The sequence below is a fragment of the Gopherus flavomarginatus genome, chromosome 3 (genome assembly GCF_025201925.1).
Source record: "Gopherus flavomarginatus isolate rGopFla2 chromosome 3, rGopFla2.mat.asm, whole genome shotgun sequence".
Classification (NCBI taxonomy): Eukaryota; Metazoa; Chordata; order Testudines; family Testudinidae; genus Gopherus; species Gopherus flavomarginatus.
This window is the reverse complement of record NC_066619.1, coordinates 22,920,566-23,045,958: the sequence shown is the minus strand read 5'-3', so window position 1 is coordinate 23,045,958 and position 125,393 is coordinate 22,920,566. Positions and strand designations below refer to the sequence as shown.

The 125,393-nt window shown below is 41.7% G+C and overlaps 3 protein-coding genes across 3 annotated transcripts; all 3 read left to right on the top strand.

The window, feature by feature from the left end:
• Window positions 1-10,871: 10,871 nt before the first annotated feature.
• Window positions 10,872-44,380, top strand: LMAN1 (lectin, mannose binding 1). The gene is made up of 13 exons (XM_050944735.1): window positions 10,872-11,114; window positions 18,367-18,521; window positions 18,610-18,717; window positions 23,561-23,622; window positions 24,534-24,633; window positions 26,118-26,241; window positions 27,629-27,687; window positions 28,431-28,563; window positions 30,179-30,372; window positions 30,511-30,581; window positions 39,029-39,182; window positions 40,775-40,896; window positions 41,499-44,380. Exons 1-13 carry the CDS (start codon window positions 10,889-10,891, stop codon window positions 41,533-41,535), a joined length of 1,545 nt encoding a protein of 514 aa, XP_050800692.1. The 5' UTR covers window positions 10,872-10,888; the 3' UTR covers window positions 41,536-44,380.
• Window positions 44,381-57,455: 13,075 nt separating this feature from the next.
• CPLX4 (complexin 4) lies at window positions 57,456-88,889 on the top strand. Its single transcript, XM_050944799.1, has 3 exons — window positions 57,456-57,622; window positions 61,104-61,191; window positions 88,662-88,889. Exons 1-3 carry the CDS (start codon window positions 57,456-57,458, stop codon window positions 88,887-88,889), a joined length of 483 nt encoding a protein of 160 aa, XP_050800756.1.
• A 24,051-nt stretch (window positions 88,890-112,940) lies between these two features.
• On the top strand, window positions 112,941-115,604 carry RAX (retina and anterior neural fold homeobox). Its single transcript, XM_050944765.1, is given in 3 exon segments — window positions 112,941-113,176; window positions 113,310-113,604; window positions 115,149-115,604. Coding segments are annotated over 3 exon segments (987 nt in total).
• The last annotated feature ends 9,789 nt before the right edge of the window (window positions 115,605-125,393 follow it).

The following is a 125,393-nucleotide window of genomic DNA, read 5'->3' as shown; positions in this document are numbered from 1 at the left end:
TGGGCTGCTTGCCCATCACTTCCTTCTGTCTGCGTGCCCTTCCATCTTTAATTGATTGTTACTTTTTGATTAACAGTTTGATGGACAGGAGAGTAGAGAAGTGGCGCAACTCTTATTTAGGCTATGTCTATACTGCATACCTTACAGTGGCAAGCTGTGTCACTACAGATTTGTCACTGTAAGGTCTCCCATGTAGCTGTTCTTTGCCAGCAGGAGAGAGCTCTCCTGCTGGCAAAATAAAACCACCCCCAATGAGTGGCAATAGCTTTGTCGGTGGGAGAGCATCTCCTGACAACAAAGCACTGTCCACACCTGCGGTTTTTGTCAGTAAAACTTTTGTCAGTCGGGGTGTGTTTTTTAACACCCCAATCAACAAAAGTGCAGAGTAGACATAGTCTTAGATTTCCTGTGCAGGCCAGAGCGTTTGTATAGATTGGTTCTCTTTGCAAATGTTAGATTCTCATAGCTGATGGATGGTGTTTGGAGTAATAATATTTAACAATGTATGTGAATTAGAAAAATAATGTCTAAGTGAATACTTCACCTACTGACATCAGAGGCTACTTGTCTTATCTCTAGAATGAAATGCAGTCAACATTCACCCTTCAGATTTTTCTACATTAACTCTGAATTCTCACCACCTCCCACACTCTTAGATAATACCTGAAGTATGGTGAATTAAGACAAGGGGACTACACGATATGAGCTTCTTCAAAATGGGTTTTCATGCTTTTATACCTTCCATCCCCTTAGGAAGACTGAGCTAAGCACTCTGCTACTCATATAGGACCTAAGTTATGGGGAGTCATTCCACTGACTTCTATGGGCTTTGGCTCAGGCACTTAATGCCTAGTCCTGTAGGCCACTCACCACCTTATAGGGACAATTCAGCCTCTCATGAAGTCAGGCCTATAATGAAGAGTGGAGTGTCTCATTGGCAGGTTATCCCTTCCCAGATGATATGGTGATGACAAGTCTATTATAACATATTTTCACCCATTTCATAAATCCTTTCCAGTTCCAAATTTCTGTAGAACTGCATACAAATTTTCCCATGAAATGGTATGGGAAGCTTTCTTAGTGGAATTGTCACAGAGCTGCAAAGGACCTGACAAATTGTATTTTAGGCTACTTTCTGTTGCCTGTCAGCAGACAGCCCTTGATTAAACCTACTTGATCAGGATTAAACAGTGCTTGAAGGAAAGTCTATGATTTATTTTCTGGTATCTCACTCAGCAATCTGAGGTCACTTTTGAATGCAGAGGGAGGTTCTCAATTCTTGAGATGCCCCAGTTTGCAAATGTAAAGCCAGTTGTGGGACTACATGCATTGGCTGGTACTCTTCTAGTTTGATTAACTAGTTCTCTGATTATCAGATTGCCTATTGTTAGGCACACCAAGTGGAGTAAAGATTTTCACCAGTCTCATTCTAAGAAAAGGCCTAGCAAACAAATCTTCCGCCATCTCCTAAGCACCATATGATCATGGTGGGAAAAACAGAATAAATAGTTTTTTTCCTCTTTAGGTCAGTCTTGAAAAAAAAATTGTGAGTTCTTGATACTGAATATTCCAAACATTGTAAATAGGAGTTAAATTGGTCAGATGTAATTGGTCACATAAGCCACATGGTATTGTTTCTATTCTCCATCTGGCTGTGTGTACACTTAACATTAGGACAAGGACTTTGAAGCACTCTAAGAGGAAGGGTAGCAGATTATATGTGAGTTTAGGAAATACAGTAACTCCTCACTTTAAGTCGTCCTGGTTAATATTGTTTGTTACATTGCTGATTGATTAGGGAACATGCTAATTTAAAGTTGTGCAATGCTCCACTCTTACCTTGTTTGGCTGCCTGCTTTCTCCACAGCTGGCAGCCTCCCTACGCTCCCAGCGCCTCCGGACCCCGCTGGCAGACCCTGCTAATCAGTGGCTTCCCCCTTCTCCCCCCCACACCCGCGGCAATCAGCTGACTTGCAGCGTTTCAGGGGCAGGAGGGAGAGGTGAGGAGCAAGAAGTCAGTGTGCAGGCTCCCCCTCCCTCCCCAGCATTGCAAGTCAACTGATTGCCTAAGGCAGCAGGCGGGGGGGGGGGGAGGCGGGGAGGGAAGGAGAGCCTGCGTGCTGAGTCCTCGCTCCTCCTCCCTCCCTCCTGCCCCCTAAACACCGCAAGCCAGCTGAGTTGCCCCAGGCAGGGGGGAGGGGGGAGGAGCAAGGACTCGGCACGCCTCCCCTCTCCCTCCACTGGCTGCTGCCAGAGGCAATCAGCTGGCTTGCGGCGTTTAGAAGGGAGGGGAGGGAGGAGTGAGGACGCAGTGTGAAAGGGAGGAAAGGAGGAAGAGGCAGGTCAAAGATGGGGGTTTGGGGGAAGGAGGGGCATGAGCGGGCTGAGGGTTGAGCCCCCTCCCCCGGTGCTTGCAGAGTAGGAGAAGCTGCCGCTGCTGTGCAACGTGCTTTTCCTAGCCTACAGCACCTTCAGCCTCCCTGCCTCATCTCCAATGCCAGTGGGCTGTGCCTGTGTAGAGTAAGGCAGGGGCACCTCCCAACTATAGTACTGTACAGTATGTTTGTAAACACACAGCACGTGCACACTACTCCCTCCCCCCCCCAGCGTAGTATTAAATTGCTTGTTTAAAATTGTTTAAAATGTATATAATGCCTTTTGTCTGGCAAAGAAAAATTCCCTCGAACCTAACCCCTGCATTTACATTCATTCTTATGGGGAAATTGGATTCGTTTAACATCGTTTCACTTAAAGTCGCATTTTTCAGGAACATAACTACAACGTTAAGTGAGGAGTTACTGTATTAGAATATTTAAACCTTTTTCCTTTCCAGACAACATAGGTCTTGTCTGAGGCATCATTCTGAGAACAATTAGGCTACTGTAAGACTTGGGTAATTTTTTGAAGGCACACAAAGTTCCATTTTCCAAAGCACAGAAATCACCTAATACCCTAAGTTCCTGTTGACTTTTAGTGGGATTTGGGGTCAGGAGCAGCACCAGAGTTTCCGACGCCCTAGGCAGAATTCGAGGGGGAGGCATTTTGTGCGCTCCCCACGGGGCACGCGGGAGCGTCTGATTCCACTCCCATCGTGCCGCCGAAGAAGGACCCTCCGCCGAAATGCCGCAGGCGAAAGCGGCAGTCAGTGAACGGCTCAATTGCCTGACGCTGTTTTCCGCGGCACGTCGACAGAAGGTCCTTCTTCAGTGGTGCGATGGGAGCGGAACTGGAAGCTCCCGCATGCCCCGTGGGGAATGCACAAAATGCTGCCCCCCGAATCCTGGCGCCCTAGGCGACCACCTAGGGTCACCTAATGGAAGCGCTGGCCCTGTTCAGGGTACTACATGATTTAGACACTTTTGAAAATTTTATACTTTTTGACTAGGGACAGAGTTTAAATTTAATTTTCTGCTGTAAAATTCACACAAAGGATGCAATCAGATCTCTGTCTCGTTCATTTAATTGCCTGTTTCCCAGGTGTCTGGTACGTGGTTTTGGGAACCCTGTTCTTCTGTTTAAGAAGTAGTGTCCCACTTCACATAAAACATACCAAGGACATAGGTCTGTAATTTTTTTGTCATCCCCACAGCCCTGAATACAAAGTAACTGCAATGTGTGTGCATGTTCTGTCTGCAAAGTCTGCAAATATTTGCACTTACAAACTAAAATCCACTTCGTGCAAGCTGTCATGTGAGCAAAAGTTGGCGTTTGAATGTTCTTGGCTGCTTGAAAGTGAATACAAAAAAGGCAAGAAAAGGGCAAGAGCAAATTCATTTTTACATTTAAGTAAATAAAGAGAATTTTTGCAGTGTTTGCCCAGCTCTATTGGCAAGTCCGTGAACTTATATAGAGAGGCAAAATGATCTAGCTGTGCCAAGACAAGGAATGGCAGAATCTGTCCCCAACTCATTCAGTGGCTTGTAACCACTCCTCCTTTAGTTTCACTCTCTGGATAATAATATTTACTTTCCTCACAGAGGTGTTATGATGATTAACCAGCTAATGTTTTTACAGTGTTTTGAAAGTGTTAAGTGCTAAGAGTTGTTATTAATCTTGAAATTAAACAGCTGAGAGATTTTTTTTGACTGAGTACAGGGTTCTACATTTCTGTTTATGAGGTAAAAGCAGATACTCAGCTCAGTGAACTCTGAGGTGTTTATAACAAACTGACCTTGGGGGCGTTTTTAGCTCAAGATATAGTTATTGCCAAATTGACAGGAGTTATAGTTATTATATTGACATTTTAAACAAAATATTCCAATGTACAATGAAAGCGAATGGGGGAAAACCCTACAAAGAATAAAATGCGCTGACAAACATCTGAAAGGTAAAACTTTTTTTACATAAGTTAAAAAGCCCTTTTGGCCACTTCTCTTCCGTGTTATATCATTTATTCATTTTTATGCTTAAAATTCCCTTCTCCACCCCCTTGTTCTCCCTAGAGAGCCCCAGTCCAGCAGAGCACCTAAGCACATGTTAACAAGGACTATTCATGTGCTTAACATCACATAGGGCTCCTCTTCCCAGAATAAATATAAGACAGTTGTGTTTACACTGCACTCCAAAACTGCATGGCAATGAAGGGGCTGAGAGTCAAACAGTGTAAACACAAATATGACAGGTATTCTGGCCTCCCGGTGTCCCAGAGCCCAAATGTCTACATTGCAATTTTATAACCTTGTAGCCCAAGCCCTATGAGCCCAAGTCAGCTGACATGGGCCAGTAACAGGTGATTTACTGAAGTGTAGATATACCCACAGTGACAACCCTGCAATTGTATTTTAGCTGAAATTAGGCTGTAATACAGAACAATACACAATATTTTAAAAGGGAGAGATGTGTTTCTGTGAGTGAAGTTGTATGTTGGTTCAGTCACAAGTTTAAAATAAACAAACAAACAAACACATTTTCTGGTAAAATTGGCTGCACCTGGAAGTCACCATAATGAGACAGACAAAACAACCAACACAGGTGGACTGCAAAAAAAAAAAGACACAAGCACATTGGAAGAATGAAGGTAGGCAATCAGAACACCACACACCGTAGTGAAAATCTTTGCTTTCTGCATACCTCACATTCAGCCCTCCCCCACCACCACCCTCCACACACGTTTTTGTCTTTATGGGCCTGACCCTTCTAGCTGCTCATGGGCCTCATTTCCTATTGACTCTAGCACTCAGCATCTTTCATCATCAGTCCATAAACATTAACTAACACACAACCAAATTCATCTCCAGGGAAACTCTATTGACTTCCATGGTGTTACATAAAGAATGATTTTGGCCAAGTTTGTTGCAAGAAAGTCTGTTATGAAAGCATGCTGGATGTCAGACCCTTTTAAGTATACAATGGGCCAGTGTAGGCCCCTATAGATGGAGATTACATTAGTTAGGGAGGAGCTACCCTCTCTGAACAGAAGTATGAAGGCCAAGGGAAGGCATAATGCCTGCACAGTCACTTGGGGAAAGCATGGTCCCTAGAAGCATCTGATATATCTGTTAATATGATACAGACCTCCAGGTGCTGTCTGCTGTGTAGAAGCCACAGGACAATCCCACATGTGCCCCCTGGGGACCTTTCAGCACTTGAGCATCAGCAGTAGCCCTTCGCTTCCGTGCACAGGAGACTTGGGAACAACATTATAGTTGTCTCCTGTGTGGCATTGTGGCGGAAGGACTACCTTCTTTCAGAACACCCAAGCCGTGATAGAGCATAATTGTTCCAGTATGGGCCTTGCATTTCCGACATGATTGAGGACATTTGCATCCTCAATTTGATCATGTCATGTCATGTGCCACTAGGACATTTTCAAATACATTTGGATCTGTGGACTATATGAAACTGGTGCTATTTATCCAGCAGAACTTGTGACATTTCAAGAGTCATTGAGGCTCATTTGGTAAATAGCTAAATATTTATAACTGTTTGGAATTAGTTGAACCAGTTCTCAAACAACATGCATTGAATTGTTTAAATAAAGCACTACAATGTCACTGTATGACTAAAGTGCCTGGAACTAATTTATTTTTAGTTTTTGTTTGTTTGTTTGTGTTGCATACTAATCATAAAATATTTTGATTGCTATGCATTATGTTAAGATTTAATTCAATGAGATCTTATATTCTAAATTTCAGCTGGAGTGATTTTATGTACTCAAGTTACAAGACACTGGGGAAAAAAGATAATATAAAAGCTAACAGGCCTTTATATATAGTAGTACAAATGGCAACACCAGTTGAAGGACTTGTGTTCTCTAGAGCAGGGATTCTCAAACTTCATTGCACCGCAACCACCTCCTGACAATAAAAATTACTACATGACCCAAGGAGTGAAGACTGAAGCCCGAGCCCGCCTGAGGCAGAGGGGCAAAGCCTAAGGAGTTCAGCCCCAGGTGTGGGGTCTGTAACATGAGCTCCACTGCCCAGGGCTGAAGCCCTCAGGCTTTGGCTTCGGTCCTGGGCAACAGGGCTTGGGCTTTGTCTTCTGCCCCAGCCTCCAGCAGGTCTAATGCCAGCCCTGGTGACCCCATTAAAATGGGGTCGCGATCCACAGTTTGAGCACTGCTACTCTAGAGGTCTAAATTAAGCACAGGATCTCTGGAATACTGTGTGAGTAAAGACTTGCTTAAGAGGTAACTAAAAACCCACTAAGTTTCCTAGGGGTTCCAAAACATTATAATTTCCTACGGTCCAGATTCTGCTACCGTTGTACCCATGATGCCATGTTTTATTACATACTGTATTCCAGGCCAAAAAAACAAAACCTGGAGTTCAGTCTGAAAGCCAAACCCCCACAACAGAATGTTGTCATTTTCTTAAAATCTTACCTCTGCTTCCATATATCGCTATCGTGAGAACGACCAGAAAGAGTCGTCCCCATCCATCCCACAGATCCATCTCCTTCATGACCATAAAACACACTGTGACGGGTTGCCCCCCTTTAAGGTGATACCTGATGTAATGGGATACCACTGAGCCCACCTGTTCCACCAGCCTGGGCCCCCTTTACCCTGTCTTGCTGAGCCAGGTTCTAAAGCCTCCTCTAGGACACACACAGGCAGGGCCACACCCAGCTGCAGAAAGACACAGACACTGAGATCAGTTCTGGGAAGACTCAGTTTAAGAGACTTGCCCCAGCACTCAGTTTCCCACCTTCTTTGGAACGCAGACCCAAAGGTGTATTGTCTTGCGCTGTATAGAAAAATCTGCACAGTGCAAGGTCATAAAAATTCACCATCTCCTTCATTGTGAAGAGAGATACGCACTGCTTCTTGCCCGCCCAAATATGGATTGCACAAACTGGGTTATGTTATAAACAGGAAATAAGTTTATTAACTACAACACAGATTTGAGTGGTTATAAGGGATAGCAAATAGAACAAAGCAGATTACTAAGCAAATAAAACAAAACATGCAAACTAAGCTTGATTCACCGAAGAAACAGGTCACAAAATGTAATTTCTCACCCTAGATGTTGAATTAGGCAGGATGAAGAGTCTGTGTAGATTAGAGTTCCAGTTATCTCTTCTTACAGACTGGACCCCTGTCTCAGTCTGGACTCACACCTGCCTTTCCCCTCAGGTACTTTCAGCAGTCTTTCTTCCTGGGTAGGCAGTGGAGGAGAGTCAAGACCAACCCTCTCCCGAGCCTTAAAAACCCTCTCCCGAGCCTTAAGGAGGGAAGTATATGTTTGATAATATAAGTATATGTTTGATCCCCATCCCCTACAGAGGAAAAGTACCAGCAGTGTCCAAGGTGATATTTTGCATTAGGTGACATTATCACCTGACCTTGTAGTGTCAATGTAGCATCCCAGGAAACTCCTCAGGAAGGTGAGAAATTAGTATCTTCAGAGCTCTATTGTCCTTCTTAAATGGCTCATTCAGGCTGATTGCTTACTGTCTGGTGGGCATTTTCCCAAGTATATATATAGTTGTAATTGTTGCATAGTCAATATTCCTAACTCCAGATACAGAAATGATACAAGCATACAAATTGGATAATCACATTCAGTAAATCATAACCTTTCCAATGATATCTTACATGAGCCATCTTGGATGAAGTATATCTTAGTTATACCATATTCATATCATAACCATATTTTTATGAAGAATATGGGCTGTAACGCCAAACACTCTTATACCTTATTCATAATATGAATAATCTTGCATCGTGGATGCCCAGGGTTGTCTCAGAATTCCTCTTGTTCTCAAGGTGGTACTACCGGAGCAGAGTTAAGGGTTACCCTTGCACAGCTCATTGCAGGATTAGTGTTTATCTAAGCTTTAGTACCATGTTGTAAAAGGAAAGATCTTAGCAGGTGATGCTATCCTAATTGGAGTGGCTGGTGGAGGGAAACATAGTTAGCTTTATTTCATGCAAATCAGATATGGTCTCCTGGCACTGTGCTAATGCAATTGGCCAAAGTTGCGCTAATCTCAATTTGCTGCTTCCCCTGCCCCGCCCCCCTATTCCCCATAATAACCAGCCAATATTTGAAAGCTAATACCAAGAAAGGCACTTTCTGAAAACAGGGATTTTTCTCTTCCAAGTAGGTAAAAATGTTGCCCGTCTTTTCAAAATGGAATAGTGCATGCTATAGGCCCTGGCGTTCTGTGAGATGCCTTTCTACATTAAAGCTAAGAGGTGCTTCCAGCAAGAGGGTGCACCTGTACTGTGGGGCATGGCAGCTTGCAGCACCATGCACTCTTGTGCATTTAGACAGAGGGGAAGGAGTGACACTGGCTGCAATCTACTGTCCCTTCCTTCTCCCCATGGGGGACTCCCCTCTCCTGCATGACACTCCTCTCTCCATAGAAAGCTCTTTCCCCTCCCTATGGACCTTCTCCACCCCACCTATCTATGATGTCCCTTTCTGTCTCCTCTCTGACTGTTGTGATAACTGGGCCTACACATTTCCCCTTAATTGTGAAATCAACTTTAAAAAGTGAGTGACGGTATATAAAAGGTCACAATAGCATATAATAACAAGTGTTGATGGGAAAAGGTACAAAAGGGAGTCAGAAAGCCTGAATTAGTCCAAACCAAAAGACGTTCTGACATAACTCAAGGACTATGTTAAGATCATGACTGGTGAACAAGAAAAGAAGGGAACCAGAAATCAGTGAATTAAAATTGGTGTGTCAGAGACTAGGCCTAATTGGTGGACAAAATAATGAGAGGATGGACTATTCTAACCAGCACTCTTTTTTACGGGTCCTTAAAGAAAGAAACTTTGGGGGGAAAATTGACTACTGGCATGAGTTTCCTCATCATGATTGCTACCTCACCATTACCTTGGACCTTCTACATCCTAATTCTGACAGATGTCCTGAGCAGACCAGGCCAGAGAGAGGGAGACAGATGACATCATCACCTTCATCCATTGCAACTTACTTCTGAACACCATGTAAGACTTTATCTCTTCCTCCAAGCCCATAGGTCCTTTCCTTTCTCTGCTTTACTTCTTCTTCTTCTCTCTCTCTCTCTCTTTTCCTTCCCTCTAATAAGAGTGTGCCTTAGCCAGCCTAGACTATATTTTTCAACACTGCTTTAAGGCTGTGACACAAAATAGGCAACTAAAAGAAATTCCCTAAACAGCTCCCAGCTGGTACAAGTTTGCCAGGTCTAGGAGAGCCTGATATGACTATGTGCTGGGCCTGTGTTTGTCCAGCAGTGCGGTTGCAAGTAAGAGTCAACCCCAGACAGGGCCGGCTTTAGGAAGTGCAGGGCCCAATTCGAACAGTTTCAACACGGCCCCAGCAGGGATGACTTTAAAAAAAACAAAACAAAACAACAACAACAAAAAACACGTGGGGCGTGTACTCACCAAGTGGTTCTCCAAGTCTTCAGCGGCGGGTCCTTCACTTACTCCAGGTCTTCGGTGGCACTGAAGGACCCATCGACGAAGTGCTGCTGAAGACCCAGAGCGAGCGAAGTACCCCACCATCGAAGTGCTGCCAAAGACCAGGAGCACCGCCGGGTGAGTAAAAATTAAAAAGGCACCTCTAGCCAGGGAAGGGATTCTCACTGGATGCGGGGCCCTCTTAGGCGTGGGGCCCGATTCGGGGGAATTGGTGGAATAGGCCTAAAGCCGGCCCTGACCCCAGAGATGGAAGCTGCATTTTTTATCTTTGCTGTTCTTTTCTTTCTCTCTTCTTTTGTATGCGTTTTGTCTTGTTATGGCTTTTAGATTGCCTTTAACAAAATAGCAGCTGACTAGCTTAACTAACTTTTTCCCTTTCCCCCCAAAAGGACAGTTATTACCATCTTTAAAACCACCTGAAAGACCATCAAACGGGGGGTGGGGGACAAGGAGACTCCTTCTAAAGCCTCTTTACAGGGAAAGGGCACAAGGGATATTGTTAAGATTTAAGCCTCATTTAATGCTTTAACTGTTTTTCATTCTTTTCTGTATCTTTAATGAAAAGTTGTAAGGATTTTTCACGGGGTGTTTGCCATGGAACTGAGCAGGCAAACCCCCCCCCCCCCCTTGTTGAACGCTGTTTGATGCCAGACAGCCCATATACTCCAGCTAAACTAATATAACAGGACCGCCTCTCCATGGCCCCCCCCCATGGGACTCCACCTCCCACCCGACTCCGCCCCCTCCAGAGGATCCCGTTCCCTCCCGTTGTGGAGCCCCCTCCTCTCTGCTGCCCACTCCTGGCTTGGGGGCGGGGGGTCCGGACAACAGTGAGGAGAAGAGAGGCGGGGCGGGGAGTCCTGGGGGGCGGGGACAGGAACGGAGAGGCCCCGCCCCCGAGCGGCGCTGACATGTAGCCACGCGCTCGACTTTGCCCTTTGGCCGGCAGTCCCCGCCCCCTGCCCCCGCAGCCAATCAGACAGCGCCCTGTTGGCCGTGCCTGGCTCCCCGTGGCAGAGTCCAAGATGGCGGTGTCCATGCAGCGGGGCTGCCTGGTTGGGGGGAACGGCCTTTGGGCCGCGTTGCTTTGCCTGGGCTGCCGCCTGCTCCTCCCCGCCGGGGCCAGCAGCCTGGGGGCCGCGGGAGAGGCCGCTGCCCAGCCGCACCGCCGCTTCGAGTACAAGTACAGCTTCAAGGGACCGCACCTGGTGCAGGGGGACGGGTCGGTGCCGTTCTGGGTCCACACGGGCAGTAAGTACCCGCCGCTCCGCGGCGAGCCGTGACCTATGACCCCCGCAACCCCGGTAGCAACTCTCTCCAGTTGAAGGGGGCGACTGCCTCCTTGGCCCTGCCCCCTGCCTGGCCTACCTCGTCCTCCAGTACGGCCCCCTCCGGTGCCGGGGGGCGCCTGGCTCCGTGGACATACCCCCGCTCCGCTCGTGTTGGTCCCCTATGGCCCTGGAGGGCGCCTGGCTCTATGGGCATGATTCCCGGACTGCTGGGTTACCGCACACAAACGTACAGGCAGCTTGAGGCTGTATAGTCAGAGTTATCCACAGTACTAAGCTCCTCGCTCCCACCAACAGAGACCCCGGTGCAGAGCGTTGTGGGCGGGGGGGAGGGTGTTTCTGTAATCCTAAACCCCCGAAATCATCCCCCTGTGCTGTATCTGGTAGCACAGCTGGCTTCGGGGATCACAGTAAAAGTAGGTGAGGAATTTCAGGGTGACTATTTAAAAAAAATAAGTTTCTCGTATTTGTACTAAGGATGCAGCTCCACGTCATTATAACCAGGTATGTAGTGTAGTGTTAGCCCTGTTGGTCCCAGGATATTAGCGAGACAAGGTGGCTGAGGTAATATATTTTATTGGCCCAACTTCTGTTGGTGTGAGAGACAAGCTTTCAAGTTACCAGAGATCATCTTCAGATCTTTAAAAGGTACTCTGAGCATCACAGCTAAATGCAAGGCTAATCAGATTGTGTATCATATGTAATTAACACACATTTTGAGGGACCTTAAATTCATAACTGTACTATGATGCTTGGAATATATTTCCCCAATCTGAAGAAGAGCTCTGGTGGCTCAGAAGCTTGTCTCTCTCACCAACTGAAGTTGGGCCAATAGAAGATATTACCGCACCCACCTTGTTGCTCTGGTAAATATGGTGTCATTTGTGGTAAGGTGAGTGTCAAGTCACTCTAAAACAGTTTTGTGGGAGAAAGACTGATGCACATGTAGTCAAATTCTTGGAACTAGTCCTGTGACAATATGGTATCTGGTCCGTATAGCTATAAACAAATTAGGGTAGCTGGTGACTTTGGCCATGTCCTTGGCATATGCTTTCATCATATTTATTGCATGAAAGAAACTTGGTGCTGATGGATTATCTTTCCATGATCTCCAAGCACTGTATTATTGTTAATTAATTAAGCCTCACAATGCACCTTTTAGACAGGTAAGTAGAATCTTGCATCACAATTGTAGTATAGATAGTTTTGGCCTTTACCTCTCTATCTGTAATTAGATACCTAAATAAGTGGTTTGACTCTTAAAAGGTGTGCTGAAAATGAATGTACTAGTTCAGGTCCCTCAGCCAATTACTTTGAATTGACTTGCTGAAGGTCATGCAGGCAGTCAGTAGCAAGTCTGATAATAAAGCCAAGTGTAAATAACCACTTGATAAGGCTCCCATTTGCTATTTATCTTCTACAGCAAATGTATGTATATGTTAACTCTTTGGCTACAAAGCAGGATTGGGACTTTCAGGTTGTTTTTGCCTCTTGTATGGATTTGGACAAATCACTTACCCTCTCTGTGCTTCAGCTGTAAAATTAGGACAATATGAATCTGAGGGGGATGTTAAGAGGCCTTGTTAATATTCATAAAACACTCTGAGATTTTTGAATGGCAAGTACACCTCTACCCTGTTATAACGCCACCCGATATAACACAAATTCGGATATGACGTGGTAAAGCGGGGCTCTAGCGGGGTGGGGCTGTGCTGTCCGGCGGATCAAATCAAGTTTGATATAACACAGTTTCACCTATAACATGGTAAGACTTTTTGGCTCCCAAGGACAGCGTTATATCGAGGTAGAGGTGTATTATATGAATATAAAGTGCATGTGGAAATATGAAAACCATGTCTTCATTATGGTTTAAACAAGATAATATAATACGCAATAATTTTTTAAAATCCATGTGCCTCCTTTCAAATATTATGCATCAGTCTGCACTTTTTATTTTGTTTTTATTAGTAAAATTACTTACTTAATTGTCAAAACAGGTTTACTTACTATGTAATGTGAAGTCCTTTCTAGCTTAATGATATCAGGAAAGTGTTCTTTTGTACTGACTGTTCTGTCACTGATACAGAAGCACTTGAAACAAATTGCGGTTACTTGACAAAAGAATAGCCATGCTGGGTCAGACCAGTGATCCATGTGGCCCAGTATCCTGTATCTGGCAATAGCCAGTACCAGATGTTTCAGAAGGAATGAATGAAACGGCATTTTCCAGTGATCCATCCCCTGTTGTCCAGTCTCAGTTTCTGGTAGTTGGAGGTTTAGGGGCACCCAGAGCATGGATTGTGTCCCTGACCATCTTGGCTAATAGCCATTCATGCACCTATCCGCCTTGAACTTATCCAATTCTTTTTTGAACTCAGTTCTACTTTTGGACTTCACGACGTCCTGTGGCAACAAGTTCCACAAGTTGTGTATGCTTGTGTGATGGCCTTCCTTTTGTTTGTTTTAAACCTACTGCCAATTAATGTAGTAAGATGACCCCTGGTTCTTGTGTTATGTGAAGGAGTAAATAACACTTCCTTATTCATTTTCTCCATATCATTCATGATTTTATAGACCTCTGTTGTCCCTTGAGTAGTCTCTTTTGCAAATTGGAAGTCTTTTAATCTCTCATCCTGTGGAAGCCATTCCCTCCCCCAGTCATTTTCATTGTCCTTTTCTGCATCTTTTCAATTCTAATATATCTTTTTTTGAAAAGAAGTGACCAGAACAGCATGCAATATTCAAGGTGTGGGTTACCATGGATTTATGTAGAGGCATTATGATATTTCTTGTTTTATTATCTATCCCTTTCCTAATGGCTCCTAACATTCTGTTAGCTTTTTTGACTGCTGCTGCATACTGAGCAGATGTTTTCATTGCACTATCCATGGTGACTTCCAAGATCTCTCTTGAGTGGAAACAGCTAATTTAGACTCATCATTTCATGTGTATAGTTGGGATTGTATATTCCAATGTGCATTACTTTGCACTTATCAACACTGAACTTCATGTGCTGTTTTGTTTCCCAGTCTCCCAGTTTTGTGAGATCCCTTTGTAACTCCTCGTAGCCAGCTTATAGGTTCCATTCTATGCATCCGATGAAGTGGGCTGTAGCCCATGAAAGCTTAATAAATTTGTTAGTCTCTAAGGTGCCACACGTACTCTTGTTCTGTTTGAGTAATTTTGTATCTTCTCCAAACTTTGCTTCCTTACTGTTTATGCCTTTTTCCAGATCGTTTATGAATATACTGATCCTTGGGGGATCCTGATATTGACCTCTCTCCATTCTGAAAATTGACCATTCATTTCTACCCTTTGTTTCTTGTCTTTTAACCAGTTACTGATCAATGAGAGGACCCTCCCTCTTATCTCATGATTGTATACTTTACTTTGGTGTGGGACCTTGTCAAAGGTATTCTGAAAGTCCAGGTACACTATATACACTGGATCACCCTTGTCCATGTGCTTATTGCCACCATCAAAGAATTATAATAGTTTGGCATAATTTCCCTTTCCAAAATCATGTTGACTCTTCCCCCAACAAATTGTGTTCATCTATGCGCCTGATAATTCTGTGGTTTACTATACAATAGTTTCTGCCAGTTTGCCTGGTACAGAGGTTAGGTTTACTGGCCTGTAAATGCCAGGATTGCCTCTGGAGCCTTTTTTTTAAAACAGCTGTTAATTAGCTACCCTGCAGTTGTCTGGTACAATGACTGATTTAAGCATTAGATTAACTACCACAGTTAGTAGTTCTGCAATTTCATATTTGAGTTGGTTCAGAACTCTTGGGTGAATGCCATCTGATCCTGGTGAGTTATTACTGTATAATTTTATCAGTTTGTTTGAAAACCTCCTCTACTGAGACCTCAATCTTGAACAGTTCCTCAGAATTGTCATGTAAAAAGAATGGTTCGAGTATGGGGATCTCACCCATATCCTGTGCAGTGCAGGCTGATGCAAAGAATTAATGTAGCTTTGTCTTTCCAGAGTGCTCCTTTAGCACCTCAGTTATCTAGTGGCCCCACTGACTGTTTGGCAGCCTTCCTGCTTCTGGTGTACATATAGGGTTTTTAAGTTTTTGTGTTGTTAGCTAGTTGCTCTTCAAATTCTTTCTTGGCTTGCCTTATAATGCTTCACTTGCCAGAGTTTAGGTTTCTTTGTATTTTTCTCAGTAGGTCTTGACTTCCAATTTTTAAAGGATGTCTTTCGGTCTCTAACCACTTTTTACTCTGCTGTCTAGCCACAGTGGCATCTTTTTGGTCCTCTTACAGTTTGCTTGGTTGGTTGTACAGTAAGACCCTGTTTATCCAATGTAATTGGGACTGGGGTGAGATCGGATAATGGGGCAAGTCTGAGGCTGCACCCACAATCTAGCTATCGCAGGAGTGATTGCCTTCTTCTGGACCTGTATGTGCTAGTTCTTTGGTTAATATGGAGAGATGGATAATGGAGTGTCAGATGAATGAAGTTTTGCTGTATACATTTAGTCTGAGCCTCTATTCTGGTGCTTTTAAATGGTCTCCATGCAGTTTGCAGGCATTTCACCCTTGTGAGTGTTCCTTTTAATTTCTGTTCAATTTCTGCTTCCTCATTTTTGTGTAGCTCCCCTTTTTGAAGTTCAGTTCTATTGTGGCACTTTTCCCCCTGCAAGGATATTAAATTTAATTATTTTATGGTCACTACTACTGAGTGGTTCCGCGATATTCACCTCCTGGACCAGTCCTTTGTTCCACTTGGGACTAAGGCCATGTCTACACTAGCACTTATGTCGCAAAACTTTTGTCACTGAAGAGTAGGAAAAAAACACACCCCAAACAGCATAAGTTTTGCCAGCATAAGCTCTTGTGTGCACAGTGCTTTGTCAGCAGGAGACGCTCGTCCGCCAATATAGATACTGCCGCTCACTGAGCTGGTGTATTACGTCGAGGGGAGAGCTCTCTCCTCTCAGCATAACGTGGCTACATGAGTGCCCTTACAGTGGCACAGATATATCAGTACAGTTGTGCTACTGTAAGCTTGCAAATGTAGACATGGCCTTAATCAAGAATTGCCTTTCCCCTTGTGAGTTCCAGGACAAACTTCTTCAAGAATCAGTCATTTAATATGTCTGCAGATTTTATTTCTGCATCTTTTCCAGTTGGAAATCAAATTGTTTAGTGACATGTAGAAACTATACTTTAATGAAGTAGATATAAGTTTTGGCTTGAAAAGTAGGTTTATTGTACACTGTTCAGTTAATTTCTTCATGATTTTCAGTCATGGTTTAAAGACTTGATTGTGCTTCCAGGAGGCAGAGTGCTGCTCCAACCATTAGCAGATTAGTATAAAATGAACAGACACTTACTAGCTATATGGTATCATTCTGAGTTACTGTATAGAAACTATATTGAATTTCTGTGATGGAGTTAAATATAGGCTATCTGGTTAACTCATGGGAATGTTTGCGTATTGCAAGCATCCATGTGCTTTATTCACTCCATGTAGCATAATAGATGCAGATGTTACGCTTCTTCAAGAAAGACAAGCTATCTTAATTACATTTTATAAAGGACACTCAGATTATCTGTTAATGTGGCTTGCTAATTAGTTTCTCTTCGTAATTCTATGTAAACTACCTGTACAGTAACTCCCCGCTTAACATTGTAGTTATGTTCCTGAAAAATGCAACTTTAAGCAAAACAATGTTAAGCAAATCCAATTTCCCCATAAGAATGAATGTAAACGGTGGGGAGGATTAGGTTCCAGGGAAATTTTTTTCACTAGACAAAAAACTGTTGTGTTATAGATATATGCACACAATATACGTTTTAAACAAACAATTTAATACTGTTCACAGCTATGATGATTGTGAAGCTTGGTTGAGGTGGTGAAGTTAGAGGGTGGAAGAGGGAGGGATATTTCCTAGGGAATGCCTTGCTGCTAAATGATATATTAACACTCGGCTGAGCCCTCAAGGGTTAACACATTGTTAATGTCGCCTCTCATCAAGGCAGCATGAACAGTAGGGAGGGGAGATAGCATAGCAGACAGAGACAGACAAACCTTGTGTGTGGATGAGAGAGAGATGCACACTGCCCCTTTAAATAAGCTGACCCACTCTTAAGGACATTGTCTATTTAAGTGGATCAGGAAGTTGAGACAGTGGCTGCTGCCCCACGCTCTCTCTGTGTCTCTCCATCCGTGTCCCCTCCCTGCTCTATATGGAGAAGGGGTAAGTGGGGTGCAGGAGTGAGAGGGACACCCTGACATTAGCCCCCCCCCTCCCCTGCACAGCAAGCGGGAGACTCTGGGAGCAGCTCCAAGGCAGAGGGCATGAGCAGCAGCACATGGCAGTGAGGGGAGGGTCAGCTGAACTGCCGATTGATAGCCTGCTAGGTGGCTGCAGTACAGGGAACTTAGGGGAGCAGGGAGCTGATGTGGGGGGCTGCTGGTCCACCCTAGTTACAATCCCCCACCAGCTAGCTGCAATGGGCTGCTCTTCCTGCAATTAGTGGACAAAGCAGGCAGCTGCCAAACGATGTTAGAAAGGAGCATTGCACAACTTTTAAATGAGCATGTTACCTAATTGATCAGCAATGTAACAGCAAAACGTTAACTGGGATGACTTTAAGTGAGGAGTTACTGTATTACTGTAGCACCTGAAGGCCCCTAACTGAGATCATGTCCCCATTGTGTGAAGTACAGTCCTGTGTAGACATAAAAAGAGAGAACCTCTGGCAAAAGGCCAAAAGGTCTGAAAACAGAAATAGTTTTATACCCATTTTACAGATGGACACAGAAAAATTAATTGACTCACCCAGGAAGTCTGTGGCAGAAGGAGAAAACTGAATCTTGGTCTCCTGAATTCAACTCCAGTTCCTTAACCATAAGACCAACCTTCCCCACAAGTTGTCCATTGCTATCCCAGATGGACTTTGAGTAAGGCACTGTAAAACATGGAGTTCCCTTTAATTACAAAATTTTGAATTATGAGATAATAAACAATGAAATGTTAAATTTAACATGTTACTTCTTTAATTGCCCCTTAACTGTTCAAATGTTAGGTTCTTAAAACTACAATCTGAAAACAGTTGGCCCTTCAATTAGAGGGACCATCTATCTGCAAAATTATAAGGTAAAGTGTGCTTAGCAAATCCTTATAATTGCAGAATGTGCTCCTCATGTTCTCTCATATGTTCACTGTTGATTTTTTTTTCTTTTTTCTTTTTCAGACGCCATACCTAGTGCAGATCAGATTCGAATAACTCCATCTTTAAAAAGCCAGAGAGGATCAGTGTGGACAAAAACCAAGTCTATATTTGAATACTGGGAGGTTGAGGTGACATTTCGAGTGACAGGGAGAGGCCGGATTGGAGCTGATGGACTAGTAAATGAACTTGATTATAATTTTGAAAACAAATTTGTTTTATAAATATAAATCTTTATTTATGACTTTATTTAATTTTTGTGCGCAGGCAATCTGGTTTACTGAAGGTCAAGGCTTAGAAGGTCCAGTTTTTGGGGCAGCTGATACTTGGAATGGTGTTGGCATTTTCTTTGACTCTTTTGACAATGATGGAAAGGTTAGTTCAAAGCAAACTCTTATAATAAAGGTTCCAGAATGGTTTCACTTTTACATTTTGTGTCACACATGCTTATACTTTTTGTGAAAAATTAGCTGTTTTATATCAGAGACTTTTGGTTTTCAGCTAGATGCAGGTTTTTTAAAGAAGAGAAAATGAAGCTTACAACTTTTCTGTTGTGCAGTTTCCTAAAAGACTCCTTTTTGATCAGATTATGTTTATTTAAAAAAAAAAGCTGAAGCTTGAAAGAGTAACCTTGCTGTAATTGAGGATCAATGAGGACCAGTGCCTTTGCTAAAGTTGAAAGGAAAATGGTTTTGATAGTTATACATGTTTAAACCCCTTGTACTTTATTAGGTCTTAATGTTTATGCGTTAGGAGAGGAATACTGGCATATGTATGCAGATCAGGAAATACACGTTTTTGAAGCTTCTTTATTTTTGATTCTTCTGCATCCAACTGCCTATACTCTACCTACCATATATACTCGTTCATTAGCCCATTTGTTTATAAGCCAGTCCCCCAAGATGGCTAGGTAAAAATAGCAAAAACTGTGTGACCTTTCATAAGCCGACCCTATATTTCAGGGGTTGGCAAACTTTGCCTCCTGGCCCGTCAGGGTAAGCCGCTAGCGGGTCAGGATGTTTTGTTTACTTGGAGCGTCTGCAGGCATGGAGCCCCTCAGCTCCCTGTGGCCCGGTTTGGCATTCCCTGCCAATGGGAGCTGCGGGACGTGGCGCAGGCAGTTTTAGTTCTGTCCTCCCTAGCTGGAGAAATGGGTAGTGAGGTGTTACCTAAATTCCTTGTCCCTGTCTACTCTTCGGTACCTTTCCGCTATCTGGAAAGTGGTTTCTTAACTTCTAAGTGCTTACTACTTTTATGGGCACTGTTATGGTACTACCAAGAAGTATACCTGTGCCCCTGTTATTTTCTGGGTTTAAAAAAAAAACAACAGTGGGGAACTAAATGTGTGTAAAAATTATATTAGGGCCAGGGCCTCATTAAGGTTGAATAGTTAAAATGAGTAATGGAATACAGTAGCTAATGTTCCAGCAGCGATGTTAACTTTGCATGTGTATCCCTGTGTTTTTTCTTATCTAAATATTAAGGCGTTTTTGACATCATAAAATATACAGAATTTGCAGTGTGACAGAGTTGCTTTAGGGATCCAAACTTTTGTATCACTTGTTGAAGATGTTTTGTAGTAATGTCAAACTATGTGAACTTAATTCCTTTTTTGGGAGGAGGTAATTCTAATAAGAAGATCATTCTTATGGATTCTAATAGTCAAACTTTACACCGTAGACAGTCTAGAATAAATTCTTCAGTTTTGAAATACTGTCAGAACTATCTTTACATATGCTAACCACACCTATTTAGACTGATGTGCTTTGTATTAAGACATTGGTGAGATTTTATGTTGTACCTCTAAAGGGTATAGCACAGAACTCCCAGCCCAGGGACAAGGGGTAAAGGTGCTTTTAAGTCAGCATTATGTTCTCCCAGTTTTGGGAAGGTGTAGGAACCAGAGTGGACCCTGGCATCTAATTTGATAATCCTGGAGGACTGAGTTGTGGCATCCTGTCACTGCTTATGGGCAGCAGTGCTGCTCAGAATCACCACAGCATTATGTCTCTGAATGTATTCTACACTGAGGTTTTTGAGAGGGTCCTCAAAAGACAACCTGTGGCTGTCTCTCTCCGTTCCTGTGCCAGAGGAGTCCTCTCTTTGGCTGGATCCAACTCTATTTAATTGTTTTTACGCAGCTTTCGCCCCTTAACTCTGCATATGTGGAGTGGAGCTGAGGTAAGAATTGAACCAACCCAAAGTCTCATGAATCATGCCCTCAAAATCAGGAAATTGATTTAAAAATCACAAGGTTTTTTAAAATTCTCTGTCTTCTGCTTTTTGAGCCTTAAGTTTCACTTGTGTGTTTTCCATATTTTCTCTGCAGCCATGGTGGCAAGAATCTTTCTTTTTTTCTTTTTCTGTTTTTAAATAACTAAGATACTCATAATTTCAGGAGCTGGAGCTTTGGAAAAAACACCAAATATCACAAGACTTGTGATAATATTGTGGGATAATATTGAAACTCTATCATCTGATGTTAAGATTTTTTTAAGGAGCAAAAACTGTCCTTTTATACTCTTTGATTTTGATTTTTTTTTTAGGTCTTTTCAAGGCATTATCTTGCCTTTCACCATTTGTCCATATCTTATTTTCAGACATGACCTTTTACAGAAATCAGCTTGCTAGTTAATTGTTAACGCAGACTGCTTCAAGTTAGGAGCTCATGTAATCTCTTCTAAAATACTTAAAATATTAATTGACTGTTCATTGGTCTTTGAAATGTGAATAATTTGTAAACTTAGTCTGAACTATGTGCAAATATTTTAAAAATTCATTAGTTTCAGTTGAATAGTACCGCTTTTAAACTTAAATGAACAATTAATGGTGCTAATAAAGTACTTAAACTTAACTAAAAGATTTAGGCCTTGTTTACACTGTACACCTTACAACAGCCCAGCTGTGCTGCTGCAGCCATGCCATTGTAAGGTGCGTGCTGTAGCCGCTGTGATGAAGTTTTTCCTCTACCTTGGTTGGTCCTGCGCTTATTGGCGGATTTTGCTAGCTTCGAAGATCTTCCTGTGTTGGATCAAGAGTTGGGAGGTTTTTGGGGGGACCCGGGCTCATCCTCTACCCCAGGTTCCAGCCAGGGCCCTGTGGACTGCAGCTGTCTAGAGTGGCTTCTGGAACAGCTACATGACAGCTTCAATTCTCTGGGCTACTTCCCCATGGCCTCCTCCCAACGCCTTCTTTGTCCTCCCCACAGGATCTTCTTCCTGATGTTTGTTAATGCCTGTACTCCTCAGTCCTCCAGCAGAACGTCCTCTCATTCCCAGCTCATTATGCACACCTCACTAACTGGAGTGAGAGCCTTTCTATACCAGGTGTCCTGATTAGCCTTCCTGTCTTAATTAGTTCTAGAAAGTTCCTGAGTGTTCTGGAATAGTCCTTGTTATCTTACCCAGGGAAAAGGGACCTGCTTAACCTGGAGCTAATGTAGCTACCTTCAACCACTCTCTTGTAGCCGTCTAACCTGACCTTGTCACACTGCTCTTCGTCGCTGGGAGAGAGCTCTCCCAGTGACAAAATAAAACCGCCCTAAATGAGGGGCAGTAGCTTAGTCGACGGGAGAGCAGCTTACGTCTGCCCTCCCACGTTGGCAGCAGAACTTTACGCTCCAAAGTCTTCATCTCGCCTGTCCTTTTTGTAGGCTTTAGTTTGAATCCAGAGTCTACAGGTCTTGATGTGTCACGCTGCCTCTGGGTTCAGTGTGATTGATTACCCGTCAATTGCAGACATGACTTTCAGCCTGGCTTTGATTTTCCTTCTGTTGTACCTTTTTTTTCTTTTTAAGGTGGACACTTCGTGCTGGAGGTTGATTTCATCATACATACATACCTCATTCACACATCTAAACTAAACTAATAAGATCACAGCAGGGTTTTGCAAAAATAAAGGTTGCAGCAGACTTTTACAAAATGGATTGAGCATTTTAAAATGGAGTTTGAGTTGCAATATGGCCAAGTGTAAGGAATGACAAAGAGTGAACAGAAGCTACAATGTAGACAAATATAATGAGTGGCAAACAGTGAGCAGAAATTAGTGTTGAAACAGTGCAAGTTTCAGTGATTTAAGCAGCGTACAAGGGCAGCTGGCGGAAGGTTGGCTCTTAACAAGCATCTTAATTGTCAATTAGCCAGTTATTGGGGTAACCGGTTTATGAATGAATGTTGTTTCATTCAAACAACTTTACTTATGAAGTTATATTAATGAAGTGAACAATTAAAAACAATTTCATCAGTTCTACACAGTTTTAATCCAATTAATGTGTACCATATTCGTTTTATATTCTAGTTTTTTAACCAAAATGTCATGCTGTACCAAGTCAAATGCCTTAGAGAAATCTGAGTATGTTATGTCAACACTGTGACCTTATCAACCAAACTTAATCGAAAAGATGAGTTAGTTTAACAGAACCTATTTTCCATAAACCCATGTTAATTGGCATTAATTACATTATCCTAATTTAATTATTAATCAAGTCTTTTATCAGCCACTCCATTATGTTGCCCAGGATTGATATCAGGCCTATAATTGTACTCAAGTCATCCCATTACCTTTTAAAAAACTGGCAGATCATTAGCTTTCTCTCAGTCTTCTGGAATTTTTCCAGTGCACCAAGATGTATTGCAAATCAACATTAATGATCCAGCGAGCTCCACATCCAGCTCTTTTAAAGCTCTTGGATGCTTATCACCTGAACCTGCTGCTTTAAAAATGTCTAACTTAGTATCTTTTGTTTAACATTCTCCAAAGATACTAGTGGAATGGAAGGTCAGTCCTTCACCTACTGCTCCCGTTACCGTGTTTAGGTATGAAATGCTGTATCTTTATTGGGTTTTATCATCTTTCAACTAATACCTTCAGTTTTTATTCTTGCAATTTGATAATTTAAAAATAAATAGTAAACATGAAAATAATGTGCCCATAACTGAACTCCCATACTTTTTTCCCATCACCAGATCTTTTATAGAACAAAAGCAGGTTGCCGTTCCTTGTGTTGATTGACACAGAGCTATTACATCAAATGATTTAGTTTTCCTACTTCCCTCCCACCAAAGCTGCATCAGAGTTAAGACTTTGGCTGTCTCTATAGCCTACTACCATGCTATTGGAAGGCTGTTAATGATATTGTGTATTGAATCTGTTTCTAATTCGTAAAATTACTTCAATTTAAATTTTTAAACCCTGTTTGTTCATGTGGTTTGTCTTTCAGAAAAACAATCCATCAATAATTGTTGTAGGCAACAATGGAAAACTCTTTTATGACCATCAGAAGTAAGTCTTATTAATTTTATTTGATTGTGATAGACCTGTGGTATTGATTGCTGAAATGTTGGAGGCTTTTTAAACAAGGTTGAAGACACTTAATTTTTATTGGTAAGAGAATGTCAAGTAGTTTTTGTTGTGTTCCATGTAGGTGTACATGCCAGACTGTGTGTGTGTGTGTTATATTATAACTGCATTGATTGAAATCACCTAGAAGAATACACTTTCTTCCATGGGGGTTTGAATTTGAGTAGAATTATAAAATGCTTTTTTTGTTGTTGGAGAATCAGTATAATTTAATAGCTTTATTTTTTTTTTAAAGCTCTTGTGAATTTAGCAGAAGCTGCACATGAGTGCCAAAATTTGTTTTAAAATAACATGGTGAATGTTGTGGCAATATAATACCAAGTGTACTGGGACGAGGTGGCTCGGTTAAACTGGTGAGGTACAAAATTTTTCACCTGTAGATCGCTCATCCAGATATGCCACAATTCTCAGTGATCACAAGTAGCTACCAGTTGACAAGTGACATACCTCTGTGAAATGAATTAGTGGTCTCATTCAGATTCCTGATGGACAAATGTCTACATCACATTTGACACCTTTGTTAGCTGTCTGCTCAGAGAGTCTCCGGGAGGTGGTCCCTCTAGGTCAGTACTGAAGCACATTGGAAAGGTAGCATTGGGAAGCTTGTACTGCCTTTGCCCATGTTTGTGTCCTGTGCTACAGGACCTCACTTCACTTCTAGTGCTATCAATCCTAAACCTTTTGTAAATGCAAAACTTAATTTAACTATCCAGAGGGCTTGTGTTCTTGCATGACATTTGTAATTCACTAAAATAATGAAATTTTCATGCCTTTTTTTCTAGCTAGTACATAGTAAAGATGTAGTTCTGTAAGCAGATTCTCTTCTTTCATAGTGATGGTTCCACACAAGCATTGGCATCTTGTCAGAGAGATTTTCGTAACAAGCCCTATCCTGTCCGAGCAAAGATTACATATTACCAAAAAACACTAACTGTAAGTACTCTGGTAATCTTGAGATAACACAGTACATTATTCAACTTCTGGAGCTTTTAAGTATGACATTTTCTTGGCTTTTTTTTTTTTTTTTAAATAAGAGTTCAAGTGAACTGTAAAACTTATGAAAATGAGGGACTGATAGAAATCAGATAAAAGTATAGTGTCAACAGCCACTCTGCAAGTTTCCCTAACTCTGCTATGCACCTGCGACATTCTTGCTTCTACATTCCAAGGCTGCTTTTGGCAGGTATGCCCAGTTTTGTGGTGTTTTTATGATGCAAGGAAATGTCCAAGAAACTTTTTTAAGTTTGTGGTGGAATGAATCCACTCCAGATGGAGAAATGGCACTAGGATGAGGCAGCTATGAAATAAATGTGTGTTCTATTTTTAACCTTAATTCTGGGCTTCCATAAAATGTGTCCAGCTACCAAGTTCTAGAGTAGTTAGATGAGCTAATTAATATGTTCAACTCCAAAAAGCAAACACCAGAAACCCTCAGAAAAGATGCATCTTTCCTGGAGCCCTTAACTGAGTGGGCCCTGACACTCTTGCTAGTACTTTAGATCTCAGGGCTGTGAGCCCAAGCAACTTGGTGCATTTTGTGGTGAAGGAGGTGGTCTCTAAGCTAGCATCCAAATCCTTGGCTGTACATTGAAGGCAACCCTTTGAGTGGCACCAAAAAGCATACAGGAAATTATTACATTTGTCAGAACTTATGTAATACTCTTGCATGCTGGATAATAGTACTACTTCTGTTACCCCAGTGATGCTTAGACTGAGGCTCAGAAGCTGCAAGTGGCTCTTTGCAGCATGATATCAAAACACTGTATGATTGGCTAATAATTTAGAATAGTTAATAATCAAGATGCTTTTACTATGCTATTACCCAATTGTAGTTGATAAAATAATAATACTTGGTAAGTTATTTTGCTATGAGAATAGCACTCAAATTAACATATATAATTTCCCCTGTCATACTGTTTAAATATGAATATTTAGTACTATGGTAAATGAAGCCATGAATTCTCCCCATTGTGGCTCTTTTGGGTAATGTTGAGCGCTAATTTGACTCCTGAACCACTGACCTCTGAATATCACTGAACTGGGGAGCTACCTTTGAATTAGAATTTTAGTTTTTTTCTTTCATTGCTACACTTTGGAAAATTAAGTTCTAACTGCTTTCTTTCACTGTTGGTGTCCTTTGGTATAAAATCTGTATTTCATACCATGTATGTCTAATGTATAATCTTTTATAGATTTATATTATAAAGGAATAATGCATTTGCTGCATACTCCCTAACTAGAACTTTAATAGTTAAAATTCTGAGGGGTTTTACTAATTGCTTATTTCTAGAGCCTCTTTCTAACTTACCTAATGCACTTTTTACTTTGCTTTATGCAAGTTCTGTGCTAATTAAACTGGCATGTTTTGAGCATCAAATTCAAATTTGTAGGTGTAATCTAGATGTCTTTCTTTCTAGGTAATGATTAACAATGGCTTTACTCCAGATAAAGAAGACTATGAATTTTGTGCTAAAGTGGAAAATATGATACTACCATCCCAAGGGTACTTTGGAATATCTGCAGCAACAGGGGGGCTTGCAGGTAATAATTTTCACTGTATTTAAGTTTGAGGTCCATGTTGATGAGCTGTGACGTATAGGGCTTCAGTAAACCATTACTTGGCAACTGATATTTTAAGATAGAATGAGGCTAGTTGTAAATGACAGGATGTCGAAGGGGGTTGGTATGGAATGATGGTGACTAGCTGAAAGTAAGAGTCTAGGCTGTGCTGGCCATGATAGCTGTTTGGCCTGTGTGAACTGACTTGCTGATCACTCTCTGGTGTCTATTAAACAACTAGCCAAGCTGCAAAGCCATCACCCTAATTAGCAGTACTTGGAACCTTGTGGGTGATCCTTATCTATAGGGACAGTGGACTGCATATTAGCAGGATAGTCTGAAAAAGCATGCACAACTGCTCTCTGTGCAGCATCTGTTTTATGGATGTGAAATTAAGAAGCCAACGCTGCCCAATGCCTGAGTAATTGGTCCTTGTGTAAGAATCAGTTCTGGGTTTATGTGAGTAATAGAATGAATGTTGTCAACCAGCGGATGGCACAGTTACTATTGCAGTCTTCCTTCACTGTGGTTTCTGGCCCCATAATATAGATACAGTGGTCATGACCTCCCCGCAAACCACCTTTTATGCTTTGGCCTATTTGTGGCTAGAGCAGAGACTCCTTTAACTGTATGGAGAAAGATACCACCCTGTGCACCTGCTCTGCCTGTGCCACCTCCAGTCCTTGCTCACTGTGCAGTCCCACTGCCCACTCTCTGCATCTGGGTGAATTTTAGAGGACATCAGTCTCGAGCAGTATTAACTGAACACCATTCATGAGTACTAAGCTCACAGGGGGTGAAAGAAAATCTTAAGGGGATATAGGAAAGGAATTGTTGAAAAGATGATAAACTTTTAAAAACAAACACCATCTATTGTTTAGGTTTGAGATTTGCAACTTGTCAGTTTCATCCCAAATAAAACAAAGGAGTATTAGAACATTTTTTAAGCCAGACTGACTGTACTTCCCAAAACTACACACACACACACACTTATTTATGTGGTTTTTTTTTTTTTGTTTTTTGTGAGGTTGGGTGGGCAGGCAGGGGACAGACAGGTGGAAGGGAAATTATCTAATACACTAGTTAGTGTGTCCTTGTAACTTTTTAAAGTACTATTTAGAAGACTGTTTCACTTTTGTCTTTGGTATGCCATTCATCTTGGCTACAAATCCAAGTGACCAACTAAGGAGAACTGGGATAGCATACCACAAAACCCCAACAGTCAAAAGAAGGCTAGAATTTTATTGTAGTAAATCAGAAACTTGAATAATAAATTTAGAATGTGTTATAAATAATATTTCATAGCTAATATTGGTAATTTAAGTACTAGTATATTCAGGCTAATTTGATGTATTTGCTTTTTATCCAGATGACCATGATGTACTGTCTTTCCTAACTTTCCAGTTGACTGAGCCTGGGAAAGAAGCAGTAAGCATCTTTATGCACTAGAATATATTAATTTTACAGATGTGCATATGTTCAGCATGTGGCTGGGAGTCCATTTAAAATGTCAGCATTGAAGCACCTTATTTCATATTTTTCTTTTCTCTTTCAAAATGTTGATGTGAGTATGCAATCTACTATCTTGGGAAAATGAGACTAATACAATATAACGTCTGAATAGTAAAATGTGGAAATATCTTAAACTAGACACTTTGAAAGGGCACTGAATTAAATTGCATGGTTTTAAAAACAAAATATACCTGTTTTGTCATATATTAATAGTGAAAATTTTAAAAATTTACTTTTCACTATTTCTCTTTCCTGGAAAATGCTTGGCCAGTTTCACTTTCTGCTTTGCATGGTTCTTGTTTAGTGCTGTAATATTTGTTCACAATGTCTGTCTGTCTCTCGCAGTAGAAAGTTCTGATGTTTCTAAATGCGAAAAAAAATTTCCACAAATACAGTGGGAAAAATTAAAATGGTAGGAATCACAATAGGGATGTGTAGTGTCTTATAATATCAACTTTACACTCTGAAGTATGTGTTTCCATAAGTGAGATCTTATAGCAAGTAGCGTAAGTGTTGAAGCATGTTTGTTTGCCTCTGAATGTGAACAAATCTTGACAAGAGAGCCCCTGGGAGATGAGATTTGTTGGAAAGAGGACTGAAAATGTTGAGGATTTCTAGTAAATATATAAATACCTTGTTTTTTAAAAATTGTTTTAAAGCCTATTCCAGAAGCAGAAATTCCTGAGAAGGATAAAGAGAAATATCAAGAGGAGTTTGAGCATTTTCAACAAGAACTGGATAAAAAGAAGGAAGAATTTCAGAAGGATCATCCTGACATGCACGGGCAGCCAGGCAAGTTAAATAAACAAATTATTAATTGTCAGGGGAAACACATTATTAAACCTGAAGATGATGATATCCATGTTCACGATTACATTAGTTGTGCCAGTGTATTTAGAACTGGGGCCCAGTCCCATAAATCCTGAGCTCCCCCAACTCCCTTTATGTCAATTTTTTATCCAGAAGTTCTTTGGACTTCTCTGTGCCAAGGGATTGCTGAAATATTAACAGATATATATGATGTTCCTTTGTAACTGAAGGAGCGAATAGAAGTCTGTGTGCCTGTGGGATGATGGGTGGACAGGTGACTTTTTAATGGGCTGGGAAAAAGGTTTGACAGTTTCTAGAAAACTTATTGAGGAAACTAATCTCTTCTGCTGACCTGAAAGTAAGGAGCCAGGCAAATGTTTTCTGTGGATCCTCTTTCTGTCTATGATGTGTTAGTTGTTAAGGCCCTAATTCAACAGTCCATCCCTATTCAGTAAAGCCTTTGAGCATATGTTTAACTTCAAGCAGATATCTGAGTCCCATTAATTTCAACTCTGCAGAAATAACTAGCATTGAAATATTATAAATACCAGTAACTCTTGTTAACTCTGGGTTAGATTTGAAAGTTATGGCCTAAGTGTATTATATGCCATATCTCTAAGAAATAGGACTCTCAAATTATTAACATAATGGTATTTAACATATAAGTACCTATCAGTAGGCTCCTAAACCCATATTTAGGATCTTACACCTGTAGCTCCCAGTAACTTAAATGAGACTTGTGAGTGAGCTGGTCTTAAATTCAGGTCATTTATATCTAGATGCCTAAATATGGATTTAGGACCCAGTTTAGAAAATTTTAGCTATACCAGGTCTGCTGCTAGGATCATCTGTTTTGTCCAGTCATAAGACTACCCTACTCCCCACTTTGCATTCCTCCACTGACTCACCTTTGCCAACTGTATCAAGCTCAAGCTTCTTGTCTTCACTTTATAACCCTCTACCATTTTAGCCCCACCTTGCCTTTCAAATCAGATTTTTTTTTTTAATTGCACAGTTGACTTCAGCTTTTACTTGGCTACTGAATGCTGATTTTGATGGACTGTTTTTCTCCCATTCCCACATTGCCTGAGAGGAACTCTTGTCAAAATTCGGAAAGAGACCTCTTTATCTCAAAATTCTCCTTAAAACATACTTTTACGATTATTCCGTCAAATTGCTCCTGATTGACAATGGTTAGGCTGGTGACTACTGAGATCACTGTGACTACTAATTTATGTGAACTTGTCTATCCATATTATTACCTTGTCTTTCTTGCACATTGTCTGAATCTCAGCTTGAGCTTTCTGAAGCAGGGACTGTCTTTGGTTTGGGGTTTGGTTTGTGTGTGTTTTTGTTTTTTTTTTTTTTTTTTTTTTTTTTTTTAATTGTGACTAATACAGAAGAGGCTCTAATCCTAGGCTGAGGTTTTGAGGTGCTGCAGGTATTAATATAAATACAAAAATGAGTGTACTCATAACCTCTGGGTGTGTTTTGGGTCTGAGGTGAAATAAAACTCTATGGCATATGAATATGCATGCACATATTTGACTGTCTGAAAATGCGGAACTATAATTCACTTTTTTTTGTTTTGTTTTAGCGGATGATTTCTATGAAACTGTAAGTGATCGTGAATTGAGACAGATTTTTGAAGGGCAGAATCGAATTCATCTTGAAATCAAGCAGCTTAATAGGCAGTTGGACATGATTCTTGATGAGCAGAGGAGGTACGTCTCTGCAGTAACAGACGAGATTACCAAAAGAGGAGCTGGTATTCCAGGCCAACAGGGACAGGTGAACTCAAAATGTGTATCATTGTTAATATGTTGACATGAATTCAAACATAATCAGTTTACTTCTTTTCTACATGCATAGCTCTGTACTCTGGCATTGACCATTTTGAGGTTTTTTTTTTTTGTTTCTTTTTTTCAGATCTCCCAACAAGAGCTTGACGCTATTGTGAAAACTCAAGAGGAGGTCCTCAGACAAGTGAATGAAATGAAGTAAGCGTGCGTCCTTAGTATCTTGTTGAAGACCTGATTCAGATTTCTCTTGCATTTGTTTTACAAAGGTCTAATTCCATTTTGTACTTCATTGTAATTCTTCCTGATTTAAACCAGTTTAGGTCAGGTCAAACTCAAATCTTAAAAATTTGTACATGAGTGTAGAGGGACATTCATGTACAGACAGTAGTTAAGTGAGCCTCTTTAAATTTCTCTTACATAGGTACATGAAGGATTAATATTTCAGACGTTACTCTGACAATATGAGGTTAACGGGACATCATCAGCTGGCAGGCTAGTCAATTTTTAAGAAGTTTCAGGTTACTGCACTTGCCTCTGAGTCTGTGTCAATTTTTCTGTTTTTACAATCTCATTTTCCTGGGTTTTTTGTTCTTAAAAGAGTAAACTTCTTCCTTGTTTCATTGGGGAAAAGGAGCCACACAAACTGGGAAACTGACTGTGGAGGGGAAACAGTGAAAGTGACTTTTGAGGAGTGTTATAGAAAATATTTTCATAGCATTTGTGCTTCCCAGGCAAATTACCTTGGCCATAGCAAGATCCTTTGTGGACTTATGGAATCATCTCATTTCCTTGATTATACAAAGCTCTTCTTCCCTGCATATAAAATGCACACAGTAAACAAACTGAAAGACATTATCTTTTCTCTAATCTTTCTGTTACTACCTAAAATGACTGTGTTTGTATCATAATAGCTTAAAATCCAAACTAATTTTGTTTATTGAAAAGTAGACAACTTTTTAATTTGGCTGATATTTCTCAGTCTGATAGCCTCTTGAATTTGGCTCTGGAAATAGTAAAAATAGATTTTTTTTGTTTCTTCATATTATTAATATTGTATCACTTTTGGTTACTGATCTCCCCATGACATAACACTATCTATATGGAGGATTAGTTTGGTATAACTACATTGCTCATGGATGTGGATTTTTCACAAGCAACGTAGAGGTGTATGGAGTCGACCAGATCTTGGGGACACACATGCTCCATCATGGCTAATCGCCTTTGATGGACTTATCCTTCCTGAGCTTATCTAATCCTTTTTTTGAACTCAGGTTTGTACTTCATCATGAGAAGATGATATTTTAGCAATGTAACTATCTCAAAAGACTGTAACGTTAGTGCAGTGACTTTCAACCTGTGGTCCACGGACCCCTAGGGGTATGCAGACTGTTTAAGATTTCCAAAGGGGTCCACACCTGTGTTTGTTAGGGGCCCACAAATAAAAAAAGATTGAAAACCACTGCATTAGTGAATTCTGGCTTCTGAAAAAAGCCAGGCATAGGTGTTTTTCATGCCAAGAGCAAACACATGAAATTAAATATTTCTAGTATCTGTGTTAGTGTCAAACAAGTTTATGTTAAGGAAGTTAGCTTTCCAGGGACATCGACTAGCACTGTTCAAAAGTTCATAAATTTTAATATTTTTTATGTGTAAAAGTTCAGAAGTTACCATTCAGATAAGTATTTTTTCTTTAGTGTGTACATCAAAAATTGATGATTAGATCGGTTGGACTTGTCCCTCTAAGTGTATCTAATCTTTATTGCTCTGCTTTACCATTCCTCTTACTTAAAGATATCTAGCTGTATGTTATACCTACTAACTTTTTATTAGTTGGGGATTGGTCCTGTTTTGAGCAAGGGATTGGACTAGATGACCTCCTGAGATCCCTTCCAACCCTGATATTCTACGGTTCTGTGATTCTAACTTCATGATCTTTTTTGCCATATAACTTCATTTGATCACTTGTTTTGAGTGAAGCTTCTCTGCTTGAATTACTTTAGGGTGTGTTTGAGAGAGAGAAACACATTTTAGATGATGTGAAGAAGCATAGCTCCTTACCACGGTGGTAGTTGAGATGATCCCTTTCCTAGTCACTATGATGTCTAAATGGCGCCACGTTGGTCTGTAGCCTGTCTTTTAGTTTGCATCCCACAGAAATTTTTTTTTACAGTTGTTTCCATTTTTCGTCACATAGACTACTCAAATCTCTAAGTCTTGTATCGTTTTCCTTTGTTGTTTAGACACTCCCCAAACCTCTATATTTAAAACAAATATTTAGTATCCCAGTGAGGGCCCCAGTTCTGCTCCTGCTGAAGTCAGTTTCCCACTGAATTCAGTGGAATTAGAGTTCAAGGACCAGACTTGAAAAAGTACTAAGCGCAATGTTTCCTCTAATTTTTTCCATCCATGTGCAGAATGAATTTTGTTGTATGCACCAGTATGGAGGTGATGTGTGGCTGGGGTGGGGCCGAGACTTTTGGCATGTGGGAGGGGCCTCAGAGCTCGAGCAGAGGGTTGCGGGGGTCGGGGGGGTGGCTCTGGCTGGAGGTGTGGGCTCTGGGATGGGGCTGGGGATGAGGGGTTTGAGGTATGTGCCCTGGGGCTGTGGCAGGGAGAGAGGACTCCCCCCCCACCCCCCCGCTGCAGCAGTCCCCGGACCAGGGCCGCAGGAGAGGAGCCCCCAACTCCCCCTATTCTCCCACACACACACACACCTCTCGCTTCTCCAGACCCCTGTGGCTACATGGTTCTCCTCATCAGGTGCACAGTCCTTGATAGGCTCCTGTGCGTCCGCACAGGCGTGCACATTAGAGAGAACAGAGACTGAATGCTCTCAGCTGGGACTGGATTTTCAAAATAATCCAGTGCCTCTTGTGAGTCAGAGCTTCTGGGTGTTGAGTACTTCTGGAAAAATGTATCTTAACTCTTGAAAACCTGGCTTCAGTTCTATGCACTGGGGCCTTCTGAAAATTCTGGCTTAAACTACAAAGAAATCCTATACAAGAAAACTAAACTGTGTACTGTGTTTATAATGCAAAAATTTAAGAAAATATCAACCGTAATTACCTCTAATCATAGTGTTCTCATACAATATCTGATACCAAGCTGCACATTAAATACAGAAATGTTAACTGTAACTTCAGATTTCCTGAGTTCTTCATGTGTCATGTCATTGTAAGAAACATGTTAATACAATCTCCTGGATTTTTGGCAGGAGAAACATTTAACAATCTTGCAGGCAAAAAATCATTTGCCTTTCAGTAACCACACTTCAAAATACATGCTAAGATGCACAACATATCTGTGTTTGTTTGTATTCATTTAACTTGTTCAGATATTTATCATTTTTAGAAATGAATGTGGCAAGTCATTGTAAAAAATGGATCTATCAATTAATACATGAAAGTGTCTTTTGTGTAGCACAATTAATGACATTAGAGGTAGAGTAGGGCAAAAATATTTTGCAAATAGTTTATTTTCTGAAAAATACGGTTCTGGTCAACTCAAAACTATTTGCCTTGAGTTTGACTAATAGTTTCGACTGAACCAAAAAAATCAAAACACAAAAATTTCAAAACAAAATGTCAAAAGCAAAGGAGGACTAGATCCAGAAAATGGCAGAGGACGACAACCACCTTCTTTATAACCTTTATCCCAGTCGGTAAGGTACTCACCTGGGTTTTGGGAGGCCGGGGTTCTATTTCTTCCCCTTTGCCTGATGTGGCAAAGGGATTTAAAACTTGGTCTCCCTCACCTGGAGGGGGAGGCAGTCATCCTAGCCATTCTAGCCATTGGGCTATGGGATATTCTAATATGGATCTTTCTCAGTCTGTTCTGTTGAAGATGTTCTTTTAAAAAAAAACAACGCTCATTGGGGAGGGGACTTGAACTTAGGGCACTTACCTAGGATGTGGGAGACTTAACTCCAGCGCTGTAGTCATTCTGTCTTTCTCTGGTCCAGTGGCTGTTCAATGTAGGGCTTTGGAATGGAGCCTGGAGCGCAGAGCAGTGGAGCTACAGGATTTTGCCTGGAGCTGGAGTAGAGCCGAAGCACAGCTCCAAAGCCCTGGTTCAGTGTCATGAATGACAGTGAATTGCTACTTTGAATTACAGTTGTCTCTGTGCCAGGAAAAGAGAGTGAGAATTACTCTATAGCCTGTTAGGGCACTTACCTAGGATGTGAGGGACCCAAGTTCAAATCCCTACTCCAATGACTATTTATAAAGAGTGGAACAGTTCAACAGGCGAGATTGAGAGACACCCAAATAATACATGTTTAAAAATCTCTGCTCACAGTTGTATATTGGCACACAGCTACTCTTATTTGAACCTTTTGTAAACATAAATTATCACTTTGTTCTTTGGTAGTGGCTTGTAGCTTAAGTATTAGTAAAACTAATGGATTTTAATATTGGGAATTTTCTGAAAGGCATGTTTGTACATTGTATTCAAAATTTTTCACAGTTGTATAATTCCTTTAACTTTTGTGAAAGTAGAATGAATTACATAGTAAGAATAGAAAGGATTAAAGAAATGTTGTCTGTACCTTTAAGCAAAATTGTTGAAATGTTGCAACCAGGTGTCAGGAATACAGACATTAACATAGAACAATTGCACCGTTTAAGGGCAATTGGTGAAGTATTAGCCTTAGATCGATAACAGTTAGTAAGGAAATAGGATATGCATGCTGTGCCCCAGGTGAATTTTCCTGTTTTGCTTTCTTTGTCCCTTTGTCTAATTCCCGCTCTTTTATCTGTATAAATAAGACTGTTTGGGCCTTGCATGGCCACTCACATATTCTGAATGTTATTGGCGGAGCGCTGCGCTAATAAACAGAGTGGTCTGACAAATTGTGAGTCCTGATTCTAACTTTGACACTTTGTATTCACAAAAGTTAAAACATTAATTATCTTTTGTAAAAATTTTGCAGACAATTTTATGCTATAATTATAAACAATTGTATTTTGCCAGTATTAATAGTTCAAGGGAAGCATCTTGTAATTCATCTAAGTAGGTCAGTTTTTTTGTAGGACGAAGATTAGAATACTTCCATTTTCACTCTTGTTCTTCCAGGAAAGCTTTTATTTTAATATTCTTGACCAATCCTTATGCCAAGCAAATAAATTAGATTTTCTTGTTAACATTGGTAGTCTGCCCTTTCAGTGACTACTTATTAGGTATGCATTTGCGTAACATCTTAATATTTTCTGCTTAGATTAAAGAAATGTCTTATGTTATAGATAAGGAAATAACAAAAATGAACAGCCCATTGCTGCTTTATTGGTCATCCCTGGAGGAAAAGGACTTATTATCAAAGTAATTTTCATGTCAAGATTTGCAGATTTCTTAATATCTGATTACAGAAGAATCCTTGCCAGTGTAGACAATAGAAACAAACAGCATGTTGTCTTTGAAGGAGCAAAATAATTTAAATTTGACATGGCCCACATTTATTTAGAGAACTTAATATTTTCTTTTAATAACAAAAATGGATCATAGTTAATTTACTTTTTTTAATCTTACCCCATCATGTATTCTTAGTGCTAGAGTCAGTTGATTCAGAGAATTAGAACACCTGCTCCTGTAAAGTCATCCCATATATAATGGACAGAAATTATTACAAAAATCAATGTACTGTATTTGTACAGATTTCTTTATAACAAGCGTTTATTAGGTGGAGGTCACTATAGCTGTTGAATATAGCTTGCATGGCTTAGATTACAAGCAAAATTATTTCTTAAATATATGCAGTCTGTTCCAGAAAAAAGACTTGTAAAAGTAATTCAAACAAAGGCCTGCTTTCACAAATTGACTTCTGATACAGTGATGATAAAAAGAAAACTGAGGGTGGGGGGCGCAGAGGAAACATTGGATGATAAGTTCACTAATCTTACTTAGCATGTATACAGTTTGTGTCACATTCAAAGTTTTATTTAGGCTTGGAAGGATTAGATTTTTTTTTATAGGTAAATGTCTGTAAATGACAATTTTACACACACACTCCCCCACATCCTCTCCCCCCCCCCCCAAGCTGGTGAAAAAAGATTTCCATCAATGATGATCGAAATTTCCATATAGGCTAAGTGAGAACTGCTGCTTGAGAACTTATTACAGTTTGATTTAAGCATATTTATATATTTTGACATGATTTGTGTTTTAATAGCTATAAAGCTTTTACTGTTCGAATCTCAATATCTGCTGTCATTAAATAATTGTCAACTCTTTTGCCTGATCATAATTTCCCTCAACTGTGAACACTTAAATAGATTAAAAATAAAAATGCTTAAAAATAAACACTGATATTATTTTTAAAAAAATCGAATTCTGCCAAGCCTAGTTATTTTTCTGATTGATGAAGAGGAAAAATAAAGAAAGATTGAGAGTTGTTTGTAGGGCCACTTTGGCTAGTGTTGTTAGCAGTGGCTGGCAGAAGGAAAATGGCTTCAAAGGATAAATCCCTTTTTCTCATAGTACATTTTGAATTGTGTTCAGAATGGGAACTTATTTTTGGCAAATACCAAAAGTCATGCAGTAATTTATGACTGACAATATTTTGCTTATTGTGAAGTAAATCTCCTGGAATTATCCATTTTAAATTTGAAATTGAACCAGGAAGAGCAGACTGTAACTCTTCTTAAAACTCACTTTTTCTTTAATAGCTTTTAAACAGAGTAATGTGGAGAGGGATACTACTTATGTTAAGTTATTATTTTATCTTTTTCTGAGAGACCTGAAATGAAAAGGGAATTCCTGGGTTTTGTCATTTAAGAAGGCTGGTGGAGAAGAAAAGTAGAATTCTTGAAAAGCTGTACCAAGGAGAAATATACCTAATGAATGAAAGTCTACCATGTTGTATTGGTTGATCTTTTTTTTTTTTTTTTCCCCCTGAGCCTCATAAAGAAACTAAGGATAGTAACCAAATTCAAGAAACAGATGAAAATCTAATTGTCAACTCATGAAAAGAAGAACATTTCCATTTTAGTAACTGAAAGAAACAAATAGATTTTTAGGCTAGTCATATCTAAATATTATAACAGTATGGTTAGTAATTAAATAACTTGAGTGCTTCTTATTAACTCAGTACTGGTTATGTCTGAGGTAAAATTGAGGTGAGTGTTAGCCCAGGATATACAGTACTGATCAAGTTAAGAATCCTCCCCACCAAATCATCTAAATACACTTTACTGCAATCACAATGAAGGGAGAAACCTCTAGTGAGCTGTGGTTTAACAATACATATACTACTGCAATCAAAACCACTCACAGAATCTGCAGTGATAAACAGTATATTTGTGGTGTAGTGCTTGTGGATATGTATGGTGTATTGTACTGTTACCTTTTGGATACTTATACTTTTTCCCCTTACAGAATTCCAAAAATAAAAAGACTGATCTTGAAATTATAGTTTAACGATGTGACTGGTAATTAATGCAAAAGTTAGGGGGTGTTTAAAGTTTTTTAATTTGTATTATAACTATTAATTATAATTACTTAAATTAACCATTACATTTATAGATGATCAAACACTAGCAGCAAAACTTGATCTTTGCTTTCACCTCTAGCTCTTACAAGAAACATAATCCTATTTTGAATTTTAAAGAATGTATAAAAACGGTTTAACAGTCTTTCTAGTGTGTGGACTTATACGCATTGGTAACTGCAGTACAACAATGGTAAACATCCAAGCCAGATGACTTGAGTTTTTTTTAGATAGAAGTTGAGTCATAGACCATTGGATGAAGAGTTAAGGCTTTACAGTCAGATAGTTGTCAGACTGTCTTGTCTGAACAAAATGTAAAGTTTAAAGTAAATTAAATCCAAGATATAAATTTTGATTATTCTGTTAGTAATGAAGAGATTAACATTCACATGATAAATGTTTTAGCTGTAGACTTTAATCCTCTTTGCAACTGAAAAGAAGCATCACAATAGGGAAAAATTGTATGAACATATTGATAGAGGAGCATGTATGTTTTTCTTCATTGATTAGTTTATATTAGTTATGGAGTTTCAACTTTTTGTGGATTTAATTTGATTTGTTGTAACAACAAAATGAATTCATGTGAACACAGTATTAAGTATTACAGCAGTGTATATGGCGAAATGAGTTTCTCATGTAAAAGGTAATCATGGAACATGAATGGCCCTAAATCTTTTCTTATCCCTAAAGCCTCTTCTTTATTTCTTACATGACTGCATTATTTTTATTTATATATTTATTTATTTTGGAACAGCTTTTCGTTTCCTTAAAAGATAGCATTATACCATGTTTATCCTAAAGCCTTGGTCAGATCCACAGATTCAAAACATTTCTTTGAGACTTCATCCAAAAATAAGCCAAAGCAGATGCTTAGCAAAAGAATATTCACCATAGAGCTGATTTTGCTTTTATTATAGCTTTGGGACATGTTGCACTCTAGAAAATTAAGATTCTTCTGCTCAATGCAAGTTTAAAAACAGGTATTTTGAAAAACAAAGTGCTTCACAGATATTCATGGAAGCTATAAAAAAAAAAGTGTCCTATCTTTTGTTTGTAAGATGTTAAATTGAAACTAATCTTAATAGGTTATAAATATAGCATGTATGCAAGAGGGAATTTTTCAGGAACTGCCTTATGCTGAAACAGGTCATCTTTTTGTTTTCAGAAATTCCATGGGTGACACTCTGAGGTTGGTCAGTGGAGTTCAGCACCCTGGCTCTGCCGGAGGACTCTATGAAACAACTCAGCACTTCAATGACATCAAAGAGCATCTTCATATAGTAAAGAGGGACATCGAGCATTTAGTGCAGCGAAATATGGTAATTTGTGTACTACTGGTGTAAAGAATGGCTGCGGAAATTCAGCATATGGCTGTTAGTGAAATGTTGGGAAAAGCCAGCATGTAATTTAATGAACAATTACTCTTTCATTAAGCTGCTCTACTGAAACTGTTTTGCCTTAACTACATGATCAGTGTTTTGATAAGATAGGCATAAAAAGCATGATATTTTTAACTGCCTTAACTTGAAATCACATTTATAATGTGCATGTAAATCTTATATTAATGTAAATGGCCAGTTAAATGCACTACTGCCCATTTGAGCATGCACAGTTCTGTGTTTGCTGTTGTGGTAAATGCACACTCAAACACAAACATTGTTCAGAATCTGATCAAAAATAAATGTTGTGTGACCACTTAGAAGATAATTCCTCAGACTACACTAGAATTTTCATTTTTTTCAAATTGCATGAGGAGGACCTACAACAATTGTCATAGCTAATACTTAATAATTAGAAAACCCTTTTTACTATAAAGGTACCTGTATGTGCATGGGGGGCATATACACTATTTTTATCATATTTGCAAAGCAAGGGCTGCCATCGTTTAAAAACCGCAGCTGTAAGAAGCTATGTGGGAATTAGCATCAAATACTGCATGTTAGTTGCTTTAATATGGTTGTTTGAATATTTACCTATACGGTAGCCTGGAACTTGTTACCCGTGGAATCACTCAGTCTTGGTGGGGGGGTATGTGTGTGTGTTGGTTTTTTTTTTTTTTTGTTTTTTTTTTTTGTTTTTTTTTTTTTTTGAATGATGCAATGTTTTCTTTGTAAGCTGGGAACATTGATTCAAATGACTTCCTATTTGTCCATCTAATGTATTTAGCAGAGCTCCATCCGTAATAGCCTGTTCTGTCTTTGGTAACAGGCCTGAGATGCATTCGGAGTATGAATACATCTCAAATATTTTTTGGCCATGCCATATTGCACTTCTATATTTACAAAGCAAAAACGCTTGGAATTTCAGGAAAACTGAAAGAAAAAGTTGGCACCTTTTGTCCCACAACCTGATGTGTTCCCCTAACAGTGGCACATTTTTTCTTTTTCATCAGTTTTTAAGACCATAAGTAACAGGCTTCAGCATATGCTTCAGTAATAACATCATCTGCAGACTTCCCAGCTGCCTCTATTGCTGCAAGGAAAGTCCAAGCATGCTGATGTGCTTTAACATGGAGAGTGTCTATTTTGCATAGAGCTCAGGCATTTGGAACTTCCCAACTACGATCCAGATTAGATAATTCAAGGCCCCATCACCACTGTTGCCCTCAAATGGCTTACAAGGCCTGCAAGAAATTATTTTTTTAATTATTATGTCTGGGGTGCTTAACTAAACATGTATCCTTGTATTCCCAGCCTCCAAGTAACTTCAATCTGTTCAGCTCTCATACACAAAAAAAAAATAAAAACAAAGTTACATCTTGAGTCTCCTACCCACACACTCCTTCACTTTCCCCTGTTCTTTCTGTAAACACATATGTGCAACTTTCTTTTGAAAATGTTTTCTAAAATAGCAGTCTTAAAAATTCAATTGGCATCCTTCTGCATTATCTTAACAAATTTTTGCTTTCTAGCCATCAAATGAGAAACCAAAGTGTCCAGAATTACCACCATTTCCATCATGTCTATCTACAACTCACTTCTTCATTTTTGTAGCGGTTCAAACAGTGTTATTCATCGGTTATATCATGTATAGGTAAGTTACTCTTTAAAAGATGGATAAATATCTTTATTTAGGAGTTCTAATTTTAAGTACAGTTAGTGACATGATCATATTAATCATTGTTTTCAAAAAAAAACTTGTATTAAGTTAGATTTTTTAAATATTTTTTATTATATATTTGTACACACTATCGATTTGTCCAGGCTGACAAATTAAAATAGCATAGTCAGCTTTCCTCTTTGATGTATATGTCCGTTAGCACAGTGCTACATTGTTGAACTCAAACATGGCAGAAGAATCTTTTTAACTATTTCAGTTAAACTTTCTCAAAATACGCTAATTAAAATTTTTTTTATGTATTGGGCTTGGTTTTTGAAAATGTTTTTTTTTTTGTTTTGTTTTTGGCAGGGGAAGTTGGGGTTTTTTTGTTTTATTTTTTATAAAACCTAAATTTTGGGTTGAATAGTCTGTTAACCAATCTGATTAATGTCCCTGATCGTGCCATGCTTGCAATGTAATTGAAGCTTTATTGGGGAAAAAAAAAATATTGCTTATATGAGTAGCCTTTTCACGAAATGAAATGTATTAAGTTCTTTGTGCATTATCTCCTGCTTTTTTTCTTTTTTCATTTTTAGGAGTCAGCAAGAAGCAGCAGCTAAAAAGTTCTTTTGATGATCTGTTCCTTTTGTGTGTATATGCCTGCTGTATGTATGCACAGAATATTACATAAGTCTGTAAATGAGGGAAATTCTAGTGTTTAAAATGCTTCAATATTGTAAATTATTGAATTTTTGCTAAACAAAATAAGTTCTTGTTTAAAACGTTAATACTGTGGTTAAAAACAGCCCTTAGAGCAATGGAGCAAGTACAAAGGAAAACTGTGGATCCTATTTGCTTTTTTTTTTTTTTTTTTTTGTTACGTTTCTGGTAGATACTGGGACTTGACCATGGTATTCCTATTGTTTTATCAATATGTTTCCAAGGTAGAGAATTGGGGCATAGAGGGCCAGTCGCTGTTGCTGAGTATTTCATGTCCAATGATTTGTGCAGAAAAATATATTTAAGCATCCTGACATGAGATTTCTTTTAAATAAAAATGTTGCATTCCTCTAATTTTGGGGAAAAAGCATTGTTACAAATATTTTATTTGTCTTTTGGATTTCAGTTTGGCAATGATTTAGTAGCTTGTAGATCTAAATTTCACAAGAGTTTGTAGCAATAACTTAGTAATTTGTGAACCCTGAAAGCCAAAGGCCTTTAATAACAGTCTGACTAGTAGCTGCTGGAGTGTAGAACAAAGGCGCTCTCTATGCAGAACAAGCAAACAAAGGCTTTTGTCTTATGAGACAATGAGAGAAAACAATACATTCTAATAAAGTAGAGGTCCTTTAAGCAGTTGTGTGGGGATTGTTAGGGTTATAGTTTCATGACTGACCGTAATTCTGTAAAACAGTTAATGGAACCTTTCTGACAAAGAGATAATATTGCTGATATTTCTTAAACTCCAGTTGAGATGAGGGCATATTTAAATTGACAAATGCTTTTATTTTTATAAGCTGTTTCATGAATCTAATAGAAATATCACAGTGGAGACTCTGGTTAATATTTTACATAGTAAGTGTTGAAAACTAGAAGTTTTGTGTACACGTTTCCTACTTCCTCACAAGCCATTGTCTCAGATGTGTTTTGCTGTTAGTCCAGCAACTCTTACTGAACCAGTATTGTGTAATTTAACTAAGTGTTCAGTCTGATGGATTTGAAGATTGTTCAACATTGCTTATCATGTGAACATTTGCTTCAGGGACAAAATGGAACAGATGGTCAAATTAGTAATAAGAAAAGGATTCACGCTACTTTGTTTACATATCCATAGTAATCTGTTCTTGAGTAGCTCTCCTACAGAGTTAACTTATTTCTAAGTTTCTGCAAGGCACATGATGAAAACTGAACGTTGGGACTGTTCTGTTTTAATTACAGAATGTGTTTTGTCTCAATACCTGCAGAAATTGTCTAGAACTTAATGTATGTAATTTTGACTCCTTTGGAGGAGGCAACACATGCTGTCAAGTTCAATGTCATGAAAAGCTATTGGTTAGTATTGTGCCTGAGAATCTGGGGAAATAATAAATCTATGCAATATTTTTTACTTTAAAAATTAAACTATCATATAAATGTGGATGTTTATGCTATACCCATAAAGTGTGATTAGATCCATTCCACACCTGTTTGTATAGCTAAAGTATGTGATACACTAAGTAAATTTATCAAACTATACCATTTATAAATTATGGGAAGGCTTTGTTTGCATTAGTGACTAGGAGAAACTACTGCCCTGCACTGATCTACATAGATAAAGACAAGTCAGTGGCAGAGCCCTGGCTATAGCCTAGAGTAACACAAGGCAGCAATTAAATCTGCTCTCTTCTCTCACACCAGTAAGTATTTACAGATGCCTTGGACTAAACTAAATTTAATGAAGAAAATGCCAGTGTTTTATCAGATCATTGTATTGTAGTTCATTATCTTTACAACAATGCACAGTATTATTTCTTTCACCTCTGGCGCTGGAACATGGTCAAACAAACAAAACCCCCACTTTCATGATAGATAAATAGTTTGTATGTTCTGCTGAAAGAATAGATCTCATACGGTCCTACATTTGGTAAAATGATGTACAGTTCTTAAAGGTATCTTCCAATTAATACATTCTTGTTTCTCCATTTTGTGAATCTCTCAACTATGATTTATTCAATTTGAAAATTAAAATGTTGAAGCAACCAGTGGTATTGTATCTTGTGTTGGGAAGAGGAAAACACTGAGGGAAGCTTTTGCAGTTTCTGAATTAGCTCACTATTTAAAATTATATCTACACTATCATGTTAAATTAAAATGCATTTATGCTGCGGATGGACCTGATCCCACAGGAAACAATAGCAGTTTGCCATTGACTTCTGGGGAAACAGAAGGCACAAAATGTGCACCTTTCAAAAGGTGATCGCATCTAATTCTAGCAATGAAACAACAATTCATGGGTTATCCTTGCTACTTGCTGGAGGGATGGATTTGACTTTACTCTCATTCCTACCATGACTTTAAACTGTGGCTTTTTCGTCAGACTATCTTGTTAGCTAAAATACTGTTTCATTAGTGCCACTAAGTGTTGCAATGTTGTGTACAAACACACTTGCTTTTTTCAAACAAATTGAATCTTAGAGAGATGAAAAAACTTGGAATCTAATTTTAACAGTTTGAGGGGCAAATTAGCCTGGTCTGAGTCTTAAAATTGAGTGTAGCATGATAAATGGCACATGGAAATGGAAAGAGAATCTCAGCACAAGACATCTGAGCCCTTTAAGCAAAATGCAAAATCACGGTTATTTAAATTGACTGTTTCCTATTTGAGAGACTTTGACTTGTATTGATGTATAATTACTGTAACACTGAAAAGGTTGTCCATCTGTTGTTTTGGAAGTGAAGAACATAACCTTATTTGAATAAAGATACATATTTTAGTAAATGTTTTCCCTCTGAATTTGGTACAATAACTCCTCACTTAACGTCATAGTTAAGTTCCTGAAAAATGCTACTTTAAGCAAAACTATGTTAAGTGAATCCAATTTCCCCATAAGAATTTATGTAAATTGTGGGGGAGGGGTTAGGCTCTAGGGAAATTTTTTTCGCCTGGCAAAAGACATTATATACACACACACACACACACACACACACACAGTATATGTTTTAAACAAACAATTGAATATTGTACACAGCTATGATGATTGTGTAGGTTGGTTGAGTTGGTGGAGTCAGAAGGTGGGATATTTCCCAGGGAATGCCTTGCTGCTAAATGAGGAACTAGCACTCGGCTGAGCTCTCAAGGGTTAACACATTGTTAGTGTAGCCTCACACTCTACAAGGCAGCAGGAATGGAGGAAGAAGACCCAATAGAGGCATGGCAGTGGCTGTGAACATTCCTTGCAGACACTGAACCCAGGCAGATGTACCCACACTGTCCGCTGGTGCGAACCACTCCCTCTACTTTCCAGAGTGCTGGGGGTGTGTGTGTGTGTGTGTGTGTGTGTGTGTGTTGGGGGGCAGAGGGGGAACATCTCTACACATACCTCTGGAGCGATCGATCCAGCGAGGTCGATTATCATGTCTAGTGAAGACACGATAAATCGACTGCTGAGCTCTCTCCCGTTGACTCCAGTACTCCACCGGAGCGAGAAGCATAGGTGGAGTCGATGTGGAAGCAGCAGCAGTCAACCTGCCACAGTGAAGACACTGCGGTAAGTAGATCTAAATACATCAACTTCAGCTACACTATTTTCATAGCTGAAGTTGTGTAACTTAGACCAACTTAGCTCGCCCCCTACTCAGTGTAGACCAGGCCTCTATGTGTGAGACAAAGAGACATGCATTGCCCCTCTAAGTAGGCCAACCCCACTCTTAAGTACACTGCCTTCTTAAGTAGATCAACAAGTTGAGACAGCAGCAGCTGCCAGCAAGCTCCCTCCATCCTGAGCCCTGTCCAGTCCCGTCTGTGGAGATGGGGTACAGGAGTGGGGGGAGAGGGACACCCAGACATCAGCACCCCTCTTCCCCCGCTCCCACCCCCTGAACAGCAAGCAGGAGGCTCCCAGGAGCAGCTCCATGGCGGAGGGCAGGAGCAGCACATGGTAGTGGGGTGCGGGGACACCTGAATGGCCAGTCAATTGATAGCCTGTTGGGTGGCTGTGGCACAGGAACTTATGGGGCTGCCAGCTCACCCTGGTTCCAAACCCCCCCCCCCCCACAAGCTAGGTCCAATGGGCTGCTCTTCCTGTGGACAAAGCAGGAGGACAAGCAGTGGACAAAGCAGGCGGCTGCCAAACAATGTTATAAGGGAGCATTGCGCAGCTTTAAACAAGCATGTTCTCTAATTGATCAGCGACGTAACGATGAGATGACCTTAAGTGAGGAGTTACTGTATAGCAGTCAATGAAGTCGCTTCAAAAAAATGTTCATTCTATTCTTCATGGTGTCACGTTGCATAACTTCGGAAAATTTCCTGGGCAGGTGAACTGTAAAAATTCTCTAACTGCTGTTGCTGCTTGGCAGAGATTGGATGCTTTCTGGGATTAGGAGCTCAGTGTTTTTAATTTACAGTGAAATGCTGATCATGAGTGTATCGAACCCTTAGTGCCCATTGGCCTGGGCACTGAAATTCCACCAATTTGTCTCTTGGTTTAATAATACAAAATGCTTACAGAGAGGATTAACTGCACTAATTCTAGTATCAATTCATTCTGTGGAAAGGAACTAATATCCTTTTTATCATGTTCTGTTAGCTATATCTACAAATCTTAGCGTTTGACTACTCTCAATCTACTTCAGATCTGCCGTTGATTACAGTAGTAGGGTTACACAGAAATTCAGGATTGAATATGGCCTTTCTGTATCAGCTAAACATTTAGTTCCTGATTTCTGCTTTCACTTAAACCAGTGTAACTCCACTGCCATGACAGTATAAGTGAGATAGGAGTTACTTGTCTGTCTCATTTAAGATATGCAGTAAGAAGAACGATGCAGGGTGGTGTTAGGGTGCCGAGTGGTATTACTGCCTGTTAGGTAGAATAAATAAGATTGACTATGTTTAATTCACACACAGTTGTGCATCTAAGTTGACAATTTTGGCCTGATAAGTGTTTTCATTGAGCTTTATAACAAACATCTTTTAAGAGAAGCTGGAATAGTTCACACCTCTCTGCTGTTTCATTCTGTCAAAGACAAAGACCTCTTCTACACTAGAAAGTCGTACTACTTCCTCTTTACATGTATAGTTAGATGGCTGTGGATAAAATGTTACAAACCTCCCTAGTGTGGATGTAGTTATTGGTCTAAACGTGCTTTATACTAATATAGCTATTCCTGTATGGGAAGGGGGAGAGCTGCCAGTAGGAGGCTTTATATATATAATATACTGGTATAGCAGTGTCCAATCTTGTACTGGGACTGGTATGACTGTTGGTTTAAAAAAAATCCAACCACTAACAGATATAGTTAGTTATATTAGTACCACTTTGAATATAGACTGCTCCAAAGTTTACATTGGTTTGCAACAGGGCTGTCAAGTGATTACAAAAATTGTTAAACAATAATAGAATACCATTTATTTAAATATTTTGGATGTTTTCTACATTTTCAAATGTATTTCAGTTATAACAGAATAAAAAGTGTACAGAGCTCACTTTATATTTTTTATTACAAATATTTGCACTGTCATAAAGGAAATAGTATTCACTAATACAAGTACTGTAGTGCAATCTCCTTATCATGAAAGTTGCACTTACAAATGTAGAATTATGTACAAAAAAATGCATTCAAAAATAAAACACTATAAAACTTTAGCACTTACAAGTCCAATCGGTCCTATTTCTTGTCTCTGCCAATCTTTCAGACAAACAAGTTTGTTTACATTGGCAGGAGATAATGCTGCCCGCTTCTTGTTCACAGTGTCACCTGAAAGTGAGAACAGGTGTTCTCATGGCACTGTTGTAGACGGAGTCACAAGATATTTCTGTGCAGATGCACTAAAGATTCATATGTTCCTTCATGCTTCAACCACCATTCCAGAGCACATGCTTCTATGCTGATGACAGGTTCTACTCGATAACGATCCAAAGCAGTTCGGACCGACACATGTTCATGTTCATCGTCTGAGTCAGATGCCACCTGTAGAAGGTTTGATATTCTTTTTTGGTGGTTCTTGTTCTGTAGTTTCCACATTGAAGTGTTGCTCTTTTAAGACTTCTGAAAGCATGCTCCACACATCATCCCTCTCAGATTTTGGAAGGCAAAAATGTTAGAGCTAATACTACTTAATCTTCCAGTGCATCAAAGCTTTTAAGGATGGATGAGGAAACTATATATACCACAACTACATATACCAAACCACAAGACTGTAAACCACTTTAGATAGTAGATGATCAGGCTCTTTCAAATGAAGAAACAATCTTATTACCACATCCTGAAAATGCTTCGCTTTGACAGTTAGCATAATTCTTATCCAGAGCTTTCTTAAACCACACCTATGGCTTGCTGTCTCTCTGCTAGATGTTTGGTAAGGTGTAAGGCACTACCTGGGTCTTAAAGGACTTGAGACAATTGCCGTCCAACATGTTGATTGTTAGCTTGCTTTGTGTAAACATGAAACAAAGACTGGTAATTTTGCACCCTGTTCAACTCCACAGCCAAGGACCTTGAAGAGGAAAGGCAGTATCCTGTTACTTCTCTAGCATGTGACTGGAATGATAAGAAACAGTGATTCTCTTCATCCATTCTAACTCCTGCTGGCCTTAACAACTGGCCAATCATAGTTGCTAATACTGAAGACTATTGAAAGATCTAGCAGTGTTAGCAAGGGCAGTTGTCCTGATTGGCTAGTGTCCATAACTTCAGGATGCCAATTCTCCATGCTCTTTCCCAAATAGTAGGGAGTGGTTGCATCCCACATTTGATTCCCTGACACCTAAGTGGCTCTTCTGCAGCCTAGAGAGAGTATGTTGCTTTTACTACAGTAGAGCATATTCAAGTGCTGGTGTTGAAAAACATCTAGGGCTTTGAACAAGCTATAGCATAAGGAGTTTTGCGTTAAAGCTATAGAAGAAGCCAAGAGATCCTTCTCCAGTGCTCTCGTGACCACATTGCAGAGCCAGCAGAGGACAAAATTGGGAAGTCCAATGGAAAGCAAGGTTTCTGAGAAGAGTGAATGCTAACTTATGTCAAGTAGGTCCCAAAATATTTCTCTTCCCTTACCTTAAAAATATTAATTCCCTTTAAAGTCTATGAATGAAGATTAGAGGTTTAAAATGTTGCAATAGATTTGATGTTCTGTGTGCAGTGGAATGTAAGAACTTAAGGGGTGACATGATTACAATCTAAGTATCTCTATGGGGAACAAATTTGATAACAGGCTCTTGGATCAGGTTATACTTCTCTCTGCTACATTCAATGGCTGGAAGTTGAGAGACACAAACTGGAAATAAGGTAACTTTTTAATGATGAGAGTAATTGACCATGAGTACAATTTACTAATGGTCATGGTGGATTCTTCATCGCTGACTATTTTGAAATCAAGATTGGATGTTTTTTTCTTAAAGCTATGGTGTAGGAATTATTTGGGGGAAACTTCTTTGGCAGGTGTTTATACAGAAGGTCATACTAGATCATCACAATGGTCCCTTATGGCCTTGGACACTCTGAATCTAAGTTTGTTTACTTGCTGCACCACTTAGTTTTTTGTTCCTGTTTCACACTCATCTCCACTCATTAAATGGAGTATCTGTGTCTGGATGTAGTGCTATGTTAGCTTGCTGTGGGTGAAGCTTACATCTGGATCAAATACACCTCCCATTTTAACACACAAGTGAGTCTTTAAGATTATAAGAGAAGGTTTCAGAAGTTTCACTCCTTGGTATTATACTGTACTTTGTTTTAGAATATATTTTCTGTTTACTCAGAGTTCTGTTTCCACTTGTAAGAGTGATGAGGAATCTAACTCTTCTAAAATTCAAGTGTAATTAAGTATTCAACTCTTTACCTGTTCCTCACCTCTTGGCAACAGAGAGCTACAGGGGGATTTCTTCACATCTGATGTATATTAGCTATGGTGTTTTCCAGTTCTGGTTTAAGTATGAAGGTTTCTTTAAGACAAGATAGGCTGTTTGTTCGTGCCTGAATGTAGGTCTGTCAAGTGCTTAGACTAAAATTAGGGAGTAGGGATTGTGACACACTAGTATGGGAAGATAAGGGGGTAAAGTAAACTTCCACGTTTATGTTCCTTAAGTTTCCTTATCCTACCAACTGCTTTGTATAGACTGCCAGAATTAAAGTTAAGAATATGTCCCTTGAATCATTTTCACTATGTTTGCTCCACTTCTGTGGAACCTAAACTTGGGCAAGCAGCATTAACTTCTCACTGACTTAACCCTTGAAAAGGCCTGGTGATCACCCTTTGTTAGAATCTCTTGAGCATAACTGCTAGTTTTAAAGGGCTCTTAAGCTTTTGAGTTATGAGCATTAATTACCCCTAAACATTTTTATGGTCCGTCCAGTCCTGCAAAGGTCATGCCTCTCCAGACCCCAGGGGTTATGGAGGGGTCCTCACCCTTCTATCAGTCTTCCTCATTTCTTGTGCTGAGACCCCTTTATGGGCCTGGAACGGGGGTGAGGATATTGTTCTGTGTGCCAACCCCTGCTTCCCTCTCTTTGGTCTCATATGACTATGGTGATTAAATTGCCAAAATGTCCCCTCTCAACCTCCGTTTGCATAGCTGTCCTTTGCCTCTGCTTTGCAGCTTGCTTTATGCAGGGTTTGGGGGCATTGTTAGCAGAAATTGCTGACAAGGTGATGTGTGAGGGATATGGGTGTTAGAGGCACCTAAGAAGCAGAGTTTGGAGGGAGCTAGAGTAGGGCTTTGTTGAACCAAAGACGTCTGCTGGTTTGTTGTTTCCTCCCCGTATCAGATACCAATGAATTGGGGTAACTTTCTAACAGGCTTCAGAAGTGGCTTGTTGCCTTTATACGTGGAAACTAAGGGAAAATGGTACTTCACAGTATTTAGCAAAAAGGCAGTTGGGGAGCAACGCTGTAAGCCACCGTGGTGGGTGTTGAAGAAGGAGACTAGAAAACCTTAGATTTCCCATTCGTCACTCCTCCCCATGCAGCATGCACTTCTGTTCTCCACAGCCCAGCTGCGGAAGCAATGTTTCATGTTTCTGAAAGCCAGTCTTGTCAGGTGCTTGAGCGGTGATGGTCAGCATGCATATAATCTGGAGAGGAATAGCTGGGCAGAAATTTTCAGCTGTAGAAAAATGTTAGGAACGAATACAATCAGAGATGGTCTCTTACTTCTGTCCTCATGCCCATCTGCTAAATGGCATTGTGCCCGTTCATGCATTTTGACTGGTTTATTACAGCACAGGCTCCAGGGACTTAGACAAGCAGCCTGCATAAAACTAAATGACTTTTTGTGTCCCACAGGAAGCTCCTCCTCCACACTGAACCGGCTAGTGTTACATGTCTCTTCTGTATTTTGATGTTTACTTTTATTGCTTTAGGGATCAGTATGGCTCTTTCTTGTTCTCTTGCAAATCCAAGGTGTCTTTCACTCCAGGCATCCCTTCCCCAATTTAATATATTGCTACCTCCTAATGTCTGAGCTGCAGCTGCCTCACTACTACAAAACAGCATGACGTTAATGGCAAAAAGGCGCCAAGTTTTGAAGCACCTCTGTTCTGCTATGGGGGTAATCAAAGGCTATATAACAGAAACCCTCCTCCCTGGCTGGGCTAGGAACATTATTCTTGTAGACCTCCCAGCCTTTTTCTTGTCCAGTGAAGGCTCAAATCAAGAGCTGGAAGTTGAAGCTAAATGTATTCAGACTTGAAAAAAAGTGCAAAATTCTTACAGGGTAATTGATCGTTAGAACAGCTTACTTAGGGATGTGGTAGATTGAAATCAAAACTGGATATCTTTCTAAAAGATAGGCTCTAGCTCAATGAAATTATGGGCTTGATGCAGGGAATACTGGGTGAAATTCTATGGCCTGTGTTGTGCAGGAGGTCAGACTAGATGATCATAATGGTCACTTCTGGCCTTAAAAATCTATGAATCTCCTACCTGGCTGCAAGTGTGGTCACCAGCTAAGCCATGGCTAAACAGAGTAAAAAAGGCAGAAGACAAAAGACATCCTTCAAAAATTGGAAGTCAAATCTTACTGAGGAAAATAGAAAGGAACATAAACTCTGGCAAGTCAAGTGTAAAAGTACACCGCAACCTCGATATAACACCACCCAATATAACACGAATTTGGATATAACACGGTAAAGCAGTGCTCAGGGCGGGAGAAGGGTGGGGCTGTGCACTCTGGTGGATCAAAGCAAGTTCAATATAACACGGTTTCACCTATAACATGGTAAGATTTTTTTGGCTCCCAAGGACAGCGTCAGATCGAGGTACAGGTGTATAATTAGGCAGGCCATAAAAAGAATTTGAAGAGCAACTAGCAAAAGACACAAAACTAACAGGAAAAAAAGTACGTTAGGCGCAGGAAGCCTGCCAAACAATCATTGGAACCACTGGATGACTGAGGTGCTAAAGGAGCACTCAAGGAAGACACGGCCATCGTGGAGAAGCTAAATTAATTCTTTGCATTGGTCTTCACTGCAGAGGATGTGGGGAGATTCCCACACCTGAGCCATTCTTTTTAGGGGACAAATCTGCAGAACTGTCCCAGATTGAGGTGTCAGAAGGTATTGGAGCAAATTGATAAATCAATTATGAGTGGTACATCCACTCCTGTACTAGATGACTGAGGGATAGCTAATGTGATGCCATTTTTAAAAAAAAGCTCCAGAGGTGATCCTGGCTATTACAGGCCAGTAAGCATAACTTCAGTACCAGGTAAATTGGTTGAAACTATAGTAAAGAACAGAATTATCAGATGCACAGATGAACACAATTTGTTGAGGAAGCGTCAACACAGCTTTTGTAAAAGAAAATCACGTCTCACCCATTGATTAGAATTCCTTAAAGCAGTTGACAAATGCGTGGACAAGGATGATCCAGTGAACATAGTGTACTTGGACTTTCAGAAAGCCTTTGGCAAGGTCCCTCCTTCAAAGGCTCTGAAGTCATGGGATAAGAGAGAAGGTCCCCTCATGGATCAGTAACTGGTTAAAAGGAAAGAGTAGGAAAAAATGGTCAATTTTCAGAATGGAGACGGGTAAATGGTGGTGGCCCCCAAGGATCTAGTATGGGTGCCAGTGTTGTCAATATATTCATAAGTAGTCTTGGTAAATGATGATATGGCAAAATTTGGAGAAGATAGAAAATTACTCAAGATAATTAAGTCCAAAACTGACTGTGAAGAGTTACAAGTTTCTCATGAAACTGGGTGACTGAGCAAGAAAATGGATTTATCAACATTAAATTTCATCTGCCAAAGTAATGCACATGGGAAAAACATCCCAACTATACATAAAAAATGATGAGGTCTAAATTAGCTGTTGCCATTCAAGAAAAGATCTTGGAGTCATTGTAGCCAGTTCTGAAAATATCTGCTCAGTGGGCAGCAGAAGGCCAAAAACTTTAGGAATCATTAGGAAAGGGATAGATAATAAGACAGTAGATAAACCTCCACCCTGATATAACGCTGTCCTCGGCAGCCAAAAAATCTTACCGCATTATAGGTGAAACCGTGTTATATCGAACTTGGTTTGATCTGCTGGAGAGCGCAGCCCCGCCCCTCCAGAGCACTGCTTTACCGCATTATATCCGAATTCATGTTATATCTGGTCGTGTTATATCTGAGTAGAGTTGTATAATACCACTATATAAATCCATGCTGTGCCCACATCTTGAATGCTGCATGCAGTTCTGGTCACCCTATCTCAAAAAAGATACGTTAGAAATGGGAAGGGGCAACAAAAATGTTTTAAAGGTATGGAATAGCCCCTATATATGGGGAGATTAAAAAGACTGGAACTGGTCAGCTTTGAAAAGAAATGATTGGGGGGGGAATAAGACCGAGGTCTGTAAAACCGTGAACGGTGTGGAGAAAGTGAATAAGGAAGTATTATTTAATCCTACACATAACACAAGAACCAGGGGTCACCCAATGAAATCAATAGGCAGCAGGTTTAAAATAAACAAAAGGAAACCTTTCTTCACACAGTGCACAGTCAACCTGTGGAACTCATTGCCAGAGGATATTGTGAAGGCCAAAACTATAAGTGGGTTCAGAAAAGAATTAGATAAGTTCATGGAAGGTAGGTGCATCAAGGGCTGTTAGCTGAGATGGTCAGGGATGCAATCCCATGCTCTGGATGTCCCTAAACCTCTGACTGCCAGAGGCTGGGACTGGACAACAGGGGATAGAATCGTAGAATACTAGGGTTGGAAGAGACCTCAGGAGGTCATCTGGTCCAACCCCCTGCTCAAAGCAGGACCAATCTCCAGACAGATTTTTGCCCCAGATCCCTAAATGGCCCCCTCAATGATTAAACTCACAACCCTGGGTTTAGCAAGCCAATGTGCAAACCATTGAGCTATACCTCCCCCCAACCCCCAAGTCTTTTCCCTGACTGGAAAATGAACTGAGGCTGTAGCAGTGAAAGTGCCAAATCCTAACCACTAGACCACCAGGGATAGATCACTTGATAATTACTCTGTTCTGATCATTCCTTCTGAAGCTTCTGGCATTGGCCACTGTCAGAAGACAGGATACTAGGCTGGCTGGACCATTGGTCTGACCTAGTATAGTCATTCTTCTGTTCTGAACATAGAACTAGAAAACTGTCCCTGCCCTGAAGAGCTGACAGTCTCAAAATGCTTTATTGTACTCACTAGTAGGAAGTGTCTATGGACACGTGGTGGTCCGCCAATCCAACTGCTGGATTTAGCTGGGACGCAGGAACTCTAAATTCTAATCCTGCCTCTGCCACTAACTCACTGAATAGCCTGGGGAAAGCCACTTAAAACTATGTTGATGACATTGAGAGTTACTTTGTATCCTGCCCATCCCTTATTTTTCCCCACCTATAAAGTGTGGATGGTAACTATGCAATGTGATGAGGACTGTGAATGTGGACCATACAGAGCTATGAGATGGCTAAATGCTGTAAGTGTTACATTTTTGTTAGATGCCTCTTGAGAGGTTGTGTTATGTTCAACAGCAGCTCCTTTAGGTCATTGAGGAGTGATACTACCAAGCGCAGAAGGACAGTGACCAAAAAGAGGTGTGAAACAGAAAAAATGGGAGGAAGTCTGTTTCTTTAGGGTTTTAAATATAGATGTGGCAGCAAAGTCACTGGTGGGAAGGAAACATCCATCATATGGCTCATAGTATCAAGTGGTCTTCATACATAATTGGATTGCTATCACTGTGCGCCAGAGCCAGCAAATGCTTCTTCCCTAAGAGGAAGATGGGCTGTGGAGTGTTGCCAGCCTGCTTCTGAGAGGTCATCTCCTATCTTGACTCTCATGGTACGCTCTTATGTACATTAATAAACAGAGGACAGGTCTTACTTGATCTTAACAAAGAGAAAGGGAGTGCTTTCTAGGGCTGCTCTTCCAGAAGCAGCATGGTGAGATTTTTCTTGTACCAATACATCTGAATTTGCTCTGTCACAGTAAGCTACTCCAAGCAAAACAAGAGAACTCCAGGTTCTTAGCTTCAGAGTACGTCAGCTAACTGCCTGAAGAATAAAATGCCCTATTCAGGTTAAGATGCACCAGTCGTCATGGTATTTGAGTACCCAAATCCCTGCAGAGCTCCCAAACCAGAGAAAACTTGTGCAAGGGATTCAGAACACCAACTCCGTTGCAGCAATCTGGGCACTTTGCAGGGGTGGGACAAAGATCTTCTAGCCAGATGTTCTGCAAAGTGTACAGAACCACAGGCCTATGAACCCACTTATGCAGGACCTAGTAAAAGTGATATTTCTGCTGTGCCCTGCTGAAACATGCCACCTGCTGTAGATTGGGGATGAAGACCATTCCTCAGCTCCATGTGCATTTGTCTGGACTGTGCACTGTACCAGGATTTTACCCTTTAACAGCAGCCGTGATCCATTTTGGAAGCAACTTCCCTTCTGTGATGGGCATTGTGATGCCTATCTATAGAATCTGTAAAGGTGCTATGTAAATGTAAGACATTAATTATTATTTTTGCTTATTGCTACTCTCTTCTGTGTAATGTGGGCTCATAGTAATTTAGAGATTTGCAACTGTATCAGTGCAAATTCTTAAGTCCTTTATCAAAGCAAAAGTGATGTTTCCTATCCTGCATGTATCTGTACTCTGGCCAATGAACAGAGCAGGTTGGTTCTCCCCGCTGCCCCCGCCCCCGTTTGCAAACTGTGTGACTGGATAATGAGTTTTATTCATTATTTGGCAAACAGTTTGTGCATCAGTTTCACATCAGTTTCAGTCTGTGGCTTCCTCCTGAGCTGCAACTGGTCCAAATTTTCTATTCAAACTATGATAGGTCACCTAATTTGCATGTTCTTGTTTCTTGGTCCCTGATTGGATGACTAAAACTTTTGGAAAGTACTTGAGACCCAGTTTTGCAAAGAGCTGAATAAGCCAGCCAAGTAGAAGGCAATTCCCACTCCCAAAGAATTCAGTTATGCAGGACCTTAAAGGGGAGCATAATGTTTACAAAATGATTTCAGGCTTTAAAAAGCAAGTTTCGTAAATCTTTTCAGTAGATCAAATGTATTTTGTTTGATTTTAAATTCTCCTAAGTAATATTTATCTGTTTTCAAAAGGAAAGTTAAAGTCTGTTGTTTAATCATAGATAATCCAGGATAACTGGACATCCTGCACTTTTCTTTTTTTTAGTAGCAGAGAGTGCTTTAATTAGAAAGGTACTAATGTAGATTAGGGTATTAACTGAACTGGACTCCTCCCATATCACCAATGAAATGACGACTGCATTGGGAGAGCCATTTTGACAATCAGAGCTCAAACATATTTCATTAAACAGTACCCAATAATCCTCAGTGTGATTGTTAAAATACACCCACAGTGTGCAAGACATTTGAGACACATAAATAATTTCCTGTCCCCAAAGAGTTTGCAATCTTAAGTGCCAGCTCCTGAAAACCCTTATGTGAGTATATCCAACTCACACAACTAATTCCACTGAAGTCAATGGGCTCATTCAGGTGAATAAGTGTGTGCAAGACCAGCCCTAAGACGACAATTTTCAGATAAAGGATAGCAATGCTTGAATCTAGCTGAACAAACCTGGCTAAGAACCTTCAGCGCTAAATATTCCATCCAGTGCCAATCAAAGTGATGGTATATAGAGAGAGAGAGTATAGTGCCATAAGCAAATCAGAGCGGTGGAGAAAAATGGGAAGAAATCTTTTTTTTTTTTTTTAAAGGGAAGCAATTATGATCACACTAAGGATTCGTTCATCTGTCACAGAAACCAACCATTCAAAAGGCTTGAAAAAGCAGATGAAGAAAACCCCTATTGTACTGTACTTTCTGTCCCATGGGCTAAAAATATTAATGGATAAAAGGATTGATTTTTGCTTAATGAAGAATCCTAGTTTTCAAATCTCATTGGACTGTGTACATCCAACAGGATTTGCTGCTCAGTAGCCTGAATTTTACAATTCTGCTGTGATCATGGAATCAACCAAGTCTTATTTTAATTCAGATACTGTGTGTTCTGATGAAGGCTCTTTGCTCTCCATGTAATTGAGAGTTTCAAGACTAAAGAAATCAAAATGCTATTGTGAACTACGTGAATTTTTCGGTATTTACAATTAGCTTAAGGTATTAATATTAAAAGTAGGGAGCTGCATCTAATGACTTTTTGGAGTAATCTGAACCATCTGCCTCTCGATACTAAGGAGTTCACCACTGTAATCCAGATTATGGCTGACGAACTGTTTTTGGCATCCACTTCTCACTAGCATTGTGCCTTTGAAGAGCTGCTGAGGCTGTAGAAATTCCCTTGCTGACAAACATATTGTTGTCTTTCGGGAGCCTTTTTTGGTTTTGTTTTGTTTTGTTAAATTTTCTTGGGAAGAAAATGGCTTTCTTAATGAAAAGCATGTTGAGCAACCAGGTAAAGAATTTAGGACTTGGTGGTGGAGGTGAGGAAAGCAAAGAAGAAAGTGGTCCTTCCGACCCAGCTGCAGCAGCAGGAATGACTAGAGAGGAATATGAGGAATATCAAAAGCAAATTATTGAGGAGAAGTGAGTACACATTCCCTTATTATCAATGTGTGACTAATTCATGATGACTTGGCTCATCTGAGAATAACTTCAGAAAAAGTCAGTACATTGTCTCCTTACCCCACATTCCTATTTTTAAGCATAGGGAACATTGCCTTGCTGAACAACCTCTCCAAAACAAAAATTCATCTAGCTGCAAATTGTAAGATGTTTTGTATCATGGTTTCATCCTTCACCCTCATTTCCAATCATCCCCACCTCCCCACACACTCACCTACACATCTTGTGCTGGTGTTGCTTTCTGCTTCCATATAGGCAAGAGAATTTATTTCATGTTTATTTATTTCTGTAGGTTTAATGGTGTAAATGCTGGCTGCAATCTAAGAATGCAGTGGCTAATGCTGAAAATCACATGATCTACCCTCTTAAAATACTAAATCTGATATGCTTAAAATATTGAATCTCCTCCATTTATCATTGCAAAAATTGAGGACAGGGTAAGAACCAAGAATGTAAAGCTGGTAATGTTTATTCGAAGGATGCTTGACTAATTTCAAAACTATACGTTTAAACCATTTTTTCAGTTGTCCAAACTCTATTAAATGAAGTGGAGAAGATTTACTCTCTATGTACAGCTCAGGGATTTTATTTGGCTGATAATTGCAATCCGTAACCACATTCTGACAAGTAAAATGCAGAGGCACTGTTTACATAGCAGATATAAAGTAAAATAATGGGTTTCAAGCAGGTAGGAGTTTAAACCCTGCATAATTATAAAGAAAGACAATTGAATTCTAAATCTCCACTGCATCTACTTCACTAATGATCAATTACATAATGGTTGTCTAAATCCTACATTTTAAGATGATTATAGGTGAAAGGTTAATGACTTATAGAATTTAAGAAGTATTCAGGTCTGTATTTAGCAGCAGCAACTTCAGTCATAAAATTCTGAATAAATGTAACCCGTTTGTAAACACACTTCACAATGTCACTTTCTTTTGTGGTACATTACAGAGGAGGAGATTATTTTTTCTTTTCAATCAGCCTGCAAAAAGATGCTGTGCTGGAATAGATAAGGAAAGCAAGAAATCTGGAGAGGAGAAAAGAGTCGGAAGAGAAGAGCATATTTCAATTATGTTTTGAAGTCTGCTGTGTTTGTTAAATATGAAGTTGTGCTATAAGTCAATAGCTGAACAATAGTCCTTCCAGCACAGGCAGGAATATAGGGGAATGGAATGAAATGGTTGTGTTTTTGCACAGAAAACTGAATGATGGAACTGGGCACTGCACTGGTTCTGTAATTGAATGTCAGTTCATCCTGGAAACATGATCGCAGATGCAACATCTGGTTTTAGTGACCTCCTCCTAATTTTACTCAGTTTTACAGCTGCACAGCCTGAGGATCAAAGAGGTTAAGTGACTTGCCCAAGATCACCCAGTAAGTCAGAGGCTCAGACTGGATTAGAACCCCTGACTTGACCCCTGTTGTCTCCACTATTTTTGTTTAACCTCTAACCAACACTGCTTACGCTAAAAATGTAAAAATGCATTAATCATCATTCATCAGGAAGGCATGTAAATGAGCAAATGAGAGACTTGTTAAAAGCGAAGGGGTCCTCTGAGTCACATAGTCCATTCTCCTGCATCATAAGAAGGTTGATTTCACTATTCATGATAGATGGGCATCAATTCTAGCCTTGATTTTCTAGAACTTCATCTCTGAAGTCACACTTTGACCCCATCTTCTTTATAAAGATTTGAAGATAGTCATTTCCCACTTATTCATTGCTATCTACAAGTATGTGATGGATGTAAAAATGCAGAAAGAGAATCTCTTATGATTGTACACAGGCAGACTACTAGAGTACTGGGATGACATTAGGTGAGAAAATGTATGCTGAATATCAGAAAAAGTTCCTGAGTGAGATCTATTCGGCTATGGAATAGCTTTTCAAGTCGATGCTTAAAACTAGCATACATGAAACTCTAGAATATGTTCCACAGAAAATAATGTTGCACCAGCAAGAGGGTGAACTACATAGACTCATAGACTCTAGGACTGGAAGGGACCTCGAGAGGTCATCGAGTCCAGTCCCCTGCCCTCATGGCAGGACCAAATACTGTCTAGACCATCCCTAATAGACATTTAGCTAACCTACTCTTAAATATCTCCAGAGATGGAGATTCCACAACTTCCCTAGGCAATCTATTCCAGTGTTTAACTACCCTGACAGTTAGGAACTTTTTCCTAATGTCCAACCTAATAGATATGTCACAGTTGTTATGAATCTACAACAGCCCATTAATCTCTAGTGGACAGGAATAGGAAACTGCATGGCAGGCAATTGCACATTATGTATGCAGGTTTTTAACTTTAAAGGAAGTTTTTCTGCTAAATCCACGTATATTGTTTTGAAGCTTATGGTTAAGATTCGATCAAACCACTTTTGGTATATGTACAAAAAACAAACATTTTATGAAAAAAATTAATGAAAATTAAGAAGTTTGGAGAATGTTGGGGGATGGAACGGGCTATTTCTCAACCAGCTGTAGTGCTATCAACTTTCCGCTGAATATTTAAACAATCTAACCAAAAATTACAGTGAATTTTTTTGAAATCAAAGTCAAATTTTACCTTGATTCAGTAAAATGGCCATTCATAAATTTGGCAGTGATGAATGTCTGTTTACTCCTTATTCGGCTTCAGTCTTGGAAGGTATTTGATAGAAATGACCAAATCCTGGAGTTTTAATTAAGAACTGTTGCATTTGGCCCAAAGGTAGCATCCCTATAAAACATTGCTTGGAAGGAATAGTCATGTTGAGGGGTAAACAGACCTATGACCACTATTTTTTTTTAATTTATTTTTTTTTGCACTCCCATTAAATTTGTGGTGATATAGCTGCCTCCCTTCAACAGGCACATTGTTACTGAATGGAGGATAAAATTCTCATCTCAGATTATCAGGGAAAGAGTTGAACATTCAGATTCTGTTGTACAGAGCTCTCCATTGATCTCAGGGATAAATCAATGCAAGATCCAGCCAAGTAGACAGAACAAAACTGGAGGAGAGACCAAAACATCATTTATGTCATTAGACTTGTCCTTCATTTCTACAGAGATTAATGACCTACTAGACTAAGCACAGGCCTGGTAATCAGGGACTCCTGACTTCTAGTGCAACCTCTAACCATAACTCCATTTGTAGCTTTGGACCAGTAACTTAACTTTGTGTCTCTAGTTTCCCTGTAAAATGGGCATAATACTAGCCTACCTCTTATAGGTGCTGTGAAGCTGATTAGCAAATGTCTGGAAAGAGCTCTACATATGTTCCTTGTTGTTTGTTTAGTCTGATACAGACTATGCTGTGTTAAAGCATAAAATTGGATGAGAATGACTTCAGCCTGTAGTTTTCTGTAGCTGAGTAATTAGTTCCGTGACAATGACAAGCTGTCACATGATAGGTGTCTGGTTACACACCTATTATTTTGATTTTCAGGATGGAGAGAGATGCAGCATTTGCACAAAAAAAGGCGGAGAGAGCCTGTCTGAGGGTTCATCTGAGAGAAAAGTACAGGCTTCCTAAGGTAAGATGAAGTCACAATCATGATCTAGTTCACAGGCCAATTTTAAAACAGTGGCAGTCAGTTTGACGAACTGGGAATGTTCTTAATGTTTTCTCTGAATACTGTGTTGGTGCCTCAGTGTCCCCATGGCAGTTCTTAAGTATCTGGCAGAGCAAAGGGCCAGTGCACCTAAATGCCTGGCACTCTGTCTTCTAGCAACTGATGCCCTGGGCCCCTCCTCTGCAAAGGTGCCAGCTGAAGGTGTTGAAAACAAAAGGATCAGGTGACCTCCTGGCCTGGGAAAGGGGCTGAGCAAAAAGAAGAGGGGGGGGGTTGTTAGTCTGGAGCTGGCTGAGGGCAGACCTGGGGGTCTGGCTAACTGCCCCCCAAAATGGACCCGGCCGAGGGGTCCGGTTCGCTGTATCTACAAGCTCTGTTTTAGACCCTGTTCCTGTCATCGAATAAACCACTGTGTTACTGGCTGGCTAAAAGTCACGTCTAACTGCAAAGTGGGGGTGCAAAACCCGGTGGCTTCCCCAGAACCCCGCTGGGGTGAACTCACTGTAAAAAGCGCACAAAGGGGCAAAAAATGCTAAATGCTCCAAAAAAAACCCCAAAAGGTAAAGCCATGTAAGCTTCTTGCCCTAAACAAGTCTGCTCCAAGGAAAAAAAGGCTCCCCAAAGTCCTGCCTGGCTTGGTGGGAAGCAGTTCCAGAGCATCGCCTGGGAACTCTGTAACAGTCAGACCTGCTGTCTGACTGGGGAGATTTCCATACCCATGTCATCTTCCAATAAATGTGCACATTGAGACTATCTGAGTCTCTTGTCCAAAGAGATTCTTATGCTACACTACACTTCACATAACACAAAAATGGAGGAAGGCTAGCTCTAAGTTCTCAAAAGCAGCTAATGATTTTCAGTGCCTCCATTTTTGGTGCCCAACCTGAGATGTTTTAAAGCAGAGGTTCTCAAACTGGGAGTTGGGACCCCTTAGGGGGTCATGAGGTTATAACATGGGGGGTCGTGAGCTGTCAGCCTCCACCCCAAACCCTGCTTTGTCTCCAGCATTTATAATGGTGTTAAATATATTAAAAAATGTTTTTAATGTATAAGGGGGGGAGTTGCACTCAGAGGCTTGCTGTGTGAAAGTGGTCACCAGTACAAAAGTCTGAGAACCCCTTCTTTAAAGGGACCTGATTTTTAAAGAGTGCTCAGATAAATCTTCATCAAGTTTGGCACTCAAAATTGCTAATCACTCTTGAAAACCCTGTCTCATTAAGGTGTGGGGCTTGGGCTTCAGAAATCTGTTTTATTCCTGGAAGAGATGGCTGAAAATGTTCCATCAGTATGGTTTTTCAAGAAAATTGGGGTTTGATAAAATGAAATATTTGGCAAAATGTGTCTGCTTTAGAAAACTTTGATGTTTTTGTCAAAAATCTTTTGGTTTTTTCCAAGGAAAAGTCATGGGGGAGGGAAGGGGGCATTTTCTGACCCACTCTAATTCCTGGCTCTTCCACAGCCTGCCTCTTGCTTTGGGACCCAGTATAGTATCACTTCATCTCTCTGTGCCCAAGTTTCTCCATTTTACCTCACAGGATTATTGTGAGGCTTCATTGATTAATATTTGTATGAGCTACTTCAGATGGGCAGCTCTATAGGAGTGAAAAATATTTTAATTATTTCAATAACACTATTTTATCATTTTTAAAAATAATATTGTGGTTTCTTATTCCTGTTGTCCCACCTACAATAATGGGAGTGAACAGCCCTTTGCAATATTACCGGGTATTAAATTAAATATTTGGGGTAGAATTTTCAAACACACCTGAGTGATTTAGGAGCTTAAGTTCCTCCTCTTTTTGTTTTAAATTTATTTATTTTTGTGACAAAGACACTGGAGGCTAAATTCCACTGATTTTTTCAGTGGGACTTCAGCTCATAAGTGTGTTCGTCATTTCTGAAAATGGGATATAGACTCTTTTGAAAATGTTACCCTTGGTTCTTGGTATGTATGATTAAGCAGAAAAGGGGAGACTAACTTGTGGATGAGACTTGTGTGGCTTTAGGTTCTTGTTACTCTCAGTGAGAGAATTTTGGAAGGTCTGTAAGCAGAGTGCTTTGGCAGCAAAAGAAAAGAGGAAGTTGGAGCTGAATTAGCATCTGGAACCTTCTTTAAATTTAAAGCTTCATGTAGAGGCTGTATACCAAGCATTGCTGCTGGACTATTGTATTACAGAGTCTGCAGTTAAATTACATGATTTAGCTAAGACTTAATTATTAGGTTTTAACAGCTGTACTTATACTGTAAATATGGGGGGATGAGCGTGTTTCTAGCTTTGTTCTGTACTGCACTGAACAGAGGGCCAATGCTCAGCAAGAAACACACAATAACATTGAAAACTAGGGCTTTCAGCATTTTGATGGCATTGCAAACTCCCACTTCAGTGTTTTAGGTTCAACCCCCCTGAACCTTTTGAATGCTGAGTTTCATTTATTTTGCCGTTCTTATAAGGTCAGAAGTTTGTTGCAATGGGTAGTCCCTCTTTCTCCCATCCCTGTCCCTAATGCCACTAATCAAATATTAACTGAGAAACCAAAAGGTAACCCCAAAAGAAGTAAAAGCTGTCAAGCAACAAAGACATCTGGAATATTGCTAACAGCCTGGGCAAGCTGTGATGGCTTCAGGAGCATTTTAGATAGCACGGTTAACCCTTAAGACAGTGGCATTTCCCAGACTGGTATCCAAATGAATATGTAGAAAGATGTATATATGTCTGACTATAGAGTTAAGTCAATGTGAAATCATAGTATCTGAAATAGTTGCTCAGAAAATTGACAGGGATTCATTGATACTCCAGCCTGTTCTTTCTAACTTCGTGCCTGGCCTCCTCCAGTGGCTACCAATCTGACCCAAGTATGTGATTCATCTCCACTAATCAGAACTTGCAACCACACCTTCTTTTTCTTTTCTAGTCACTTCTGAGTTCATAGTTGTAGTGTTTTGCTATGGTTTCAGCCTGTGAAAAGTAGCAAAATGTATTTATTTCCTTCTACATTTCTATGAGATAAGGCCTTAGAGATCACTGTGGAATATTGTGGACCATAAGTCACTGCCACCTGCTGAGGTGGAGATGGCTGGGGGGGTTTCCACAGTACTTGGAGTAACAGAGCTAGTAATCAATTTTTTCTGATACTGAACTTATTTTTTTTCTCTTATTAGTGGACTTGTCTAGTGGGTTAGGAGAGCTCTGCAGTAAGATCTAAAGATTGCTTTGGTTAACTCAATTTGCCAATTCTCTGCTTGAAATGTCAACTTTTATTCCCCTTGCTCTAAAAGACTGATTTGTCCTCATCGGTAATATGTATTTTCCCCTTGATTCCCTAGTCAACCCTCTTTCTGAAGGCTAGGAAGCCCTACAAATAATTCTGGGCCACTCAGCCTTCTTGGGGAGCTAATAGCTCTGTGAACAGCTATACTAGACTACGCATAGATGTAATGCTTAGTTTCTTCACCTCAAGCCCTTTCGTACTGGACATTTCTGTGTACTGTGTGAGCAACTGACTCCTTAAAGTTTAAAAACCAGCATTACATCTTCATTTCCTCATGCAAAGGTCTGAGTTTACATTACAACACAGATCTGCTCTTCCAAGACTGCCTTGTAATAAAAGTATTTTTCTGACCACAGTTTAACCAGACCAGGAACCAACTCCATTTCTTATACAGAATCAAACATCTGCTGCATCAATCAGTACTACAATGGTAAAATCTTTACACTTTTTGACTAGTGCAAAAAGATAAATGGTTCTCTGGCATATTCCATATAAAATGAGTACGTGGACAGTGGGTGGTATAGCAATATTAATTACAATTGTCTTTGTAATTTTAATGTCAGACCCTTTGAAATGAATGTATTAATTTTACCTCATGACACGTACCATAATTGAGTCACTGTTACCTCCTGCTCCCCACATCTGTTTGTTGTATCCACCTGTTTTCTCTCATTTTATACTTTTTTCCCCACCTGGAGGGCCTTCCAGGATCAGATCCGTTAATTGTGCATCATTAGATTTGTATATGCCTTTGTACTTAGCACATTTAGAATAGAATGAGATGAAGCAAGTTTAAAAATGCTGTTGATATAGGACTCAGTCCAGCAGTTTTTGATCATGTGTTTCCAGTGGGGCTATTTGTGTAATTTAAGGCTGCATGATTAGGCCCATAATTGAAAGGGCATTGGGGAGCCATGTAAATGGGGCTCCATGCAGGTGCATTGGGGTCTAGTAGTCCATATTAATTGTGAGCCTAACTGTGGGAAAGTGGATAGAAGGTTAAAAATGGTTAAATTGCCTGTAACAGGCAGAGTTGGTCATCTGTTGCCTTTTCCCATCAACATTTATTATTATAGATGATTGGACTATTTTATAAACTTCCGTCCACATTCCCACAATTAGGCTCACAATTCGGGCAGGCCTGTGAGGCGCCAATAAGATCACTTCACAGCATTTTAAAGGTTCGTAGAGAGATTCTCTTTCCATGTTGGATAAAATAGCCATTGTGTACAAATACAACATAAAAGGGTTTTTGGTCCTCAACTATACCAAATTTCTGAGATTTTAGATTAATACTCTCAGATTTTAAGGTCAGAAGGGACCATCGTGATCATCTAGTCTGACCTTCTGCACATTGCAGGCCACATAATCTCACCCATCCACTCCTGTAATAGACCCCTAACCTCTAGTTGAGTTACTGAAGTCCTCAAATCATGATTTGAAGACTTCAAGTTACAGAGAATCCACCATTTATACTAGTTTAAACCTGCAGGCAACTTGTGCCCCATGCTGCAGAGGAAGGCAAAAAACCCTCAGGGTCTCAGCCAATCTGACCCAGGGGAAAATTTCTTCCTGACCCTAAATATAGCTTTCAGTTAGGGATATATTCCTTGTCAAGAGTTCCTCTGGATGGCATCAACTGGCACCTTCTTGGAACAGGGGGCATTGTCTTGAGTTCTCTGCTTGGTGCCTTCCTCTGGATCCCTTGTTTGATCCTCTGATCTGTACCCCCATCCCTGTTTTTCATTCTCTGTCTCTTGTAATCAGTTGAGTTTCTGGCTCTGAGCCCACCCTCTCAGGTGAGAGAGGGGCCATTCTTTTGTTTTGGTGGACTCTACCTTCGACCCAGGATTCAAACAGGCTGAATCAAGATATATTTTATTGAACATATGACTGTTGAGTCAAGGCCTTATAAGTAAAGTTCTAGTAACTAGTGCAGTGTATGTAAATGTCAGGTTATTGTAGCAGTAAACGCATAGCATTTTCCTGCAGTCTTCTTTTACTGGGTAAAGGCATTTATCTGGGATGATGGCCCTATTAAATGTTGAGAAGTCTCCATGCAACTTTGTTCTCTATATTAACTAAGCAGCAATAACGAAGTTAGCAATCAACAGGGAGTTCAACACATTCAAAATGCCCTCAACTAACAAATTATTAATCCGCCAAGGTACTTCATTCATAATTGCTCAGGGTTACTATCACAGAGGTTATGTAACAGCAGGGAATAAAGAGTCAGCCATGGGCCCATCGGCAATCACCTTATTAAGACCCAACTTAAAGAAAAGTTAAGAAAAAAATCTTCCCATGAGCTGTCAGCTCTTGTAATTTTAACTTTGCCAAAGCACAGATTTGGGAATGGATTTTTCTGGGAAGAAAAAATAAGTCTATGGCATCTTCTTTCCTGTGCAAAAAGAATGTGCTAACTACTGAAATGGGTAAGGAAAATGCAGGATGTCAGCAATAAATCTAATGCAGTTGAGCCCCTCTTCCATTAACCCCTCTTATCCGAATGCTTCTGTTATCCTAATTTAGATTACGTTCTTCTGTGAGCATCGCTTACCTGGAAAAACTCCCATTTTTATTGACACTTCCATTTACCAGAATGAATTCCATTACCTCTGTTTTATTTGGATAAATGGGGTTTTTACTGTAATAGCATAACCATTGCTGAAGGGTACCAACAGAGATGGTCGGAAAACCCAGGAAAATAATGTTACACCTAGAACTTTTTTTTTTTTTTTTTTTTTAATTTTCCATGATTTTGAACAGATTACTTTTTTGGTTTTCATGGATTTTTCACAATATTTTTACCAACATTTTATAAAAATGTCTTATTTAAGAAACAGTGTATTCTTTGTGGTGAAAAAAAGTGGGGGGAGTCCATTTTCTATAATGTCTTAAAAACAATTTTGATAAAATTTGTCTAAAATATAGATTAGAATCATAGCAAGTTTCACCAAAAAAAAGAAGAAAAAAATCTGTCAATTTTTTTTTCTCTAAACTATTTGTAAAAAGGCCATTATTTCATTCAAATCTTTTTGTGTGGAAAAATTTCCATCAGTTCTAGCTAGCAGTATGAGACTTCTTGCCATGAGTTTTGTTCTTGCTTATTTGAGAACAATACGGAAGATTTAACCTGATCAGAGTTGATAAAAATACTGAAGTCACTTGGTGTCCCTTCTTTGCTTTGATCTGGAAAGTGATGGAAAAAAAATAAACATACTGGAAGAGTTAGACAAGGGGGTTTTTAGCAGGTTTTTGTTGGGGGCATTTTTTGTTGCCCAAACTTATCTGATTTAAAAACAATTTTGAAATTTAGTGAGAATCATGGCAAGGGAGTTAAATATAAATGTCTGCCTTGTTTATGTATTGTTCGGGTTTCCCCAATATATCAATGAGGTACAAGAAGAAGTTTCTTGTTCTGGCAGAGTCTACGTCTACACTACAGCATAAAATCAAAATAACTAAAACCGGTTTTATAAAACCGATGATATAAATCGATTTTATGCGTCCACACTAGGGCACATTAATTCGGTGGTGTGCGTCCATGGTCTGAGGCTAGCATCGATTTCTGGGGCGGTGCACTGTGGGTAGCTACTGTAAAATGATGAGGCCAATAACTTCGATTTCTGTCCACACTAACCCTAAATCGATATAGTAATATCGATTTTAGCGTTACTCTTCTCATTGGGGAGGAGTACAGAAATCGATTTTAAGAGCCCTTAAAATCGATTTAAAGTGTGTTGTAGTGTGGACGGGTACAGCGTTAAATCGATTTAATGCTGTTTAAATCGATTTAACTGCGTAGTGTGGACCAGGCCAGAGGTGCATTTTGATGTGCTTCCTCAAATGGCTCTGTGGTTCCTTAGCTAAAATGCCAAATGTCATTATTGTTGTTGTCATTAATTATATGAATTGTGCTAGCACCTTGGAGACCCCATTAGTGTCCAAGATCCTATTGCATGGAGCTGCTTGGAAATTTTTTGACAATTTTTTCATCAAAACTTGCCAATTCATCAAAATCGAAACTTTGTGAAACAGGGACAAATATCCAGACTTGAAAAGAGTCAATTTTTCTATTGTAAAAAATAATAATTTGGTTTTGACGTTTTTTGACACAACTTTTCATTTCAATGTTTAAGCTAACTAGCCTGAAAAAAATGTTTTAAAAAATCTAAATCTAAACAAGCATTTCAAAATTATTGAAACAAAATGTTTCAATTAATCCAAAACAAAAAAATTATTCATTACTATTTTTTAGATTTGGGTATTTGTCCTGATTCAAAATAGGAAAAATTTAAGTCTTAAAAATATTCATAGTTTTTCTGTCCTATTTCCAACACAACCCTACTATTGTGCTTGGTGCTGTCCATACACCAAACAAAAAGAGAGTCCCTATCCAAAAGAGCTTCCGATCTAAAAATTTTAGCCACCTTATAACCCTTTCTAAAGTGGCATTCAACTCTTCAGTGTATCAGGTACTTCCTTTATCACCATATACATAAATTACTGTTTGCCTGTTTTCTGTGAAGGTAAGGCACAAGGTAAGCAGCAGCCTATCACTTTCCCTGGTTGTTAAAATTGGGAATAAGAAACTTGAACAGGTCTTGTGAGTTTTTGCATGAATATTTGTTTTTATAGCTAAAAGTCAGGAAGCAGAACTTGTAGTAAAAAATGTTCACCAACTAAAGTTTTCCCATTAAGAATGCTGTAGTATTCTGTAGTGTTCATTGTGCAACAAAATAAAGGCCTTTTTTGTGGAGATTCTTCACCAACTGTTAAGAAGTCTCCAATTTCATGCTACAGGACTATGACTGAGACCTGAAGTGCTGTTCAAACATGGTGACATTGTTCAAACCAATCTGTCATTGGTCTGAAAAATGGACCACAACTGGTAGCTGTCTGACTCCCTCTAACAACTCTCTGGGGTATTCCACGCTGACATAAATCACAAGAGTCGACCAGCAAAAATAAACTTATCATGCAGATTTCTTAAAACAATTCCAGTTCCACTGCATGTCATCAGTGTTGATTGCTTTAGGAGGCCCATCACCCATCTCTGTACTTTTAACCACTGTTACTTGCAATTGTAAGAGAACCTTCTGCAATAATCTGGCTTAAGGTGAGTAGGTAAACTGTCTTGTTTAAGAAATTTACTGTTGCCACTTCTCAGTCTCCCTGAAGAATATTATAACATTCATTAAACCACCACACAGCCACAAATTCATCAAGGCCTTTGTTGGATCTTGTATCCTTACGCAGTCTGGAGGGCAGCCTGTATGTCTTCATTTGCTTTCTTTCCCTGGGGGAGGCACTTTTTGGTAGCTCTTTTGTGTGCCACTGTCTCCACCTTGACTCTGTATTTGATGGCACTAATGAGGCTGGAGGGAGTTGGATTATATAATGGAGGGGAAAAAATCAAAATAATTCCCTAAGGCATTCATGAGCACAAAGCATTTTAAGTATCAGAGGGGTAGCCGTGTTAGTCTGGATCTGTAAAAGCAGCAAAGAATCCTGTGGCACCTTATAGACTAACAGACGTTTTGGAGCATGAGCTTTCGTGGGTGAATACCCACTTCTTCAGATGCATGTGGTGGAAATTACCAGGGGCAGGTATATATATGCTAGCAAGCAAGCTAGAGATAACGAGGTCAGTTCAATCAGGGAGGATGAGGCCCTGTTCTAGCAGTTGAGGTGTGAAAACCAAGAGAGGAGAAACTGGTTCTGTAGTTGGCAAGCCATTCACAGTCTTTGTTCAATCCTGAGCTGATGGTGTCAAATTTGCAGATGAACTGAAGCTCAGCAGTTTCTTTGAAGTCTGGTCCTGAAGTTTTTTTGCTGCAGGATGGCCACCTTAAGGTCTGCTATAGTGTGGCCAGGGAGCATTTTAAGAAAGTTGCAATCTGTGGGTGTCACACAGTTACCCAGGGATGCGTGTGGGATTTTGGAGAGTCCTGCATCATTCATAGATCTCCAGTGGTCTGCTAGAAAAATAAATAAAACCCTACTGGTGTACCATCACACTGTCTCAGAGAAACAGCACCCTAACTATTGAAATAGCCTCTTTGAGAGCCTTTCCAAGGCAAAAACATTGTAAGGAAATTTACATACATTTTGCACAGCCAGCTTCAGCTAATATTTTAACGTCATTCAAAAACTCTTCTTTTTTTTGCAAGAAAACCTGAGACTGCTGGTATATGAATTAAATGGAGAATTTAAAAACATGTTCCCTAACCTATAACTGAACTATATTTTACACATCTACCTCCTACAAAAAAAGTAACTTAGTTATAGCCACCTCTGCCCAATGGTTTAAAGAATTCCCTTCCAAAACATCAAAAATGTTTTTTTTTTTTTTTAAGAAACAAAACAAAAAAAGCTGGGAACCTAACCACAAAGTAGTTAAAACTGATCTGTCAGAAAACAAAACCACATTGCTTCAGAAAATGATTATAAACACACACATGCTCATTATTTAAAAAGCAAATATAAATCTGTGTATTGTATGTAGTGCAGTTAGATTGTCTATTATGAACCTTTAGCCATTAAAGGCCCTCTGGTGACCTTTTCATAACATTACATCACTCTAACTTTAAAGCATAACCAGCTGTTGTACCTAAAACTCACCACTTTAAAAGCAAATAGCCCTGTTTAAAATAAAAAAAAAAATCAAACTTGCAGCTTCATAAAATTGTGCCATCTTTCTTTATAAGACTTGGCAAATCTTGTTCGTTACCAGATGTAAAACCAATTTTTTTTAGTGATCCAATCTATCATTTAAAATATATACCCTTCTCCATAACTGAAAACTTGCTGACTGACTTTAATTGCTCAGTGACATCAATGAAAACTGCTGCTGTCAGAAGTGGTAGGATTATTTTTAAATGACATTGTGTAAAAATGAAATTGTTTGCCTTTGTTTGTCACCTGCTCCCTTTCAGCTCTTCAGTATTGAATGATACATCTGTGAACCATTAGAAAGCGAAAATTTTATATTAACCCTTAGACTAGGATATTCAAAGGATCCTAAACCTAAAATCACAGCCTAAGGGCTTGGCTACACTCAAAACTCCAAAGCGCTGCCGCGGGAGCATTCCCGCAGCAGCGCTTTGAAGTGCGAGTGTGGTCGCGACATCAGTGCTGGGAGAGAGCTCTCCCAGCGCTGCAGGTACTCCACCTCCCCGAGGGAATTAGCTTACAGCGCTGGGAGCGCGCGGCTCCCAGTGCTGAGGCACTGTTTACACTGGCGCTCTGCAGCGCTGTAACTTGCTGCGCTCAGGGGGGTGTTTTTTCACACCCCTGAGCGAGAAAGTTGCAGCGCTGTAAAGCGCCAGTGTAGCCAAGGCCTCAGACTCTGAAAGTTATCTCACTTGTGGCTTTCATTGAATTTCTCCATTGTAATAACAGCACTAACACTTAAGTCTTAGATTCATAGTTTCCAAGGACAGAAGGGACCATTGTAATCATCTAGTCTGACCTCTTACATAACACAGGCCATAGAACTTCCCAAAAGTAATTCCGAGAGCAGATCTAGAAAAATATCTAATCTTGATTTTAAAATGTCCAGGATGTAAAATCCACCATGACCATTGGTTAATTGTTCCAATGGTTAATTATGCTCTCTGTTAAAAATGTGTGCCTCATTTCTAATCTGAATTTGTCTAGCTTCAACTTCCAGACATTGGATTGTTATACCTTTCTCTGCTGGACTGAGGAGCCATTATCAAATATTTGTTCCCCGTGTAAGTACTTGTAAACTGTGACCAAGTTCTTTTTGTTAAAATAGATTGAGCTCCTTTGAGGTTCTCACTATAAAGCAGATTTTCTAATCTTTTAATAATTTTTGTGGCTCTTCTCTGAACCCTCTCCAATTTATCAGCATCCTTCTTGAATTGTGGACACCAGAACTAGACACAGTACTCCAGCAATGGTTGTACCAGTGCCAAATTCAAGGTAAAATAACATCTTTACTACTCAAGATTCCCATTTTTGCTTCCAAGGATCGCATTAGTCCTTTTGGTCAAAATGTCGCAGTGGGAGCTCATCTTCAGCTGATTATCCACTGCCATCCCCAATTTTTTTTTTTCAGAGTTGCTGTTTTTTAGGATAGAGTCCCTCATCTTGTAAGTATGACCTACATTATTTGCTCCCAGATGTACACATTTAGTCATATTTAAAACACACAGTTGTTTGCTGGAACCCAGCTTACCAAGCTATGCAGACTGCTCTGTATCAGTGATCTGTCATCTTGATTATTTACCACTCCCCCAATTTTTTTGTTATCTGCAAACTTTATCAGAGATTATTTTATATTTTTTTCCAAGTCAATGATAAAAATGTCCAACAGTGTAGGACCAGAACTGATCGCCATGGGACCCCACTAGAAACACATCACTATTACCCTTATCAACCAAACTCATAATCTCATCAAAAAAGGTATCTAGTTAGTTTGAAATGATCTGTTTTCCCTAAAACCATGTTGACAGGCGTTAATTATATTACCTTCCTTTAGTTCTTTATTCATTAAGACCCATATTAGCTGCTTCATTATCTTGCCTGGGATCAATGTCAGATTGACATGCCCATAATTACCTAGGTCATCCCATTTACCTTTTTAAAATATTGGCACAACATTAGCTTTCTTCCAGCCCTCTGTAACTTCCCTAGTGCTTCAAGAATTATTGAAAATCAGCATTAATGGCCCAGCAACCTAACTTGCATCCAAGAGTTTTAAAAGAGCTGGCTGTCTAGACCTTCTGATTTAAAAATGTCTAACTGCTGTTTAATGTCCTCCAGAGATATTAGTGGAATGCAGCGCGTTATCAGATTATATGACTGCATAATCTGTTTCCTCCTCCGCCCCCACCTTCCAAATACAGAACAGAAATATTTATGGAATGTTTCTGCCTTTCCTGCTTTATTATTGATCATTCTCCATTTCCATCTAGTAATGGATCAATTCCACTCTTAGGAGTCTTTTTGTTGGTAATATTCTTTAAAAACTCCTTTTTATTGTCTTTAGCTCTGTTTGCTGTAGATTTCTCCTTGTGTCCCTGTATTTCCTCTATCAATTTTCTACAGTTCCTTAGCCTCTGATTTATATTAATTACTATCAGCTTCACTTTTCTTTCTTTTGTTGTACATTATTTTCTTATAGCTGCCTTCACTTCCCCTCTAAACCAGGTCACATTTTTTAACCAGCACAGCCCTATTCCTCGATTATGGAATTGTGTCTTTTGGGGCATCTAGTAAAATGTTCTTAAACAATTACCAATTAGTCACATTTTTCCGATTAATTCCTGCTACCGACTGACTTACCTCATAATTGTTTTCAAGTTAGAGAAATTTTTGCATAAGGTATGGGTATACATTTCCAACTTACGCAAAATTCAAGTTACACAAGGCTTTCCAGAACAGAACAATTGTGTAAGTCGGGGGGTGTCTGTCGGTTATAATCATTGATTTTAATATTCCAAAAGTGTGACTCATCCCACTAGGTTTCAGTAATACCAACTAGATCAAATTTATGCTGAAAAATGAACAAATCCAGTTCTTGTTTGTTACCAGGCTCCTAGCACTGGTGTAGTCAAAGAATTTTTTTTATGTCCCTGCAGCCCCTGGGGGATGGGGGAGGGGGACAACAGAGGGTCTCTGCACACTGCCCCTGCCTGTAAGCACTGCCCCCACAGTTCCCATTGCCCACCCCCCGGGACATGCCAGTTGCTTCCACGAGCAGCACAGGGCCAGGGCAGGCAGGGAGCCTGCCTTAGCTCCGCTGTGCTGCCAACCAGAGCCCACTCCCCTCGCCCCCTCCTGCACCCAAACTCCCTCTCAGAGACTGCACCCCCCTGCCCCAGCCCTCAACCCCCTCCCACACCCAAACTCCCTCCCAGAACCTGCACCCCAATCCCCTGGCGCAGCCTTGTGCCCTCTCCTGCAACCAGACTCCCTCCCAGAGCTTGCACCATGCACCCTCTCCTGTTCCCCAATCCATGCCCCAGGCTCAGCCCGGAGCCACCTCCCACACTCCAAACCCATCGGCCCCAGCCCAGAGCCTGCACCCTCTCCCGGAACCCTTGCCCCAGCCCAGTGAACATCAGTGAGGGTGTGGGGGAGGAGGGGGGATGGAGTGAGCAGGGCAGGGCCTCGGAGAAGGGTTGGGGGCAGGAATGGGGCTTCAGAGAAGGCACGAGGCAGGGCTACCAGGCAAGGGTGTTTGGGTTTGTGTGATTAGACTGCTGCAACCCTAGTAATACTTAGGCCCTGATGCTGCAGTAATCTCTAAACAGGTGGTCTCCTCTCCCCACACACACCGCTCTGTCCAAAATCCCAGTGAGCCCAATGGATGTCTCCAGTGCTCATTGTAGGATTCTGGCCTCATTTTTCATTCAGTCCTTTCTGATCAAACTTCCAATGACAATAGTGGGAGTTCTGCCCAAGTAAGGGCAGAAGCTCTGAGTCAGCCAAACAGTTAAGCATGTGCTTTGCTGAATTGGGGCCTAACTGGATAAGTGTTGCAAGAGTCACCATTTTGGATCTGTGCGTCTACATGATCTATTATTTTCTTGGTTGTAACCCAACTTTCCTCCCTCTGATCATAGAAAAAATATATAAATTATACATTGGAAAAAACAAAGAATTAGATTCAAATTATCTCCCCCACAAAAGCATACCCCTTCATTATCCTTCTAAAGCACTGCATAATACTTTCAAAGAGGTAATAGCAGCCAAATTGCATTAACCAGGTGGAAACTTTGGCCTGAATCTAAATAACAAGCTATTGAACTGAAAGGCGTAAATTTTTAACAATGTCAAAAAGTATCCTAAGGTGTAAATAAAATAATGAACGTCAAGATTAGAAAGGGCCCCCACATTAGTGCACAACCTAAAGCTCCATGCTATTTGGACCAGATTTATAGGAGAAAACAGTTCCTTAATGAACCTTAATCCTATTAACAGAATTGTCAGCTTAGGTTTGTCACTGAAAAGATGTTTTCATCCATGAGAGGTATGATTTGTTGACAACTTTTGCCTCTCCACAGTAGTCAGCATATCACCTATTTCCAAGGTAAGATCTGTCTCTACTGCATGTTTTTAATACTGTCAGCTGGATTCAGCTTAATAATTGATTTTTTTACCCAACACTGGGCTTGGTCTCAGTTGAGTATTTCTTACCCACACACATGGTCCCACTGAAGTCTCAAGTTTGTAGGATTAGGCCTTTAAAAGGTGGTGAAAATAGGAGATACCTCATGAGTTGCATTTAAAAAGCTCATCATTTGAGGAAAGTTCCTGTTATCCTAACTTAGGTTATGACCTCCAAAATTGTGTACTAAATAGTGTCTCTTTTCAAACATCATCATGATGGGACTGTTGGGCTAATTTGAGCAATTTGATATAAATATACAGCTAACTGGAGATATTTGATCAGCCAAGGTAATTCCAAAACCAACCACAAAATGCCAGTAACAAAAGGAATTTATTTTAAAGATGATCAACAATGAAAACAAAATTAGGTCTACTATTGTTTTCTCTAGCTGTACATGTATTCAGAGAGTCTTTTAAAAAAAAAGAGGCTGAATGAGAAGTTACTTACATTAGAAAGTCAGGCCTGTGTCTCTTGGTTTTCTTCGAAAACTTCATGGATGACTGGAGAGCTGTGAGGATTATGTTAGAGAAAGAAAGCAAGGTGAAACCTTGATAATGTGTGAGGGGAAGCAATTCTTATTCAGACTCTTTAAAATGTTGTTGTCTGACACCTATGTGACTCAATGGACTGAATAAGAGTTTGAAGAAAAGCTCTTTGGGTAAAAAAAAAAAATCTATAGCTTCCCACTTCAGTTGAAGAATGAGAAAGTTCCAGATTTATATGTCTGGCTCCTCTAAGAAAGACTTTCAGCAAAATAGAGAAGACGGGACTTGGCATTCCTAATATTTATAAGGTGAAATAACAAAATTAAAGCACCAGGCATAATCAGACCCCAGTCCTGATTGGGGGGTTCTGGGTGCTAAGATATAAATATTTAATAATAATGATGAGGCACTTTGGGACTGCATGCACAGAGGAGCCAAGAAACTTGGAGGTGATTATCTCTCTCTGCACAGGAAAAGAAAGCATAGTGGTAAGGGAACTAATCAGTAGTCTGCAAAGAATCCTCTGTGAGATAGGGGAAGAGCACAGCTCTCTGCTTTAAACATTGCATTGGGGGGACCTGATTCATCACCACCTAACTTCAGTGTTATGTTGGTGTAACAGTGGAAGAACAGTGTGGATTCAATACCTTGACTAGTAAGCTTTGTTACACTGTAGATATGTTACTGTGTGCTGCATACTGTGATTTGTCTAGAAAAATAGATTGAAAATTCAAAGACATTGATGAAACTGACATTTTAATTTTAAATTATACCAAATCTGATTCTAAAAAATGTTTTTGCATCTCTGAATTTGACATCTGAGCAGCACCTGAGATGTCAGTTCTCAGTGTTATGTTCCAGTATTTGATTTATAGCTGTTAGTTAGACAGAGATGGTATTGCATTATTATTTTTAATTAAGGCACAGCCAGGGAGAGAATCCAACATACTGCGTCCTGTGCTAAATCAAGAGATAGGCATTGTTTTGCTTCTGTTGGACTTCTGTATCCGATAGGGTTTGTTTTTAAATGTAGGTCTGGACTGTGTTCTGCTTTACACCAGTGTAAATCAAACTAACTCTTATTTTTTTGTCATAGTAGTGCCTAGTGGCTCAATTGAGATCCCATTGCACTGAGCTGCACTGTACAGATGTATAGTAAGAGACCATCTCTGCCCTGCAAAGTTCTCAGTCCCAACAGATGAGAGAGAGAGAGTGGGAAAGGACAATGGAGATGAGACAACCTGCCCAAGATTAGTGGCAGAGATGGGAATGTAGCCCGGGTGTCCTAAATCCCAATCCAGTGCCTTATTCACTGGCATCCCTAGCATTACCAACCACAAAAGTCTTCATGAAGTCTGGATTTACACTGTTGTAACTGGCATCCAAATCTGGTTTGGAGTCGTCATCATCCCTTATCCCCTGGTGCCCTGTTCTTCCTTTCTCCTCAGGAGTGTAACTCCCCTCTGAAAAGAGAACTGGTCTGTTTTCACCTTGAACAGTGCTTTTCCTTGGCTCCCACCTGTGTTGTGTTATTGAACGCCCAGTAATAAGACCATGGAGTGGAATTTTTAGCTCTAATTTTTTTGTGTTTATCTCTTGCACATTTAAAGCCCAGACTGGCGTCCTCAAATCCAGTAACTGTACATCTCACTACTCATTGTGCCCCGGTCGTTTGGAAGTGGCTAGAAAATCTTTCTTGTTGCCTTACCCCTCCTCCCAAAAAAACTGGAGGGAGGGGCGGGGAGATGACATCTCTCTAACTGTACATGAATGGCTTATAGCTTCTTTAAAAAAGTCTGAGGTGGCAGTGAGGAACCACGTGGAAAAACTGTAGGAAAAATTAGGAGATCTGGGCAAAATGTCAGAATGAAATGGTCAAGGGAGAGGGAAAGAATTGTGGGACTTTGTCAGTTTCTTGCATTTTTGTCATATTTTTAGAAGTGAAACATAAATCGCTCCCAGCTTTTATGTAAGACTTTGCAAAATATCCTTCTAAGCACCATCTGGACTGCAGCTGAAATGTACAGTATAATCTAATCTCTGTACTTTCACTGTCCATTGACATTGCTTTGGCAGATTCCTGGTTGCTGCGTATGAAAAGTCTCTCACTCATTGCCACTCAAAGGAAAAGGTTTACAGATCATTAAGCATCATCCATATAACAGGCTCATTATAAAATGATGCACTTACATTCTCTTTTTTTTTTAAATTAAAAAAGGAATACATTTTCCTCTTACAATGCATGAAGAACCAAAGAAACATGTCATTAATTACATGCAACCTCATAATCCCTAAAACCCTTTTTGTTTTTTGGAGCCAGACTATCACTGACTCAATTTAATAACTGCACTATTCTCAAAATAAGGGATTTGCTAAACGTTATGCTGCATGCTACATAATCTTGTTCTACCTCATAGATATTGTCAAAGCACAAACGGAAACTGAAGCGGAGAATTTGGAGAATTGAGTGTTCAGAGAACTGTCTGTACAAAACACATACTGGACTCCCTTTCAGGCCAAATCCTCTCTTCAGGCCCTGGCCCAGCAGAACAGATGTAGCTCTGCTGTAGAAAGAGGAGTAAGATTTGGGGATTCCATGCAGGCTCCACACACGAGTTGTGCGCCATGAAGCTCTGCAGGGGTGGGAGGTGAGATCTTTCTCCATTGCAAAGGGAGTTTGTGGGGAGAAGGGCTAGTGGATCTATAAATCTGCCAGGCATTCTTCTCCACAAAAAGGTATAACTGGAACCCTGAGGCTACAGCAGTGCCACAGTGCCTGGGAGTGCAGAATTGCTTCCCCTTGGCAATCCCAGCACACAGCCACAGCCCTAATGAAGTCAGATTTTGAATGCAACTTTCATTGTAGATGCAGATTCACTCTAATTGGAATTGCCATCTGCCCATTGCACAGCACTGAAACAACCCTGAATTCTACTCAGTTTCACCGTATCCAAGCACTGCTGTACGTTAGGCACAGCCAAATCACATGACAGAATGATAAACCTAAACATAGTCTGTTGCTTAATGATATTGAGGAGATCGTTTGGCTCCCCTATGGATTAGTCTGTGATCTTTCGTCCCTTTGGCTTTGATTTTAAATAGAATTGATCAGACTGAATGGTTAGACTAGACGATTGCTAATTACACTGATGTATAAGGTCCATAATCAGGGCTCTGGCTTAGAGCAGATGCTGCTTTAAAGGAAGTAGGCTAAGGCAAAACAGTGGCTAATGTACTCTATACTCTCAGAAGTGCAAGTCCTCAAGTGAGTGGTGAAAAGCACTTGCAGAGTCATGTAGAAAGTAGTGTGAGATTCATCAGCAGACCACAAGCCTTCAAGTAACATTATGCTTTCCCCAGTTAAAATATTGAAGTCCATGCTTTCCTCACCAGTGAAAACAATGTTTCCACCTATTTATCTTACGATTTTATACTGGCACCTATTCATAGTGTCTGAGCACCTTCCATGTAAAATAATGAAAAAGAATTCACTGGCCAGGACTGGTGGGTTTTGGTATGAATGTATTATAAAGGATATTTTCATTTTTTTCAGCAGGCTCTAAAATGAATTTGCTATTAAGGCCAAGACTTTCAAAACAGGATGCTAAAGTTGGCCACTTAATTCTGTATATAGGCACCTGAATGATAGAACTGATTTTTTTAAGTGTTGGGCACCAGCTAGCTCCCACTGAAAAGTTTGGTCAGATTTTCTAATAGAAATAATAAGGGATTTGTTCTATCAGACTTATGCAAATCAGTAGAATCCAGATATCTAAACTAAATTTCCATTAAACAATCAAAGTAGGAAAACTGGAGCTCTGAGAAGCTGCCTTGAAAGGAAGGCTGAGGTTTATATTCTTCTTAGTTTACCATTGGTAGTCTATTCCCTACTGGAATTCTAAGCAAGATTAACAGCCACTGGGCCAAATACAGATTTGGTGTAAGCAGTTGCAATTCCCCTGACTTCACTAGAATTGTACTTGCTTGCATCACTTCTAAATTTGGCCCACTATAGTCAGACACTAGTTGAATCCAAAAAATTGCCTCCTGAAACCAGACTTCAAACACTTCAACAGTCCAGGATCTTCAGTCTTGGGATTTTGGTTCAACCCCACCATTGACTGTGTAGAGGTGGGCTGAGTGTACTATATACACATGTGCATGTATGGGTTTAATATACAGTAATTCATTATGGAGTAGTATTAATGTATTTATTGCTACAGTTCTGAAGGTTGGGAAATCTATGCCTGCCTAGTTAATGGGAATTTGCCTAATTTTTAGGGTAACTTTTGTCATCTGAAGTCTGCCCTCATCCACCTATACTACTGTTTGGGAAGAACCTCAAGAAATAAAACTCCTTTTGTAGCAAAAGTTTCCATATTAACACATTAACTCTATAAAGAATATTTGTTATAATATTGTTGCTGTCTTCAACAGATCTAGTAGTAGCAAATCATATTCCTATTGTTTCTTGCAAGCAGCCACGAGATGGCATGTTGATTTTATTTGCATCATATTAACTCTGGTATTGCCCAGGCTATTTTAACTGCATATGAAAAAAAATCACATTTGAGGTAAACAAAGCTAAGAGTTTTTCGTGTGACAATATATTTGAAACAGTAAATAATGATTAAGCAACTGGGTAAGCCTATCTGACCTCCCTTGCTATAGAACTGAGACTGAATGTCTACTGCACATGTGCATTCTTTCATTCATTTTTACACTGATTCATTCATACAGTCATTCAGATACCGGAACCCCCTCACTCTCTGAAGCACCTCTGCTGACAGCATTACTGCTTATGCAGATTGGGCCTTAGCCACTGTCATGCTTCATTTTGGAGATATAATGAGGCATTAATGCTTATCTTTGATGTGTGAACTGTGTCAAAATAGCCTGCTCTTCTGAATGCTGAACCCATCAGAATTCACCATAAATTTTGAACAAAATGACCATTGTTTGAAAAATTGACATAGTCCCGTTGGCAGGGCTTTTCAGCAGGCAAGCAGGAAACAAGCGTGTATAGTATTTGCTGCATTTCGTTCCCTTTAATTGCTTAACTAGTTCCTTCCCTTGTCTCTCGTTTGCATTCTCAGCCTTACGCCCAAATTCTACTCTCTCTTTTGTTGTCTAAGTCCTCCCATTACCCTACTTAACGATGCTGCAACCAGTGCTCTGATTATGCACAATACAGCCCCTCACTTTCAGCTTGTCATAGACCAGGGGCGGGCAAACTTTTTGGTGTGAAGGCTGCATCAGGTTCCAGAAATTGTATGGAGGGCCCGTTAGAGGCAAAGAGGCAGGCGTGGGCCTGCTGCCACCCCCTATCTGAGCCCCCCTGCTCTCTGTCCTCTGACCGCCCCCAGATCCCCTGCCCCTAACTGCCCCCCACCGCTCCATCCAACCCCACCTCCTTCCTAACCACCCGTAACTTCCCCCACTGCCCCATCCAGCCCCCCCTTTTCTTCATGATGGCCCCTGCAGGACCCCTCCCCCATCCACACCCCTGCTCCCTGGCCGCTCCCCCGGAACCCCCACCCCAACTGCCTCCCATCACCCCATCCAACCCCCCCTCCTTCCTGACTGCTCCCCCAGGACCCCAGCCCCATCCAACCACCCCTTCTTCCTAACCACCTGTAACTTCCCCCACTGCCCCATCCAGCCCCCCCTTTTCTTCATGATGGCCCCCCCCAGAGCCCCTGCCCCATCCAACCACCCCTTCTCCCTGACCGCCCCGGAACCTCTGCCCCCATTCAACCCCCCTGTTCCCTGCCTTCTGACCGTCCCGGCCCCTGACCACAGCCGAACTCTCCTGCCCTCTATCCAACCCTCTTGCCCCCTTACCACACTGCCTGGAGCACCGGTGGCTGACGACACAGATGCACCATGACAGGCAGCCGCACCACCCAGCTGGAGCCAGCCACGCGCCGTGCAGTGCAGAGCACTGGGTCAGGCCGGACTCTGCAGCTATGCTGCCCCAGGAGCTTGCTGCCCAGAGCACTGCGCCAGCGGTGGAGTGAGCTGAGGCTGTGGGGGTGGGGGAACAGCAGGGAAGGGGCCGGGGGCAAGCCTCCCATCTAGGAGTTCAGGGGCCAGGGAGAAGGGTCCCATGGGCCGGATGTGGCCCGCAGGCAGTAGTTTGCCCACCTCTGTCATAGACAGATGCTGACTGGAGACCTAAATATAGTTTGTTTTGTATATTTGGTTTAAGGAAGATGGAGAAGAATTTGTCCAATTATTTTATCCTATATAGGATCTAATACCACCCTCATCACTGTAGTATGCGAGCGCCTTCTCACGCTGATGTGCTTTTTTGAGGAGCCTTTGGTAGAAGAAGTTTTGTTCTTAAGGCTTGTCTGATGCTACACATTGAGTGGATGTTTCCAGAGAACTATCCACAATGACTCCAACATCTTTTTCTTGAGTGGTAACAGCTAATTTAGATTTCATCATTTTATATGTATAGTTGGGATTATGCTTTCCAATGTGCATTACTTTGCATTTATCAACATTGAATTTAATCTGCCACTTTGTTGCCTAGTCACTCAGTTTGGACAGATCTTTTGTAGCTCTTCGTAGCCTGCCTGGAAGGATCTGAGTAGTTTTGTATCATCTGCAAATTTTGCCACTTCACCATTTACCCCTTTTTCCAGATAATTTATGAATATGTTGAACAGTACTGGTCCCAGTACACACCCCAAGAGCCACCATTATTTACCTCTCTCCATTCTGAAAACGGACCTTTTATTCCTACCCTTTGTTTCCTGTCTTTTAACCAGTTACCAATCCATGAGAGGACCTTCCCTCTTATCCCATGACAGTTTACTTTGCTTAAGAGCCTTTGGTGAGGGACCTTGTCAAAAGCTTTCTGAAAATCTAAGTACACTATATCCACTGGATCCCCTTGTCCACATGCTTGTTGACCCCCTCAAAGAATTCCAGTAGATTAGTGAGGCATGATTTCCCTTTATAGAAACCATGTTGACTCTTCCCCAATAAATTATGTTAATCTATGTGTCTGACAAATGTGTTCTTTATTATCGTTTCAACCAGTTTTCCCAGTACTGAAGTCAGGCTTACTGGCCTGTAATTACCAAGGTCACCTTTTTAAGGAGCCCTTTTTAAAAATTGTCATCACATTACCTCCAGTCATTTGGTGCTGTCAAAAACAGATAGTTAAGGGTTAATAGAACAGAAGTACTTCATGTAAAGGGTTAACAAGATCAGTGAGCCTGGCTGTCACCTGACCAGAGGACCAATCAGGGGGCAGGATACTTTCAAATCTTGAGGGAGGGAAGTTTGTGTGTGTGCTGTTAGTGTTTGGTGGTTGTTCTCTCTGGGTTCTGAGAGTGACCAGACGTGCAGCCAGGTTTCTCTCCAATCTCTTTGATACAGTCTCTTATAAGTTCAGACTAGTGAGTACTAGGTAGATAAGGCGAGTTAGGCTTATGTTTGTTTTCTTTATTTGCAAATGTGTATTTGGCTGGAAGGAGTTCAAATGTGTATTTGGCTGGAAGGAGTTCAAATTTGTATTTTGCCGAAAGGATTTTAATTTGTACTTATATACTTAGGCTGGGAGGGTATTCCCAGTATCTATAGCTGACAGACCCTGTAACATATTCCATCTTAAACTTACAAAGATAATTTTTATTGTTTTTTTTTTCTTTCTTTAATTAAAAGCTTTTCTTGTTTAAGAACCTGATTGTTTTTTTATTCTGGTGAGACCCCAGGGGACGGGGTCTGGATTCACCAGGGAATTGGTGGGGAGAAAGGAGGGAAGGGGGAGAGAGAGGTTAATTTCTCTCTGTGTTAGGATTACTTTCTCTCTCAGGGAGAGTCTGGGAGGGGGACAGATAAGGAAGGGGGAAGGTAAATTTTCCTCTCTGTTTTAAGATTCAAGGAGTTTGAATCACAGTGATCTTCCAGGGTAACCCAGGGAGGGGAAGTCTGGGAGAGGCAACGGTGAGGGAAAGGGTTTACTTTCCTTGTGTTAAGATCCAGAGGGTCTGGGTCTTGGGGGTCCCCGGGCAAGGTTTTGGGGGGACCAGAGTGTGCCAGGCACTGGAATTCCTAGTTGGTGGCAGCGCTACGGGTACTAAGCTGGTAATTGAGCTTAGAGGAATTCATGCTGGTACCCCATCTTTTGGACGCTAAGGTTCAGAGTGGGGAATTATACCGTGACAGGTACAGAAGCCGATTTAAAGGACAGGTTACAAACTACAGTTAGTAATTCTGAAATTTCACATTTGAGTTCCTTCAGAACCCTTGGGTGAATGCCATTTGGTCTGGGTCACTTATTACTGTTTAGTTTATCAGTTTGTTCCAAAACCTTCTCTAATGACACCTCAATCTGGGACAGTTCCTCAAATTTGTCACCTAAAAAGAATGGCTTGGGTTTGGGAATCTCCCTCACATCCTCAACCGTGAAGACTGACACAAAGAACTAATTTAGTTTCTCCACAATGGCCTTATTGTCCTTGAGTGCTCCTTTAGAATCTCGATTGTCCAGTGGCTTCTGATGTACTTTAAAAAACGTTGCTATTACCTTTTGAGTCTTTGGCTAGCTGTTCTTCAAATAATTTTTGGTCTTCCTAATCATATTTTTACACTGCATTTGCCAGAGTTTATGCTCTTTCCATTTTCTGTACTAGGATTTAACTTCCACTTTTTAAAGGATGCCTTTTTGCCTCTCAGTGCTTCTTTTACTTTGTTGTTGAGCCACCATGGCTCTTTTTTGGTTCTATTACTATGTTTTTTAATTTGGGGTATATATTTAAGTTGAGCCTCTATTATGGTATCTTTTAAATGTTTCCATGCAGCTTGCAGGAATTTTACTTTTGACACTGTACCTTTTAATTTCTGTTTAACTAACTACCTGGTTTTTGTGTAGTTCCCCTTTCTGAAATTTAAATGCTACAGTGTTGGGCTACTGTGGTGTTTTATATTAAATATACATTTAATTATATTATGGTCACTATTACTAAGCAGTCCACCTATATTCACCTCTTGGACCTGATCCTGTGCTCTATTTAGGACTAAATCAAGAATTGCCTCTCCTCTGGTGGGTTCCAGGACTAGCTGCTCCAAGAAGCAGTCATTTAAGGTGTCAAGAAACTTCCTCTGCATCCCATCCTGAGGTGACATGTACCCAGTCAATCTGGGGATAGTTGAAATCCCCCATTATTATTATTACTGAGCTTTTTATTTTTATAGCCTCTCTAATCTCCCTGAGCATTTCACAGTCACTATCACCATCCTGGTCAGGTGGTCGGTAATATATCCCTACTGCTATATTCTTATTATTAGAGCATAGAATTATTATCCATAGAGATTCCATGATACAGTTTGGTTCATTCAAGGTTTTTTTACTTCATTTGATTCCACGCTTTCTTTCACATAGTACCACTCCCCCACCAGCATGACCTGTTCTGTCCTCTGGATATATTTTTTACCCTGGTTTTACTGTGTCCCACTGATATTCCTCATTCTGCCAAGTTTCTGTGGTGACTATTATATCAATATCCTCATTGAAGACGAGGCACTCTAGTTAACCCATCTTATTATTTAGACTTCTAGCACTGGCATATAAGTGTTAGGATATAGGCATTCAGGCCTGTCTGCAAAGGCCTATACTTTAAGAATTTAGGTGTTTTCTTATCACTCTGAAATCTTTGCAAAAGGTATTTGTAACTTTTCACTTACTTCTTTAAATCATTTACTCCTATATTTAGTTCTTTAAGGTAGTGTCCTTTGTCTCTAACAACTCAGCACCAAGTACAATTATTGCCACGCAGCTGCCTTAACCTGTGCTGTCTTTACCTTGAGACTGTTCAAAAGGCAGTAAAACATTTGTCTCCATCAATTCAATTTGTCACTCCAAAAATTCCAATGGAATACAGCAGACCTCCATCATACTTTGTCCCAAACAAAACAATACAAAACAAAACACCAAAAACATTTCACATGAGTATCCAAAGTACCCTCCATTAAAACTTCAGAAAAACAAAAGTGTGAAAAGGCAGGGGGAGAGGAGGGGAAGAGGTAGAGAGAAACCAATTAAGCCTGTCAGATCAGTTTAAAGTACAGGCTACCAGCAGCAAATTAAGTAAACCGAGAGAAAGAAGAAGGAAAAGAAGAAAAAGATATAGTTGGCTCTGAACCAAGAGTAGGCTCCCCGAGTTGAAACAGTTGGGAACCCTTACCCCCAGGTTCTCATCCTGGCTCTGGGAGAAGAGTGGGCGTTGTTATCTGCTCCTGCAAACCCTGCCATTTTTCACTTTGAAACTTTTTTTCCCCACTCTCCCAGGACCAAGTCCCAGCTCCTGTCTCTAAAGGTGGTCTGTTAACTCTGCTTCTGACTCTAAACCCTGTTGTGCCAAATCATCTTTAACCACCCCTAACTAATTTACAACCCTTCAGCAACCCCTGCTGAAACATCACCAAACTTGAAAGATTACTGGCAGCTTCCCATAATGCTGCCCTTACTTCAAACCTCCCACAAGTGGACTGAAGTGCCTCCTTTCCCTGAAAGGCATCCAGTCCCCATGAGCAGGGACCTTCTTTCACTACCCATAATACCAAAGGAGGGTGGGCTCCTCAGCCACCCCCATCCCTCTGGATCCCCTACCACTTCCTCCATTTCCTTCTTTAATCTCATCACAGGCTGACCCTTGCACCTGGTATAGGCCCTGGTTCTTCCTTATCCATTTATCCAAAAAATCCTTTACCCTGGCTTGCCAGAACCCGCAATTACCATCACAAGAGTTCACTGCGTGGACTGTTGGGGAGGGGGGACTTACAGGCTGCCATTCACCTATCCGATGCGATGTATCCGAGTTACAGCACCAAAATGTTAGGGGGCTTATTCCTCCACCTTCTTACTTCCCTGGTCCTTCTCGCATGAACAAAGAGCAACAATACCCAAAGTCCAAAGGCGCAAACAATTCGATGTTTGTTGGGGTGAACTTCCAGCAAGCATGATTCCAGTTTCCTTCCTTAGTGTCCCCCTTCCCAGCTCTGACACCACAGAGCCGTCCCTGCTCCCATTCCCCCCTTAGCAAAACATGATTCCAATTCCCCCACCCCCATCCCCTGTTCCCATTCCCGCCCTTACTTCCTGATTGACTGAAGACTATATAGTAAAACTTGAGTTCTGCTTAGCTATACCTTAACCAATCATTGTACTGAAATTTAACTAACCAATCCTAACATACTGTAACATGGTTATTTAACCAATTATATCCCACCATCTGGGCCAGCTCTAGGCACCAGCAAACCAAGCATGTGCTGGTAGCGGCACATTTTCAGGGGCAGCTTTCCAGCCATCTTTTTGTTTTTGTTTTGTTTCTATAACTAGCTAAGTGATAAGAATACACCTAAATTCTTAAAGTATAGGCCTTTGCAGACAGGCCTGAATAGCTATATCCTAAAAATAAGCACTAAAAAACTTGTCACTTTTTAGCTGTCTGCCATTACATGATGTAACTGAATGAGACTTTTTTTCATTGGACTGTTTTTCATCAGCTCCTACCTGTATTTTATCATCTTCCATCCTCTCATTCTTATTAGGACTCAGGAAATCTCCATTTATAGATACTCCCCTAAGGGATGTCTCTGTCTAACCACATGCTCCTCCGCGCCTGTCAGCTTTCCCTTAGAAAAGTGATTGCATGGGAACTGCTGATATCTTTTACAGCTTGGAAAGAAACAGATCAGAAAAAGTGACTTACTGAGTTTCTAGTTTGGGGGTAGGGATGTGGCAGCCCAGCATAATGTTACAATGGCCAAATTCTAAAAGGGCAATCCCCATCCTCAGCACAACCGCCACCACCATTCCTCTGATCGGAGGCCTTTTCCGACAGTCCGAGGAAATACAAATGTATTTTTTCCAGCTTTCACTTGCACTGTGCAAACTGGCACATTGGCTTTGTTTCAGGATCTAATAGATACTTTGTAAGCGTTGCGACAAAAAAATGACAGCACAATTTCTCTAAAGCTAATGACTTCTCGACCACCTGCACAATAGACTTCTTAGCCTAGAAAATATTTAAAAATATAGCTTCATGTCATCTGTAGGTCACAGCTGAAAGAATAAGCTTCCAAAAGTGAGTTATACTATGGGAGTTGCACCAAGTTGATTTTGATGATGTTGTTGATATAGATGGTACCTTGTGTATGTGATCTAACTTATCACCTCCATTAACAGTGATGGCCAAGATTTTCAAAAGTGTCAAGTGATTGAGTGCCTCAATTTTTGATCGTTACTTGAAGCACTTTACAGGGATCTATTTTCAGAGGGCCTGTGCTCAACATTTTCTGAAAATCAGGCCTCTTTATGCTTTCCTAGGCTAGACACCAAAATGTACTTGTTGTGTCTAAAAATCTTGACTAAAGTGCCCATGGGTTGCTTCTATTCCCACTGAATGGAATGACTCCCACTGACTTCTATAGGCGATAGATCAGGATGTATATTAGCAAAGGCAGCGTGCTGTCATAACGGAATGTACTATGTTTGTTTTTCCTCACAGAGTGAAATGGATGAGAACCAGATACAAATGGCTGGTGATGATGTAGATTTACCAGAAGACCTCCAGAAAATGGTGGCAGAGGATCAAGTGGAAGAAGAAGACAAGGAGTCTATCCTTGGACAGTTACAGAACATTCAGAATATGGATATAGACACTATTAAAGAAAAAGCTCAAGCCACTTTCACTGAAATAAAGCAAGCAGCTGAACAGAAATGTTGTGTCATGTGAAAGAGAAACCAGGGCTTGAGAGTTTTTGTGAACCATATGAATTTAATACTGTATCATGGTTGTTGCTGCACAGTACAAGCAAAACTGATGGAATGCCATATAGTTACAAAGCAATATGTGTATATATGAGAGAGAGAGTTCTAAACCTCCAGATTTAAATCAATGTAAGCAATGTACCTGCTTAAATAGCACTAATCTAGAGCTAGTCAGCATTTTTCCAAACAAATTTTTTCCACGGAAAAATGGCATTTTCAAAAACAACATTTTCTCATGAAAAATTGTCAAATTATTTTTTGCAAGAAGTGCTGCTTTTTTTCCAAAAATTGTATTGAAAACATCAAAAAGCTTATAAGAATAGCTTTCAATTTTTTAAACTAGAAATCGGGTCTTTGGTAAATGAAAAATGTCTATAACCATTTCAGAAAAAATAAATCTGATATTGTTTTCAGAAAAAATAAATCATGAAAAAAATCTTAAAAATGAAAATTGGCTCAGTTTCAAACTCTTCAAAACAAAAGTAATATTGAAATTGACACATTTTGCAAAACTAGATTTCCCTTTTTTGACCACCTCTATGCTAAACATTAAAAAAAAATCATGAAATTTATAACAATGCATCTTGGAACAAATGCTTTATGGATTTAGAACGTGCAGGAGATGCTGCACAATCACCCAGCTCTGAGGGAATATAGTGATTTTTGTGGTAAGTCAAAGAGGTGGCTAGCACAAGACCCAGGAATAATGAATAATGCAAACTTCCTCCAATTACTTTAACTGCTTCTCAGTCCTGAACTACAACACTAACTTACTATTACAGTAGTGGGTCTCTCCTGGATTGCCATTTGTGCCAAATGCTGTGGGTTTCTGATGTTGACAAATATCGACCATAGACTACACTGAGATTATTAAATGGAATGAATTTGGTTCTTATTCTACAGGTGAAAGATGCAAAGTATTATCATTATCAGCTCCCAGACCTCCAGAAGTGACAGGTAAGTATTTTAACTCATGGTGTCACCTTATACTCCTGAAATCATCTTTGTTGTGCATTTTTGTCATAATATAATTCCCAATTCTGGACCTTCGCGTCCAAAATATGGGTATTAGCATGAATTCCCCTAAGCTTAATTACCAGCTTAGATCTGATAGGCTGCCACCAATCAGGACTTAGAGTAGAGCACCTGATCGACTCTAGTCTCCCCCCAAAACCTTCCCTGGGGGTCCCAAGACCCAAATTTCCTGAGTCTCACAACAAAGGGGAATAAACCATTTCTTTCCCCCTCCCTCCTTCCTCCTCAGCTCCTTCCCGCACTGGGAACATTAGGAGATCACCTGATTCAACTCCGTGAATCTAACACAAAGAGGAACTTTACCATTCCCTCCCTCAGGCAATACAGACTCAAGCTTCTTTGAGCCTTAACTAGGAGAAAACACTCAAACAGGTCTTAAAGCAAAGCTTTTAATAAAAAAAAGAAAGAAAAAAGTAACAGGTTTATCTCTGCACTTTAGATGGTAAAAAGTTACAGGGTCTTTCAACTTATAAACAATAGACAGAAACTTTCTCCAGCAGAAACACAATTTAAGCTACTTCCAGCAAGTACACATGTGCAAATGAAAAAGAAAACAAATTAAAAGACTATGACCACCTTTTCTACTTACAATTCTGAACAGATAAGAGACTGTAGCAGGGAGATTGGCAGAAACCTGGTTACACCTCTAGCCCCATCCAGGACTCAGAGAGAAAAAGCCAAACCCAAAACCCACAAACAAAGGCTTCCCTCCCACGAGATTTTAAACTATCTTGTCTCCTGATTGGTCCTCTGGTCAGGTGTTTGGGGTCCCTGTTTGTTAACCCTTTACAGGTAAGAGAGACATTAACCCTTAACTATCTGTTTGACAATTTTATACTGTATACACGTGGTATGTTAGCAATTAATCTGATTGAAGTCTGGGATTTGCACAACTTGAATAGTAACTTTGTTTCTTTTTCAGCTGTTGATTTTTTTTCTCTCTACTATTTCTCATGCTTTCCTGTAACTACATTACAGTCATTAGCCACTGTAGAATATATTTTACTTCTCATGAAATGTGCTACTTATAAATCTCAGAACAAAGAACCAGTGAGATCAGGAAAGAAGAACCAGTGCAATTGTTAGACACGAGTATTTATCTTACCTGCCGTTTTGCAGATATTTACAGTGGGCTAAATCCTAAATTCCTTACTCAAGGCAAGTTTCTGAGTAGCTACACCAGTGTCAATACTGAATAATTCCACTGACTTGCTTCTGATTTACACTAATGTAATAGCAGAATCCGGCCCTTAGGTTTTAGTCTTGACTCAAGCAAAACTTTCATCAATGTCAATCAGAGACTTGCCTGAATAAAGCTTAAGTAAATGCCAAGAGCCTGATTTCACCTGACTACAGAACCGAATTCCAAAGTCCTTATTCCGCATTTTTTTTCTAAAAGAGCCTATAATAGACATTAAATTAGGGACTATGAGAACTCACTGATAGCTAGTGCAAAGCATAGTCTTGTCGTTAAGGCAGTGAACTGGGACTCAAGATGAGATTCAGTGCCTGGTTTTGTCACAGACTTCCCGTGTGCCCTTAGGCAAATCATGTACTCTTTCTGTGCTGGAGTTCTGCACCTGTAACACAAGGATAACAACACTTCTCTGTCATAATAATACACCTCTTAATGCTCAATACTACGGTGACGTGGGCTGTGTAATTCCTTGGACAGATAGACTAGGATGAAATTGACAAATATTCTACGATGTGTGTACCTGGATTAATGCTATTTGAGAGGTTTATATGTCTCTCTCTCTCTCTCTCTCTCTCTGCCCCCTCCCCCTTAAGTAAAGGATTAATTTAGGATGATCAAATGCATTAAAATATGATCGCTTCTTCATTGTGAACACACAGACCAAACCTCATCTCACTTATCTTCCTTGAAATGGCCAAAGGCAGCTTTAAAGTGGACTTCGGATATGAGATCCATTAAGAGTTCAACACCCCCACCCCCAGTCCTCCAGTTTTTAATTACTTCTTCCCAACAGCTTCCACCTTTAATGTTGGACTAATGGGTTTATTTGAGTTAGAATTGGCCTCTGTGGGATCAGCCCCCTGAATCCCCTAGGGGAGGAGTGCCTTGTATCTTTCAGGATCTAAAACATGGTCAATGAAGGAGCTTTGCTGAGAAGCTCCAAAGGAATTCCTGTTTGACTGTCTTCAGAAAGGTGGTGTGATTGCTTTGAAATGGGACCGTCAGAGTGGGTATAGTGTGGAAGTAGCTGGGCATTCTTGGAGTCCAAAGGTGGGTACAGAGAAACACCTGCCTCTCCATTATTGAACATTTAAAGGGATTCTGTCAACTTAAACCAGGTTTGGTAAACACATTTATTTTCCTGTGTTACTAATCATACCCTAGGTACTAAATGTGAAAGATCCTTTAAAATCTAGTGTGCCTGTCTTTGCTGATGCTCTCTTTACCCGTTGCATATCCCTTGGCTTGGCACTGAATATCAAAGAAGCCAGTTTCACTTTCAGGATTTGGTGCAGCACTGATTGGATTGCAATGTTTTTATTGATTTAAACATAGTGGTTTTAATTAGAATTTATAAGCATTAAAGAGACATTTATATTGATCCTAAGCATTAGTTTTATAAAGTTTTTTGCTTTCACAAAATGTATATTTTGCTCAATTTAAGAGTGCAACATCCCCTTGGAATATAAAGTTCTTCCCCCTTTATTTCAGCCCCCTACTTGAATAAATGTAATAAAAATGTACTTCCCAGCTTTATGAACAACAGCGTATAACATTTTATTGAACCAGAAAACATTCATGTGAATGGCTGCTGACAGTTTACTCATCCCATGTATGTAAGAAAAAGGAATTAAAAGACCTCAGTAGGGAGTTGATCCTGCACCATTCAGGTCAATGGGAGTTTTCCATTCATTTGAGTAGGATCAATTTCTAAGGATGGGTTAATTCCCTAAATTTAATATATTCGCTCGCCTCCCAGACCACTCCATTTTGTTAGCAGTGTCAGGGCTGTGGCTTAGGTGTTGTATCAGTGCTTGCATTTAGCCCGCAAGCTTTCCAATATGGTGCTCAAGAAGCAATACCTTAGGTGCTTTATCACAGGAAAAAATAGACTGGATAAGTTCATCCAAAACTTTTACAAGTTTATCATCCCAGCAAGGGCTATAATACAGTCCCCCATCCACAGTGCAGCTCCAGTTGCACAAAGGGATTGAGAGCACTATATGGCTTCAAACGTTCATTACTGTATATATCATATTAAGGGCCATTTTTGTATTCATTTGGGGGAGTATATTCAAATATTATATCTGTATTTTTTATTTATTTTCTGCAACCACATTTTCTAACCCTTTGTAATTTTAAACCGGTTACCTTTTTCTGTGGAGTGGGAAAATGTAGGTGATCTTATTTAAAATGTGTTTGTTTCCCAGCACTTGCTTCAGAAAATATGCTCTGATTAGTTAAGGTTATTTAGAGAGTTTAGCAAAAAATTACAGCAATGTTTACATATTTAATAAATCAGTCTTGGCCAGGAGCGGCGCCAGGATTTTTGGTGCCCTAAGCGGGGGTTCTTCCGCACTACCGGTCGTTGGCGGCAATTTGGCGGCGGGGGGGTCCTTCCGCGCTCCCGGTCTTCGGGGCACTTCGGCGGCAGGTCCCGGAGCGAGTGAAGGACCCACCGCAGAATTGCCGCCGCCGACCCAGAGCGCGGAAGGACCCCTCGCCACTGAATTGCCGCCGTCCTCCCAAATCCTGGGCCTAATGGAAGGGCCAGCCCTGGTCTTGGCTACTGAGCAGTTAGGAAAGATTTGAAGGTCAGGGATGGGTTTATGAGGGATGAAATAGACTCAGGATATTGTGTCCAGTCTATTTTTGTTAGCATTATGTACATAATATTGTTTCCATGGTTTCATTGAAGGTAGATAGTAGCAGGAAAAATGTACACAGCTGTAGCCCCACTTCCAGACCCTCCCATCAACGTAATCGTAGTTCAAGCCACTGACTATACTACTCCTGTCACATCAACTGTCCCTAGCTCTGTGTTTTTCTGTGTCTCAATCTCTCACCAAACAGAGAGAAAAACCCTTTAAGGTTGAAGTTATCAGTCACAAACTCCCAGGCAGGTGTCAATCAAGTACAAACACACACCAAGGTGGCATCAATCTGATATTGCCTGGCTTCTCAGAAGGGGCACTTCATTTTAATTTAATATACGTGAAAGGAACTTCTGCCTTTAAGAATTATGTACGTTCCCCATAAATCTTAGGTCCTGAGTTTTTAAAGGTGACCTCTTCTTTTTAGGTCCTTTTTGCTTTTCTATGATATTTAATGAAGGTCTAAAATGTTTTTTTAGGAGTAAATAAATAAAAGGTCACTGAGAGGGAGACTTTCCCTACTTGTTTTTTTCCATTAAAAATTCAGGTCCTCTCTAGCATGAGGACATTTTGTGAGCCCAAAGATTGAAAGTTGGGCAACTACAGATTGATTGAGAGACACCTGCAACTGACTATGGAGCTTGAAATGGGTGCACGGCTGTACCTGCACATAATTAATTGCAGGATATGGACCTGAGAGGAGGGGAGATTTGAATCAAGGTGTTGGCCATGTCTACATGCAAAAATTGTAGTGTTTTAACCATTCTGATATAATTAAAGTGGTACAGTGCACCTGGAGTGGATGCAGTTATACCTGTATATCTTATTCCTATATGAGCAGGGGGGAAAGCTAGATGCAAAAGGCATCTTTATACCTTATAACTGAGTCTACACAAGGGGTTGTCTCAGTATAACTACACTGGTAAAAAAAAAAACCAAAAACCACACATCCCTAGCCAACATGGTACAAAAATGGTGTGTAGACCTTGACTCCTAGAATTTGAACCGCCTCTAACTTCAATGACTTCAGCTAACATTTCTGAGGAAAGAAAGCATTTGCTAAAGATTCAGTACCCTCCCTCAATTATGGTGGGAGATCTAACAATGGAAACCTGCTGCATCCTCCAACAAGTCCTCCAACAAGACCAGGTGAATCAGACCTATCATTCCTAATACTGGTAAGGTGAGAAAACAGTTAGAAAGTAGAAGAAGAAAACCTTTCCTCCGCTCTTTGTCAAGAATCACAAACGGTACAAGCCCAAAGTTTTAAAGCCCTTTGCAGGTAACTTTTAGGACAATCACTGAGAAGGCTACAGTGCATTTAAAGACTTCTCTTAGAAAAAGGGGGGCATCTTCAACACAATGTTTCAATAAATTTATTATTTTTTGTATCTTAACTGCTTTGGCAACACAGTCATGGAAATGGGCTACAAACTTGACCCAGGCAGCAGTTGCATTTATTATCAATGGGGGTTCAGCCCAGGTCAGGCACACAAGACTGGTTCAAAATATGGCAAAGGTGATGTGTAAGTAAAGAGAAGGGAAAAAATTGTATATTTATTACAGGTAATTTATAAACCATGCTTCCCAAAACATGTGCAATCAGCATTATAAAACCATTAGAAAAATCAGCTGTGGACTCTAATATATTATAATAACCACATGATTACAGAGACGCACTGTATGACACCTGGTGTATCCATTAGAAATATGAAAGAAGATTAAAATTGGAATGTTTAAGGCCTCTCAAAATATATACTACTCCTTCTGATGGGAAGTTTACCTGTACAGGGTTAAGCATGGTCATCAAGCTGTTGGTAGCAAGTTTGTCTCTGAGTCAAGTGTTGCAGATTCAAGTACAGTACAGGAACTTTGGCTCACACCCACTGTGGCCACTGTAGGAGGTACTATAGTGCTAGATGTGTCATCCCTCATCTAGCATGTTTAAATTGACTGTCCCCTGAGCCTCAAGGTGGAAGTTAAAAATCCAGCAGTATGCAGAAAAGAAGAAAGGAAAATCTCTGGCTGTGTGTGATGGGGGTGGACTAGGCTCAAAGGCCCCCTGCTGGAGGCCTCAGGGTCCTGCCATACTTGTCCCAGGTAAGAAGCCATGGAAAGGTCCTCCAAGCAGACTAGAGTGGCAGTGGGCAATAAGGGCCCAGGAGGGCCCTATAAAAAGGAGCTACAGCGCTGGAGACAGGCAGTTCCTTGCTGGAGCTACAAGAGTGCAGAGGGACTCCTGGCTGGCAAAGGTAAGACCAACACAATGGACAGCTCAGTGCTAGTAGGGGCCAGGGAAGCAAGGAAGAACTCCTGGCTGGCTACTGGGCGTGAGCGTAGAAGAGCCTTGAGCTAAGGGTAAGGCATTAGTGAAGGCTGGGGCCATGGGAAAGTGGCCCAGGGAACTGAAGATAGTTTTAATAAAGGGACATGGTGGTGCATGGCTGCTGTTCTTAGAATTCCTGGGCTGGACCAGAGTAGTGGGTAAGCTTGCCCCCTCCACACACCCCCCGCAGGCCACTGGGGAAGGGCCTCCAACTGGACATCAGTAAACCCCCAGAAGGGGACTGAACTGTCAGGAGGCCCAGGTGAAGACTGGGGCCAAAACAGGCTAAGAAAGCAAACCATTGTCTCCAGGGAGGAAGCCCTGGGGGTACAGCCTGATGGCAGGGCTGGGACTGGGTGAAAGACCACAGACACACCCAACCAGAGCGGGTGCTCATGAGAGGCAGGTGCTGACCCTGTTACAGTGTGCTCAACATTTCCTCTCTCTAAATTTCTTGAAAACAGATGCTAATGTCTATGGCTGTGGGTCAGCTATTGCTAAGCTCATAATAGCTACTCCATTTGCCTACGTATTTGCTGCAATACCAGTAATAGGGGCCTTGTTCTTTGAGGGGCTTAGAATCCTCAATTTCTGCTGCAGCTGAGACCTGTGTTTAGTAACGTTCAACCTTTCAAACCTGGAGACTAAATAAACTAATTAGTTCTCAAACTATCCAACACCCTAATCCTCCCTGCAACTGATTCTCCCTCCCACCGAGGGAACTGGCTCACTCCCAGCCTCTGACCCAGCCCCATCCTCACCATTTAGCAACTCAATCTGACCCCTCATATGCGTTATTTTCTTCTTCTTAAGTGCTGCCCTGTTACCATCTGCTCCAGTTTCCCATGAGTTCCTTCTCTTTGGAGAGGCATACATCATCCAATGGCCTCCCAACTGCCAATTCCTGACCTAGTGGTCCAACCTGGGTAATGGCAAGGTAAGTCACATGGAAAGCACGTGTTGGAGATAGAAGTAAAGCTGATCAGAAAAATGGACAAGCCAATTTCATGTTGAAATCTCAGAGCTGTTTCCATTGTGCAGAGTTTGAAGCAGAACCATTTTTTGGTTTTGAATATTTTCTAGGGCTGTCGATTAATTGCCGTTAACACACGCAATTAAGTCAATAAAATGTCAGTTAATTACAGTTTTAATCGCACTGTTAAACAATAGAATACTAATTGAAATTTATTAAATATTTTTGGATGTCCTTACATTTCCAAATACATTATTTCAGTTAGAACACAGAATACAAAGTGTACAGTGTTCATTGTAGTACTTTTGATTACAAATATTTGCACTGTAAAAATGACAATAGTATTTTTCAATTCATCTCATACAAGTACTTTAGTGCAATCTCTATCATGAAAGTGCAATTTATAAAGGTAGATTTTTTTGTTGCATAACTGCTCTCCAAAACAAAACAATGTAAAACTTTAGAGCCTACAAATCCAGTCAGTCCTACTTCTTGTTCAGCCAATCACTAAGAGAAACACATTTGTATACATGTATGGGAGAGAATGCTGCTGTCTTCTTATTTACATCACCTGAAAGTGAGAACAGGCATTCGCATGGCACTTTTGTAGCCGGCATTGCAAGGTACAGAATTTATGGCCAGATATAATAAGCATTCATATGCCTCTTCATGCTTCAACCACCATTCCAGAGGACATGCTTCCATGCTGATGATGCTTGTTTTTAAAAAAATGCTTTAGTTAAATGTGACTGAACACTTTGGAGGAGAATTGTACGTCTCCTGCTCCATGGTTTTACCCTCATTCTGCCATATATTTAGTGTTATAGTAGTCTCGGATGACGAGCCAGCACATGTTGTTTGATTTAAGAACACTTTCACTGCAGATTTGACAAAGCACAAAAGTTCCAATATCAAATTTCTAAAGATAGCTACAGCACTGACCCAAGGTTTAAGAATCTGAAGTGCCTTCCAAAATCTGAGAGGGTTGAGGTATGGAACCTGGTTTCAGAAATCTTAAGAGAAACACTCTGATGCAGAAACTACAGAACCTGAACCACCAGAAAAGAAAATTAACTTTCTGCTGGTGGCATCTGACTCAGATGATGAAAATGAACATCCGTCAGTCCGCACTGCTTTGGATCATTGTCGAGCAGAACCCGTCATCAGTATGGACGCATGTCCTCTGGAATGGTGGTTGAAGCATGAAGGGACATATGAATCTTTAGCACATCTGGTATGTAAATATCTTGAGATGCCAGCTACAACATTGCCATGAGAATGCCTGTTTTCACTTTCAGGTGACCTTGTAAACAAGAAGTGGGAAGCATTATCTCCTGCAAATATTAAAAAAAACTTGTTTGTCGTAGTGATTGTCTGACCAAGAAGTAGGACTCAGTGGACTTGAAGGCCCAAAAATTTTATATTTTAATTTTGAATGCAGGGTTTTTTTGTACATTTATAAATTCAACTTTCATGAGAGAGAGTGCACTACTGTATTTTTTATTAGATGAATTGAAAAACAATTGTTTTTTGCAATGCAAATATTTGTAATCAAAAATATAAAATGAGCACTGTATACTTTGTATTCTGTGTTGTAATTGAAATAGATATTTGAAAATGTAGAAAACATCCAAAATATTTAAATAAATGGTATTCTATTGTTTAAAAAAATTTCAATTAATCATGCTATTAATCACTTAACAGCCCTAATATTTTTTGAAAAACAGATGTTATAAAAGTTGAAGAAAAAATGTCCAGCCACTGAGCACGACAAAATGACTGATGCGCCCAGGGGGTTGGATTTTTCCCCTCCTTTTCCTTTTGCCACTCTGTCACTTTTCAAATCTTCATCAATTTTGGAATAGTTAGATTGACATACAGAAAAAATGGGAGTGCACGAAAATCCTAGACAGCATTAGTGCTATTGTCCTCAGTGTCAAGGAAAAGAAAAGAGAGGGGGAAAAGAGACCAAAAACTGGGGGCGAAAATAGATATTTTGGCTTTATCCTAAAAAAGGAACAAAAAAGGAAAAAAGATTGAGATTAAAAATTTCAGCCAGCTCCTTGAGACTTATTCCAGACAAGAGTTCCAGTACACTCTGGCTCCTCAGTGCCTGAAACACTTCCAGATGTCTGAACAAGCAACCTGTACCAGAACTGACTACACAATTTTAGATGCAGACGGTATCCAGATATTAGCTTCCTCCAATCTGGCCAGTTTATTAATAGTAAAAAAGGCTTTGAAATTCCTTATAAGAACATAAGAATGGCCATACTGGCAGGGCCGGCGCTACCCTTTAGGCAGCCTAGGCAATTTCCTAGGGCTCCAGAATAATTGATGGGCGCCGTTTTGCCAGAGGGGGCGGCAGGTGGCTCCGGTGGAGCTGCCGCAGTCGTGCCTGTGGACGGTCGGCTGCTTGCGCGGCTCCGGTGGACCTCCCGCAGGCACCACTGTGGCAGCTCTACCGGAGCCGCAGGACCAGCGCGTAGGGCGCCGAAATTGCCGTCCGCCTAGGGCGCTCAAACCCCTAGCACCGGTCCTGCATACTGAGTCTGACCAATGGTCATCAGGCCTAATTTCCTGTGTTCTAACAGTGGGCAGTGCCAGTTGCTTCAGAGGAATAAACAGAAAAGTCAAATTATTGAGTGATCTATCCTCTGTCCAGTCCCAGCTTCTGGCAGTCTGGCATTTAGGAAATCCCTGGAGCATAGGATTGCATCCCTGAGCATTGATGGACCTATCCTCCTTGTGCATGAATGGTGCTGTATGTAGAACCAAAGGAGTGTCTGGCGTTACCTGCTGTGTAATTACATTCCTCAGTTCAACTGTTTGAACCTGATCCTGCAGTCCTTACTCTGAGTGCAGGCTTCGGCAACAGGCTTTCACTTGGGTTTCTTTATATCGTCTCGTGTTGAGTACATTCTTTGTGGTTTAATTTAATGTCACAAAAGTTAGTTATCAATGAAAACTGACTGCTCTTGGGTTTTAGAGAATGGACAATGTTCTTATGATTAATGGAAGTATAAAGTGTGTTTTTAAAAAATAGAATTAGTTGGATGATGGCATCAATTTTATGTGGAGAGATTTGACAAATTAAATCTTTCTGCTTCCCAAAGATACGGTTTGTTCTGATTGCTCCAAGGGGAGAAAGTGAGAACTGTACAATGGTGCTGGAAGCATTTCATCATTAAAATAAAATAAACCTACATTTTATTTTAAAGTCAGGTTAAAAGTGAAAGTTATTGAAACATAAGAGACCTGATTCTCACATACATAGTGGTATAATGGGACCTCAATTTATATTCAGTAAGGCCCCTTTATGCAACCAGAATGGGGTAAATGAGAATCAAGCCCACAATTTGATGTAGTCTTTGTTCATCGAGGACCAAATCCTGCTTCCTTTGGCCTTGTCTACCTGTCAAATACAATCCTATCAGAGAACTTATATAATAACCAATCATATCCCTTTAACCCACTTACAAATGGGAGCCCTGATCCTGCAAGGAGAACCACGCAGACTAAGTCTGCATTCAGATGAAGTCTTACTGAAGCAAGGGGTCTATTTGTATGGTTCTCTTTACAGAATAGGGGCCCTGGGATGCAATACAACTCCCAGTGACTCCAGTGGGAATCTTTGGTGGGAGTTGCATCCAGTTTTCAGTATAGACAGCTGCTTCATCAACTTTCCAAGATCTTCTTGCTAAGAGGACCCCCTTCACATGTGGGCTTCCCCATGGAAGCTAACTCAGAAAAGCTAATATAGCCTCAGTCAAAGGAGCTATACTGCTAGGAACCAAAGACCTGGTACGGAGGCATCTGTCCTGTGTCCATCACCACTTGTGGATCTCCGGGGCTCTTCCAGGGTGGGAAGAGTTCCCTGCAGCTGTACTTCACTGGCATCTCCCAAACGTACCATTGGAGCAACTGGGCTGAAGCTCTGCAAAAGGCTCCTTGGAGATACACTCTCCCAGCGTTACTCTGCCACCGAAATGGATGATTCACCCTCAGACTGAGAGTTTTGTTGTAACTGGCTTCCCTGCTGTGATTCTAGTCTCACCATAGTCAGGGCCTCATGCATGTGGGTAGCTGGAGATTTCATATGTGCAAGGGAAGCAGAGTTTGGCCCTAAATCTTTTTTTTTTTTTTTAAGATGTACAGTCTGCATTTTAGATATGTAGACTGCAGAGATGACTGCTACATACAGCCCTCTATACCTACCACGTTATATTTATTTCTATTGCAACAGTGAACACCCAGAGGCCTCAGTCAGTAAAAAAGACCCCTTTGTGCTAGGCTCCCCATCCTATAACTTTTATTTGGATATTCTCATTAATATGTTTAGATGAAAAATTTAAAAATTGTGAGCCCAAGGTTTGGGCCTTGATTTCGTTACAGGTAATTAAATTCAGTCTAAGAACCTTTAGTGACACAATGAGTGATGAAATTCAAAATTGTATTATGAGACTAAAGCAAGCATGTATTGAAATTGAAGTATAACAAATTAACGCTATATTTATACTCCCATTGCTAAGATGAAATAACACCAGAGGTGATCAGTCCTCTGAAGGAATCGGTGTAGGGTCCTTCCTTTAAGCTGTGTATGGGGCTTTCCATAAATTGGTAGCTACCCTATTTATAACAAATTACAATTAGCTAATGAATAGTAAATCTACCTTTTTTACTGTATCTCTTCTTCTACTACTATAGTTAATCTTCTGTTACAGTGATAGATGCCTGAAGGGGTTTCATTAAACAAATTATTTTTAATTCCTTACAAATGGGCTAGTCCATTTAATGCCAAAGGTGTGCAATAATTGTGTGTGAAAAGCAGGGTTTTTGAACACTAGGGCTTAAGTGTGTAGGTGTATATAAGGGTGTGATTGTAAAAAGACAGTTTGGTTTGGCACAACCTGTTGTTTCCACCAAATTAGCCCTATAGGTAGTACAAATTGGACCTTGGTCATGCCTAGTGTAAGGTTCTTGGGAGGCTACGGGCCTACCCAGGATGCTCTGCAAGAACGAGGCCCACACACACTGAGTTATTGGCTTTAATGAAGGTAAAGTGACACACCCGCAACGGGGACCCCTGGCATTGCTGTCACGGAGGCAGGGAACCCAGTGCACCGAAGCTCGGCTTGGTATGGAGTCCAAAGGTGGGACCGGGATCATGCAGCTATATACACAAGACACAAACACAGCTCATACATTAGCAAATAGGGGCTTTCCCAGGTGGTATATGCCCTTTGGCTAAGAGCCATGCAAACTGGTCCTAACTAGTTCAAAGCGGGTTATAACTGGCGTGCTGTGTCCTACAGTGAGAAAGCGGAACTACCCTAGCTAGGCCGTAACACAGTCTTCCGCGGTTCCCTAGGTTGACAGATGTCAATATGAGCCTTTTTTGTGTTTCCTATGTAATATTAAGGGGTGAGGAGGAATGGACTTGTGCCATTTTTTTAAAAAAGCTTGATTTGATTTGTGTTTTCAAAATCTGCTTATTTTTTAAATTATAAAGTCCATTCTTATCTGGCCTAGAAGACTCTGGAAGACTGCGATACTAGGAGGATTATAACATCCCAGAGAGCAAGGATGAGAAAGCTGGTTATGTCCCCAAATTCTCACTTGTGCTTTGCTGCACTACAAGTGTTCTTATTGAAGTCAATGGGCCACTAATAATAGTAAAATTAAGCACATGCATGAGTGTGGGTAGGGTCTCTTAACGGAGTGAGGAGCTGTTCTGGGAAACCAGATTGAGACGCAGGCACTTGCTGGCCTGGCTGAAGAAGTTAGGCCTGCCTAGGTTACCATAAGGGGATTGCATGGACTGTTTGTTTTTGCAGTAGGAACAAAGCATTTATGAGAAAAAATGGGTTTAAAAACCAAAGAACATTTTTAGCTTTAGAAGGCTATCTTGTCACTGTATTCACCCTTGGACACAGGCTCCTGAAGGGAAGAACTGCAGGTTCCACACCCTGTCAGATCTGGTGGGTAAGCCTAGGGGATCCATAAGGGACTACAGCCCCAGGGCCTGGTCTAAGAGTGGAGGAATTGTGAAATTCCATCCCAGAATAGATGAGCACATGAGGTCTGGCACCTGGAAGATGCATTTGGAGAGACCAGAGTGGGGCAGTGGTACAGCTAACCCTGTAACTGTGACATCCATTATGTTCAGTATCAGAGGGGTAGCCGTGTTAGTCTGGATCTGTAAAAGCAGCAAAGAATCCTGTGGCACCTTATAGACTAACAGACGTTTCGGAGCATGAGCTTTCGTGGGTGAATACCCACTTCGTCAGATGCATGAAGTGGGAATGCATCTGCACGCATCTGATGAAGTGGGTATTCACCCACGAAAGCTCATGCTCCGAAACGTCTGTTAGTCTATAAGGTGCCACAGGATTCATTATGTTGTATCTTTTGGCAACTATTGTTTAAAAGGTGAATTGCAAAGGATTGCTAATAACTGGATTTGTTATAATATGGTTCTCCTCTAGCCCATGTATGAGCATGGGGCCTTCCCTCAAAAAGTATTGGTTGTTTTTTGTTGTTGTTTTTGACCTTTTCACCTTAGAAAATAGCAGGAATGTCAAGTCTGGTCTTCCCTTTCTCTGAAAGACTTCTGGGACATCTTGAAGGTACTCACATCTTAACTGAAAGGGTGAGAAGCAGCTTTAATAAAGACCCCCTTTCTCCAAAGAGTACTTTAGTCATCAGAGTTTAATATGTTTTATGCTTGAAAATCCTCCCCCTGCACTTGTTTATCTCTTGTGATGTCATCGTGTAACTAGTAACCAGTTTCCAGAACATTTTTACTTAAATAAATAAACAGATGTGTGTTAAACTAAAAAGTTTCAGCCAGCTTTTCTAGTCACAAAGAAGAAAAACATTGTCACAAGCCCAATGTCAACGTCTGGTGATCAGTCCATGCCTCCATTCCTATTTTTTCCCTACATAAACCTGACACTACCGCCGAACCTTCGTCTAGCTTTGCAGATTAAAGTACCTTGTCTAAAAACACCCCAGTAAACACATCTAAAGCATTTGACCTTTGAATTAAAACATGACGGGAACATCTTGAAAATCTTATTGAAAGCATCTGGTGGTTTGAAGCAGCTAATTAAATTCGTCGGTACATATAGGATCAGCATTTTCACAGTTTAAAGGGTCAAAGGAGAAAGTACAATCAGAATCACTCACACATGATTAATGAGATTCCATAAAAATCAAGGGTTGAATGAAGCGAATAGATTTGAAGTGTGATTATAGAAGTCGCCGTTGGAAAGGACTTTTCGCTGTACGCTGTCCCGCATTACTAAAAAGTAATGTGGTCTTTAATGTGTGGGTGATCTGCGCCGAAATCTGGGGGCTGAGGGCAGCTAGAGAAGAACGTCAAAGCAAATGGATGCTGTGACAAAGCTGGGCAAGAGTGAAGTGAACTAAAATACCTTCTGAAAGGGATCGGGTTAGTTTTTGCACCATTTTTAAAGACAAGCGAAGGGCTCAAAACAAAAACACCAGCTAGAATTTTGAAACTTGGGTGACTAATATTCGCTACCTGGATCTACGTTTGGGCGTCTTAAGTGGCTTGATTTTCCACTGGACTCTGGAGATGTTCAACTCCTCTGGGAAATCAAATCACTTATTTGAGACAAGTTTCAAAATCGTGTATGGAAGAGATGGCACTTTGCTGACAGAGACATGGTGCTGTCTACAAAAACCACCTCCGAGGACCTGTGAACAGGAATGCAAACACACATTGCACTTTACGGAGGAACAGGTGAGATTCCCATTCTGGTTTAGGTTTGCAAAAATCTAAAAGCAGCAGCCAGCAGAGAATGAAAAGCAACGGGATTGAATAGTAAATCCTGCCTATCATCTGACCCACAGTCTGGCACTTAGAAAAGATGACCTCATGCTGGTCGTTAAAGGGTTCGCGTTTTCAGAAATTAGCTTGCCACGTTCTTCAACAGCGTTTTCAAACCTAGACAAATACTGATGTGGAGGCGTTTCTGGGTAATTGACAGTTATTTTTTTTAATGCACGAGTCAAATACGGAAAGACATTATTTGCCTCAATAACTGGGAGCACTAGGTCCATTGCCTTCAATGAGGTTACTGGCAAATATAGGTGCAAAGCTTTGAAGAATCAGAGTCTCAAATTGTCTCACAGGGGATCTAGCAGTTTATTATCAGTAAAAACTGACAAAATCCTTAACACCACCACCACTTACCTCTTAAATAGCACTTTTCCTCTGTGGATTTCAACGTGCCTTACAAAGAAGGGAAGCGTCAGTAATATCCCCGTTTTACCGATGAGGAAACTGAGGCACGGAAGTGAAGTAACTTTACCAAGGTCCCTCAGCAGGCCAGCGGCAGAGCTCTGAACAGCACTGATTTTACACACAAAAAGAGTTCAACCATCCCACCTGCATAAATCAGAAGCACAATTCCCAGGGGCTACCATTCCATTGGTGGGGAAAACGGAGGAAGGGGCCATATAGACCGGCTCTGAGCCTGTGTGGAGGACTGTGTTTAAACACAGCTGTGACTGATCCGCATTAATGCTTCCACGATTGGCGCTGTGTACGTGCTAGAGCAAAAGTGGGAGAGAATCCTCCATGTAAACCAAGTCCCCTCCGTATCTGCCACTTCACCTTGGAGCAGTAGGTGTCTGGTGGCTCTTGGCGTGTGGGATTCAGTCCATTTCTTCTCACTGAAAACTAGTCCTTCTGGGGAGAGTTAAGGCTGATCCCTGTGTCGCTCACCTCTGCTTCCCCTGCTCCTGTTATTTTTCAGAGAAATGATTACTATTATTTCATGGTTACAGAGAGGAAGTGCGCACACACACACCCGCGCCAACAGCGCTAGCAGTCCGCAAGCAAAAGGTTTTGTTTGTATTATATATGAAACTCTACAATTTACTCGGTGTTACACAAGATACGAAATGAGGGGGTTCCCCTCTAGCAGCAGGTCTGGGGTTGCTTTGGTCTCTTACATGTTTCTGATTGGCATGTTGTTCCATTTTAAAGGCAGTGTAGTCTTAAACTGTAATCTTCGTTAGCTGTGTCTCACCCTGAATGTTGTGGGACTGGTAGCAGGGCCTTTTCGAAATAAAGCTTGGGATTGTTTAAGGGATTTAGAGTCCTTTGATAACCCAGCCAAAATTATTCTTGCACTGCTTATTGACCAGTGCATCTGGACAGCAGTCGTGTTACTGCAGCTTTGCATTTGCATCGCCCCTAACACCGCTTCCCAAATGCGAATTCACTCTCACTGCACGGCTGGGGGTAGGTGCGAGGCTCCAGCTGATAGGTGTGAAAAACGGAGTGAGGGGAAGTCCAAAAAAAAATAGGGGGGAGGCATAAACAGACAGTATCTGTGAGCGCCTTCGCGCGCGGTGCCCGGTTTGAGATCCCCTCGCGTCTGAGTACTCGCAGGCCCCATCGCCGGCACAGGGAGTTGTGGCCGCTTCCGAAAATCAGACTGCGGTTGGGTCACGCAGGCTGAGCACCCAACCCCTCACCCCCTTCTAAATGAATGGCCGCCTCTGAAAGCAGTCCCCGAGTGACTTGCCCCGGGTCATTAAGCCAGCCTGGGGCAGAGCCAGGAATAAGCCAGGCCCAGATCCCCGCTCCTATTACAACACCACTAATAATTAATAAACGATCTTGCTCTAAGTACTTTCTCTGAACGTTCTCTCCCGCGGGGGGGGGGGGGGGACGCATACGTGTGGGGGGGACTGGCCAGGAAGACAGCAGATTAGCAGGGGTCTGTCACATGGGAGCTGTTGCTGCTAAAAGGTCTACCTGGGATTTGCATTCTTACCGCTAATAGGATCGCTAGAGCTCAGGGCCGTCATCCCATCAAGATCAACGTCTCTGGTGCCCACTTTTCAGCAATCTGAATTCAATTAGGCTAATTGGAAAACAAGTAAAGAAGGATTGCATTAATATAGCTTTGCGGCATGACACTCTCAGCTCCGCCCTCTCAGGAGAAATCCCTGGTGCAACCCGCCCAGGTCTGTGCGTCTCCGCGGCACACACCTGGCTTATTCACCGACGAGAGAAGTGACACGTCGCTATTTAAGTTGTAACATTGCTCCTACTGGAGAAGCATCTTGACGCTTTAACCAAGTCGGGCTGAATTGTGCTGGACACTGAACAGATACATAGTTAATCTCAGTCTTGTGTACCCCCACGTGTAGTAACCTGCAGCGGATATCCCGCGTTCCTTGATAATGAGGCGTCTATCATCTACACTGGGCTGAACAAGTGTCATCAACTGTCCAAGCGGATGGGAACTGCACATGCGTCTTTCGGGAAACAAATGTTACTTAGACAGGGCTGCGAGGGACCCCGCAATAAGTAACAAGCCAAGGACGCCAGTTCCCCAGTAAAGTTCAAGTTGTGTTTTCAAAAAGAGCTTTTCCATGTGCAAATCGTATGAAGTATGTAGACACAGGAAAAACACAATACAAATTCCAACAGTTTTTTATAACAGTCTGTTGGAGGAACGAACGGGGAATATGCATGTTCCAATAGGGCACAGACTGATGCTGTCTTGTGTGGTTTTTTTCTCTTAGTTTAGACTTCGCTGTCCAGCCAGAGTGCCATATTTACCCTTCATAAGAAAGGCCATAGTGGGTCAGACCACCTAGCCCAGTATCCTGTCTTCTGACAGTGGCCAATGCCGGGAACAGAACAGTTAATCATCAAATGATCCATCCCTTCTCCCTTATTCCCAGCGTCTGACAAAGAGGTCAGAGACACCACCTCTGCCCAGCCTGGGTAATGGCTCTCTCCTCCATGAATGTATCTAGTTCTAGCTAGAACCCTGGTCACAACATACTCTGGCAAAGAGTTCCAGGAGCTGACTGTGCTTTGTGTGCTTTAAACCTGCTGCCTATTCAAAACCTGCCGTCGCGCTCTGTTATTTCAATACACCCATCTTGGTAAGTATTGTAATGGTTAAAACTATTTGTTTGTTTATGTACAGTTTAAATGTGTGGGTGGGGGGGGGGTAAAGGCATCGATCATTTGATCTAGACAAATAAAGGAGAGGGGAAAGGAAAGCAGGTTTCTGTGGGTCAATGCTTTGTGGTTCTGCTTTCATCCTGCCCTATGTAGGAGAAGATGATGCACATTGCTGAGTATTATTGACAAGAGATCGGTTATTCTCTTCTATGCTGGTAGAAGCTGATATATAAATGCTTCACAGATTCTCTATTTTTGTCTCACACTTTTTTTCATAAAGTACCTGCAACAATAATAGTAATAATACAAAACACCTTTGCAAGAGGCTAGGGAACGGGAAGGGGTGGGGACTATCTCACAAAGGAGAGGAATATCCCAGCTACTTGATTCAGATGATTGATATTTTCAGAGCTTATCCTATTCCTCTGTTTGTCATGTCCAAGTCGAAATCGTCTTTGCTAAGCTCCGGCCTGTCGTGGGATCAGTTTCTGAGATGTCACACTAGTGTGAGATGGGTGGTGTGCAGAGGATTTACCTAGTGGCTAATGCCTGAAGACGTTCAACCAATTACCCGTTCTCCTTTTGCTAACCTAAACTGCAAGTGTTAGTCTTGGCTGGGGGGATAAAGACAAACTTGTTACATTGTCTGTACAGTAATCGCTAGTTCTGTCTGAGGGGGGCTGGCAGTTGACCCCCCACATTATACATCATGGTCTGAGTAGTTATTCCAAGCCTGTGTGGTAATGGATGTCATATAGGGATGTATAATAGATTATGAGACCCTAAAGGTACAAAATAAAATAGGGGCTCCTTAGCCACGAGGAAGGAACCTCGGAGATTGGATGGGCCATTACCCTGCTGTGTTAGGACACAGTGGAGGACTCCTGCACACTGTGGTTTGGGAACCTGGCCCCTCTTGCTTCACTCTATCTTTGATCCAGCCCTGGCGAGACGCGAAAACAGCCCATCTGCAGGACCACAGTCTATGGCTTTTGCAGAAGGCGCGCTACCCGGCTTCCCTGGCTCCTTTGTGCCCTTAGTCCCTGCTCGGGAGCTGAGCATCAGGTTGCAATTTCATCTTCCTGTACGTTTTGCTGCATGGTGCAGAGGGATTCTGGGCCTCGTGTTTCTGGAGGGACGGGCGCATTTTGTGTGAGGGCCCTAAAACTCCAGCTCCAAAGGAGAAGAAATTAGGGACATTGCACAGTCCATTCATCTTCACTAATAGCGTTCTTGGGAAATACACATGTAGATTAAACCATCACAATGACCCCCGGCGGATTGCTTTGAGTACCCTCCAATGCCCCCACAATGGTATTGACTTGCTTTTTATACTGCACACAAAAGCTGGCCTAACCTTTTCTCGTCCTTTCAGTCTCTTCCCTCCTTGCCACTGGCTGCTGAGTGTTTTCCTGCTTTCCCCCAATGCACAGTAACTGCAGGCTAACCTCACCTGGCGCTCTGCGGGGGATCCGGACAGTTCTGAACGGAATTATCTTTGGGGAAACAAACAAACCCATAAGCCCCTTAGCAGCGTGTGGGCAGGACTCGAGCGCAGGAAAGCGCTGCCAATCTCTCTCGGAGGAACAAGCGCGGAACCTGAACGTGCCCATCGGACACAGGCTGATACTGGCCTGTGTATTTTTCTCTCTCAGTTTAGACTTTTCTGTCCATCCAGAGAGAGAGTCCACAGCTCGGTTTAATATTGAGAATTCATTTTATGCAAACTTCCTCGGGTAGGGGGTAAGACAAGTGCCAAGGGAAAATTAACTAGTTCGCTAGCTTCCTTTCTCTCCTGGTGAGCAGACACTGAACAGGCACTAACTCCTCTGCCGGCTGTCCCACGTGATGGCCATGCCACTGCTATGACTATTAACTCTGACACTATCCGAGACAGCAAAGTACGACGAATGGTTTCCCTGCCCTGTGGGAACAAAATCGTTCCATCTCTAGGCATTAGGTACATCTGATCACTTCATCACTGCTTCCATCCTGTCTGGGTCAGGGTTTATCGCCCAGCGAGGAGCCAGGCAGGCACTCCTTCCAGCCCGCGTAATTCAGTATCTCAGCTCTAACCTCTTCTATTTATGCCCAGCTTGTTTTAGGAATAATATCCAGATCCGGTTTTAGATTTAGAAATAATGGTAGATCAGTAACTGTGATCTCAACACACAAGCCCCCTTCGTTTGAAATCAGCTTCTAGCTGAAACCTAATTATGTGTTGTTTTTTTAATGACGTTAGCCACATTTGGAGAGCAAAACGTCAACAGATGGTTAGAGAAAACGTCAGGTATCGACCAAGCATTCTACCTTTGAATGGATCATTTATTGTTATGGTTAATGCAATGAAACGTTTCTGGTGAGCTTAGACACACGGCAGAATTTTAATGACCCTGTTGGAGTTCATGACAGGCTCCAGAGAGCCCACTGTCAATTTTAGGTAGGTTCTCCGGGCTATCCCCGAGCTCTGAGAGATGACCAGCCCAGAGCGTCTCTCCAGCACTCCTAACTGTTGCTGAAGAAGTTAGCTGGTCCATTGGATGTGCAGCCGGTGCCCAGGCAGAATTGCTGGAGAGCTATCCCCTGGCGAAGGAAAACGATCTGATCGGACTCCAGCTGCACCCGTTCTTCCTGCAAACAATCTCGGCTCACTACCACGAATAGAGTCTGTAGCACACCCCTAGGGCGGGGCGGCGGCGAAAGTCTGTCTGCGAAATCTGGTCCCTTCCCTTCCCCAAGCCTGCACTGGTGTCAAGGCATGAAGCCAGACGCTGCTTGTTTTACTTGCTCCCATAGTCCCATTGGCTTCATGAGACTGGGACGTTAGTGGGACAAACTGGGAGGAGTAAAACGAACAGGGAGGAGCTGAAGATGTTGTGATGTTTCTAGGAGACAACGCCCCTTTCCGGGACCACTGGAATGAAACATTTAAATCAGAAGCTGTGTCAAGCCTGCGCTGGGTCCCAGAGTCTGTGAGACGGTGGTTAAACTCCGATGCCAGTAAGGTTTGGATTTTCAATAGACTTCGTTCTCGCTGTTTTACTGTGAGAAACGCGTCTCTCAGATTTGCTTGCCCTTCATTTTCGGTCACTTCGTTTTCCCACACACCTTTGGAAATCTGTCCACAAATCTGCACTAACATTGAGAGCAAGACGGATTTTTTTTTTAAAGAGGAATAGAAAAACGATTAGCATATGTATTGCTCAACGAATTTAGAAAAAGAGAGGGCCATTACTCGGAAGCAAAGAATGCATTTTACAGAAGTCATGAAACCAGAAATATCCAAATACAGGGCAAACTAATTACAATCTAAAAAGGGAAATGGGATAAAAAGATAACCCAGAATGCAAGATAATCAGAATTTAGCAAGGCGGACTGATATCTTTAAAAAAATCAATTTTAAAAAGTTTTTAAAAATGCATATAAGTAGACTTCTTCCCAAACTGATGATTCAACTAAGGTTGGCTGAGTTAAATCCATGGTACCCTCACATCTTGAATATTGGGTACAGATGTGGTGTCCTCATCTCAAAAATATATATACTGGCACTAGAAAAGGTTCAGAGAAGGGCAAGTAAAATGATTAGGGGTTTGGAACCGTTCCTATATGAGGAGAGATTAAAGAGACTCGGACTTTTCAGCTTGGAAAAGAGGAGACTAAGGGGGGGATATGATAGAGGTATATAAAATCGTGAGTGGTGTGGAGAAAGTGAATAAGGAAAAGTTCCCATAATATAAGAACTAGAGGCCACTAAATGAAATTAATAGGCAGCAGGTTTAAAACAAATAAAAGGACGTTCTTCATCACACAGCGCAAAGTCAACCTGTGGAACTCCTTACCTGAGGAGGTTGTGAAGGCTGGGACTATAACAGGGTTTAAAATGGAACTGCGTAAATTCATGGTGATTAAGTCCATTAATGGCTATTAGCCAGGATGGGTAAGGAATGGTGTCCTTAGCCTCTGTTTGTCAGAGAGTGGAGATGGATGGCAGGAAGGAGATCACTTGATCATTGCCTGTTATGTTCACTCCCTCGGGGGCACCTGGCACTGGCCACTGTCGGTGGACAGGATACTGGGCTGGATGGATCTTTGGACTGACTCAGTATGGCTGTTCTTATGAGTTGTTTGAAGCAGTATGATAGCAACACAGTAGGTTAGATTTTGAGGTCACTACATCTGATTAGGGCAGTAGCTGCATTTTTACCCTGGTTTTGTGATTGGCTTTGGTTAATGAAAATCCACTTTTGAAAAGACCAAGTGGTTTTCTGATCGGGCCTTCCCCACATTCGGTTCTGACGATCCAAACCCGGCCCAGCGCCAAGAGGATTTCAGAGTTACTCATAAGGGTGGAATAATTGTTCTTCTGTCAAGCCTCCGGCTAATTCCAGCGTCTGCAGCTCTAGCCCTGCGAAGCTGGGTCTGAATGCGCAGGGCGGCCCCCGCTCCCTGGCAGTGCGGGGAGGAGTCGCTCGCCCCATTCACTCAGGTGGACACAGTGTCCCCAGGAAGACAAAGCCCCCGGGCTGATGCTAATCGTGGCAGTGGCGGAGCGGAGCGCACAGCGGGCGCAGCTGCCCGCTGCCCGCGGAAGGGAGCTTTAAAACTCCCCGGCGAGCCCGGCCTAAGCCATTCGGCGAGGAGAGGTCACTGGGCACCGAGCCGCTGCGCTTCAAGGACAAGGCGGCCCCGGGCTCTGACACCCAGCCCAGCTTAAGGACTCAGTGCGCTCAAGGGCTCTGACATCAGGGGATCGGGAGGCGGCTCGCTTCCCCCCACCCCCGGGGAGTCAGCCCAGCCCAGCCCAGCTCGGAGGGGCAGCGGGTGAGCGCCGAGAAGCAGGGACAAGCCGGGGCAGCGGGTCTCCATGCACCTGCCCGGCTCCCCTCTGAGCATGGCGGACGGGAGCTTCTCTCTCTCGGCCCACCTGGGCAGGAGCCCCGGCGGCCCCCAGTCCCGGCTGCACAGCATCGAGGCCATCCTGGGCTTCCCCAAGGAGGACGGGCTGCTGGGCGCCTTCCAGCCCGTGGGCAGCCCGCGGGCCCTGAAGGAGGCGGACAAGCGGAGCCCCCGGCCCTGCTACCCCAAAATGCCCGGGGAGCCGCCGGAGGAGCAGGAGAGCGGGGCCGAGGAGTACGAAGGTGAGCGGGGGCAGGGCGGGGCGGGTGGGCCTCGGGCCTGGGGCTCTTTCCCCCGGGGATCAGGGCACGTGCGTCCCGGCTTGGCAGCCTGCGAGCTCTGCGCCCCGGGAGCCGCGGGTGAGCTCCGGACCCGCCTGATGGTCTCTCCCCCCCGTTGCCCCAGAGCCCGGCTGCCTCCAGCACCCGCAGGAGCGGCTCAGCCCGCCGCGGCCGGACGCCAAGCTGGCTGACGAGGAGCAGCCCAAGAAGAAGCACCGGCGCAACCGCACCACCTTCACCACCTACCAGCTGCACGAGCTGGAGCGAGCCTTCGAGAAGTCGCACTACCCGGACGTGTACAGCCGCGAGGAGCTGGCCGTCAAGGTCAACCTGCCCGAAGTGCGCGTGCAGGTAAGCGAGCCCCGCTGCCCGCCTCCCCTCCCCTCCCCTGGTGGGGCCAGCCCGGAGCGCCCCGGGGTGCTAAGCCGCCGGCCCTAGGAGAGCGCTCCCCAGCCCCGCTTTCAGCCGCACGCCCAGGGATCCCGCGGGAAGGGATTTTATCAATCGCGCCTTGCAGCAGCGGCGATTGCGAGCTGCCTAATTTCGTTCCCAGGAGGAACATTTCTCTCCCCCCGCAGAGACCCACGGAAACTTTTCCCCTCTCGCTGGCCAGCCCAGCAATTTACCTTCATTCCCACGGCGCGGCGTTTAAACTGTTTTGCTTTCATTAAGGTTGAATTATCTTTAATCCCCGGGTCATTAAAATGTTTGAAAAGCCTTCAATATTTACTAGTCATCTGTGAAAAATCTGGGAGCGGTTCCAAGCGGGGTGGGGGTTATAAACCTGCCCGCAAGGGAACATGGTGCTAATTTCATGACAGCTACTAGCGAGACCAGATTTGAGTGGCTGGGGAATTATTTGATCGGGGAGGGCGAGATAAAATTGCCTCTAAGCGTTTTCTTTTAAAAAAGCTCAACTTTGTTTTCAGCCGGGATCCCGCTTTAAAGCGTTTTCTGTAACCCCCGAGCTGCAGGACCTCCGGAGCCTGGCTCCCAGTGAGCGCTCACCGCGTTGCTTTCGGGGCTTCTCGTGGGGTTGATCCAAAACCGCCCTGAAGTCAGTGGAAAGGCTCCGATTAACTTCAGTGGGTTTTGGATGCGGCCCGAACTCACTGCGTTTAAACCAGGGCTGTTTCCCTTCAATCCGGAAACTGCATGAAATATTTCTGCGCAGTGATTACCAGTGCCTCTTGGAGAAGTTACTGGGGATAACTCCATCTTTTCTCCATTGAGGCCATAACATTCCGGTAAAGCCACCCCCACACTACGCGATACCGAAGGCTGGGAAGGTTATCCCGGGAGAACGCCAGAAATAGCTAAAATTTCCCATCTCAGCTAGAGAGAGTGGGAAGAAATTATAGATTTGTGCGTCTGTGTTTTATGTCCCAGACACTTCCCTTGTCCTGCTTTCCGCTGCCATGTCTGTCTCCTTAAAGGAGACTTCGGATGTATTCTGGCTTCAGAGAGTTTCTGCCCAACTCAGAAACCAGCATATTCCCCCCCCAAAAAAAATATAGGGCGACTCTCCACATAAAAAGCAACTCTACCTCCTTTGCATCGCGGATAACACGCATCGTTTCTCGCTCTTTTGCCTTCGGATGAAATTCAATCCCACCCATTTCCCGCAAGCGATTTTGAAAAGACTTCGGTTTAAAAGAAACGATTTCAACCCAAGCAATCGGCCCCCCCCCCCCCCCCCGCGCAAGAGCTAGTTCAATATTCCAGCGTTCCGGCCGGTGTCTCAGATAGCGGCAGAGCTGGGGGTATTCTCCAAGAGGCAAAGGAGAACAGCGGAAAGGCTGATTGTTATCCTATGGTTTTATTATTTGCTCTTTGCATTGGAATTGACAGGAGGAAAATCAGAATCGGTTCTAATCCCCAAACTGTGTTTTCAGGTATGGTTCCAGAACCGGAGAGCCAAATGGAGAAGGCAAGAGAAACTGGAAGTCACTTCAATGAAGCTGCAGGACTCCCCTATACTCTCCTTCAGCCGATCCCCCCAGCCCTCCGCCTTGGGAACCATCAACAACAATTTACCGCTGGAGTCTTGGCTCACCCCACCGCTGGCTAACAGCACCCCTCTGCAGACTCTGCCCGGCTTCGTGGCTTCCCCCCAAAGCCTCCCCAGCAGCTACACCCCTCCACCTTTCCTGAATTCGCCGCCACCCATAAGCCACACCTTGCAGCCCCTGGGGACAATGGGGCCTCCCCCGCCCTACCAGTGCGGGACCAATTTTGTGGACAAATTCCCCTTGGAAGAGACGGATCCTAGGAACACCAGCATAGCTGCATTACGGCTGAAAGCAAAGGAGCATATTCAGTCCATTGGGAAACCGTGGCAGACAATCTGAAGGGACACGCAGAGATCCATCTCCCCACCCAGCCCAGAACAACAGAGGACCCTACCAGCATGGCTGGTACCTTTTGATAAAAAGATCCCTCCGGGAAAATAAGTCGCCGATCATAGATAGATAGATGCCTCTGCAGTAGGCATGTAATTGAGAGGAAGGAACAGCCTCCTAGCACAAGCTGCTCACATCCCAGATGGAGCTAAGCACTAAAGAAACGCATTTCTTAGGTCCCAGTATCCTCCCGCCCCTAAAGTTGCTTTGTTTGTATTCTTTGTGTGTCCCTTTTATATCCCTGTGCAGATTAGGGTTTGATTCTAGTTTAAAGATCTAACAATTTGATATTATGTGTTGGCTGGACACTGGGTTATATTAACGCTACAGTAAGGGCAGAGAGATGTGTAGTCGTCGGGGGTTTTGTACCATTAAAGAAGGACGATTTTAAGACTCTGCCTTGTACTTGTTGATTCCGAATGGATCTCTGCTAAATACGATCAGAAGCTAGTGTGTCTTCTGTTGCTTTTTCATGTTTTAGTACACAGCCTAAATGTATGGCCTCGTTAACCCCGGGGTCAGGAAGGGGCAGTCTCCGGGCCCCGGCATGGAGAACCACTGCCTTAGACTATTCTTCTCCACAATTAGAGAGGAAAATACAGCGTGGTGGTAACGACGAAGCACACAAGTAGGTGTGTTCCAGGTCCCTTTCCAGTGATCTGCGTGTCGCTGTCATGCAGACAACTAAGTCAATAGATAGGTATTTGTGTGACAATCACCCAGGTTAAAAAAGCTGTAAGTAATAGACGAGGCTCCTCTGTTTAAATTCTCATTACCGTTCTCTTCCCCCTCCCCATTTCCTGTATTTCAGTCAAAATGCCATTTTGCAAATATTTTGGCCTCGTATTTAATGAAATGACACGGGCTTGGCCGGGGCGGGAGGCAAGGAAGGCCTGCAGCGTGTCACCCACACGTTTGGAAGGCTGTGAGTATAATCGTTTCGCCCTCTCAAATCTGCTGTAGCTGCATGGTCCAGCCATTCACCTGCATCTCTCTCCCGCTGTTAACTGCGAATAAAAAGTCACTGCGGTGTGGAACCGGGACTGGAAAGATCAAAACAGCACCCAGAGCTTTTTAGAGCGGGCTGGATTCCCCTGCGCTGCAGAGGAAGGGATGAAGCATAAATTGTCCCCATCCAGGTGTCACTTTTCCTCAGTCACTGCTTTCCAGGCTGGCCACCTTTCCCCAGCTGAACTCTTCCTGCCCGACCTGAGTCTGACCCTGCGGCCACCTAGGCAGTGTAAATCAGAAGTAATTAAAAAACAAAAAACAAAACACACCCTTGTAAGGGCTCCCTCCTGCAAGCGGCTGAGCATGCTGGTCCCAGCCCTACAAAGCCTAGTTTATAAGTAGCTGCTTAATGTTCAGTGTATGAGTAGCCCCAGGGAGTTCAACGTCACTACTCAGGTGCTTAAGCATTTTGTTGGCTCAGGGGTAGGGCTCTGTCTCCAGCCCTAGCTGAGGGCTTGTTTGTATTTTTACACCCATGTAGCTGCTTCCATGTTGCATCAAGATAAACTGCTACTGCAAAGATCCTGCACTGGTGTAAAACGTGACTTGTGCCAGCAGTGGAGCTACACGGATGCAAAAAACCCAGAGCATACAGAGTCTGAGAAGGCAATCAATCAATCCATGTGAGTTCAGCCCCTCCAACCAAGGGACCTCAATCCGGAGGGATCCTTTCCTAGTCCACCCCAGAAGTACGAGTCTTTACGACATTCAGAAGAGCTATCGCACTGTGAAGAAGGTGCTTCGTTTTCCTATAACGGGGGACGGGGATTTGGGGTTCAAATAGGGGCATTCTAGTGAATTTTAAATTAAGACATATCACAAGCTTCCTTTCCTGCCTGGTGCAATCAGAAAAATACCACCACCCCCTCGGGAGCCCCCTGCCTACCTGCTCAACAGCAGGATCCAGCCTAAAGTGAGAGCTCTTCCTTGAACTAAGATATCTCGCGCTGTGTGCATCCAACTTTGAGACAAGAATGCAGAAGGCGATTCACACGGCCAGTGTAACTCCTAATGCTAGGGTGGTACTTCCAAAACAAAGGTTACCTGTGAACTTTCCCATCGAGAAGGCCCCGGTTGTCCTGCCCAATATCGTATTGAAATAAGGGGGTCTAAGCTGAGCAATGAATTCTGCATGAAACCTTTTCTTTCTTAAATCCGGAGACTGAAAGGTGTCTGCACAACTGGGTCACTGGACCCTCACACGAAAACAAAAACCAAACAAAGGCATGGAAATAAATTCAGCTCCCTTCCCTATCTATCTATCTATCTATCTATCTATCTATTTTTGCTAAAATGCTTCCAGTTTTAATTGACTAGTTTCGATGCTAAATCCACCTCCCCGTTTTAACTCCTCCCGTGTGGTTTGCACTCAGAGTGACGGGATGACATTATTTTCTGAAGTCTAATATTGTTGCCATTTTGCAAAGGCACGACAAATATTGGTACACTCTCACCCACACCCTTCCTCACTCCCCTCGTTTTTTTAAAAATAATTCCTTCTTTGGGGCCTGATCCAAAGCCCTTGAAATCAGTGGAAAGTTTCCCATTGACTTCAAGGAGTTTTGGATCAGGTCCTGTCCATGTGATTCACTCTCGGAAAACCAACCAACCTCTACTGCAATGCGGGGGTGGAAGTGTTCTCCCTGCTGTCTCTTCTGTACGAGGGGCCGGAACTCCCTGGGGTCTCTCACACCCTGATCAGACGGTCTGGTCCTGCCGTGGGAGCAGGGGACCGGGAGCCAGGAACCCCCACGTGCTGGCCCCAGCTGTCTCTGTGTGACTTTGGGCAACTCGACTAACTTCTCGGGAACTCAGGCGCCCCACCATTAACTGGAGCTAACACTTGCTCACCCACCTCACAGAGGTGGGTTGAGGCTTGATTAGTAACTGTCTGTGCAGATGTAAAACGTTGTAAATATTATGATGCCGTGATTCACCCATTGGGTGAATAACTGATGTCAGCTTCTCGTCCGGGAACCGCTCCGCCTTTCCCGGGGACAACTTTCCAAAATGCCCCGGAAAACAGAAACATGCAACTGAACGGAGGCCGCATGGCTGGCAAGTCCGGTAGGCGCTGGGAGACTTGCAGCTGCTTTCCCGTGTCCTCCAGGAGCTCGTGGCTGAAATAAGGAGCTGGGCGAGGTATCAGGAGCACCTGGGAGAAGCCATAGTCCTGTCATTGCAGCAGGTGGGAACAGGCTGGTGGACCACAGCTCTCTGGAGGGTAAGAACCAGATGTGACTATTGGAAATCAGCTTCACACAGCTCCCCCCTGCAGTCTGTATGCAGGTAACAACCCCCCACCCCCACCCCCACCCCCACACCTTCATAGGGTACGTACGGTCAGTGCCCCATCCTCCAAAGAGCTTACTAGACGTGACGGTCCTGTCGCCTCTTTATGACTTGTCCCTTGGGTTTGTTTAACATCATTGGGCAGCAATCCGCCAAGCCCTCCCTAGCGCGTGGGAACAATCATTAACCCCCGCAAGGGCCGGCCTATGGCAGGAAATCGCTAACTAAACTGTCGGGGCAGGGGATGAACCCAGTTTGTTCCGGGGCAAGGCAAGACCTGAGTTCCCGTGAGATGCTGTTTTAATTCGCAGGGCTAAGGCCCCGTTTGCTAAGCTCCACGCATGGTGATGTTACGCTGGGACCCTTCCGAAATAAAACCAGGCAAAGTCCTAAATCTCTCCCTCGTGCGCCTCCTTTCCCTAAAGCCTCCCCCAGCCGCAGGCAGACTGCAGAGAGAAGCCCCTCGGCCGTGTCCGGTCCCTGCCCGGGAGGAAGCTGCAGGCTCCACGTGAGGGAATCAGCGGCAATTAAAATTACACATCTGCACCGAGCCCCTCGTCATTGTCCGAGCTGCAGGAATTAAAACCACAGCGTTTTTCTTTCCCATTATCTCTGTTACCACATTTCATGGGGCTGAGAACCTTTTAAAGAAAACACCCCTTCTGCTGGCTGGGCACAGGGTGCTTTACACACTCTGGAAATTGTGGCAATTAACGTTTCTCATTAGGGGAAGGAGAAGGACTCACAAGCCCCCTCATTGTGTCCTGGGGACGGGTCAACAAAGACGGGGAGACCTCCTCTTTCTACATTTCCCACTCATTGTGGCCAGACAAAGGCTGGCTTCTAATTATATTTTCACAATCTGTGCGTATCTTTAAGGGGCCTGTCAGAAACAAGCACGTCAGCTTTGTTCAGCTTCACTTCAGGGAGCTTTTTAACCTTAGACAGCAATTTCTAAACAGCCCTTCCCAGCAACGTGGCCCATTTGCAGACTTGAGAGCTGCTTTTGCAAAATAATAATGGAAATCGCTGTATTTTGAAAACAGCCTCCTCGCCTTCCATCTCCCCTCCCTTTTCCTTCTCCAGAGTAGAAGGACACACACTGCTTTGGGGACCTGAAAACGAACAGGGAGATGGTAGGGGCATTGGAAGAGAATTCACTCCCCCAAATCATCTCTGATCCCTTTGAGGACTGCACCTTCCAGCAAAACACACATCCATCCCCCCCTCCCCACCTACTCTGAATTCAGTACATTATAAAATATTGGGCCTAAGCTTAACACTGACTTCAAGAAGCTACGGATCAGACCCATTATGTACTAATTCCACTCTCAGTCATGCTGGTGTAAAGCTGGAGTAACTCCATCAATGTCAATAGCATTACACCATCTTCACAGAAGTGCCCCTTGGCCTTCAGTAACAATAGCACTTCATCCTCTTTCATGACCAAGCAAAGTAGTTTGTAAGCTTCTAATAAACCGATGTGGATAAAACATTGGCTATAGATTGCCAAGGAAAGACTGCTGTTTATAGCTTCACTTCTGCATGTTTAAGGCCTGATTCTACAAATTTATAGTTACTTTTACACAGGCAGGGTTTTTTTTTTCCTCTGCAGAAGGGAAACATCTATTTTCCCCGTTGGGTGGCATGATTGCACATATTAGTACATATGTAATATCCTAGTCTTAGAAATGCACTGAGACCTTTACATCACTTTGCAAAGTGCTCAGCATTCTTTAGGCTCTAACAATAAAGGACAAAACAATACTAATGAATAGCCACTACCTTACTGGTAATCATCATCATTTGGCAACAATTCAACAAAGGGTCTGATCCTGAAAACACTTATGCACCTGAGTAACTGTTTGCATGAGGCCCTAATTTCATTGTTGCCTGACTACTGCTATGTCTGTTCTTTCTAATGATTAATAAATAACCTGCTGAAATTTCAGTGATAGATAGATAGATAGATAGATGTTTTGTCATTTAGCTATAGATAGAAGATATAAATATATATACATACACACACCATTTTTTTTAAATCTAGCTCTATGAAGTCCTTAAGGCTTCCTGTATTGAAGTCAATGGAAAGACTGCTAAGGACTTTAATGGGCTTTGGATCAGGACCTTAATAAGTATATATATACTCGTCCTATACATACACACACACTCCCTAACATATAATATATGCATAGAATGTAACAAATAGTTGTAAAATTATACAGTTATGTGTGTGAGAGAGGGGGAGCAAGCATACATTTGTGTAGACAGATAGTGTATGTAACTCTAGCAGAGCAGGCACCAGCTCATGCCACAGTCCCCCCGTCTCCACTGAATGCTGATTAATACATAGCTGGAACCTGTCTGGCTCACCTGTTGGTTAGCATTGTTAAAACAGGTAGAATGATAAGATTCTGTTTAGTGTTCAGATTCTTATGGAATGCTAGCCAACTGCTGCCTGCATTAATCTCACTTAGAACATCTGTGTCACATACTATAAGACACTATTGAAGTGTTTGCATTGGAAGCCTCTGTAACTGGCGATGTCTACACTACGGAACTTACAGAGGCACCACTTTAGGGTCTATGTGTAACCACTCTATGCTGGCAGGAGAGCATCTCCCATCAACATAATGCTGGCCACACTGGCCCTTTTGTCGGTGACACTTATGTTGATCAGGGTTGTTTTTTCCCCACACCCCTGATGGACAAAAATTTTGCCAACAAAAGTGCCAGCGTAGACAAAGTCTGTATAAATCACCAGATAGGCGAGAGACATTAAATAGTGTGTCATACTGGTCTCCAACATAAGGTGTTATTTCCTGCTTAACAAGGAAGGCCCCTAGTCACCGGATGGACTAGAGTGGAACATTAAAGAGGACAAAAGACTTTGCTCTTTATTCTCCCTGTCCCCCATGAAAATGAGTCTTGCAAGTAAATTCCTCCCATCAGCTCAGTTTGCAACTCAAAGTGGAATAAAACCCGCTAGCAAGGAGGAATGATATCTTTGTGTTGCTTGGATTTTGGGACTGAAGTGAGGATTACTAGGTACAGTAGAACCTCAGAGCTACAAACACAGCGGGAATGGAGGTTGTTCGTAATTCTGAAATGTTCCTAACTCTGAACAAAATGTTATGCTTGTTCTTTCAAAAGTTTACAACTGAACATTGACTTAATACAGCTTTGAAAATGCTGCTTTTAACCATCTTAATTTAAATGAAACAAGCTCAGAAACAGTTGCCTTACCTTGTCAATTCTTTTATTTTAAACATTCCCTTTATTTTTTAGTAGTTTACATTTAACACAGTTCTGTGCTGTATTTGCTTTTTTGTGTGTGTATGTGTGTCTCTGCTGCTGCTGCCTGACTACAGACTTCTGCTTCCAAATGAGGGGTGTGGCTGACCAGTCAGTTGGTAGCTCTGGGATTTGTTACTCGAAGGTTCTACTGTGTAAGCAAAAGATCATGGGTGCTTGGTCTGAGTTAGCCCTGAAGGCTCATATAGAGCTTGCTTATTATAGAAGGTTCAATTACTTTTTGAAACTTAAGATTGTAACTCATTTGTGTGTTAACTTTGTAAATGACTCTCTTGTTTCCTTTTTATATATAATAAATCTGCATATAGTTTATTATAGGATTGGCTACAAGCCAATACAAGTCTTTGATGAGAGATCTAAAGTGCAATTGACCTGGGGTAAGTGACTTGTCCTTTGGGACTAGGAGTAACCTGAATATTGCTGTGATCCTTGGTGTAAGGGACCAGCTATCACAAAAGTAGGTTACCTGGGTGACAAGACAGATTGGCGTACCCAGGGGGACTGTCTGTGACTCCATGCTAAAGCTGTTAGAGTGCCTGAGAAGTTTACACCTGATCATTGGTTGAGCTTTGTGCACTGGTTCTTAACCGGCTGCCCTGAGGTTGGTACTCATACTCTCGAGCCACAGCTGGACAGTTTGGTTGTGTGCAGTCATGTCATTACATAGTCCATAACTGCGCACTGTCTATGGATATACACATTCTCCCTCTCCAGCTTTCTCTCTCACGCGCAAATTTACAAATATTTGTAAAATGTTTTATGTGTGTGTGTGTGTGTGTGTGTGTGTGTGTGTGGAGGGGTAGTTAGTGGGCAATCATGTCCTTAAAAGGAAACAATATGTTCCTCTAGTGCTGTGTTGCGGGGTGGTTACCCACTCCTGCCCTTCGGGGTGGAAAACAGTCCAGGAGAGGGCTGTGGCTGTTGCAGGAAGCCTGGGCTGATTGGGGAAAGTAGGCTTAGCTGGGGCCATGCCCCAATCAGGCCCAGATGGCCCCTATAAGAGGCTGTGAGCCAGAAGCCCAGTCAGTCTCTCTCTGGCTGTAGAAGGAGAAGGGCCTGGCTGCAGGGAGCTGGAGATAGGGTACCTGAGTGAAGCAGAGCTGGGGAGCTCCAGCCTGGAAAGTCCCAGGCTGCAGCCTAACATAAGGCCAACAAGTGCTGGGGGTTGCAGAGGGCAGCCCCGGGGTAAGCAAAGGCAGCAGGTCCAAAACCACCCTTGCCAGTGATGAGTAGGCTGATACTGCCGTCTGCTCAGGGTGTGGGGGCTAGACAATGACTGGCAGTAGCCTTATACTGAGGTGAGGTGAGGATAGAGTGGGGGTTTCCCAAGGAGGGGAGACCCAAAGAGAAAGGGGTTATGGCCAGGGGGCAGCACCCTGGATAAAGGGGCACTGGGTCCTGGGAGGGACATGGGGGGGCCATTAGGCAGCAGATCACTGGCCTGCAAAGGGTGCTCTGGAGCCTGGAGAACTAATTCCTGGAACAGACCAGCAGGAGGTGCTGCAGGGGTGAGTCCCACACTCTTACATGCTGAAAATAATGAAGATAAGCAGGCAAATACCCACATTTAGGGGGAAAAAGACATAGGGAAAGTGAAGTGACAGCTCTAGGCATGCTGCAGATGTACACATCCATACATTTCTGTACCCTGGGTAGTTTTTGTGTCCATAACGTTTCTCTCAAATTGTTCTGCTCCACTGTGAGAGCCCACTTGTTGAGTTTGTTGTAAATATCTTCTTCTCCTTAATTGGGTACTGAGTCTAATAATCCTGCCTCAGCTTGTTAACTGTACAATAGCAGTCAGAGTTAATGACCCATTAGTGATTAATTCCTTAACCAGCATCTAATTGCGCACTGTAAAACCTTTTCTTAAAACTGGATTAAATCATCTAGATCCTTAACCACTTCTTTCCTATAACATTGCTAAGGCTCTTAGCCTGGCCCTTCCTGAATTACCTATTTCCTGTTCTACTTAAACTGTCTTTAGAAGGATAGTAATTTGAATGTTTGCTTCTAACTTCCTTGCAAAACCTCAAATGCTAAAGGACTTAAAAGGTTGTTAAGGGAGAAAAAATGAAAAGATATAAATCTCCTTTAAGTTGATCATGTTGCTTCCTTTCTTTCCCTTCAAAATTTTGGGGCCACATCTTGCAAAGCCCTTAGTGAAGTGAATAGCACAATTGCACTCAGTAGGCCCCATTCTGCATACAGAGCTTTGTGACAGTGACGGAACTACGTGGGTGAGTCAGGGTTACTCGCAAAGGTCTGAAGGCTCTGGCCATTGACGTTGTAAATAATTGAGTTTTTCTATGGCAGTGGTTCTCAACCAGGGGTGCACAAACCCCTGGGAATATGCACAGGTCTTCGGGGGGGTACCTGGCACTCATCTAGGTATTTGCCTGGTTTTACAACAAGCTACAGAAAAAGCACTAGAAGTCAGTACAAACTAAAATTTCATACAAACAATGACTTGTTTATACTGTACACTGAAATGGAAGTACAATATTTATATTCCAATTGGTTTGTTTTATTATTTGGTAAAAATGAGTCAGCAATTTCTCAGTAAAATGCTGTGACACTTTTGTATGTTTGTCTGATTTTTGTAAGCAAGTAGTTTTTAAGTGAGGTGAAGCTTGAGGGTACACAAGACAAATCAGACTCCTGAAAGGGGTACAGTAGTCTGGAAAGGTTGAGAGCCGCTGTTCCATGGAATAGATTCAGCCTTTGCTCGATGCCCTGAGATAGGACAGTTAACAGCTGCCCTTCCCCAGGGAGGAGCTGTGATCCTACTCTTTCCTTGGTCATAGGGCAAAGGAATCTGTGCCACACCTTTAGGCACAGATTATTTCAACTGCCTGCTGCTGCTTGCCAGCTGAACGCCACCGTTCCATGCCAAGGCTCTGCCTATTTCCCCCCCCCCATGCTCCACTCTGCCCAACTGCTCATGGGTAGGTGAGGAGTAAGAGCCCTACTAAGCCTGCCATCTCTCCAACATTAGGAGCACTGCGCCAAGCCAAGCAGACTATGGAGGAGTGTGCACGTGTGGAGAGTTGTGGAGGATATAGCTCTTTGCTCCTTGGCACAGCCACATTGGACTGGGCCACATCTGGCTTACAGAGT

Excerpts from the sequence above, each read along its gene's own strand:
- LMAN1 (XM_050944735.1), top strand. The coding sequence starts at position 10,889 with ATGGCGGTGTCCATGCAGCGGGGCTGCCTGGTTGGGGGGAACGGCCTT. Across the intron at positions 18,718-23,560 it reads CTTTTGACAATGATGGAAAG|AAAAACAATCCATCAATAAT; the intron begins GTTAGTTCAAAG and ends TTTGTCTTTCAG. Across the intron at positions 39,183-40,774 it reads ATTTAGTGCAGCGAAATATG|CCATCAAATGAGAAACCAAA; the intron begins GTAATTTGTGTA and ends TTTGCTTTCTAG.
- CPLX4 (XM_050944799.1), top strand. The coding sequence starts at position 57,456 with ATGGCTTTCTTAATGAAAAGCATGTTGAGCAACCAGGTAAAGAATTTA. Across the intron at positions 57,623-61,103 it reads AAGCAAATTATTGAGGAGAA|GATGGAGAGAGATGCAGCAT; the intron begins GTGAGTACACAT and ends TTTGATTTTCAG. Across the intron at positions 61,192-88,661 it reads AAAAGTACAGGCTTCCTAAG|AGTGAAATGGATGAGAACCA; the intron begins GTAAGATGAAGT and ends TTTTCCTCACAG.